The sequence below is a fragment of the Cryptomeria japonica genome, chromosome 8 (assembly GCF_030272615.1).
Source record: "Cryptomeria japonica chromosome 8, Sugi_1.0, whole genome shotgun sequence".
NCBI lineage: Eukaryota > Viridiplantae > Streptophyta > Pinopsida > Cupressales > Cupressaceae > Cryptomeria > Cryptomeria japonica.
Window position 1 is genome coordinate 523,518,659 of NC_081412.1, and position 144,179 is coordinate 523,662,837.

The following is a 144,179-nucleotide window of genomic DNA, read 5'->3' on the forward strand; positions in this document are numbered from 1 at the left end:
AACTAAGTGGTTGAAGAATGTTGCAAGTAAATGAAAGGAAATGTCTGAAGTAAAATTCACCTCAAGAAGGGGATGTAATTGAAATGTTGATGAATTTTCTTGAAAGGATATGTGAAATAGGATGTCTTGAGTGTTGATAGAAATCTCCTCTTCAATGGTTGAATCCTTGACTTGAATGCAACACCTAGCCTTGAAAGGAGAATTGAAATGCTCAATGTTTGAATGAATGCTTGAACGCTTATGATCGACTTCACTTATCAACCTATGATCCACCTGTCAAACTTATGCAAATAGGAGAGGAAGTGCTCCTTATATACTTGCCAATTAGGGGTGTTTAGATAATTTCCCACCTTAGGCCGACATAGGGAAACTTTTCCCGCTCAACAATTGACAAGCCCAATGCAAGATAAGACCGAAGGGGGCCCAAAAGAGGGCTAGCACAAGGGCGCCACACCCCTGTCCTAGGGGGGACAGGGGCACCATGCCCCTATCTTGCCCTAATTTATGATAGGAAGCAGCTAAGAGACAATGCATAATGATGGAAAATGCAAGTTGTTGATGGCATGAGCATGTTTCGGGTCTTCGATCAGGCTTAGGGATTCGTCCGCCAATGCAAAGACCCAAATGCGGTCTAAAATTACAAGGGTCACAAATTTATGACACTACACATATATCCTGAGTAGAAAACTTGTGAGATGATGTACTATTGTTCTTGAGAGTGACCAACTCTTATCTTAATGCTCTAAGTTCATCCAAAATGGGATGATTTGTAGGTGTTGGCTTTGATGTCTTTGTAGATCTTTTGTAACCTTGTTGTAAGTAAAAAGGTCTATGATCTTTTACTTTGTCATCATTATTTGTTATGGTATATTCAAATTCACTAGATTTGTCATTTACCATGAGTAATGATATGCCAAAATCAAGGGGTATTTTGATTCCTTCATCGACAAGGGCTTTGAAATATTGTTGTGGATTACATTTGACAACTTGTTTAAATAGTGTAGTGAATCTATTATCATGAAGTGCTTCTTCTATGTGTTCTTGGATTACCTCTTCATAATCAACTTCAATTTTTTGTTCTTCCTCATCCCCAACATTAATGTGTTCTTCATCATCAAGGTTTTTCTCCCAAGGTTTATCTCCTTATTGTTCCATTTCTCTTATTTCTCCAACTCTTATTTTAACGAGCATATGTGTCTATTTTGATATTTAACCTAAGACTAGTGATATGAAAATGTATGAGACTCAAGATTAGGATGCAATGCAAACTCTAGAATGTGGATGCAAGTATATAATATGATATGGTCCCGAGAATTGAGATGTAATTTAGATTCTAAATGAAGTTTGGAGACAAATGATAAGCTTGATATGATAAAGATAAATCTACAATAATCTCAAGGCAACTCTACGTCTTAAAATAATCGTGTAGGCAAGGCTTTACGTGTGCTATGATGGATAAACACAAGGACAAATGATCAAGAGAGGATATGCTAAATTAGGAGATGATGAAATCCAAGTAAATTACCCTACTCAAAGATGCATGATGTGTTCCCTTACCCAAGGATGATGAACCTCAAGTGAGAAATGTGATCAATAACCAATGTTTGATTCAATACTTCAGATGAGTAACCTAAGTGGAAGCTAAAGGTTTTGTCTGAACAATGATGGATATGCAAGGACTGAATGGAATGATCTAAATATGCAAGGACTGATTGGAATGATCTTAATATGCAAGGACTAAATATTGAAACCTAAAAGATCAAAACTAAATAATGATGCCCTAAAAGAGACTTGACATGATTTTGTTTTGAGTTTTTTATTTCAAAGGTGTAGGCTCTGATGTCAAAAACACAAGACCCATGTTCAAAAGCATGGGTTCAATGTGTAGTGATAATTTTTCTTGTTTTTGCAATTTTGATCAAGTTTTGCTTTGTTGTAAGTGACCTAGTGTGACAAAAAATTACTAAAGCACAAGAACACTGTGTCTGAATGTATGATAGGAAATAGTGTAAATATAATGTGTATGTTATTGAGAATGGGTGTCTCAAACTTACTAGTTGAAATCTTGAACAGATGGCACTCGGTCTCTGGTTTGAGCAGTTCAGTCTGAATAACCTCCGCATTATGCAATCGGTTGGAGAAGTAGTGATTTTGGTATAGCATCTGAGTTTATTAAGATACTCAAAGCAGTCGATCGAAGTCACTTTGTTTTTCCGACGAGTCCCTTTTGATGTGATGTGTGCATTGTTTGGGCAACATGAAATGATATATTGATATAACCTGGGGTTTTGGTAAGACTATCTGAAGGAGGTAATGAAAGTCTCACTTTGTGGCGATAAAGGTTATATCAGATGACATTGTTGAAGTCTTGGTAATAAAGAGGTGTTTGACATGACATTATCTTTTACTAAGATGTACCAAGCCAGTATCGTGCAAAAGAGTTATCGATCAAACATGAGTCTTTGGTAACCAAAGTCACCTTTCTGATAAAAGGACAATCAACCGATAAGACTTGTGGGGCCTACTATTAAGGATCAAAGATCAGATGGAATGAATCTTTGAGAACTAAAGTTTCACTTCCATCATGTGGCAATCAACCGATAAGAGTTTGGTGTGGGGCCCACTATCGGTGATCGGAGATTGTGGAACGAAGCGTGAAGAACTAGAGTTATAGTTCCATTGGGTGGATATATGCTGATATGTTTTGAGATGGTCTTGGTGGGGACCATGATGGACATGGTTTGGCTTATCGGGTTGTCTGTTGTCGATTGGTGGAAACTGGAATGACTTAGAGGAAGAAATGGAAATAACGTGCGTGTTATTGGCAACCTAGGAAGTTTGACAGTTGGGCAACTGAATCAAAATGATATATAAACGCATCTAGAAAATAGTTGCTATTGAGTTGTTGGATCGTGTGAGGATGATTTGTATCATTGTGAAAAGAGGGTTGTAGCAATTGATTGGTAATTCTGTAAAAAAGCTAAATTGAAAAGCCGATTAAGATTGTAATCTTTTGTATTGCTCCCTAAACAGAAATCATACCAAAGGTTTGGAAATTGTATGTAATTGTTTTACTATAATACGAGAGATTACTTTGGTGTGTGGGTTTTTATCCTGTAAGGATTTTCCCACGTGAAATCTGGTGTACATCATTGTGTTTGTGTTTTTCATGTTGATATGTTTATCCTGTATTGTGTATCTTAGTTGTTGTAATTCGAATTGAAACACTCATCTTCTCTACTTCTCTAAGAATTTGACATTACGTAGGCGTATTCCGTACTCTTCTTTCCTTACAAGTGGTATCAAAGCTAGGCCAATTTTGTTATCCTTGTGGGTAGGACAAGTTTTTTGAGTTAATTCTATAGTGGGAGTTTTCTAGAGTTTTGTTTGAAGTTGCAGACTTAGATGTCAAGCACATCAGGAAGAGTGGACATTGAGAAATTCAATGGTAGCAGCTACGAGTTATGTAAACTCAAGATGGAAGACTTGTTGGTTGATAGAGACCTATGGGTTGCACTATTTGGAACATTTCCATCAGGTGTGAAACAAGAAGATTAGGATCTCACAGATAGGAAGGCAAAAGGGATTATTAGATTATTTCTTGAGGATTATGTTCTCTTGAATGTTCATGAGGAGAAGACAACAACTTCTTTGTAGAAGAAACTTGGTGATATTTATCAGGGAAAGTCTCTGGTAAATAAGTTGTTCCTGAGGAAGAAGTTATACTCCTTGAAGATGAGCGAAGGGACATCTGTGGCAGATCATTTAAATGCTTTCAACATGATCATTGCACAATTAACTTCTGTGGGAGATAAAATTGAGGATGAGGACCAGTGTATGCTTTTGTTGTGTTCCTTGTCGGACACATGGGACCATCTGGTGATGGCTATCGAGAGTACAACAACCACTTTCAAAATGGAGGATGTGGTTTCTTCATTGCTCTCAGAAGAGGCACAAAGAAAGTCTTCTGAAAAGGCCAAGGAGGCCCTTGTTGTTCGAAGCAGATCAAAAGAGAAAGACAAACAAAAGGACAAGAAGTCCAAATCTAAATCAAAGAAGAGATCAAAGTCTCTTGGGAAGAAGTCCAAGGTGAAATGCTAGAATTGTGGGCAGACTGGCCATATCCAAAAGGATTATAAAGAGGAGAAGAAGAAGAAGAAGAAGAAGAAATATTCTGATACCGAATCTTCTCATAGCAATGCAGATGCCTTGGAAATGTAAATAGTTGACAATATTCGGTTGATCTATTATGGTGCATCTTTCCACATAACATCTTAAAGAGAATGGTTTTCCAAGTATGAAGTGTATGATGGTGGAAAGGTTTACTTGGCTAGTGATTCATCTCTTGAAATTGTTCGCCGAGGAAGAGTCGGAATTCAATTTCCTGACGGAAGAACAAAGATAATTGATGGTGTAATGCACATACCAGGTTTGGCTCGTAATTTTCTTTCTGTTAGAAAGTTGAATGGTGCTGGTGTATAAGTATTATTTACATGGGGTGGTTGTAAGATTTTTAGAGGCTCTATAGTGCTAGCAAAGGGTGCAAGGGTTGGTGTTTTGTTCAAGTTGGATGCACGGTCTATTCAATGTAACAGTATATGAAGGTTGTCTAGAAGAAGAATGTTGCAAGTTCAATGGAGGTCAAACTTCTTACTGAGAAAACCATGCTTTGGCATCATAGACTTGGTCACATAGGAGAGAAGGGCTTAAAAACTCTGAAAAACAAACACTTGGTAGAGGGGCTTGATGATTGTAATTTTGAATTTGAATTTTGCGAATATTATATATATGGAAAGAAACACCATGTTTCATTTTATTCCAGTCCTCATAAATCTTCTGGCTTGTTGGATTATATTCACTCTAATGTATTTGGTCTAGTTAATGTTCCTTCATTATCAAATTCTAGATATTATGTTTATTTTATAGATGATTATTCGAGAAGGGCATTTGTGTATTTTTGAAAAACAAATTAGAAGTGTTCAGTCGGTTTGAGGAATTTAAAACCTTGGTTGAAAATCAAACTAGTAGGAAAATTAAATGCCTAAGGACTAATAATGGCGGTGAATTCTAATCTGTAGAATTTGATCAATTTTGCAAAGACCATGGAATTAAAAGGCATAAGACCACACCTTACACTCCACAACAAAATGGAGTTGTTGAAAGGTTGAATAAAACGTTGATGGCGAAGGCGAGAATCATGTTGAGTAGTGTTGGTATGGAGGAGAAGTTTTGGGTTGAAGCTATATCTACAACATGTTCTCTACAAAATAGATCTCCCACTTTAGCGTTGGTGGATAAAACACCCATAGAAGCATGGTCTGGTAAGAAGCCCTCTTTGAGACATATTTGTGTCTTTGGTTGTGAGGCATATGCTTAAGTGCCTGATGTAAATAGGTCTAAGTTGGATAACAAGGCAGTTAAGTTTATCTTTATTAGCCACATTCTGGGAGTGAAAGGATACAAGCTTTGGAATCCTATACCTGAGAAGGTATTGTATAGAAAAAGTGTTATCTTCTATGAGCTGAAGACCACCTCATGTGACATGCAGTCTAAAAAGATAAAGAAAGAGGAAGCAAAAGTTGAAATTCCTCTAACTCCACAAAAGGAGGAACTTCAGACTCCATGTGTACTTGAAAGTGAGGAGAGCTCCAACAACTCTGATAGTTTTGGTCAAGAAGAACAAGAACCTCCACCTCAGCCGTTGAGGAGGTCTACATGGGAGAGAAGACAACTTGATAGGTATGGTTTCTCATTATTGGATACAAATGGTGCTTATGTGTTGTTTACTAACACTGATGAGCCTAGGATTGTGAAAGAGGAAATACAAATGCCCGATTCAGATTCCTGGTTGGAGGACATGAATGAAGAAATGTCATCACTAAAGAAGAATGAAACATGGGATCTAGTGCCCTTGCCTGAAGGTAGAAGACTTGTTGGCTACAAATATGTATTTAAAAACAAAATCGGTTTGGATGGGAGTGTGGAAAAGTATAAAGACAGATTCATTGCGAAGGGTTATTCCCAAGTTGAGGGAATTGATTATCAAGAAATCTTTTCTCCTATAGCAAAGCGGACATCTATCAGATTTCTTTTTTCACTTGAAACAACATATGACTTTGAGATTGAGCAGAGAGATGTGAAGACAACGTTCCTTCATGGTGACTTGAAGGAAGAGATTTATATGTCCTAGCCCAAGCATTTTGTGGTAAAATCTAAGAGTCCTTGGTTTGCAAGTTGAAAAAGTCTCTTTATGGTTTGAAGCAATCACCTAGAATGTGGTACTGGAAGTTTGACACCTTTGTGTTGTCTCTGGGATTTGTAAGGTCAAATTTTGATCATTGTGTGTATTACAAGACTGGGAATGATTGTTTACTTATCATTTCTTTGTATTTGGATGACATGTTGTTCATTGGGAATGATAAGGGTATGAATGCCGACTTAAAATCTCAGTTGTCAGCACATTTTGCAATGAAAGACTTAGGTGTAGTAAGGTATATTCTAGGGATGGAAATCAATAGGGATAGAAAGAATAGAAAGCTTTGGCTTAGTTAGAGCAAGTACATTAGTACCATCCTTGAGAGATTTAACATGTCAGATTGCAAGAAGTTAGTTGTTTCAGTGTTGCAGGGTACGAAGCTTTCTATCAAGAAGATTATCCAAAATATTCTACTGAGAAGGAGGACATGGCCAAGGTGCCTTATGCAAGTGCAGTTGGCAGCCTAATGTATGCAATGGTCTATACAAGGCCATACATTACCCAAGAAGTGGGAGTATAAAGTTGATTTATGGCAAATCCAAGAAGACCACATTGGGATGTTGTAAAGAGAATGTTTAGATACCTGAAATGTACCTCTTAGTATGCTTTGTGTTACCATGGAAATTCGGTTGGATCGCAAAGAACTGTAAGAATTCAAGGATATGTGGATTCTAATTGGGCAAGGGACATTGACATCAGAAGATCCACCAATGGATTATTCACATTGAATGGTGGTTCAATCAGTTGGATGAGCAAGCGCAAGTTGTAGTCGCTTTATCCACTATAGAGGCAAAGTACATGGCAGCAACTCATGCCTGTCAAGAGGCTTTTTGGCTTAAGCATTTGTGTGCTGATATTGGATTTAATGCAAGACAAATTTCTATCTGTTGCGACAGTTAGAGTGCCATTTATTTGGTGAAAAATCCCACTTTCCATGCCAGGATGAAACATGTTGATGTTCAATATCATTTTGTTCGTGACATGGCAGAATCTATGGAAAGGTTAATTTGGAAAACGTGGATACTCTGAAGAATGTTGCAAATGCATTGACAAAACTTGTGAACACAACAAAGTTCAAATGGTGTTCCACTTCAATGGGCCTTGGAGCCCATGAATCTCATGAATTTCTAAATGTTCTAGAGATATCGCTAAGTTCTTTGTCAAGTGGGAGAATGTTGATAATGGGTGTCTCAAACTTACTTGTTGAAATCTCAAACAGATGGCACTTGGTCTCTGGGTTGAGCAATTCAGTCTGAATAACCTTCGTGTTATACAATTGGCCAGAGAAGAAATGATTTCTATATAGCATTTGAGTTCGCTAAGATACTCAAAGCAGTCAGTCAAAGTCACTTTGTTTTGTCAATGATTCCCATTCAGTGTCATGTGTGCATTGTCTGGGTGACATAAAATGATATATCGGTATAACCTAGGGTTTTGGTAAGACTATTTGAAGGAGGTAATGAAAGTCTCACTTTGTGGCGATAAAGGCTATACTGATATGATGGTGTTGAAGTCTTGACAACAAAGAGGTGTTCGACATGATATTATCTTTTAATAAGACGTACCAAGCCAATATCGCACAAAAGAGTTATCGGTCGAACATGAGTCTTTGGTAACCAAACTCACCTTTCTGATAAAAGGACAATCAACCAATAAGACTTGTGGGGCCCACTATTAGGGATCAAAGATCAGATGGAATGAAGCTTAGAGAACTAAAGTTTCACTTTCATTATGTGGCAATCAAACGATAAGAGTCTGGTGTGGGGCCCACTATCGATGATCAGAGATCACGTGGAACGAAGCATGAAGAACTATAGTTATACTTCCATCGAGTGGTGATATACTGATATGTTTTGAGATGGTCTTTGTGGGGACCATAAAGGACTCATTTTGGCTTGCCGAATTGTCTATGCCGATTGGTGGAAACTGGAACAACATAGAGGAAGCAATGGTGATAACATGCATGTTATTGACAATCTAGGAAGTTCGATAGTTGGGCAACTGAATCAAACTGACATATAAAAGTGTCTGTAAAATAGTTGTTGTCGAGTTGTTGGATCCTGTGAGGATGATTTGTATCATTGTGAAAAGAGGATTGTAGCAATTGATTGGTAATTTTGTAAAAACGTTGAATTGAAAAGTTGATTAAGATTGTAATCTTTTGTACTGCTCCCTAAATAGAGATTAGACCAAATGTCTAGAAATTGTATGTAATTGTTTTACTGTAATACAAGGGATTACTTTGGTGTGTGGGTTTTTATCCCATAAGAGTTTTCCCATGTGAAATCTAGTGTACATTTTTGTGTTTGTGTTTTTTATGTTTCTTTATTTATCCTGTATTATGTATCTTAGTTGCTATAATTCGAATTGAAACACTCATTTGCTCTACTTCTCTAAGAATTTGACATTAGGAGGGTGTATTCCGCACTCTGCTTTCCTTACATATGTTCAGTTACCCCTTAAGGCCAATTTCCACTGCTCTAAACACAATAAAAAACACTTGACGACAAACACTATCCATCTAAGATCATTTGGATTGCAATGTGAATGCGATTCAACCCACAACTTGGTATTTATTCATCTTGAATTCTCAACACCTTAAAGAGTGTTTAACAATCTTTGCTTTGCAAGAGAGAATAGGTAGGGGGGCCCAGGATTGGAGTCATAACCCAAACACCCTTTTTTTGGAAAGCTATAAATAGCCTATGCAAAGCCAAAAAGTTATATCTCATATCAAGGAAATACATATGCTGATAATCTTGAGGGGAAAACCAGATATCTCCTTACACTAAAATCACCACACTAACTCAATCAAAAGGGTGGGTTACTAACCTAGGTACTTAGTCATGATCTTGGGTTACCAACACCTTATGAGAATCTGAACCAACCTTACTTAGAGTATAAAACCCTTTTTCGGATTGAAGAGTATGACAAAGGCTAATACTAGTGGGGTTTCAACTTTTATCTCTACCTTTTTTTATATAGCGAATCGGAGGAAAGTACTGCTTGAGTCGTTCCCTTGGGTGAGTACTTTTTCCCACAAGGCAGGCTCTCTAAAGATAATAACAACTTATCTTACACCCGGGTTCCTTGAGGAAATTAGACAAGATACTTTTGTCATTATCTTGGGATCTACCAAAATAAAAATACAAATGTGTGTAAATGCACCAAACAAAATGTTAAGTAATCTAAGACAAGCAAAGGGGTTCATTCACCATTTAGAAAATGAAAACTGATTTATTCATTAAAAAACAAGCCAAATTTGCATCCACAAATCATTAGTAGTTTTATCTCCAAGTCTTTGACATACAAGAACAAGTTGAACGACCTGTTAGTTCATTGGGATTAGCCTAAAACCAAAAACCAAACTAAGAAATAGCTATTTAAAACTAAAAACCAAAAAAAAGAAAGAAAAAAAGTAACAAAATAAAAACAAAAATAACAAAACAAAACAATCAAATTAAAAACAAAAAACGAAGTAACAAAACAAACAAACAAACAAAAAACAAAAAACAAAGTAACAAAGTAACAAAGTAACAAAACAAACAAACAAACTTTAAAAAAAAAAGAAAAAAAAGACAAAATTAAAGACTAAACTAAAATGAGTATTAAACCAAAAACAAAGACAAAATTCAAACTGAAAACAAAGCATAAACTGTTAGTCCCAACCGGTGCTGAGAGGGGAGGGGTGAATCAACACTTTACTAGTTTTACACAATTAAAACTTTTAACTCAAAACTGCACTATCTTAATAATCATCAATACACATAATTACTGCAAAAGAATATGCATGCATGAAAAGATATACAGTGACACCAAGATTTATCTCGTGGAAACCCAAATGGGAGAAAACCACGGTGTGAGTAGGAACTCACAAAATTTGTACTCTTCTCAAGTACTCCCTGTGAAGAGCCATCCCTGTTAGGAGATTACAAAGTCACTGTTAGGTGCCACCTAGTTAAGGGATTTTGTTTAAGGCCCGTTAGTGCCTTTACCCTGTTAAAGGTAGCCTGGTTAAAGGTCTTAAGAACATCAATTAAGATGTCACCCGACTAAGGGATTTTACAAAGGGACTTGTTAAAGTCCACCCGGTTAAGGGATTTAAGTTGAAATGGTTAGAAAGCAACAAAAGAATGATCTGTTGGAGTAGCTACTGATAGATTGACTAGATCATAATGAAAATCATGCACCATCTGCTCCGGTTGTGTTTGCTCTGCACAACACCGGTTTTCTGCTTAAAAATTCGGCTCTGCACTCTGCTGGTTCTCTGATCCTTGGTTTTGCACTCTGTCCATCCTCTGACCCTCGGCTCTGCACTCTATCTGTCTACCTCACACACTCTCTTCTTTGCTAAATCTTTTAGCACTACCTATAACTCTGGTCTTCACTTTGGATCGCCTTCTATTGGATCTATACTTTGCAAATTTTACGATCAAGAATATTTTGAATGAACTCAAAATACTTTATACATTCTTTGTCGTCACCTTCAGGTATTTCCTTAATCAATGTAATCACATATTTTAGAGGATTTTAAATTCAAAATCTCCCACTCTTTCTCTGCACGCCCTGCAGCAACTCCGCCAGCTACTCAACAAATTTTGTCACTGCATTCCCCAAAAATAGTGACTTTTGGGTCAGCTTCAGTCATATAAATGCGAACCAGAAAATCCACAAGTAATCATGGATTAATTACACGATGACTGAATTTGACTTCACCAACTTTTAGTTTGGCGTAGACACAAACTCACCAACTCACCTTTTTCCACCACAATGAAATAACCAATCACCGATCTGAGATTTATGGTGATCACCTATCTTCCTTCTCCATCACTAGTGTATCGGAATACCGCTACGCTCTATATTACCGGTTCATCCTTTGATTGTCAGTTTGTTGTGCTAGCATCAAGTCTCTTTCCCTGTTTGCCAATGAGGTTTTGGTTTGCATACAACCTCAAGCCTTCATGCCTAAGTCACCATTTGTGACTTCATCATCATCAGAATAACCAACCTGAAGATCTGACCTCAACACTTATCTTCTTGAGTGACAGACTGGTTACCTTAGTTTGTCTTCCCTTGAGCTGATTGAACTTTGGTCATCTGTCTCTTATGTTATTTTTATGTGTTTACAAGTCATCACCTTTACCACTGAGATACACCTCTCCACCAATACCACTCCACTGGTTAGTGTTAGACATCAATGACAAATCTCAGCACATATATTGGTTCTCTGGATTAACTGATTTTCTCAATGCCAACAATCTCCCCCTTTGGCATTGATGGAAACACTTCAAAGTCTGTCTTATCAATTGCATGTACTTTCTTCATTTCTGCACCCGGTTATTACTTCTGTTCTGAGTAATGAATGTCTCCCCCTAACACTAGTAATACTCTATTTCAACAACTTCAGCTCAATCACTACTTACCAATGCTCAAACACTATAATCATATCTCCCCCTTTGACAACAATGCCAAAGATGCATTTCAATACACTTACAAGATTTCTCCCCCTAATCAGAGTAGTCCACACTTATCAATCTAGTCTTAGAGATTTTTTTTATAAAGAAATCATACTAGATTGATATAGAGCCCTTTTTACTTACTTTACTACAAGTAGGGGCATCACCCCTAACTTACCTCTGAGGTATTCAAAGGTGTCCTTCTGTAGTGGCTTGGTGAAGATATCAACCACCTACTCTTTTGTTTGTATATACTCCAACATCACTTCCTTTCCTTGAACCTGTTCCCTTAGATAGTGATATTTGATTGCTATATGCTTTGTCTTGGAATGCATCATCGGATTCTTGGATATGTCGATGGCACTGGTGTTGTCATAGTAAATCACTACCGGTCCAGTCACCTTTCCTTGGATACCTTCCAATAATTGCTTAATCCAAACTATCTCTGTACAGTTGATTGCATCAGCCACATACTCAACCTCAGCTATGGATTGAGATATGCAATTTTGTTTCTTGCTTGTCCAAGACACAATCCTATCTCCAAGAAAGAATGCACCTCCACTAGTGCTCTTTTTGTCATTAATGTTCCCTGCCCAATCTGAATCAGTGAAGACACTTAAGTTGAAATCTCCCTTATGTGGATACCGAAGACCATACTCATCAGTCCCCTTTAGGTATCTAAATATTCTCTTCACTACCACCATATGAGTCTCTTTCAAATTTGCAGAAAATGTGGCAACCAAGCCAACAACTTGTGCTATGTCCGATCTATTGTGTACTGCATACTGCAACTTACCAATCATGGACCGGTAAAGTGTCTCATTTACTTCATGATCCTCATCATATTTAGAGAGCTTGCAACCTATAACCATTGGAGTTCCAATAGGTTTGCAATCTTCCATTCCAAAAGTTTTTAGAATTTCCCTTATGTACTTGGTCTGGCTGATGAATATGCCATTCTTTAACTATGAGACTTGCAGGCCAATGAATTTTTTTATCTCACCGATCATGGACATCTCAAATTATTCCTTCATTTGTTATATAAACCCTCTACTCATCTCATCATCTCCTCCAAAGATGGTGTCATCTACAAAGATTTCAGCAATTAGATGTTTTCTTTCTTCTTTGGTCTTCAAATACAGGTTACCTGTTATCATTGGTTCTCTTGAACCCCGTGCTTAATAGATATGAGTGCATCCTCTCATACCAAGCTCTTGGTGCTTGTTTTAGCCCATATAGATCCTTCTGCAACCAACATACCATATTTCTTCCATCTTCATATGCAAACCCTTCTGGTTGCTTTAAGTATACTTCTTCCTCTAAAACATTGTTCAAGAATGTCAATTTGACATCCATTTGGTAAACTTTGAAATTTTTGTAAGCAGCATAGGCCAGCAAAATTTGAACCCCTTCCAGCCTGGCCACCAGTGCAAAGGTTTCTCCATAGTCCAAACCTTCTTCCTGAGCATAGCCTTTGTAGACTAATCTTGCTTTGTTTCTTATCACTTTACCGGTTTCATCCAGTTTTTTTTTTAAACACCCATTTAGTGCCTATCACATTTTTGTTTTCCAATCTGGGCACTAGAGTCCACATTTCATTTTTCTCAATCTGATCCAGTTCTTCTTCCATGGCTTTGATCCAGTCCTCATCTTTTAGAGCCTCCTTTGCTATTTTGGGCTCAATTATGGAGAGCAAACATGCATTCTCTCTTGCTCTTCTTCTGGTTTGTACTCCTACATCTTTGTCACCAATGATGTTTTCAACATAATGATTGTTTCTGACATACTTTGCTAGTACCAGTTCATTTCTTGGAGATTCTTCTACCGATTGTGCAGGTTCTACTTCACAAGCTTCTTCATTTGCCACTTCAACAGGATCCTCTTTAGCAGGTTCCACCGGTACAGTGTACTTGAACCCTTTATAGTCCTCTGGTTCACTCTTGCTATCTTGTTCATTTTTCTCAGAGTACTCATCTACTTTGACATTTGCACTCTCCACAATCTTACCGATCCTTTTGTTCAAACACCAGTATGCCTTACTCTTTGTGGAGTAACCTAAGGAGGTTCCTTCGTCACTCTTGGGATCAAATTTTTCACACTACTCATCCCTCTTGATATAGAACCTGCTTCCAAATACTTTGAAATAACAGACATTAGGTGAGTATCCACACCATAATTCATAGGGAGTTTTATTTGTCCCTTTCTTTACCTGTACCTAGTTCAAGGTGTACACAACAATGCTCATTGCTTCTCACCAGAAAATATGTGGAATATCCTTCTGTATCATCAGAGTCCTCACACAATCAATAAGAGTTTTGTTCGTTCTTTCAACAACTCCATTCTGTTGAGGTGTTCTGGGTGTAGATATCTATCTCATAATCCCCTGTTCTTCACAGTAATTCATAAACTCTTGAGAAGTGAACTCTCCTCCTCTATCTGATCTTAGACATTTTGGATTCTTATCAGTTCCTCTCTTTACTTGCGCCTTGAAGACTTTAAACATGTGAAAGGCTTCAGATTTTTCTTTCAAGAATACAACCCACATGATTCTTGAGAAGTCATCCACAAACAACATGAAATACCGGTCTCCATAGAAACTCTTGGTTCTCATAGGACCACACAGATCTGTATAAACCAAGTCCAACACATTTTTAGATGAGAAAGATTTGCTACTGAAACTAGACCTAGACAACTTTCCTAGTTGACATTCTCTACACATAGCATTTCCAGGTTTGACAATATTAGGCATACCTCTGACAGACTTAGTCTTACTGACTTTTGATATGCTATCAAAGTTAACATGACATAGTCTTTTGTGCCACAACCAACTGTCTTCTACCTTTTCTATTAGACAACTACCTACGGTGGTGTCCAGGTGAAACAGTTTGCCTCTAGACTGTTTACCGGTAGTAATCAAACTTCCTGATTTGTCATTTATTTTGCATATTCTTTCATTGAATTCTAACCAGTAACCCTTATGTTTAAGTTGTGCAACACTTAACAGACTATATTTTAGCCCTTCTACCCAATAAACATCTTCACAATTTGTTTTATCATTTAGGGATATACATCCCTTACCTTTTACTACACAAGGAGCATCATTTTCGAATCTCATAGTTCCTCCATTGCAATCCTCCATGTTGAGGAATTTATTTCTGTCACTGGTCACGTGGTGAGTGCAACCACTGTCAATTACCCAATCTCCACACTGGTTTAAACTAGAAATCGGTGTCATATCACCTTCCTTTGTGTTATCTTCCTTAACTACCACAAGTGCAATTCCATCTCCATCAGATCCTTTTGATTCTTCATCAATAACTCCTTCTTCTGAAAGATAGCACTCCTTCTTGCTCTTCTCCTTGTAGCTTCTAAAATTATCCTTCCTATCTCTATCATTGCATCTGGATGCAATATGACCTATCTTATTACAAGAGAAGCACTTTAAGGATAATTTAACTTTATACTTTCCTTTTCCTCTTGGCAGTCTTCTTGCCAATAGAGCTTCAATCTCATCTTGTTCATGTTCTTCAGATAACAGATTGTCACTTTCATGAGCATGACCAGTTCTTGTAGTAGAACTACTTCCGGTTTCTTTTCTTCTCCTTGTTGGTGCATGCATCATGGAAGCTTTGCAAGCATCATCAATCTTTGGTACACTATTGTCATAGTTGCTCAGTTCAAAAGCAGCCAACTTACCGATCAGTGAGTCAAGCGATACTTTAACTTTTCCCAAGGATCTAAGTTCCTGGATTGTAGAAACCCTTATGGTATATCGTGGTAACAAGGTTCTCAGGATTTTTCTAACCACATCATCCTCTTCAAGCTTTCCTCCAACACTTTTAATGGATTTTACTACATACTTTATTCTTTTGCTATACTACTCTATATTTTCTCCTTCCTGCATCCTCATCTCATCATATTTTCCTCTGAAGTTGTCTACTTTAGCCTTTTGAACATGAGGATCTCCTCCATAGACTGTCTTCAGCTTATTCCACATCTAAAAAGTTGTTTTCAAATCTTGAACCTCAACATACTCATTATCAGAAAGAGTGCTAGCAATCAGATCCATAGCAACAATATTGTCTTGCCTTTCCTTGATCTGATTTGGAGTGAGAACCCCTGAAGGTTCATTGTACTCTGTGATTACATGATTCCAGTAATGTTCTCGTAGGGTTCTTAGATAAAGCTTCATTCTGCCACACCATAAGGTGTAATTCTCCTTATAGAACTTAGGACCCTCCTTTCACATCATCTTGGATCTTTCCTTAAGTTGTTAAGCTTCTTCTAAATCTAGGGACCTGTTCTTTGATACCAATTGTTAGTCCCAACCGGTGCTGAGAGGGGAGGGATGAATCAACACTTTACCAGTTTTACACAATTAAAACTTTTAACTCAAAACTGCACATCTTAATAATCATCAATACACATAATTACTGCAAAAGAATATGCATGCATGAAAAGATATACAGTGACACCAAGATTTATCTCGTGGAAACCCAAATGGGAGAAAACCACGGTGTGAGTAGGAACTCACAAAATTTGTACTCTTCTAGAGTACGCCCAGTGAAGAGCCATCCATGTTAGGAGATTACAAAGACACTGTTAGGTGCCACTTGGTTAAGGGATTTTGTTTAAGGCCTGTTAGTGCCTTTACCCTGTTAAAGTCACCTGACTAAGGGATTTTACAAACGAACCTGTTAAAGTCCACCCGGTTAAGGGATTTAAGTTGCAATGGTTAAAAAGAAATAGAAGAATGATATGCTAGAGTAGCTACTGATAGCTTGATCACATCACAATGAAAACCATGCATCATCTGCACCAGTTGTGTCTGCTCTGCACAACACCGATTTTCTGCTTAAAACTTTGGCTCTGTACTCTGTCGGTTCTCTGATCCTTGGCTCTGCACTCTATCGGTCCTCTGACCCTCGGCTCTACACTCTGCCAGTCTACCTCACACACTCTCTGCTTTGCTAAATCTTTTAGCACTACCTCTCACTCTAGTTTGCACTTTGGATCGCCTTCTATTGGATCTGTGCTTTGCAAATTTTACGATCAAGAATATTTTGAATGAACTCAAAATAATTTATACATTCTTTGTCGTCACCTTCATGTGTTTCCTTAATCAATGCAATCACAGATTTCAGAGGATTCCAAATTCAAAATGTCCCACTCTTTCTTTGCGTGCCCTGTAGCAACTCCGCCAGCTACTCAACCAATTCTACCACCGCATTCCCCAAAAATAGTCACTTCTGGATCGGCTTCAGTCATATAAATGCGAACCAGAAAATCTGCAAGTAATCATGGCTTAATTGCATGATGACTGAAGTTGACTTCACCAACTTTTAGTTTGGCATAGACAGAAGCTCACCAACTCACCTTTTGCCACCACAACTAAATAAACGATCACCGCACTGAGATTTATGGTGATCACCTATCTTCCTTCTCCCTCACCGGTGTACCGGTATACTGTTGCGCTCTATACTACCGATTCATCCATTGATTATCAGTTTCTTGTGCTAGCATCAAGTCTCTTTCCCTGTTTGCCAATGAGGTTCTAGTTTGCATACAACCTCAAGCCTTCTTGCCTAAGTCACCTTTTGTGACTTCATCATCATCAAAATAACCAACCTGAAGATCTGACCTCAACACCAATCTTCTTGAATGATAGACCGATAAGCTTAGTTTGCCTTCCCTTGAGCTGATTGAACTTTGGTCATCTGTCTCTTATGCTATTTTTATGTGTTTACAAGTCATCACCTTTACTACTGAGATACACCACTCCATCGATACCTCTCCATCGGTCAGTGTTAGATATCAATGACAAATCTCAGCACATATACCGGTTCTCTGGATTAACCGGTTTTGTCAATGCCAACATAAACAAGGCACCTGAAAATGCATCAATGAAATATGGTCTCAAGGATGGCAACAACTTGAACTGAAACTTATGCACAAACAAGGATTGTTTTAAACTTTGATAAGTGTAAAAGAAAGTCCTAAAAACTATGAACTAAATGTTTCAAACAAATGTGAGAAACAAGAGGCATGCAACTTGTTTAATGAAATGCAATGACCACAAAATAGACACGAAATAGATCTGTTAAAGAAAGCCTACTATAAATCCCAAATACTGCAGCCTTTACCACCATTATCTCTGATAGTTCTGATATTTAATATAAGTACAGATCCAATAACCAACAAGATGAGAGGGGGGGTGAGTCATACAAACTTAATCATCCATAAAAACATCAGATTCAACCTCGGTAACATAAACTTTAGTAATAAAACCAAAAACTGTTAAACATGCAAACTCAAAAGCATATGAACAACATAAACCTCATAACACCAGATTTAATGTGGAAACCCAAATAGGGAAAAACCACTGTGGGATTTTGAACCCACTAAGAAATATACTCCTCTAGAGTATGCTCGGTTAAAAGCAAATCCTATTAAATATTACAAACACATTGCTAGATGTGACCCGGTTAAGGGATTTCCCTTAGATTTGTTAGGATCTTCACCTTGTTAGAAGTGACCTTGTTAAAGGATTTCAAACACTCAATCAGAATGTCACCTTGTTAGAGGGTTTTACATATAAGACTGTTAAGTCCACTTGGTTAAGAGATTTTCTGTCACTTTCACAAAATAACAGTAATAAAATCTATTTGCAACTTCACATCTAAAATGCTAAAGCAGATTCCTATTTGTTCAATACAATCTAGACATAGAACTAATCGTGTCTATCTGCTGGGCTTCTATACTTTGTTATTCTAACAGGTCTTCAAGCTTCTGTGCTTGGTAATCACTATGTAGCATCCCTGTGCATACACTTGCCCGCATACATTGTTTATCAACAGTTTCCTATTTATAAACAATTAGGTAACCACTTAATCTCCTTGATCACATTTCCCATGATCAATCATAGCCATCAGATCTTCTATCTTGTCCAGGTTCAATGCATCTTTCAATTTGAAAACGTTTTACCCCGCCTTGGAACTTGCATAATAGTCTTGGAACTTGTGCCAGGGTATTGCGGTTCAATATGAGCTGTAGATCTTCATGTCGACTTTCCATTGCCTTAGATTCGTTAACAAACTTCTTCCACGACTCACCAATCATTTAATCTGCTCCAGCTCATCAGCTTCCTTAATTAAATACCGCATGTAAACATTTAATACATTCTGTTATAGCTCGGTTACAACTCGATAACAACTCGGTGAATACTAAACTTCACTCGGTAGACATTCTGCCTTCATTAACCGATAGCGATAACCTTAAGGTTTACCGACTAGGTTCTTTGCTTGATAACATAGTATAGTATTAACCTTTACATTTTACAACATATGTATGATGTTAAAACAATCTAAAACATCATGATCTCATCATTGTTTGACTTGGTAGTAGTTGCCCATTGAATACCTTATTCTTCCCTTTATTCATCATATTCTTTCCTGTGTCTTTTACTGACATCTTTATAATCTTCATATCATACTTCTCAAGATATGGCAACATCATACTGAATTAGAAAATCAATTTCTTGACATCAATGACAAAATAATAATATCAAGACAGTAAAACATCTTTAATCAGTTATATCCATAATCATCAACAACCTTCTCAATATCCTTATGAAATGACAACAATCTTTCATTGTTTGTTATAATGCAATATTGCCAACAATCTCTCCCATGTCAAAATATTAAGGCATAAGAAAGGCACGTAGATTACATAACACGGGTTTGTAAAAAGGTACAAACATTGTTTAACAGGATGCATCAAAACAAATTTAAAAGAGAGGCACATACAATATTTCACATAATGCATAAAACAAAATGTGGTTTCATGACAAAAAATAATTGCAGGAAATGCACAAAATAGATTTTTTGAAATGAATTTAGAAACTTAAAAGCAAATATAATTGACAAGCATGAAGCGAAACTCTACGAGCTTTGTTTTCTATTTGTACTGAAATATGTGTTTTAACACCAACAAATGGACTTTCATTAAAGCATTAATGGTAGTTGACATGCATGCAAACTTGGAGGTACAATTAAGTTGCTTGATAAAGCACCTCAACAACACAAGAACATCCAACACAATGTGGCCTACAAATTTGTATTCAAAATATGACCTATGCAAGCATGATAGCATGCCTCACAAAGATGTTACCTTTTGGAATAATAATAAAAGTTCATGCAAAAAATGGACTTGTTAAAAAGGCTTTATAATCTTCCAAGCAAAAGCAATTGGTAGGTGTGAAGCCAAATTCCATGACCCTTGCCATCATCCTCTATGAAACAATAGCTTTCAAACTAGCGTATGGACATCCACCAAGTATAAAAGATAGAGGACTTTTTCCAAATATTGTAGTTTGTTATTGTTGGTCAACCTATATGCAAAACGTGAAGCATATACATGGCATGCAAACTGTTTTATGGAATGCCTCAAAGAAAAATGGTCTCATGGAATAAATTTGGTGAAACGGTTTTAGGAACTGTCAAAGAATGCATCGCAAGAATCATAGACAAAACAATCATATTGTTATCCAAATTACCTCAATGAAGATGACATCTCATGGAATACAATGATTGTAGGAAATGTACAAAATAGATTTTTTGAAATAGCTTTAGAAACCTTCAATCAATGCAATGAAAACAACAAAAAGATGAAGAAAATAAAGAGTCTAATGCATAAAAACAATTATATTATGCATAACTGAACCATTCAAATGCATAGATTAAGCATTGTTCGCATTTTTTTGCCTACAAATTTAAAGAAATTACTTCTATCAAGAAAGAACTAGATTAATAAAAGGACCTATGTCCCACCGGGCGTTCCAAATGTACGATGCAGGAATTGGAAAACTAATTCTTGAATTTGTAAAAGCCTACCATTAGCCAAGATTCAAATGTAAATCCAACATCATATCAATGGAGCTCATCCTCAATAAATGCAAGCATAAAACAAACATAAACAAATAACTACAAGCATTCAAGAAACACTTGACTCCATTGTTCTCCTTTCTACCAAGATCTTGTATTCAATAATATTTGCTCTCAGAATTGTGAGCACAATGCACGAGAGGCTATGGAGAATGGAATTGGTTGTTTGATGCAAAATGGTTAAAAATGTGAAGATTTGATAAGGTTTTTAAAGTATGCAAAATGATCTCAAAATATCATTAAGACAATCAACCTTCAAAGACATGAGAGAGGCTCAAAAGGGAGGAGTATGGATTTATAAAGCATCCTCATGGGTGGATCCAAGTTTGGGAAGGATGTGGGATAAAAGAGTGTGGATATATAAGTGTTATTTATTTCACATTTGTTGCGTAGATGTGATTGGTGGGGATTCAAGGAGATAAATAAGGTGCACTTATAAAATGATGTAGATTATTATTACTAAAAAGACTTTAATGAATTGGATCAATATGTAAATTATTGAATTAATAGAGGAAAAATATGAATAAATTAATTAAATAGACAATAATATCTATTTAATTAATAGAAGAATTAGGATACTTATGAGGACAAATTTTTATGTGTCTACACACATCATCACTGTTGACATCAAAGACAAACCAATGCTGAGATAACATACCTAGCAAGAACCTCAAACCAATAAAAATCATCTTTAATATCCTAGCCTAAAAAAATTCCCAAAAACAAAGACCAAAGTATCATAGCAAATTTGCATTAAAAAAAGAGATGTTCAAAAGTTTCATTCTGCTCACCAAACAAACAAACATTTATAGGAGTACTTGTATTGGTGAAAAATTAGGGTTTCCACCACAATAAGGATGAAAATCGCTAATTTTTACTTAGGGACCATTACATTAGGGAAAGATAGGAATTAGATGGATCTGAATCTAATAGATCTAGATCCTGATCTGATTCCCCAGGGGTTCAAGTGTGCCTCTTATTTCCCTTGAGTTGAATTAATTTATTGAGGATGTTGGAATTAGGGTAAATGTGTTGGAATCAAAGTAAAAATATGTGAATAGTGAGCTACATTCATCGAATCGAGCCACGAACCTAGATCTAAAGATTTTGAGAGCATTCAAACCTATTCCCAAAAGGAGTTCCTGATTTGTCAGGACCGGGATGGTGGTCGCTCTAGTCCTCTGCACTTTTCACACTCCAATGGGGGATTCATTCATCACTGTGAATAAAGCCAATTCTAAAGATTGCATCTTTGTACCTAATCCTACGCATAGTAGATAAGGGAAATAGGTTGGGAATAGGGGTTTTCCTAAGTCAAACCCGGGTTTAGGAATTAACCTTGAATGAAATATTACAAATTCTAAAATAAACAATGGAAAGATATACCTCAAATCTGCAATGACTGATAATGATGTTTTGCTTCTTGAATGTAATCATATATCTTTCATGAAATGGCATGAACATGACAAAACCCTAATCACACACATATTCTTTCATATGAATGTTGTAATTTGATTCACAATGGTTGAACGAAGAAAATGTGGTCTTGAAGATCTCTGGAAATGCTTGATGATGAACACTTCAATGCTTGCATGTTTGATTGCTTGAATGAACTAGCTAGGATGAAATTAAGTTTATCAAATGCCTTTATTTATGAGGATTTAGGTCAAATTACCAATTAGGCCTACCTCCAACGGTCACATAGAGCCACCAAATTCATTTCCCATCAGAGAGATAGGTCTCATCCCTCTCTTGAGAAATGGGCCCCATTAAGGGGAACTAGGGTGTTGGGTGCTTTGGTCTAGGACTAGGGCACTAGTGTGCTAATCCTCCTCAATTAGAGACCAAGATTTTAGCCCAAAGAGGAGGAAACCCCTCCAGAGAGTCATTTGGTGGGTGTATGTGGCATTAAATTGTAGTTAAGGCATTGAACAGACTTAGATAGGAGATGAGGAGGAGACGTGCTAAAGTAGGAGCACAAACATGAGGTGTAAATTGGCCTCGTGATAATTTATGACACTACAATAACAAAATATTGTAATTGAGAAGACACAACAATATTTTTAAGGGTGAACGTCCATCTAAAATAGGATTTTTTTGGATCACCAAATTTACCCCAAACAAGTTTATTATTATTAGACCATTTAGACTTAGGCCATTCAACATTCCAAATATTATTAATCCAAGCAAGAAAATCGTTTGTGTTTGACATCATTTACATTTTTTTGACAGTATTGTGCTTAAATTTGGTGTCATCAATCCAGGATACCTTGGATAATAGAGTAGAAAGTTCATTAACATTTATAGGGGAACCATATTTAAGAAAAGCACATGATTACATAAAATTGGTACTTTTTATTACAATCTAGCATATCATAGGCTTTCCCAACTTTTAAAATATCCAATGCACAAAACACTAAAAAATAAAAAATACTGTTATAATTCCAAATTTTAGCAAAGCAACCTTGAGTAAGGGAAAGAGGCTTCTTAACTCCTCCCACTCATGTTCTACCAAATAGAACAAGAATGAAGGCAATTTTTAGCCTAAAGAAATGAATCAATGTGTTGAATTAACAAATGCTTGACTTGCCTCCAATCCTTCCAAATATTGATGAATACAATAGACCCAAAATACTTTGACTTCAACATTTCCAATAAGGTAATCATGGCTCTAAAGAGGCTTCCAAGACTTGCCTCTTTTTGGTTGGGAAAGGGCAAGATTATTTTTAATAAGCATATTCCAAGGTTGTTTCCCTTCACGAGTCTTAATAATCCACTTTGTAGCAAGAGCTATTACCTTGGATTTTTTGGTCCTTAAGCCCTAAACCCCCCATTTCTTTTAGAATGAAACACTAGACATAATTTACAGAGTACCTCTTTTTGTTACCCTTACCATTGAACCAAAGGGAGTCTCTTAGAATCTTTTGAAGCTTTTTTAAGTGACAATTTGTAAATACCCATATCAAGGAAAAGTATACATAATGTGAGGCTATACATGACTTGAATTCTACCAACTAGAGAGAGAAGATGGATCTGCCACCTATGGTGCTTCTAACCAATATTGTGAAACAACCACTCCCACATATGCTGAAGTGGCAATGAAACAAAAAAGGGAATACCCAAATAATTAACTATCTTATTTGGACGAAACCATTGCCAATAAGTATTCATAATCCAATTAGAAGGAGAGGGGTCCCAACTAAGAATATATTTTTTACTAGAAGAGATATTAGCACCTAAATTCATGCAAAAAATATTCAATCTATCCAAAACATTGAGGAAGTTATTATCATCAATCTCCACAAAAATGACAATATCATCGACAAACTATGCATTAATAAGTAACTCTTTGTTGGGTAAGGTAATGCCCTTGATAGGAGGGAGAGTAAGAGTATTCTTGAGTATATAATACAATTCATCTACCACAATAAAAAAGAGGGTAAAGGCAATAGGACAACCTTGTCCAATAGACCTTTGAAGCTAAATAGAATTTGATAGAGATCCATTAATATAAATATCAATGGAAGAATGAATAAATAATACCTTGACCCATTTACAGAAGTTGAGGGGAGGCCGAAAGTTGTTAAAATGTCTAACACAAAAGGCCACTTAATTTTGCCATATGATTTTTCAAAATCGAATAAGAACATTGCCACATTTTGGTTACTATATTTAGCCCAATGCATGTTTTCCCAACATGTAATTAGGTTTTCTAAGATATACCTAACTAGAACATTACCTAACATGAACAAGATCATCAACTAGAGTAGGTTTATTGATGTTGTGCTTATTCATGTATTGGTGCAAGATCTCCAACTTCTTTATTTAAATTATTTCTTCCCTACTGTAATGCCCAAAATTTTCATGCTTAATGGACGTTACACAACCTAAGTTCATGCTTAATGAACATTGCACCTACAAAAAGAAGCAAGCATTCTTAATCTCATTTCTATAGACAATTATTAATCCTTCTTTGAGAAAGATCATGTGAAATGATCTCTAGGAATTTCCATAATGGTAGAGACCTCAAAAAAACATGAAGAAAGGTGAATTCACAACGAAATTCAATAAGGTTTCTTCTCTTGCCTTGGAATATCTCTTCATTCCTCTTTTTTCTATATAAAACAAAGGATTTCATTGTTTAAAACAATCCAAAAAGAAGTAAGATCAACTTTAAAACCATTAACATACCCAACAAGAACCTCAAACCAAGAAAAACCATCCTTAATATCCCAGCCTAAAACGTTGCCCAAAAATAAAGATAAAAGTACGATAGCAAATTTGCATTAAAAAAGAGATGTTCAAAAGTTTCATTATGGTCACAAAACCAACAAATATTAACAAGAATAACAAAAGACTGTAACTGAGAAGACAAAAAAAGAATTTCAACGGTCAACATCCACCTAAAATAAGTTTTTTTGTGATCACCATGTTTACCCCAAACAAGTTTAAAATGCTTAGATCATTTAGACTCGAGAAATTCAACATTCCAAATATTATTAAGGTAAGTAGAAATATGTGCTGAACAATATCATTCACATTTTTTTAATAGTATTGTGCTTAAATTTGGTGTCATCAATCCAAGATACCTTGGATAACAGAGTTGAAAGTTTACTAACATTCATAGGGGAACCATATTTAAGACAAGCACGCGATAACATAGAATAGGTCTTCTTATGAGAATCTAGCAGATCATAGGTTTGTTGTACGATTTTCAAAAAATTAAAATATATAATGCACAAAACACTAGAAAAATAAAAAATACAAGTATCATTCCAAATTTTAGCAAGGCAACCTTGAGTAAGGGAAAGAGGCTTCTTAACCCCCTTGCCCAAGTTCTACATGTCGATTAGGAAATCAATAATCAATTGTAAATATGATCAAAGAAAATCATGAAACTCATACAATCATGTTAATTAATCCTAATCTAACCAACAAAGCTATCAAAATGAGGCGTAATTGAAATAAACAACATTAAACTCACAATGAAAACTTGTGACACTCCCTTGATGGCGCCACACTGGTTCTTCTTTCTTCTCTAATGTTGATATGTCACTCTCAAGTTACAAAATGCACAAATATGAATGAAAGCAAGAACAACGATGGGGAGAATACTAGAAATTATGATTTTAAGATTAGTTAGACAAAATAGTAGCTTGAATACTAGAAAAATAACTGTCCTGAATGAAGGAGGACTCATTTTATAGAAATTTTGATTTCATTGAACTACCAAGGTTGATTTGATTTTTAGGAAGTTAAACAGACATGATCAAATGCAACTCAAAGCTGTCATTTAAAAGATGAGCTAAACTGGAAAAATCCAAAGAGATCAATCATATCAAGGAAAGAAGATTATTTGGAGAATTAATAAATTAAATTCATTAATTATCTTCACATGAGGATAAATGGAGGAATTAATAAATAAAATTTATTAATTATCTCCACTTAATAACATGATAAATATGATGAATTAATAAATATAATGTATTAATTTATTCGACATATTTATCAATTAGGCAAATAAATAAAATAAATTTGTTTAATTGATAGATAAAGGGATAATTGATGGAGGCTTTTATGTGGTGGGATAGGGTTTGATGCCCTAGCCTCTTCTTTTCTCTGCGGCGATTGGTTTTGGTGATGGGGGTGGGTTTGTTTGGGTGTACTGGGGGCTGCGGCTCGTTTGTGGGGGTTGGGAACAGGTGTGGGTAGGGTAGAGGCTCAACTTCCTTTTTGTGGGCCATGTTGTCTATTGCAATTGCATTTGGTGGGGTGTGGGCAAGTTGAGTGTGCCCTTTCTTTACTTTCTTTGGTGTTCTTGTTCATGGTTCTCTCTCTCTTACTTGGGGTAAGGTTTTGTAGGTGGTTTCTTGTGGTCATGGTTTGCATAACGGCTCAGAGTTTTCCGGGTGGAGAGGTAAAAAGGTTGTACAAGGAAGTAGCTATCATGAGTGGCCTCTCAATGTGCATGCATGAGAATCCATTTTTTGGAGCGTCCAATACAATCATAGGGGATAACTCTTCTCAGATGGGGGCTTTTAACCCTACCAAGATAAATGGGTACCTAACCAAGAGTGATAACATGCTGGTTTTGGTGATCCCTTCAAATTCTATTGAGGAAGATATTGAATACTTATTGAAACATGCTTTAATTTGCAAGTTTACAGGAATACGTGTATCTCTGCCTTTTCTAGAGTCATGGGTTAGGCGCACATGGAACCCGAAAGGAGAAATGGAAGTGATGTTGGCTACTAATGGTTATTTTTAAGTGGTGTTTTCATGTATGGCTGATAGAAAAAGGGCTTTTGAAGGGGGTCCCTATTTCTATAACTAGGTTAGTTTATTCATCAAACCTTGGCATGTTGGATTTAAACCTACATAAGAACTTCCAATTTATGTTTCGATATGGGTGAGACTTTTGTGGTTTCCGCTAGAATTATGGCATGAGGATATCTTCAATTTGATTGTTGCGAAACTTTGAAAGCTTGTGGGACCTTCACGTCAAACTATGGAGAAAAAGGTAATCACTTATGCCTGGGTTTATGTTGAAATTGATTTAAGTAAGCCTTTACGTGACTCCATAGAAATTTGGTTGGGTTTGTTGGTTCCCAAACCAACAGTACCCATGTCCTAGAGGAATTGCCACTAACTCATCAATAAACTTAAGGAAGGATTTGGCCAACAAACGAGATTCAGTCACAAGGACTGAGATCTCTTGCACTTTTGGCTCTGCGAGGCCAAGGTGGGTGAACCTATGCAGTGTCTAATAAATTTCAGCTTCATGACACTCAGGACACTACAACTTACAAAAGATCATCTCAATGAAAATTTACAGGAAGATGGATGAACTCCTGGTTTTGGCTTTAACCTTAGTTTCTAAGCATCTATGCAATTGACTGAGGAGGGGGGTTTCTACACTAATCCCACTCCTAATGTAGAAAGAAATTCAGAAATAAAAGAGACTTTAAATATGAAATGTTTTTGAAAACTAAAAACAACCCCATGATCAGTGCCTTGTATGGGAAGCAAAGTTTACTTCACAATATGCAGATTTAACATCCAAACAGGGTAACATGCAACCTTTGAGCTTGAAATGTTAATGCATTACACCAACATTCTCTTTTTTGGTTTCACCATCAACCATACTTGATAACCTCACATGTACACAACACTATTTCTATACCTTGGAGAAGCAAACAACAAGATATGCACCTGACTTGTAGAGACAAAATAAAAGACCCTTGATCATTCATTTCATTTCCTAAAATAGAGCATACGTAAGAGAGATAGTTGCAAATAAAACCTTTGAAATTGTTTGTATTTTGGTTACAAACTGTTTGAAAAATTAAAAACTACAAACTGAAAGAAAAATTTGACTGGAATTAAAACTTGCACTATATGTATGGAAGCCTTGCTTCCAAAATGAAAAATTACATTCAGAATTCTCTTACTCCGAAAAAGAAGAGAGAGATATACACTAAAGAGAAGAAAACCCTAATGAAAGCCTAAAGGAATCTCAGAAAGCGACCTCTCTTCATCTTGGAATTTGCACTCTTCTTTCAAAGTTTTTCAAAACAATGCACTTGCATCCCTACTGGAAAAGTTGGAAATCAGAAAGATATCCCCTTTGATTGCACCTATCAAGTTCAAATTCTGCAACTCTGCCAAACTTGCTAATGTTTTCCATGTGTAGTCACTCTCTACCTCTGACTGAAAAAACTCACCTTTCCTTCTCTACCTTCAAAACTGAAAAATTTCCCCTTTTGTGAAAGTCATCTTTGACTTTTAGCTATATCTTTTCAACTGATCAAAAATAGCAAAGAAAAACCCCCTTGGCTGAAATGACCTCTCACACAAATTTTCCTCTTTCAATGAGAAAAACAAAAATCCCCTTCCATTAGTAACTTATGTTTAAGAAAATGAAATTTCCCCTTTGACTGGAGACACCTCTGATCTTTCAAAACCAAAAATTTGTTACTTCGGTGAAAGTCCACCTCTGTGTCAGGAACCCACTTTCAATCTTAGTCCCAAAGATAAAATCTACCCTTTTAGACGAAAAAGTACCTTGTCACTGTCTTCTCTGCATACTTATTTCAGAAAATACTTTAACATCTGATAGAAAATCCTCCCACTGTTGTATTCACCCAAGTCTTACCAATCAAAATGTCTTTCACAAAAAGAAAATGCAATCCACTTGAGAAAACCTCCCCTTCTATATTAACGAGAGCATTTTGCCAATAACATCTTCCCTAAGAATGAAAATGTTGTCAATTTCACTAAAAGAGTGACTGACATGGCTATTTCCCTTTCTCAAGTAAAAATATCTTATTCTTCAAACTGCATATTGCATGCCTTCCTTTTATCTCTTTATTGGTGACCACAACATTGTCCATTTTACCAAGCATCCTCATTAGGTTTCACTGTGGTGATAAAATTTGCATCTTATAATATATATTTGGTCCTTACTCATGGTTCTCCCCATCAGTGAAATTTTATTCTGAAATAGTACACATTTCTCTTTAACCAGAATCAAAATTTTTTATTTTTCTTTGACTAAATCTTTAGTGGAATGTCTTCTTCCATATATTGTAGTCCTCATTACCAAAACCATATGCACCCCATATAATGGGCATCCAAATCATAATTATATTGCACCTAGCGTGCTCAACTAAGATACCATCATCTAATTTATGCACCAAACCCTTCATCTGAATGACAAAATCACCAAGAAATGTAGCTCCCACTAAATTTCAAATAAAACTCAGTGCAAAGTCCTAGCTGTGTCGCTCAGGTAGATAAGATGCCCTAAGCTTTGTCACTACCCAGCGTAACAAAAACGCCCAACATATATTGCAACCATTTTATTGCAAGGGTTGCAAAGACATCATGCCTTTCATGGAATCATCCATAATGGCATGTTCAAGATTCAAACAATAAGAAGTTCATTCACACAATCACTGTGTCTTGCAGGAACCCTAAATATTTGGCAGTGCAGAAACAAAGAAATAATAAGATCTCCATTACTCTTATGATATGATATGTCCTTGCTTTTCCCTCATCACCCTACGAGTTTCTCATTCATTTTATTACCCAATCATCTTACATGATACCGTCATAACACGAGATCACATTTTTGAAGTATAACACTGAATAATTTATGCACTTTGATCTACTCCATCGCTGCCATATTCAGCCCCCTTAGCATCAGTGCGTAGAGATACACCACTACACATATATCCAACAAGCACAATAAGAAATCCTTCATACTATCATCGACTCATTAAGTGCGTCATCGCGACGTTCAATATTCAAAACATTGCACTATAAAACAAAACATCGAATACCGTAATTCCCCTTCAATCTGGAATCCATATCACTGTTAATCATTACCACACCATCCCTAGTGGTGTAATGGTAGGAAAGGGTTAAATCACTGTAATCAGTGTCTCGTGAGTGGTGTCAACAAGGAAATCACATCACTGCAAAGCTTTCCATGCACAACTCATGTTCAAACATGCCCATACAAGGCTCAACTACTTTCAAGTAAATGAATCAACAAACACACATCCATCATTTGAGACTGCTTTCAGAATTCCTTTCTTATGACGCAGAGCTAATGTCAGTCTTGGATGATTTCTAGTCACTCTGATCAATGCTCTCTCGAACCCTAAAATTGTCGGCTTCCATAGCTTTCATCTCCCGCGGTTCATTTTTCCTTGAAAATATCTTGCCCTAATGTCCTTCTCCTCTTATGCGCCTTGTTTTGATGTCTTCTACCCTGCATTGAAATTTGGGTGACTTTCCATACAATGCGTGGTAATAAATATTTTATCTTGTCGTGCTTGGTCGCTTATCTCGCACGCACTTCAACATACCTCAAATACCCCGCGGGATAAGGGATAGCTATCCCTGCACAAGAAAATCTTGCCCCGCGCCACATCAGGAGGCACTCATTTTCTGCGCAAGACAAGAGGGAAGGCCTCCCGGAAGGCCTCCCTTACTATTACCCGCTCTTCTATTTTATGGTACTGCAGTCAACCCTACAATTCGGCTGGGGGGAGGGCCCCTTACTCTAGCAGGTTCATTAATTGACCAATTCGGCTGGGGCGTGTGTGGGGTTGGGTGGGGGGCATAGTATGGCAGAGGTAGATTAACTAGGGAATTCTAGTTGTAGATTAGTTGTTCCGGGGTGGGTGGGTCGAGTGCCTTTTCTTTCGGGATCTCCTTCTTGTTGTTTTGAAGAGGACCATTATCCCGCTGACCCTTCCATGTGCCACGAAAACATGTGGGATAAGAAATCTTGCAATTTCTCAAAAAGCCTGAAGTTTTATTTTTAATGTGCTTTATTGATCACTATGTGGGCTCCACCATTAGGATCTTCAAAGGTAAGGGAAATGCTTTTAAAATTACCTTAGTGCTCATACTTAAATCATTAAAAATGATTTAGCAAACTCCCTCCTTGCGCATGGGTTTTACCTCTGCGGGCCCACCAAAGAAGCCAGATTAAATCATTTATTGAAGTGATTTAAAAAAAAAAAATCAACTTTATGCCTGTTGAAAATATTCTAGAGGAGATAGAATAACCCCTTGCCATTAAATCATTTATAAAATGATTTAATATATTTAATCTTTCTTTGTTGGAATAAATTTTATTTAAATCAAAAGAATGATTTAAATAAAACCACATCGTCCCCATGAATGAAAATATAATATTATTTTAATCAATATGATTAAAAATAATACATATTTAATCCTTGAAGCCCTAATATTCACATTGCGCGTCAGCTTTAGTCGGGCCCCAAAGTGGGCTTGGCTAAAAAAAATCGTTTTCAAACAACTGAACTACTCAACATGCTTTGATACACTGACCAAATATGCCCAAGGAGCGGGAAATTAAATTCGGGATCTCAAATTTGACGTTCTTTGCAACTTCGACCTTTGCCCGAAACACCTGAGTAGCCTCCAGAATTGGCTTTAAAAACTAACAAAAACATCTGATTAGTGCTTGCAGGTTGGCAAGCTGACAGACTGCAACATGAAGAATCCAGGGCATCTGACGGATCATCATTACAACATCCGAGGAAAAAGTCATTCACTTGCAAAGTTGCCTACTCGGGCTTTTGTGAATCTGAACTTGTTTAAAACAACCTGAGTAGCACTTAGAGCCTGATTTGAAAAAATATCAAATCACTGCATCAAGGGTCGCCACTTGGCACACTGGCACAACAACATACCCTAAACACGCGTGCAAGAGGGTTTGACCCGATTAGGCACATGTGAAACTTATTAACCCTCAAAGATGGCTTCTCTGCAAATTCTAAACATGCTGATGCTAAAACCCTGAAAAGTTCATTTAGAATGGGCTTCAAAAAGTGATCAAATGATGAGCTGGGGGGCTACAAACTCGGGATCTGGTAGATAATTTTATAAGGAATCATGGGTTACAATTACTTTGAATTGCAAGTCAACTCGACACAAAATATAAATTTTCAAAGTGGCATTCAGACTATTGTTTGACAATGTTCAGTTGCAAAACTGAACCTTTGCAAATGGAATCAACTTGGTAAACTTGTCAAACAGATTAATGGGACTTAGCCACTTGGAATGGACTCACAAAAAATAGTAGAGAAACATGGGAAACTCTTTGTTTAGCTTGAAAATCAACAGGCACAAAGATACAAGGCCTCAAATAGGGCTACTAAAAAAAATGAAAACATGTGCAAACAACAATGCTAACCTCAAGTCCTCCATAGGAAACTTCACAAGTTGATCAAATCAGATTTGAGGAAGCTGCAAATAGGTACATGGCATCTTTACAAGGTGTATAACTATCCCCCAAAGGGATTTCTCTTGACAATTCTCCAGTGCAAAAAAATGAGCTACAAAGGCTCGCTCTGAAGGGCAATTATGAATGCAACAAACAAAATTTTGAGCATGGGTCTTCAAAATTGGACAATTTTTTTGAAGTCCCAACGGGGTCCACACTCTTGGATCCAACTTTTGGATTATGAAACTTTGCCATTTTGCTGTCGAATCTGCCATGAATATGGTCATTTGGAAAGAATGTGTCCCAAATCTAAACCTGCAAGGATATCTAGAGGCAGATTAGCTAGTGCTCCTCCTAAGAAAGATAAGGGGAAGGCTCCTATGGAGGAAGATAAGGAGGGATCCATCTTAGTTAAAACTCGTAATAAAGGTAGAGGGCAAAAGAGAACATTTCAGGACATGCAAACTGATGAGGTCTTCCACAAGTTTGAGGCTTTAGAGTAGTTAGAGCAATTTGATGGAGCTATTGCGAACATGCCTAGTAGCCAGAATCTTTGGGTTAATGGAGTTCTTGAGAATGGACATGATGATAATGTTATGAATGGACCGCAGGGGGATGGACTAGGGACACAAATGGACATAGAGGCACCACTGGAGAATCCAATTTTGTAAGAGTTAAAAGGTGGTACTAAGGTTCAAGATAGGACTGGTTTGGTAGGCTCTGGATTGGATTTATAGGGGGGTAGCAAAAGCAAGGATACTACATCTATGCTGGGTATTTATCAAAGGGTTTTATAGAAGGGGGCCCCTGAGAAATTTGCTAAGGTAGGAAGGAAAAAGGATCAGGAAAAGGTGAAGTTGGTTGGGGAGACTTTGGTAGAGTCTGGTTCGGTAAAAACTATTGACTCTCACTTTCCTTCTTCTCAAAAATGACTATACTCTCATGGAATGTAAGGGGGTTGAATAGCATCCCCAAATAAAAATCTATTCAAGAATTAATTGGGTCTTGCTCTCCTGATATGGTTTTTATTCAAGAAACCAAACTTTCTGTTGAGGGCATGTTCAGTAAGGCATCTAAAATTTGGCCTAGAGGCTATTGGCAGTGCATTGGAGCTCAAGGTAACTCTAGAGGTATGGTGGTTTTATGGGGCTCGCGCAATATTACCTCATGTTGGTGGATCTCTAGTAGGTCTTCTATATCTTTGGTGGCTACGAGTAGTAATACTGGAGAGAGCCTCCTTATGACTAATGTCTATGCTTCAACAAACTTTTGGGATAAATGTGTCCTTTAGTCACATATTCATTTTGTGCGGACACTTGCTCCCTTACTCCCTTGGATCCTAGTTGGTGACTTTAATGCTATCACAAGTTTGGAAGAGAAGATGGGAGGTAATCAAGACTTGATCCTTCGACAGAGCTTCTGAGGAGGAATATTGAATCCCTCAGGGTTGTTGATGTCAAACCCACTAACGAGATGTTTACATGGAATAATAGAAGATGTGGGATAGAGACTATAGCTAAGAGGTTAGATAGATTCCTAGTCTCTTGCTACTGGAGGGATGATAGCTGGAACACTAGCTCTGAGGTTTTGGATTGGAGGGGATCTAATCACTCACCAATCATACTCTTAGCTACTAGGTTCTGGGTGGCTAAGAACCCTTCTTTCAAATTTTAACTTATGTGGCTTCGAGAGCCTTTAATTTATGATCATGCATTAAAGTGGTGGAACATGGGGAGGCCTGCTTATGGTATTGTAATGTATTCATTTGTCAAACAATTACACCATATTATGTATAGGTTGAAAAGGTGGAATAGGGCTTGCTTTGGCAACATTTTCTAGGCTAAGAAGGATGCTCAACTTTGGGTTGAAGTTATCACTCACCAGATCAAGGATCATCGTTTATTTGAAGTCTTGTATAGAGAGGAAGTAGCTCCGATTAAGGAGTTGGAGGAATGTGAGCTTCGGGAAGATATTTATTGGAAGTAAAAGGCTCGGGTTGATTGGCTTCGGGAAGGGGATAGAAACACAAAGTTTTTCCATAATACGGTTAAGGATAGAAGATAGGGTAGTTGTATTAAATCTCTTATTTCCTCTTAAGAGACCCTTCTGTCCTCTCAATGGGAGATTTCTCAGGAAGTTGTGAGATTTTTTGGGAACCTTTTCACAGATGATTCATATCCTACTAGTGTGGAGGAAGGCTTGATGCTTGATTGTATTCCCCCCATAGTAACCAATGCGATGAATGAGGATCTTAGCAATCCCATAACATTATCCAAGGTGGAAGGAGTGGTGTTTGGTATGAGGAAGGGTAAAGCTTCAGGGCTAGACGGTTTTCCTATTGAGTTTTTTTAAGAATTTTGGGAAATTGTTAAGGGGGATCTTTTTGAAGTGGTGTAGGAATTCTTTAGGAACAAACAAATGCTTAAAGCTATGGATGCTACTTTTCTCGCTCTTATTCCTAAAAAGGAAGGAGCCAATTCTTTTGATTCCTTTAGACCTATAGCTTTATACAATGTGATTTATAAAATAATCACTGAGCTGGTAGCAAAAAGGCTCAAGCCATGGCTTAATAAGTTGATTTCTGAAGAGTAAGGTGGATTTGTGGGTGGTAGAATTTTTTTCTATGGAGTTTTCATTGCAGTTGAAGTGGTGCATTCTATGGCAGTCTCTCAGGAGAACGTTGTGTTTATTAAGTTGGATATGGCCAAAGCGTATGATAGGGTCAAATGGAGCTTCTTGTGTAAAGTTCTTATTGCCTTTGGATTTGATTTTGGGTGGATAAAATAAGTAATGAGCTACTTCACTTCTTCCTCCTATGTGGTCCTCATTAATGGTGAGGCCTCTGAGTTATTTGGTTCTTCTAGGGGCCTTCGGTAGGGGGATCTCCTATCCCCATATTTATTTATTTTATTGGTTAAGGGTCTTGGAAGATTCATCAAGTCTCGTGTTAGGTAGAAATTGATTCGGGGTTGGAACTGGGGACATGGCCTTCCCCCCTCTTCACATTTTCTAGTTTGTAGATGACATTGCCTTGATGGGTGATGCCAAAATCAACGAAGTTGCCAACTTTAGAAAAGTTATACATTTACATGAAAGCCTCAAGTCAGAAGATCAATGACATGAAATCCTTTATTTTCTATTTTAATACTATTGCTTCTATTCAAGCAATAATTAATAGGATTTTAAGGTTTCAAATTGGATCTCCTCCCTTTATCTATCTTGGTTTTCCTCTTTCCGTGGGGGGGTTTCCAGGGGGTTTCTAGCAAGAAATACCAGACAAGTTCCGGAATAAGGTTAGTCATTGGACTAATAGATGACTTTCTACAGTGGGTAGAGTAACTCTCCTTAAATTTGTGATTCATACCCTTCCCATTTATAGATGTTTTTTACAGATAGCTCCTACAAGCTTTATTAAGGATTTTGAGGCCCTTTCTAAACATTTCCTTTAGTCAGGTAATCTTCTCTCCTCAAAGTAGAGTTTGGTAAAATAGGGTGATGTTTGTAGATAAAAACAAGATGGAGGCCTTGGATTGTGTCAAGCAGGCTTAAATGGTCGTGTTTTGGTTGCTACACTTTTTTGGAGATGGTGCAGCAATCAAGATCAAGGGTGGGCTAAAATCTTAAATATTAAATATTTAGGAGTAGATGGAAATGATGTTCCCTAGTGCATTTTGTTAGGTAGTGGATCCATGATCTGGAATACCCTGAAGAGAGGGTCTTAGTTAGTTAAGCAATGCCTTTTTTGGATTTATAATAGGGGTGCAAAGGCCTTGTTTTGGAGGGACTCTTGGGATGGGTTTCCCCCTATTCTTTTCTAATTCCCTCATCTCTAGAATCTTAGTACAAATTTTCTTGGGGCGAGCTGGTGTCAGGTGGAGGACTTTAAAATTTCTCAAAGAGTAGAACATGGAGAGATAGTCAGATGGAAGGAACCACATGAGTGGCCACTGGGTGGTTCTGCAAAGGATAGAGAGGAGCTGGCCAATATCTTGGATGGTAGGATGTGTAACTCTCTCACAGGGGATGATACTCTTGCTTGGAGTCTTAACCTAAAGGGAAAGTTTACTATGGCTTCAGGTTATCAAGAGCTGGATAGGTTGACTTTTGGCGATACACACGTTCCCTAGTGGAAGTAGGTTTGGAACAAATTTTCTTGGCCTAAGTGTAATTTTTTTGCATGGTTGGTGGCTCAAAATAGGTGTCTTACTTAGGAGAATATACAGAAGAGGGGTTTTGAGGGTCTATCTTTTTGTTCTCTCTGTTTTTAAAATGAGGAGAGTGTATCTCATATCTTTTACAGTGTCCTTTCACCAAAGAAATCTAGCATTAGTTGTGGGAAGTTTGGAAGCATTCATGCATTCATGTTGATTCTTTGGTTGAGTTGTGGAGTAGTCTAGGCTGACCCTCTATTAAGACTACTTTCCTTCACGTGGTGTGGAAGATTGGTCCCTATTTTATTATCTGGCAAGTGTGGTTGGAAAGATACCACAAAATCTTCCAAGATAGGAGGTTGTTGGCTCAACAAGCTTGGTTGTGAGTTATCAACATGGTTCAGGAGAATTTGGTGGCTAAATGTGATCTCTCTTTGGAAATTGATGCTGGGGATGTGCATGTTGTCAAAAAATTGAGGATTTTTGGTGAAGATCCAAAAGAGGGCCTTTTAAAAAGGCATCAGGCTAGGGGTAGGCATGTGAAGAAGAAGGTTCAACGGGATGGTAGGTGGTCTCCCCCACTTTTGGGGACTTTGAAGGTTAATACTGATGGATTATCCAGAGGAAATCTTGGGCATGTTGGAGTTGGTGGCAGAAATAGTGCAGGGAATGTTATCTTTCTCTTCTCTATGTATAAGGGCCAACATACTAATAATTATATGGAGGCTTTGGTTGTTCTCTTGGCTTTAGAGAGGGGTTGTGCTATGGGATGGTAGAAGATTATTTATGAGTCTAATTCCCAGGTGGTGGTGGACATGTTGAATCGACAGAGGATGGATGAGGTTAATTGGCGTTTGGCCGTGGTGGGCAGACAAATCCTTTTTTTAAGACTCCTTGGAGTCAGCGTCTTTTTGTTATATCTCTCGAGAATGGAACAGGGCTACTGATTATTTAGCTAAGTGGGCTTCTAAGGAACTAGATGGTTGGAAGGTGAATGATTGGGGGCAACTGCCACCGGATTATGCTCAAACTTTGGAGGAGATTGTTAGGGAAGATGGGCGATGTTAGTTGTGATCTTGCTTGGTCTTGCCTTTTTTTGGCCTTTTGATTGTTTGTTTTGTATTGTTTTTGTTGATTCAATAAAATTTTACCCCTTTTTTAAAAAAAAAGAAAGATAAAGGGATAAATAAGTAAATATTATGTATTTATCTAAGAAGAAGTGTTAGTATGAAAGAGGCTTAATTGATTAAACCTAGTAGGGAATCAATTCAAATTGATACCAAGGGACAAATATTTGATCAAATTGAGTCAAATTGAATCAAATTAGATGAAATTGGGAAGAATTGGGTGAAATTTTGAAGAATTAGTCAAAATGAGTCAAATGATAAGAAATGTGATCGAAATAATGTCATGGGTCATGAAATGGGAACAAAATGATGTTGTGGGATAAAAATGGGGACAAATTGATGTCAACGGGATAGGTTTTGGGACAAATTGATATCATAGAGTCGAAATGGGGACAAAATGATATCAAAGGGATAGACAGGATTGGCGAACGATGTGAAGACATGTTAAAAAAAGGATATGCAAGCATTAACCATTTTTTAGTCTCTACACTACTAAAAAAACAACAATGGAGAAAATATTTGACCTAAAAAAATGAATCAATATGATAATTTAACAAATACTTAACTAACCTTTAAGGCTTCTAAATATTGATGAAGACAGTAGACCCAGAATACTCTAACCTCAACATTCCCAAGAAGGTAATCATAGCTCTAAAGAGGCTTCCAAGACTTGCCTTTTTTTGGTTTGGAAAGGGCAATATTATTTCTAATAAGAATCTTTCAATGTTGTTGACCTTCGCAACCATTTACAATCCCTATGTTTTTAGGTCCTTGAGCCCCAAACCCTCCATTTCTTTTAGAATGAAACACCAAACCCAATTTACTAAGTGCCTCTTTTTTTTACCCTTACCATAAGACCAAAGTAAGTCTCTCATAATCTTTTGAAGCTTCCGAATGTGATAGTTTGTAATTAGGCATATTACTGAAAAGTATATAGAATGTAAGGCTAAAACCTTTAGTGCAACCTGAATTTAAGAACTATAAAGAGAAGATGGGTTTGCCACTTATGGTGCTTCTTTTCAATCTTGTGAAACAACCATTCCCACATATGCTTAAGTGACAGTAAGACAAAAAAAGGGAATATCCAAATAATTAACTACCTTGTCTGGACTAAACCATTGCCAATAAGTAATCCTAATCCAATCAAGAGGAGAGGGGTCCCATCTAAGAATATAATATTTCCTACAAGAGGTCTTAGCACCTAAAGCCATGAAAAAAACATTCAGTCTATCCAAAACATTTAAGAAGTTATAGTCATCAATCTCCACAAAAATGGCAGTATCATAGACAAACTATGAATTAATGAGAAACTTTTTGTTGATTGAGGTAATACCCCTTATAGGAGGGAGAATAAGAGTAGTCCTAAATATATAATACAATGCATCTGTTGCAATAACAAAGAGGATTGGGGCGAAATAGAGTTTGATAGAGACCTGTTAATATCGATTTGCGTGGAAGAGTCATTACATAATATCTTGACCCATTTACAGAAGTTGGGGAAGCCAAAAGTTGTTAAAATGTCTAACACAAAAGGCCACTTATTTTGTCGTATGTTTTTCAAAATCCAATAAGATCTTGCTACATTTTGGTTACTAGATTTAGCCCAACACATGTTTTCCCAACATGTAATTAGGTTTTCCAATATATACCTAACTAAATCATTACCTAACAAGAACAAGAACATCAACTTGAGCAAGTTTCTGGATGTTATGCTTATTCATGTACTAGTGCAAGATCTCCAACTCTTTATTCAAATTATTTCTTCCCTACTAAATGAAGTGAGCATTATTAATCTCATTTCGTAGACAATTATTAATCTTTCTTTGAGCAATATCATATGAAACGGTCTCTAGGAATTTCTATAATGGTAGAGACTTGAAAAGCAACACAAAGAAAGGTGAGTTCACATCGAAACTCAATAAGGCTCCTTCTCTTTCCTTGGAATACCTCTTCATTCCTCTTTTTTTCTAATAAACCAAAGGATTTCATTGTTTAAAACAATCTAAAAAGAAGTAAGATCAACTTTAAAACTATTAACATACCCAGGAAGAACCTCTAACCAAGAAAAACCATCCTTAATATCCTAGCCTAAAACATTGCCCAAAAATAAAGACCAAAGTACCATAGCAAATTTTCATTCAAAAAGGAGATGGTCAAAAGTTTTATTATGGTCACAAAACCAACAAATATTACCAAGAATACCAAAAGAATGTAATTGAGAAGACAAAACAAGCTTTTTAAGAGTGAACATCCATTTAAAATAGGATTTTTTGGGATCATCAAATTTACCCCAAACAAGTTTAAAATGCTTAAACAATTTAGACTTGGGCCATTTAACATTCCAAATATTATTAAGCCAAGCAAAAAAATTCTTTGAGTTGGACAACTTCATTCACCTTTTTTTGATAGTAATGTGCTTAAATTTGGTGTCATCAATATAGGATACCTTCGATAGTAGAGTAGAAAGTTCATTAACATTCATAATGGAACAATATTTAAGCCAAGCACATGATAACATATAATAGGTCCTTTGTTTGAGAATCTAGCATATCACAAGCTTGTTGTAGGCTTTCCTAATTTTTAAGATATCCAACACACAAAACACTAGAAAAATAAAAAATACCAATATCATTCCAAATTTTAGCAAATCAACCTTGAGTAAGGGTGATTGGCTTCTTAATTCCCTTGTCCAAGTTCTACCAAACAGAACAAAAATTAAGGCAATTTTTGGCCTAAATAAATGAATCAATATGTTGATTTAACAAATGATTAACTTGCCTCCAAGTCTTCCAAATATTGACGAAGACAACCAACCCAAAATACTTCAACATTAATTTTTCCAAGAGGTAATCATAGCTCTAAAGAGGATTCCAAGACTTGCCTCTTTTTGGTTTAGAAATGGCAAGGTTATATCTAATAAGGATCTTCTAAGGTTGTTGATCTTCACAAGCCTTAATAATCCACTTTGTAGAAAGAGTTGTACGTTGGGTTTTTAGGTCCTTAAGATCCAAACCCCCCATTTCTTTTTGTTACCCTTACCATCAGATCAAAGGAAGTTTCTGAGAATCTTTTGCACCTTCTGAAAGTGTCAGTTTGTAAATAGCCATATCAAGGAAAAGTATTTAGAATGCGAGGCTAAATCCTTTTGCAAAACCTAAATTCTACCAACTGGAGAGAGAAGATGGGTTTGCCACCTATGGTGCTTCTTTTCAATCTTGTGAAACAACCATTCCAACATATGCTTAAGTGACAGTGAGACAAAAAAGGGAATACCTAAATATTTAGCTATCTTGTCTGGACCAAACCATTCCAACACATGCTTAAGTGACAGGAGGAGAGGGGTCCCAACAAGGAATATAAGATTTACTAGAAAAGATCTTACACCTAAAGCCATGCAAAAAATATTTAGTCTATCTAAAATATTGAAGAAGTTATTATCATCAATCTCCACAAAAATGGCAGTATCATTGACAAACAATGCATTAATGAGAAACTCTTTGTTGGGTAAGGTAATGCCCCTAATAGGAAGGAGAATAAGAGTAGGCCTAACTATATAATACAATGCATCTACCACTATGACAAAGAGGGTCGGGGCAATAGGAAAACCTTGGCTAATAGAGCTTTGAAGCCAAATAGGGTTTGATAGAGACCCATTAATATCAATTTGAGTGGAAGAGTTGGTAAATAATATCTTGACCCATTTCCGGAATTTGGGGGGAAGCCAAAATCTGTTGAAATGTCTAACATAAAAGACCACTTGACTTTTTCGTATGCTTTTTCAAAATCCAATAAGATCATTGCCACATTCTGGTTACTAAATTTAGCCAAATGCATGCCTTCACAACATGTAATTGGGTTTTCCAAGATATACCTTACTAAATCATTAATACATTTTGGTTACTAGAATTAGCCTCATGCTTTACCAACTTTTCATTAGGTTTTACAAGATATACTTACCTTTGATAAACCCATTTTGAGCAACCAATATTACCTTATCCAAAATATTAGTGAGCCTTCTAGGTAGCAATTTTGCCAGAATTTTATAGGATACATTTAGCAATTTTATTGGCCTCTAATTTTTTGACTTATCGCCATCCTTTGGTAACAATTTAATAATGGCTCTGTTAGTATTAGTGCCTAAAGAGCCAATTAGAAAAGTATCATTATATACTTCGATTAATTCATTACAAATCCAATCAACATTAGACTTATAAAATTCAATAGAAAACCCATCAGGTGATATTTTCCATTTTCAAAAGTTCCAATAGTTTATCTAATCTCTTCCATAGTAAGACCTTTTCTGAGAAAATCAACATTTGACAAGGAAATATTTTTGGGGATAATGTTTTGACAAAAATCTATGGCCTCTTAGCCTTAGTAGAGTCTTCAAAAGAGAACAAAGGTTGGTAGAAAGAAAAGAAAGCCTCTTTCATGAACTGAGGGTCATCTGATGAAGTTCCATTGAGAACAATAGGACCCACTCTTTCCCTACTATGTTTCTATCTCACAAGGTTGTAAAATATTAGAGGCCTGATCATCCTCCCTCAGCCAAGTTAGTTTGGCCCTAACCCTTCTCCTTAATGCTTAAAATTCAGTGCCTTAGCCCTAACCATTTTGGATTCAACCTCCAAGTTACTAGGATGGATTTGCAACGAAATTTCACACTGAAGGATGTTTTTTTGTAGGAAAATTTCTAGCCTTTTCCTATCAAGGGATTTCTTTTTTCCAATCACGCTAAACAATTTGACCCAAATAAAAACAATATGTCCCACCTTTGAGTGGTTTGAATGTTTCTATGTAACCCTTTAGTAATAAATGAGATTGTTTTAATTTCATCTAACCAATATTGGTCATCAATAAGAGAGGAGTTCAACTTAAATTGGGACCGGGGTCTAACACTGGTAATTAATAAATCAATATTAAAGATAACATCAATAGGGGAATGATTTAACATTGTCACTGAATTACATTAACCTCCCTACCTCTATAATTTCTAACTAAGGAGAATAAATTAGAATTGAAATAGAATATGTCTAATCTTGAATAAATCATTTTGCCTTGAGATTGATTGCTAGACTGGGTGAACCATATGCCCTTAGCAAATAACTTGGACTTATCCAAGGGATAAAAAAGAAATATGCTTCTTTTCATCATAGACTTGTAAAACAAGTTCATTGCCTTTCCAACATAAATCTTTTCCCCTAGTTTTGTCTTCTTTATATTCAATCATATTAAAATCACCAATAATTAATCATGGAATGCTAGGTAAATTGGATGACATCCATAGCCATAATTCAAATCTTTATTTATAACTATTTTAAGCATAGATAGAAGAGATATAAATCTATTTACTGCCTATTTCAAGTATAATCCAAACAAGTTTGTTATAGGGGGAAATCCCCCATTGGACCATAGAGAACCCATTTTAAATTGTCCAAAATAGCAACACCACTCTTTCCCTTATCGTGTTGCGTAAAGAAGGCTTTTTACCTATTTCAAATAAAGTTAAGCACATTGTCCTTCTAAAAACCATTTGCTTTGAGTTTTTGAAGACATAAAAAATCCATATTGGGTCTGCCTCTATAGAATGACCTCACAAGGTATTTCTTGTCAAGGTACTTTAGTCCCCCGACATTCCAATTGAACAAGTTGAAATCATTAATCAAAAGGGGGGTCAGGTTTTTGGTTCTTGTACAATCTATCAAAACACTTAGGAATTCTATCATCTTTGGTTTTGTCCATGGGGGCTTCACTAGCTAGCAATATTATATCGCACACATTCATATTGGGGGGTTTAATATCCCAAAATTTGAAAGATATATATTACAAATATATTGAGAACATAGGGGTTTTATAAATTCAACATTGGAATATGAATATTATAAGGCATTGTTTATTTGACAAATGTTAGAAGTAGGGGCAAAAATTGAAAACAATTCCAGCATAGCCACGAATTAAGGTCATAGAGGACAAGTTGGACGCGATAAATGTGTATTTGAATTTATTTACACTTTAGTCAAATAGTGTTCATTTAGAAAGTGGGAAGTGGCTAAGCAACGAAGTGGAAGGAAACCTGTAACTTCAAGCCATTATCAATATTTATGGTCAAAGAGGACCAAGGAATAATACTTATACAAGTATTTGGAAAGCTCTTATCCCCTCCATTGAACAAGTATTCTCATTCATTTGTTTTAACTTAGTGATATGGAAATATACAAAACTAGATATTTTTTTCTTTTCGATAAGTCTCCCAGTAGGGATAGTACCCTTTCTATTAATTCAAAAAATAAGATTACATAGATAGAAGTACATCAATGGTAGAGATAGTCAATGTTGTTTCAAATTACTTTCAGTCTCTCTACAGTGCTTCTGGGAGAAAGTCATTGTTTTCCTTCATGAATGCTAAAAACTTATCCAACGAGTATAGTTGCCCCACTCCCTTCTTATACAACTTCCATGCCTTCAACATTTTGGTTTTCTTGCCCTCAACATTCAAATTAAAGAAGCCTGTCATTACCCGAGACACCATTTGGTCCAAGCCTGTCATAATGCTTGATACATTATCCTCCTTAACTGTGTATCTTACTATCCCATTCGCGTTTAGAGCATATCCCAAAATCTGCACAATGGGGGCAAACAAATTTTCATACACTTCTTTGTCATGCACATGGCCTTTGGACCAAACATTTGGGCATAGGATCTTGATTATGTCCAGTTTTTCTTCCTCATTTCCCTACTAAAATAACCAATCATTCTGCAACTGCATTTGAACTTGCACCCTACATATTACTCTAAAGGATTCTACCATTTTTGCCCGAGGGCTTGAATGAGAGATGAAATTGGTCTTCTATAAATAGAATCTTGCCTCTCTCTATGGTGCCATTACTATCCACATAAATTTGCATGTAAGAGTTTTTTTGAATTCCCTTGTGATTTGTTCTCTGTTTCTCTATTACCAATCTAAAATTGGATCGTCAAAATTTGAATATCTTTGCTCAAAGAGGTCACAGTTGATTTACTATCATATCACCTTCTCTTATGGGAGTTCCTCATGATTCCACCTTAGAGCTTATCCTAAAGGTATGTCGCCACTGAACTTCCTGTGTTCACCCAACCTGACAACACTATGCTTTTTCTATACTAGGAAATTCCTCTGTTTTTGCAATCAAGACATATGAGAGATAAAGATTTGTCTCATTCTATAATTCTATCACATCCATCAATTAATTGATCCCAACCTGAGGTGGGATAGTCATTACCCTTGAATCCTTTACTAATATCTCATCGAGCCTTGACCACATCTTCCTGTCCTCAATAAAGCATGATCTAGCAAATGTTGACAACAAAGTAACTCTTTGGCTTGCTACTATTTTGTTGTTGTAAATAGTGTAATTTCTCCCATTTGCAGGTGGTATGCAGCCCTTGCCAATGAATTGTGTTAACTCCAATCATACTCTTTTATGTTGTTTGAAACGTGTTAACTACAATTACACAATAACACACACACGAACACAAGAAGGCCAAGGGCTATCTCAATTGGTTATCACCAATATTGATGAGCATTTGGGTAGTTTTGTGCAAGCAGATGTCTGGTTCAAGTCCATTATTTAACCAACTGATAGGTACACGTGGATTGAAATGCAAATAGATCCAATGGTGGATATCAAATATGAAATTGTTACCGATGAAGAAATTTTCATTGTTGGCATAATTATTTATTGAAAAGGCTGTACACTTGCTAACATCCGTCTTGAAATTGTGGACGATGAACTCATTGAATATTCAATTTTATTAGTGGGCTTGGGCATCCTTTAAATATAAATCAAGAACAAAAAAGGAAAGCTGCAACAACACTTATAGGCATTAAGAGGAAACATGACACAATGGATGTTGAAATGTTAAAGTCAAATATAGTGGAAAGTACACCAAACACTCAAAACAATAGAGAGTGTGGAGGAAGGTATGCACAAACAACCAAGAATTGGAGATGGGTTTGAGTCAGTGGAACAAATCATAGTTGTTGATCCTAATGTATTGACATCTTGGAATCAGAAAGTGAATAGTTTAACCAAAGAATTTGTCAAGGGGAATTACTCTCAAAGTATATTTAAAAAAGGGAGAACCTAAAATAAAGATCCATTGTGAAAGTTGTGGCATTGATTATGGAACGTGGGAAGTATCCATGGTAGCGCGGATAGTAAGTAACTTCATAAACAATCATATGAAAACAATGTCCCATCAACGTCACATTTTAATGGAGGAAAATGGTGAAAATCAATCAAGTAGCATAGAAAAGCAAACAAAAATGGGTAGAGATCGAAATGAGATTGATCAAGCAATTAAACTTCTAGATGGTTTCAATAAGACACAAGAGCTTAATTTGTTCAAGGTGGTGGAAGCAATACTTGCAAGCTATGCGGATAAAAAATAAGTAAGAGTAGAACGTACATGATGCGATAAATAGTTTTGTTTGGTGCGAGCAAGTGGTAATATTGTTAGTTCTCTAAATGAACACATTAATTCAAAGAAGCACACCACTACTACTAGAGATGAGGTTTCACATGATACGATGGTTTTAAGGAGTGGCATAGCCGAGAGACTAAAGGAGTCTACTGATGATAAGTCCTAACAAAGTTTGACTAGGTTCTTGGTTCTATCATCACCATCTATATTACATAGGGGTTTTAAAAGTGCAAATCCTTCTACTTCAGGTGTGTTAACTACACAAGTTTAAGTTTATTTTGAATATGATTAGTTGGAATTTGTACATTATTTTTGTTATCATGTGGTCATCATCTTATTAAAGGTCATTCATCGTCATTGATGTTACAATGTTGGGGGTATTGGTATTCCCTTATTAATAGAAATGGGGAGAGATTAGACACAAAGGTTCTAATGGATAATCAAAGGGATGAAAAATTATGGTCCATAGAGAAGCATACCAAGATGATGCTATGTTATGAGGGTAAAGAATATTGTATTGATGGTTGTTTATGGTGAAAATGGATAATGGAATAATATTGAAAGGCTAAAATAGATTCAACCATGAAACCCTAGCCTAACAACAACAAAGATCCACCATAACATATGAAGATTACCTAAGACAATGCAAATCAAATGAAATCACCAAGATTATACCATCACATGTCCAATAGTGTTTGAATCTCCATTCTTCCTATCTCCATTGATCTTGTTTGATATATTTGCTCTCGGATTTTATGTATGCACAAGAGCTCAACAAAGAACGGAAATGTGGTTGCAAGTAGGCTTGATTGCATATGAAAATTCGAAAGCGTAGTTGGGGGTTGATAATGAAGGAAGCATCTCCTTATATAGAAGACACTATAAGAAATGGAGGGATAAGATTGGGACGTGTAAAAGATAAATGGTCGGCTAAGATTAGAGGGTAGGTAGAGAAAATAAGAAAATAACGAAAATGTAGGTAGTGTAGGAATTAAGAGATGAATGACATGTGTCATAGGTAGAAAAGGTTAATGAATTAATTAAATAAATAAATATTTATTTAATTAATAGAAGAAGTGGGATCAATTAAATAAATCAGTATTTATTTAATTTAGAAAAAGGCAATTTAAATAAATAAATGTATTTATTTAAATGAGAAATAAGGCTAGAAGAGGATAAATGAATTAATTAAATAAATAAATATATTTTTAATTAATAGAAGAATTAGGATAAAATAATTAAATAAATAAAGATATTTATTTAATTAGACATGACAATTTTAGGAGTCTACATTTTTCCCCTCTTTGAAACAATTCACCTTGTCGCGTTGGCTCAAAGAAGATAAGATGAACTGATACAAAGTTGCCCCAAGATGGGAATGATATGCCCCCTCGAGAGATTGGATGAAAATGTTTGAAAAAATTGCAGGCAATCTCTCGATAAGAAAGAAAGGCTAGAAATGACTGACAAGATAGGATAGAGTGATAGAGTCACGGGATAAAGAAGACTGACTTGGGAGACTAGGGCTAGGGTAGTCTATAAGATAGACTACGAGGGAAAACGTCCTCATTGTCATCCATACACCTAAGAGATCAAAGTGCAGAGAGAGTAGAGAGCAGTCAGCAGCGATGGCATTGGTGCACAGATTTGATCACGTTCGTTGATATCAAAGGCCAGCAGATGCAGGAGAGCCGGTAAGTACCACAAAATGTCCTTGTACTTTATTGCATTAATTGTTGTCATGAATGCATGCTAGGTAGTGAAATAAATGTGCTCTAGGTAGGTCTAGAAAAATGTCAAGCAGGGGGAAAAATGCTAAGGCGGGTCTATGTTGGTGCCAGGTGCATCTGGGTAGGCTAGGCATGTTTGCGTTGGTGCCAGGCGTGTCTACGATTGTAATAGTGTATGTGATCAATGCAAGCATGTCTGCAAAGTTCAGGTGCATTGGTGCCAGACGTGTCTATGATTGTAATAGTGTATGTGATCAATGCAAGCATGTCTGCAAAGTTCAGGCGCGTTTGTGAAGTATGCAAGCATGTTTGTGTCATGAATGCGCACTTATGTATTCAAGGCCAAATCGACAGTTCTGTGATAAACATGTGTTGTCAATTGGATAAGTTGCTGAGAGGATACACTCAAGAAGGTCCTCTAAGGAAGACTAGGATAGCAGATAGGGCTAGGATTGACAATTCTGTGATAGAACATACATTGCCAATTAGGAAACTACTCAAGAGGATACACTCAAGCAGAGGCCCTAGGATAGGATAGATCGAGGCACTTTGTGATGAACAGGGAGTACCAAAGAAATTGACAATTCTGTGATAGAACATACATTGCCAATAGGATCAAAGTAGCACTTTGTGATGAACAGGGAATGCTACTAGGATAAAAAGCAACACTTTGTGATGAACAGGGAGTACTACTAGGAAAGGAAGCAACACTTTGTGATGAACATGGAATGCCACTTAGGATAGGAAGCAACACTTTGTGATGAACAAGGAGTACCACTAGGATAGAGTGTCATATGATAGATATAAGCACTAAAATAAAAAGCAACAATTTGTGATGAACAAGGAATGCCACTAGGATTGACACAGTTGATTTGCTTGACTGCAGGAGGACCTACCTATGATGGAGTCACGAGAGAGATTCTCGTCGACTCAAATTTTACGAGCAGGGCTAACAATCGAGGATAGAGTAGCAGTTGAGGTCATGGGACTGCGACATATTCTGCATGTGCCTGAGTTTCGAGCGAACATGGGATTGTTGACTGCATTAGCTGAGAGATGGCACTCAGAGACATGTACGTTTCATTTGTCGATGGGTGAGATGATAGTCACCTTAGAGAATGTATATAGGATATTGAGGATACCGATCGTCAGGGAGTTGGTTCCTTATGATCGAGAGGGAGATAGGGATGCACTAAGATGAGTGTTTCAGAATCCAGGACTGGAGATGAGGGTTGGACATATGGCTTGGGATACCATGACACAAACAAGATTGGCACTACCGGTGGTGCTGGCAGGAGTTATCAGTGGATTCCTTTGTCCAGACAGGGCGACACAAGGGTTGGCAGTGGGATGGGGGAAGACTCTAAAGACATTGGTGACTGAGCACACTAGGTTTGCATGGGGGTTGTGTCTACTGGCACACTTGTATTATGAGTTGCATCAGTTTGTATATCATAGATCAGCGGGATTGGGGTGTGGAGTGACCTTGTTGCAGGTTTGCGCATATGAGCATCTTCCGGTTACACGACCGATACACTTCAGGGGCAGGGGACATGGGCACAATTATGTACATTTGTATGATATGATTACATCTCAGCCACAGATTAGGAGGCTGGAGTACTAGTGTCGGGTTATTGATGAGATAGATAGTGTAGTATGGAGGCCGTACTAGGACTGTGAGGAGTGGGAGGATGACATAGTGGAGCTGCCATATGTATTCAGGAGCAGGTATCTGATTGGTCGGACACCGTATGTGATTGAGAGGCAGTTGATAGATAGGGTGTGCAGGTAGTTTGGCAGGATACATCGAATGCCACGGGGGTCAGGGATGTATGCACAGATAGTGAGGGATTAGGTGCATTTAGGGCCATTGCTTTCTTATGATCAGGTCGTGACACAAACAGTAGAGATGGTTCCCATGCCTTGGGATATATGGGTAGACATAGAGGATGTAGGGATGGATGTAGAGTACACTGCATATTAGGGAGATCATGCCTTTCCACGGCTGACGGATCTAGGGGAGTTGATAGAGGGAGACACTGGAGGTGATGGAGATGATAGTGGGGATGGCGGAGGTAGAGGCCGACGACGGAGGCGAGGTGCATTGGTAGAGAGGAGAGTGGCTCAAAGGAGAGAGGGTGGAGATGAGAGATAGATGCATGTAGCGAGGGGTAGAGGTGGATTTCCATTACAGGTGCCAACAACATAGGTTCCCAGATAGGTATAGGGACAGGAGCAGGGACAGGGTGAGGGGAGAGAGGAGGATGAGCTACTATCCTTGAGGGAGATCTGCTAGGGACAGACAGATGAGATCCAGGATTTGGAGAGGGATGCAACTAGACTCAGGAGACAGCTGAGGGATACTGAGCGAGAGAGGGATCAGGCTATTCAGCGCTATACAGAGGCTGAGACAACACTAAGGGCAGGGAGGCAAGCAATAGAGGACACATGGGTCAGATACGCCTATGTTTTGTGGGCAGGGGAGGAGATAGCCTACTGGAGAGACCTGTACTATGGAGTGGTTCCACCAGATCAGCGGGCTAGGAGCTTCTGGAGACCATCGCGGACGACGACGACCACTGGAGGGAGAGACAGGAGACAGGTGTCTAGCGGTGGGGTCATGGGTCCTCCACCACCACCAGATAGAGGGGGCAGGAGAGATGATCCTGGGGCGGGGACTTCCAGGGCTCAGACTCCGTTGAGGCCAACTAGCTCTAAGGGAGGGAGTTCATCATAGCCTTAGAGGGCTCCCTATGTATCAGTGTTGTACCATTGTTGTATGATGATGTAGACACTTTCGGGTGATTGTAGGCATATGATTTTGACATCATTGTATTATGACACTAATGATTTTGAGATATATATGAGATGATTCATCCTTGCGACAACTATATGAATGTGTACCTATGTGATGTTGCTTCTATGTGATGCATGTTTCTATGTGATGCTTAAATATGTACATGATGAAATTCAATATTTTTGTTCTTTTATGTTTTTTATGCAAATGTGAATGTGAATGTATGAAATGCAAATGAATATGATAATGCCAATAATTATTTACATGATGAGAATGTAAAATGTGCTAACACGTGTTGTGTGTAGGATGTGATGTAATTGTGATATCTGTATGTATGCATGAAATGCTAATATGTGGTAATGCAGGTGCAAACTATATGAAATGCAAATATTTTTGGTGTGTCATTATACTCAGCCATGTGATAGCGGGCTACATGGACTCAGGAGGCACAATGAAGGTCAATCAAGAAAGGGGGATGAAAGATAGAAGATATGGAAGTGAAAGAGCTTGTTGTGCTATTATCATCATTGAGCTTTATTATGGCAAATAGGTTATGACAATCGAGGTATATGTTCGACCCAGAAAGTCATTGTACCTGTTTGCATGGAGATCAGACAGTTGCAAACAAGGAATGCCCCAGTTCATACTAGACTCACAGTGTCCTCATATCCTTGGACAAGTCATAACATTACTAAGAGACAATCCATAGACAACAAAGAAAAATAGGTGACGATACCCCATCCTCGCCTTTCTAATCAAAGACATCTTGGAGATAAAATCTCTAGTCAGAGGCATCCTAGAAAAGCTAAAAGACATGTCACCAGAAAGATTAAATCAAAAGAAAACTAAGACTCGATACCAACATCCACTTTAGTCCTCGAGTATAGTGTCTCTTGTCACTTGTATAAGTCTATTTGATTGTAGTCACAATGTTTACTTTAACAAAAGGATAGATAGCACTGAACCATAATGTTGTCTGAGTCTGTCAAAAGATTAGAATTGTTGAAGCCCATTGTTGTCATTGTGTCTCATTTGAAATTGACTGAATCCACAAAACTGACACTTTATTGTGGAGAACGTGAAACCTTATTGCTGATTTGTGATGCAAATGTTGCTTTATTATGGATTGTGTGCGGATAGACTGAAGAAAACTGGAAGAAACTGTACTCCTCAGAACGTGTGATGCTCTTAGTTCCACACCCATCACTAGACATAGGATTTGTCTTAGCCACAGATAGGAGCTGATTTATTATGGATGGAAAGGGTGAAAAGGGAGGTTTATTATGAATGTCTAACCAATCTTAGGTGGATCAATAACAAGCCATGATGAGAATGTGTAAGTTTATTATGGATGGATAGGTTGTGAGTGTGTGCAAAGTGAAAGGATGAGATTGAATCTTGAAGGAGGAAGGAGCAATGTCTCTACGCATGGATCCGGTGACCTGGTTTTCACCATAGTACTTGCCCAGGGCGCCACCGAAGTGGTTTTCACCATTGGACGAATTTATTTCTCTTTAGGTTTTTTTTTTATTTTGTATTTTTGAATTAGGATATTCTAAAGAGCTATGTGCAAAGCCTATGCAGGTGCATGTTGTTGATAGGATCCTCCAAAGGTTCTCCATCTGGTGTCGAAAGATGATATGCACCCAATCCATAGATTGTTGTGATGACATAGGGACCAAGCCAATTTGGTTCGAACTTGTCCTTCTTCTGTCTGTCTTGGTGATTTTTAGGATTTTCCTTAAGAACTAAGTCACCCACCTCAAGTGTATGAGGCTTAACCTTATGATTGTAGTTGCATCGTTCCTTGACTGAATGATGTGTATCTCGAGTGACTGTCTTCCTTGATGAAGGAACTAAGGCAAAATTACTAGAGTGTGAACTACATAGGCCCAAATGCATGTCACCTAAAGAAGTGTGGGCATCCCTGATAACAAAGTCCCTAGAGGAAGCTCCATTAAAGGTCAATGATGTATCACCAGAAGGGAAAGGATGTGTGGAACAAGTGGATGAGTGATGAAGGCTTATGATTGCGAAAAGAAGTGAAAGTAGGATAGCATGATGGAGACTTAGGATCAACAAGTATGTTTTTTGACTTAAAATTGAAGAACTTTTGCCCCCAGTTATTTTGATATTAGGGGAGATCAACTCTTGTTCCTTTTGCTTCATAAGATTTTTATCCTTGACTTTTATTTTTGCAGAGTCCAATAGCTTTTGATTTTGATTTAGACTAAAGGACTTTTCTTTATTTTTGACTTTTAGATTTTTCTTTTCAAAGCTTGATTTTTGATCCCCTATGAGTAAGGGCTTTTGTAATTCTTGTTGATCCAAGTCTGGAAGTGGAGTGGAAATGGAAGGAGTGGATGAAATGGTAAGGCTATGTGAGTTCTCAAGAGGGTTGGCGATATGCTCAATATATTCTTTGTTGGAACCACTCTTAGGACTATTGATACCAAGAGCTGCTTGCACCACTAGAGGAGATTCACATTCACACTTAGTAGCGACAACACTAGGTGCTTCGTACCCAATTCCTTGGCATTGCAAATTGTTTATAGATTGTTCCTATCGACTGAATGTCTTTGGAGATAGTGGGAGTTGATCAACATGAAAGATATACTCACCACATCCCAGGTCTTTAATCTTGAACTTTTCTTTGAGCTCTGTTTGTTTTGATGTAGAAGCTTTCAAGGATTCTGGATCCACATATGTTGAAGATGGAACAACTTCTTGATTGACTGGTATTGTTATTTCTGATCTAGGTCACAGATTGTTGCAATATATGAATGGATTTGGGTCAGCTTTGACGGTCACTTCAACTCCATTGTGTGGAAACTTGATACATCGATGATATGTAGATGGGATTGCGCTCATCTGATGAATCCATGGACGTCCTAGCAATATGTTGCATGTGAGATCGAGGTCTAGGACTTGACAAACCACATCCTTTGTTATTGGCCCTACTCTGAGAGGTAAGGTGATTGTGACTTTGGATGAACATTCTTCGTCATCATATGCCTTGATGGTGATAACATGTGTAGAATTCACAACTTTTTTCATAATATCCCAATTGTATTATTGTGTTCAAAGTACATATATTGAGACCAGCTCCTCCATCTACCAGGACTCATTTTATTCGATGTTTGTGTAGGGAGGCTTCAATGTGTAAAGGTGCATTAGTGGTTAGGTTACGGATGTGTCGTCAGCTTCTGTAAATGTAAGGGAATGTGGAACAGAAAGGTATCCCACCATGGCTTGAAACTGGTCCACGTTCAGATCAGTGGGGATGAAAGTGTCTCTCAAAGTTTTGTCAAGAATGGCTTTATGTGTGGGGATATGCGTAAAAGTTCAAGGATGGAGATAAGCGCGGGTGTCTTCCCTAACTGTTCTACAAGGTCATACTCAGGTTTGGTTGCTGAGGAAGCGGTTGTTTTAGCCGGAGCACCTTGCAAAGTGACCTTACCTCGATGAGTTGTGACATTACATTTGGAGGTAGATTCAGAAGAAGGTCCAATGCCTTTTAGGACAACCTTGGGTCTTTGGGTAAAATTTTCAGCTGTTTTGTCCTTGATGATAATGGTAGAGACATAATTGTTCATCGAAATGTGATTAACAGTTGAATCAAAGTTATAGGATGCTCTGGTATAGTTGGTCTGCTCATCTATGGCTTTGGCTTTTCCCTTGTCATGTTTAGGGAATGGTTCCTTAAACATTTCATGTTCTTGATTGGATGAATGTCCTTCAATCTCAATGTCACCTCTATCAATAAGATCTTGTATGATGTTCTTCAAGCGATGACAATTTCTTGTTTTATGGCCCTTGCTCTTGTGATATTCGCAGTACTCATCATCATTCCACCATTTTGGTTTGACCTTTGGCTCATATGGAGGCATATCTGGAATTGTTATTATTTTGTTTGCCACTAGCTTCTTGAAAGCTGACTCAAGTGGTTCTCCCAATGGGGTGTATTTCCTTTGTGGTTTGGGAGTTGTTTGAGTATTCACTTGATTGTTTGTAGAGCTTGATCCAGAAAAAAATGATTTTGGGTCGTACTGTATTGGCATCAACGACACCATCATTGACTGTGTTCTTGTTTTTATTCCAAAATCTTGGCTTGTCTTTTCCTTTAAAGTCCTCTTTATTTTCTTTGAATATGTTAATTACTCCTTGTTCAATTAGGACCTTCTCTGTTGCTAAGTCATTTTCAATGACGTCCTTGAAAGTGGACAAGCAAGCTTTCCTTAGATCATAACCAATTTCTCTATGGACATTCTGTGTGAACATCTCTACCATTTATTTTTGTGGAATTTCACAAGAGCATTTGTTGGCTAAATTCCTCCATCGTTGTGAGAATGATGAAAAAGACTCCCCATCCTTTTTTTGGTGTTGCACAAAGTGGTGACTGATTCTATGTTGTATGAGAAATGTTGGATACATGTCTCTACTAAATCACCCCATGATTTAATTCTGAGTGGAAGTTGAGAGAACCATTCCATAGCTTGATCACCTAAGCTCTGTGGGAATAATCTCATCAAATATGTCTCTTTTGCTGCCACTTCAATGCAAGTCATGAAAAACTGTCTCATATGTGCTTTAGGATCTCCTTTTCCTCTATACTTATCAAAATTAGGTGTCACAAAGTGTGTAGGAAATGGAGGCATTGGAATGCATTTGTCAAACAGATAAGGACATATGTCTCTCATTGTGTAAGTTGGCTTCAGTGTATTTATGTCCTCCATTTTCTTTTGTAAGTCCTTAATTTGTTGTTCCAAATTGTTCTTAGGTGGAGACCGACTTCTTGGACCATACCGCATGCCTGAACCACCGGGTGGAGGAGGAGCATGTTGCATATATGGATGGCATTGATCATACACATGTTCATATGGAGGAGGTCTATAATGACGCTACGTATAAAGACCACTTGGTATAGAGTCATGATGAGGAATGGAGTATCTGTTTTGTCCATGTATACCATACTCTACAGGCATGTCACGAGTTTGTTCTAATGTGTTGCCCCCAAAATTGACGTGGGGTTTTCTTGTGTCCAAATTTTGAACATGCCTTTGGATATCCAATTGCTTTGGTGGTTGGTCCTTATCATTGGCATGTGATTGAGTATATTTTTCTGCATAGGACTTCCATAATGGTCTGTGAAGATGAGTATCATATGCTTGACCATGTGTATATAGGACCTCAGGTTTTTGAAACAAAGATGATAGTGATTCAGGAACAATATGTGGTCCTCTATTGCCTCCACTATTAGGCCTCCTTTGATCCATGTTGAGTTGAGGTTCTTGCAAAGGTCGATTTTCCATTATTTGAGACATGTCAAAATCATGAGGGATCTTGGCTCCACTTTGTGCCATCACTTGTAAGAAATATTGTCTATATCTCCTCATTATTTCCTCAACCAATCGACTAAAATGAGGATCCATCATGGAGTCTACCACTTCTGGCGAATGTACGGAAAATTTGTCCATATTGTCATTGTGTGTGTCATTGTTGTTTGTAGTGTCCATGTTCTCAACATTTGGAATTTTAAAAAATTTGATTTTTTTTAAGGAAATATGTTTCATCAAAATTAAAATCACAAAGAACAGATCATGTGTATAAATCAGAGAGCTTTCAAAAAATATAAGAAAATCCAAAAAAGTTGCTCATTTTCTCTCAAAATTAATTTTTTATGAAAAATCAAAACAAATTCATAGAAAATTCAAATATGCCCCCAAAAATCTGAATTTTGGATTGTGAGCTTTTGATACTGTCCCAAACCTACAAACAAAATTTGATGCAAAAATTTGTAGCCGTTTGTGAGATCGGATCAAATCTCTTCAAGATCTTGATTTTGTGTCCAAAACTCTAGCATCACAAGGTTATTCCCCAAATTGTTTTACAAAACCGCAATATAGGGTTAGAAAAATTTGCAAAAAACATAGATCTAACAAAAATCCATGTCCCACCGAGCGTGCCAAAATGTTTATGGTGAAAATGGATAATGGAACAATATTGAAAGACTAAAATAGATTCAACCACAAAACCCTAGTGTAACAACAACAAAGATCCACCATAACATATGAAGATTACCTAAGACAATGCAAATCAAATGAAATCACAAAGATTATACCATCACATGTCCAATAGGGTTTGAATCTCCATTCTTCCTATCTCCATTGATCTTGCTTGATATATTTGCTCTCGGATTTTATGTATGCACAAGAGTTCAACAAAGAACGGAAATGTGGTTGCAAGTAGGCTTGATTGCATATGAAAAATCGAAAGCGTAGTTGGGGATTGATAATGAAGGAAGCATCTCCTTATATAGAAGACACTATAAGAAATGGAGGGATAAGATTGAGAGGTGTAAAAGATAAATGGTCGGTTAAGATTAGAGGGTCGGTAGAGAAAATAAGAAAATAATGAAAGGGTAGGTAGTGTAGGAATTAAGAGATGAATGACATGTGTCATAGGTAGAAAAGGTTAATGAATTAATTAAATAAATAAATATTTATTTAATTAATAGAAGAAGTGTGATCAATTAAATAAATAAGTATTTATTTAATTTAGAAAAAAAGACAATTTAAATAAACAAATATATTTATTTAAATGAGAAATAAGGCTAGAAGAGGATAAATGAATTAATTAAATAAATAAAGATTTATTTAATTAATAGAAGAATTAGGATAAAATAATTAAATAAATAAAGAACATGAAAATTTTAGGTGTCTACAATGGTAAATATAGGAATATTCATTGTAAGAGAGCATTGACTTGCAACTTTTGTAAGACGATTCTAGAATGTGATGACTTTATGATGCATTTATATCATTAATCAAGGTGTGCCAATAAAAGACATGGGAGGGATATAGGGAGAGCGAGAAGAATAGACTATTTGACTCAAAATGAACTTAAAATAGCTGCTAGGGTTTCAAATGCTAACCAAGGATCAACAAAGCGAGCTCTTTGGTAGGAAAAGGAAAATGTTGCTATACTCTCTATTAGATTTAGATCCCTAAAGGAGAAGTTGTTTGAATCGATAAAAATGAAGGATGTCTTTAGGTTTTGCAAGGATGTGTGTGATGCACATAAACAAGGAAAATTACAAGGTAAAGATGCAATTTGATATTTTGTCAAGGATATCTTTCACAACCTCATGCATCCAAAGGTATGGGGAAGGTATAGTACATCCACTAAATTCTTTTATGAGATGATCAAGTTATGAGGAGGTCCTAAATTACATAGCTTTATTAGCTTGAATCTGGATGGTCCTTCAATTTCTACAACTTTGAGGCAAGTTAGAAAGTCATTGGCATACATCCCGGGGGAGCACAACTACATTTTTGAGGCAGTAGGAAAAGTGTATGCTTCTCATAAAATCACACATGGTATAGATGGGCCAATTCCCATGTACCTTTTTGAAGATGAATTTGTTGTGGAAAATTATGTTAGATGGGTAGCAAAAAGTGATACATTGGTGGGTTTTTGTGGTAATAAAGAAGAACATCAATGTCAATCACATTTCTTGGTGACAGTTGATGAGGGAGTTGCAAACTATGATATCATAATAGATTATTTTAAGAACAATGTTATTTTCCACTATGCACATGTTATTATTGCGAACCCTTTACATGAAAGCTTCCTCATTGGGTTGGGGTTGATCATCCAACATGCAATAGGTTCAATGCAAATTTTATTTGTTGACAATGGGAATTTTTTTTTTTCGTGGAATAGACATGTGGAAAATAATTTGGGACCTATTGTTGGTCATTCCTCAGATGGGGACAATAGAAGAAGACAACTTATGTTGATGGACTATTATTCAACAATTTTTATTTGATATCAAATTCCTTGGGAAGGGTGGAGACTAAGTGGGTTGTCCAATGGTTGCAATGAAACAAGATTGCATGACCACCTAATTACATCCACATAGGCAAAAAGCTAGTGAATCCTTTATTTAGTGGTTGGCGAGATTTGATTTTAGGAGAAGAGTTAATAAGTTTTAACCATACTAGGATGGTTTATAACATTTTTTAAGTGGATGATCACAAGCTTAAAAGTGAAGGCATAGAGAGGATAGATTGACAAAACCGGGGTTCGACACCACACATTTCTTTAAGGCATGTTCAAAGGTGTTTGAAAGAGATGAGAAGTACATCCAATGGAAGGGTAGGGAGGAAGGCACACATACATATCTAATGATTATTGTTGACTACATTGACATTTTTATGTCTTAAAGTTTGACTCTTCGGGAAAGAGTGCGAAATGCTTCATGATTTCATTATTTCTTCACATTATGGTTATGTTGGCTATGAAATAATTTAATAATAATGTCAACATAAATTTCATCAACAGAGAGCCATATCAAGATGTGAAAATTTCATGCCACTTTGTAGTTTTGTTGTTGAGATTGTTTCCAGATCAATACTCTCACTTGCCATGTGTTTTTCACCTGACTAGGTTAGATGTATGTGAGAACTTCTTTAGTATGCCAATATATCCTCTGCACTCAACACAAACCCTAATTCATATTGTACTTGTGTTTAGGAGACTTTGAGGTTGAATGGTGAGTTGCACTACTTTAGGGACGTTGTAGCTAAAGGTGCCTATGCATCTGGTTATTTGAGTTTATCAAAATAGTTTATTGTGCCCCCTTCAACGATACGTCCTTCCACTTCCTTTTCCCCATCTTAAAAAGACTATATAAGTAGCCCCCTCCCAGTTCGACACTTTGCTTATGTTTATGAGATTCTCTTGGATGGGATCATTCATGCTTAAGAGGATTATGTACAAAACCATGTATTTATATGTATATTTACAAAAATGTGGCCAGAGTTGTGTGACTTGCACTCATGGATCTACTCATGGATTAAAAAAGTGGAAATAATATATGGAGGAAGAAATATGTAATTACCTCTGCATCAAGAGATTTTTCATACTCAAATTTGACTCTATCAACAACAAGGATTTGGTTCTAAAAGGTGGCCCATGGAAATTTAATGGTGATTTATTATGCCTAAAATATTGGTTCCTATACGTTGACCTTGAATTAAGACTTTTTATTCAACATTCCTTCGGGTGAGGTAACCATATCTTCCACTAAATTTTTGCGAATTAGAGAGTTTATGGGCCATTGGTAATGAGTTAGGTAAGCACCACTACACTTCAAACAAAACTACAAATTATGAAAGATACAACTATGTGTATTTATGTGTTGAAATGGACCTATTCAAAGATATTCATATAGATATCTCTCTGAAGGTGGGGAACAAAAGTTGGAGGCAGCCAATTGATTATGAAAAACATGTTTTCATGTGTAGGAAATGATTCTCAATAGAACATCCTACCTCTCAATTTCAAAAGAAGCAAGCAAATTAGCAGGGTGTATAGGCTCCAATGGTAAGCCTACTTAGTGGATTGGGGGAGAGCCTCAACCTCATGTCATTCCTCTATGTGATCAAATAGAGTTGGTCTTCTCTCATGCTCTTTTAGAGGACAAGTCAAAGCAAAACACTTCCCCTTCACCAGATTCACATGATCTAACCATTGGCTTGAGTCTTCTAATGTTGGAGATTTATTAGATGTCTTATTAATCTCATAAAAAAAGGTAAATACTATGAAATTTGTGTTTTCTAAGGACATATCAATGGCATTAGCATTTTCAGGGAAGGTTGTTCCTTGAGGAAAATAAGACAATAAGATAAGTCCGATAAAAAAATTGTGCTTGATAAAGATGTTGAATGGACCAAAGGAAATAGGAAGAAACCCCTTGCCATATCTCAAGCACCAAATGAAGTTGAGATCATCAACAAAAGATAAAATCTTGAAGAAACTTGTAAATTGATGCATCCTTATTAAAAGGTTGATGTGATCTACATGTTATTATTTTTGTTTAATATTTATGGGACTAGACCCATGTCCATGTCTTACCTATAAAAAAATTCATCTAATAATAATTACTATTATTTTAGTTTTTCTTTTCTCTTCTTTTACATGGCCAAATTTAACATCAATCTTACTTTCTCATATATAATAACACACATTCTCTTATACATATATATTTAAGAAAAATCATTCATACATGAAAACATCTTGAATAATTTATTTTGACTCTTTTGCTTGGCAAACTTGATCTAAATGGGCCATACTCATATATTCGAATATTCAAATATTATTATGTTAAGGTAGCTCTATTAATGAAGGGCCAACTTATAAATATGAGGGAATGAAGTGAAAACTATCCTAATGATACACATAAGTAAGTTTACAATAGAGTATTAATTACTAAAAATAAAAATCCACCTTTTAAACCTACAACCTAGATGAATATCGTCACCACTATCAAAAAGGGAATCTTTGATCACAAAAGCCTACTCTATCTCCATAAACAGAGCTACACTTGTGCCAAATTTCAAAAAGGATAAACTATAAATTGCCTATTATTTTCAAAGGGGATTATTGTGACCCACAATAGAGTACAAATGGAATTTATCATGTAAAGACATCAATGCATAAACAAATATAACTTTCAGGTGGAAATCCAACACCAAAAATCACTTCTTCAAACACCCTATCAAGTCCCACTCTCCAACATGGTTTACTCAGAGCCATAATGACTACTTTAACTCCCCAAGCTCTAGCCAAATAGCAACAAACATGGAAGATATGTTAACATTGACACAATATAGATTGTTTAAGAGAAATAATTTAACCAAAACCATCCTAACATGCGTCATAATCATTGCATTCAAGGTTATCTTGAGACATATATCCAAAATCCCACCATAAAGAAAAGCCTTTTCTCGACAAAAATCTAATACAAGACTCCATAAGAGCCTACCAAGAAATCCATTGACAATTGTAACATAGATGAGCCTTATAATAAAAAAGCAACACTTCATCTCATAATTTTCTCCTTGATAGAACCACCTTCCTAAAATAATTATTCTTTTCATGACAGATCTTCAGATCTTCTGAACTACCAACATTACCCTTACAAGAAACACCAAAGTTGACCTTACACTAGCCTTTGGGAGGAGGCAACCAACGACACTATTGTCTAGAATTTGATTGTGGATGATTTGAAGTAGCCCCATGGGGGTACTCAAGTTAACCTTTGGCATGAGTGCTAAATTCCAATTTTAAGTTCAAAATCTTCTTAGAAAATTGAAAGTCAAGATTAAAGTCCTTTAAATTATTTAGAGTTTTTAAATTGTGTAAAAATTTATTTTTTTAATATTATTGTTGAGTGATTTTTAGTTTATTGTTGAAGTTGAATGGTTCAGAGAATAATTACCTTGTCTGTTTCTTAGATCTTTGTTCTAAATCAATTGAAGTGATAATTTGGTGGAATGTATATCCTTTAGATATTGATTTTGATTAAAAACGATAATTTGTATAATTGTTTAGTGATGATAAATATTAATTCATATACTCAATACCACACCACAAAAAAATAACATTGTAAAATGTTTTAACCATTTTGATACTATATACAATAATAAATCAATTTTTTTTTTACTAAAATATAGTCCACATATATATTCATAAAAAAATACTACCATTTCTATTTGATCTTTATAGGGAAATATTTGATCATAAATCCATCCACAATCTCTTGGCCAATGATATTTTAACATTATCCATTGTCTAATAATTAAATATATGTAGAAGAAAATTACATCCAAAAGTCTAAATTATTAATTTTTATTTTTTATTTTGATAAGACGCAATGTGAACGACCTTTTTATCATAATAATTAATACTTAAAATAAAGGAGACCTTTTAGTCATAACTCCATTTATAATTTCTTTGATAAACTTTATTTTAATGATGAAGATTGATTGATTATACACTATAATCAATCAATCTTTATCTTTCAATAAAATATATTCCACACATATATTCTTGTATTGTAGAAGATTTGAACTCATCATCATTTAGGTGCCTCCAACATGAACATATTCCACACATATATTCATAAAAAATACAACCATTTTTATAGGAAAACATCTTGACCATAACTCTATTCATATTCTCCTAACAAATAACATTTTGACATTATACATTATCTAATTATTAAAATATATATAAGAAAATAACATCTAAAAGTCTAAATTAATTATTTTTTATTTTTATTTGATAAGATGAAATGTGATATGAACAATTCTTTTCTCTTAATTGATGCTTAGAAAATAAAAATGAATATTTTAGTCATAACTCCATCGATAATTTCTTTAATTAACTTTATTTCGATAAGATGAAACGTCAGGACTCAGGATCATTGGCTTAAGTCAATAACTGAAGATATATTCGTAGGAAAAGCATCTTTCAAATCCTGCATTCAAAAGCCGAATTAAGGGGTGGTTTCGCTTTCTGCCACTTGTTTATTCGCGTACAATACCACGTATGTATATTTGAGTCGTGGATACTCTAAATACCTTCGAGCACCAGAGCTTCAAAAACTCAAATTCCTTTCCTGCTATTCAGGTATGCAACCTGGGACAAGCTCCTGCTTAGTCTGTTCAAGGTAGTTATAATTCTGTAGGCCATTAATTGAAAATTTAGTAAAATTGATAGCATCTTATTTTAGTTTTGAGGTTTGATTCCTGCAAGTCAACGCATTTATAGATTGTTATATTTTATTTGTCTATGGCCATTTTCTTTTGGATTTTTTTAGCGTTAATTATGTTTGAGTTTTTCCTTTTGTCTGATGGTAGATTTATTTTGTTTTCGTTTAAGTGCAATTACAGTTTTTAATTTTCAACTTTAGTCTGGGAAATTTTGCAGATTTTGGTAGGTTTTTAGAGGTTAACTTCAATGCTTTAATTTGAATCTTTATTCGTTTAATTGAGGCCATTGTTTATTGCGAAGGCAAGGGAGAACAAATATCTAGTGCAATCTAGATGGATAATAAGTATGAGATTATGGTTTTCCGATGGCTAAGGTTGTTTCTTTGTTAGGGTTTTAATGATGTTAGGTTTTTGTCTTGTGGTGGGAAAATTATCGCGATTTGGGGTTATGCCAGCTAGATTGCTAAATCTGGGTTGGAAATTTAGTTGGGTTGTTGTCTGGTTATAAATCGATGTAGATTGATTGGTTGGAAGCTTAGTTGGGTTGTGGTCCGGTTGTAAATCGATGTAGGGTGACTGGTTGAGAACTTAGTTTGGTTTTGGGCTGGTTGTAAATGGATGTAGGGTGATTGGTTTTACAACTGTTTTAGGCAAATCCGTTGATTATGTCACTAGAAAAGAGAAATTCAGAGGTTGGAACTTGCTGTTGAGCGAATTTGAATAGAGAAATTGAGTGCTATTCATCTCAGTGTTTGTTTAAGCTTAGTGCTGGGATTCACGGGCTATGCCGTTAACCGACTTGCTATTCATGGGCCTACACAATCCCCAGAAAGTGATAGCCGGTTTTGTGCGAATGAAGTCAGCTTAAGAGCCTTATTTCAGTCCCAGCCAAGTAATTGTGGTTTATGCTCACATTTTTTCGTTAGTGATCTCTAAGAAGCAATCATAACACTCCATAAATTTGTTGGCTATAGAACTGTTGGATTTCCCGTTTTGAAAAATATAACTTTAGTTCCATATGCTCAAGTGCCTGCACATGAGTTTAATTCAGTGTATGGTCAGTTTTAGGTGGCAGAAATTTTGATTGGCAATTTCGTCAACAATCCAAATTTTAGGAGATAGGGTAGATGATGACCTCAGCAAATTTATTTAAAAATTATATTTACCACATTCTGACCACCAAGGTCATGCGAGGGCAAGGTTAGATTATACAGTTAGTAAATAATATTATTGAGATTTTTTTGACCACCAATATCTTGTGAGAACATATGGCGATGAATAATGATTTACATATATATTATTCAAATAAACAACAATGCTTGAAAAGTGCAGCAATATATTGCATGAACAATATATATGTGGGAGCAATTTTTTTTTTTAAATATGCTGGAATATCATTAAATAAACACGTAAATATGAGACAAATCTGCTATTACAATATGTTGCCATTCCAAATAGAAATGCTTGTTGGAAAATAAAACAAAATGTCAAAAAGCTTTCAGCACAAATACGAACTTAAAATTGAAATGTTCTTAGGAAACCCAAGGGTTTTTGTCTTTTGAGCTTCAAATCCAAGGGTTTCCGTCTTTTTCAAATCCAAGGGTTTTTGTATTTTGATCTTCAAAATCCAAGGTTTTTTGTCCCCGAATTGATAGTTGAACATAAGGTTAAAGCCAAGACATAAATTATATGAAAAATTGTAGGTCTCATAAAATCTAACAAGCTCCTCAATAAATATGTAATGTCCCCATTTTGAAATAAGATTCAATAATAAATATTAATAATAAAATTAAAATTAACACAAAAGAATAAAATTAAAATAATTAAAACTTAGTTAAGTTTAATGAATGGTCAAAAGGCATGAAATGAAAAGTTGTGACCTCCTCAAACATGAGGAATAAAAGGGAGAAGATAACTTCATTTGAAACAACAATTTTAATCTACAATCAGAAGTGCAGATCTGAGTTAAATAGTAAGACAGCAATGACGGGGCATGACCTTTCAAAGGGATATCTCTTCCCAAAGAGACGTGTCTCCTCAATGAGACATGAGGGTATAAAAAGAGTAAGCAATGAATATGGAGAGGGGGGATATGGAGAAAAGAAATAAAGAATGGAGCATGGGGATTAAGAAAGTATTAATGGAAGAAGAAAGTAATGGGCAGAAAATAAGGCAGTCACTTTAAGGACAGAAATGATGAAAGTTTGTGACCTTTTGAAGGGGTGGTAATTGTGAAAGGTTGTGACCCTTGCAAAGGGAAGGCATGATGAATTGGTGTGACTCTCCCTCACGTTGGAAGTTATAAGGCGGAGAAGGTTTCATTTGAGAAAGAGAGCGGAAGTGGATTCCATTTTAGAGCAGACAAACGGGCAGAAAGGAGAATATGGGATGCCATCCAAAAATGCAGAATTCTGAGTATAAGCAGCAGACACATAAATATGTTATCAGCAGATTTGGAAAGGGGAGTGTATGCAACCAACGATGGCATAGAGGCTCTGATATATCTTTAGACATAATCTCAAGCAGTCCATCTAACTACTGTTGTGTGAAGGAAGAGGGTCTGCAAGAGGGGTAGGGTGATGAGGCATTCCTCTATGGTACGTCACCTCTATGAGGGGACCAGATGGCTCCATGAGGCCAAGGGGGTATATTGGGTACTGCCCTTGGGCCGAGAGGAGATGGTTTTCAGGGCACCTTGTTGCAACCTCTCTCTCCTATCATGATGCATAACTCATAAGTATAGGGGGGCCAATCATAAAAGGGAAGGAGAAGGTTGGCAAGATGAGGGGATAACGGAAAGGGGACACCTCACTGGGTAGGCCACCTCATTTGGATGGCATGGGCCACATGAGGCCAAGAGAGATGGTATATCCGCTCTTGGGCCCAAGGTAGAGGGTCCGAGACACCCCTTCGAGGTCACCTTCCTCTATGCTCTCCTATGGTTGAGCGTCGAAGATATTTAGAGTATCTAACAATTGAATCACTAATTTTGTTACTGATTATGGTCTAAATATATATAAATTAATTCTTAATAATGCTGCTGTGAATTCACTAATCTGATCTTTGTTCTGCTAATCTGATTACTGTTCTGTTATGATTTCACAAATCTGATTTCTGAGATTATTGTTGTAAGAAGTTTCTCATCTGCTGCAGGGTTTCAATTGGGTGAAAGGAATCTCCTAAAACCACTTATCCACTTGGAAATTAAGAAATTAGGGCAAACTTAGGGCATACCCAATTAGGGGACATTGCAAAATAACACTAGTACGACACAAATTTAATATCCCATTTTCTCTCTTCAAAGTAACAATAAATGGATTAACATTATTGTCTCCACAAAATAGTCTCCACTTTATTGTGAATGCCAACTTGTAACTCCTCATTAATGAGCCGTCATAGAACTTGTCATGATGAACATGCTGAGTGTTGTGAGGGATTACAAGTACAACAACCTTTTATAAGATAGGGTGACTCGATAGGGTGCCCTAGAGATCCTCTACCCTAGGCCCAAGGGTGGAACACTATCCTCCTTGGCCTCATGCGGCCTGTCCATCAATATGAGGTGGAGTACCTAGTGAGATGTCTTATAACTGTTCCCCTCAATCTTGCCACTTCTATCCTACTTCCCATCATTGAACATTCTCAATGCATTCATTTACCATGATAGAGAGCACATTCACAATAGGGTGCCATGGAAGTCAATCCTTTCTAAGCCCAAAGGCAATACCCTTGCCCTTTGGCCCCATGGGATTCCCTGGTTTTATACCATGAGGTGGCATACCTAGAAGATGACCCCATCACTGCTCCCCTACTTGTAATTCTCCAATTTCTCTACTATGGCTGGTTACAACAGTCAGACAGAATAAATACGCATAACATCTTATATCATAGTCACATATTTCCTATATCCATATATTAAACCAGTCATATATATTAATACACCATGAATCGGCAATATATCTTTTATGCTATGTCAGATAATCATAAACAGCAATGCATATTTCAGAAGTATGCAGGTATACACAGAATTATTACAAAGGTTGTGTTTGAGCTCTAATGATGGTAAATACCAATGATATCAGGTTACAGGACACTTGTAGTTGTTGAGTGTGACGTCTTGCAATCTCTGTTGTTTTGGTTTACTTTTGCAGCATGCTAGGATGTGTTCCTGACCTGTTCATATGGGGGAAGTTTAGTGATTACGTTTAAGTCTCTTTGGTTGGAGGACTACATCACTAGAGACTGATCAGAAGCTTCCATTGTGGCAGTTATTAGCTAGGTCAAGCTCAATTTCTTTGCAGAGGGTTGTGAACATTGGTAAAGAGCGCACAAACCACAGAAGTTGCTGTAGCAGCATTTGTAATGTCTTCAAGATACCAAGTAAACATGGCCCTGTAGTGCCTTTGTGTTTGTAATCAATTCAAATAGGTATCAATGAATGCAAATCCATATTTACAAACTGGTTTCATCAGATCTGAGCTAATGCTTTAATCTGCAATTTATTCTTATTTGTTAACCTGCATGGTAATATTAGGGCTTAATGTTATTTGTTTGATTGTAAGGGATATTTTTGGTATGGCTAAATTCAGGCAAAAGATATTAGGTTTTGTCAAGTTTGGTAAGGATATTTAAAGCTGGAATTTATCTTTAATGATGAGCCCTATTTGTACCATTGGGGTTTGTTAGATTAGGGCAAAATAATTAAATCTTTAGTTCGACATTGAGCCGAGAAGGTTGTTGTGTAAACATTAATATAATCTAGGGTCTTATAAGGTTTTGGTTTTGACATATTTTTGAGTTGTTAATGTTGTAGCTAAACATTGTTGCAAATTTGGGCTTTGTGTGCTTCTAATTTAAATAATTTTAAGTTTGTTAAAATTATTTATCTAAATTTAGTACAGGACATTACAGTGGTATTAAAACATATCACTTAAAATATATAGTTGCAGGGGATTTAAGGAATATTGCCATTAACATTTGGCTGTAATGTCCCCATTTTTAGCCTGACATCAGATGATGTGTCGTTAGCCCGTTTAACCTTGGTCCTGAGGGCCAACCAGGATGCTACAGGGATTAGAGTGGGATTTGGCCTAGGCAATATCAGTTTTAGGCCAATCGGAGTTGTTTCGGCAGGGTTTCCAGATACTTACTATTTATAGTAAGTCAATTGTGGCTCAGTGGCAAGAAATGTTTGATGCATTTTATAATGCCAGTATTTATGGTGATCAATATTTGTCATCAGGTTTGTAAATTTAATGAGCCATTAATTAATTTGGCGATTAAATTTAAACTTCCTAAAGTTAAATGTAAATATTTAACTTTAGTGATTTATTAATGCTGGGACTAATGTTTTTAAGGGAAAAATTAAAAGTTCCCTTAAATGAGGGGACATAAGTGGGATAATATTATTTTATTATAACTTGATTAATCCCACATTTGTGGTGCATTGGGAATCATGCCAATACAAAGTTATAAAAGAGAGCTTTTAATGCTGAAAAGAACAGCTGGGAAATTGTGAATCTTGGTGAGTGAATTTCTGGAGAAATCTGGAGATTTCTGGCTTTTGGGGACAAAAATCCTCATTTGTAACATTTACTACGCCTGTGGAAGACCAGGTCTGGGAAATCTGATTGCTGGGCATTAAATTAATATTTTGGCGATGAAGGAAATCAGTTTTCAGAGAATATTACAGTTTGGGCATTGCAGGATTTTGGATGGATTGGTAAGTGTCCATATTTACTTTACTGTGTGAATCATTTATTGTTCCAGTGCAGATAGTCGATTTCAGTATCTACAGGGAAATGCAGTACATAATTTGTGATCTTGTGCTTGGGGAGTTTGGTGCCTAAGGCACAGTGGCGATTTAGTGAATATTAGGCGGATCGCACAACACAAACAGAAGGGTCTGTAATTGCAGAAGATAGTCAACTTTGTCAGGTATCGAGCTTCTCCCTTAAGTGAACTGCAGCATGTCACCTTAGCTATGCAAACTTCCAGCTCTCTGCACACTGTGGTATGAGGGGAGGCAGTCCGTTAGATCTTTGCTGGAGCCGTTTAGACTGTTGGGCGCAATTCTTTGCGGGCACCATTAGTGTTTACTGAGCACGTCTAGTAGATGGGGCGCATATGATAGCTGGAGCAAACACCTTAGTTAACACACCTGCAAATAAGTGCTGTGAGTATTTGTTGGAGCTGGAAGTGGATATCTAAATTGTCTATGGGAACGATATAGCAATTGGAGTTATTGGTGTTGGATATGGAGGGTTTGAATACTGTTGGCCTGCAGGACAGAATGAACGCTTGCTACAGCCAACTTTCTAAGTCACAGGCAGTGCTGGTAATGGCTTATACGCAGGGGCAGACTTTTTCAAAACTGAGCCTGGGCGTGTAATTTGGTTTTGGACATTGGTGAATGACTGTGGGCAGACTGAAATTTACCCCAGGTGCAATTATCACTGATATTGGAACTCTGTTTTCACTCATTGGCATTGACTGGTTACTTTGTTGACTGAACTGGGAATTATTTTAGTGTTTGAAAATAATTAGCATTGGAATAATATTAGCTTTATTCTCATACTTGATAGCTGTGAGTTGAGGCATGTATTATAGATGATCTTGTGTTTGTACCAACTGTTGTTGTAATTATTTTGAGCTTGGTACTTGTGCTTGTGAGTATAATATTGTGCGAGTTCTATCATGAAATTCCAAAATAGTCAAAAGTGTTGAAAATGTTAGCTAGTTCGGATACCTGATTATCGAATTTTAATGTTGTCAAATGACAATTAAAATTCATATGTATTATCTCAATTAAATTTGTTATTGGGCTGGATCCAAATGTAACGTGGGAAGCAATTAAATATATTATTGGGCTGGACCCAAATGTAACGTGGAAAGGCAATTCAATGACTATTGGGCTGGACCCAAATGTCTAGCGTGGGAAATGTACAATGACAATATAACATTATTTAATTAACATGCAAGCTGACTTGAGGATAATTGGCGCCAAAAGGTTGATATATAACCACTTCAAGATGAAGTCATTTGAACACAATCATTATCAAATGCTATCTACTCTCCAAGTAGCGATCCTTCCTCATGCGAACTTGTATAAGGCGATTGTGCAAACTCTTCAAGGTTGATTGTGGCGAAGTTGTCAAAGTTCTTCATAAGGTCTCTTGTGCAAATCTGATCTGGACATCTGATGCTCCTCCTAATCATCTGCTGTTAATGAAGGGCTGCATTCATCACCGATATCTTGAACAACAATCAGATATGTCATTGCCTTGTAAACTGTCTACATTTGAGATAATACATATCACATTTACCTCCAAGAGGGAGGTTTTCCCAGGGTATTGGTGTCTTGTGTCTTGTGTTTTATTGCTGTTACTGTTTATTCAGTTTGATTATAATCTAATTGGTTAAATTAACATTTGATTGCTTAAAATTAACATGGTATCAGAGCTTTAGGTTCATTCAAATAATCAGATTATTAGTTGCCCTTCACTTTCAGTTTGCTGTTGTAGTTTTGCAAGATGGTTACAGGTCTGAAAGTAGAGGATAGACTTGAAGGTGCCCTCAATTTCACATCATGGAAGGTTCGTGTCCTCCTTGCTCTTGAAGAATTAGAGCTGTTCCAGTTTGTGGAAGATATGGATCTGACTGAACCTTCGGATCCGGAAGAGCTAAAGCAATTCAAGAAGAATGCTCTCAAAGCAAAGAAGTTCCTTATTGATTTCATAAAGGATCATCTTGTTCCAGTCATCTCCAAATTGAAGATAGCTCGAGAGATGTTTAAATATCTAGAAGGGATATATGAGATCAACAACAGCAGCCAGACACTTACATTGAGGCAGCAACTTCTTCAAGTCAAAATGAGCAAAGGTGATTCAGTCATGTCCTTTTTCATGAAGATTTTAGAATTGAAGGACCAACTCAGCGCCATTGGAAGTGAGGTTGTGGACAAGGATATTGTCATGATTGCTTTGAATGGTCTTCCTGACTCTTGGGATCCTTTTATTCAAAGAATAAGTGGAAGAGCTGAATTCCTTTCCTTCAATCGCCTTCGGTCAGATTGCATTCAAGAGGAGTCACGCTTTGCTGCCAGAGAAATGCATAAAGGCTCTCATGGAGCAGATCAACATGTGCTTGCATCTCAACATGTTAGAAGAAAGGGAGTTCATTGGAAGAAGAACAACTTCAAAAGAGATAGAGACTTTAGACCTCCTGCTTAAGATTCAAGGAAGAAGCCAAGGGATCTTTCACGTGTATGTTGCTTCAGATGTGACAAGTTTGGACATTATGGTAAAGAATGTCAAAACCCGCCCATGCAAGGAGAGGCCAACCTGAATGAAGTTGCAAACTCAAAAGACAATGAAGACTACCTCTTCATTTCTGCCTTGTCCAGCAATGTGCCAATCGATAGCAACACTTGGTTGATCAACAGTGGTGTTTCTACACAAACGTCATTGAAACTACTTGACGAGTATTCACCTCCATTGTCAAATCTTAACACTTTAATCCTTTTACCAGAAATATTTTCAGCTAGAGCTTTAAATTCTTTAAACCTACTTAACACTTCATCAGATTCTTTGGATTTTAGAAAGTAAATCCAAGTCTTTCTAGAAAAATCATCTATAAATGTAACATAGTATAGAAATCCGCTAGGTGAAGGAACAAGACATGGGTCCACATAGATCAGAATGAACAAGTGCTAATTTTTCCTTAGCTCTACTTTCACTTTTATGAAATGGAATTTTAGTGTTCTTACCTAATGCACAACCTTTGCAAGCATCATCATGAGATTGATTAAGTTTAGGCATACCTTTAACCATCCTTTCAAGTGAAGGAAGTGCCTAATAGTGAAGATGACCGAGCCTTCTATGTCAGAGCTCGCTAGATTCAGGAGCTTCATGAATGAGTGCTCAAATGGGGTTGGCTGAAAGCTTATACAAACTATCATATCTATTTCCAATAACACGAGCAGATTAAGAGGGAGTTATGCGTTCCCTACAATCCCCAGCAAAATGGTGTAGCTAAACGAAAGAATAAAACCATTGTTGAAGTTGCCAAAGCTATGATTCACGATCAAGACCTGCAGACCTTCTTATGGGCTGAAGCATCCAAGACTGTTGTGTACATTCAGAATAGATGTCCTCATCGTGTCTTGAAGAACATAACTCCCGAGGAAGCTTTGACAAGAGTCAAACCATATATCAGCCACCTAAGGATCTTTGGAAGTCCTGTCTATGTTCATGTGCCAAAGGAAAAGAGGACTAAGTTAAAGCCTTCTAGGATGAAGGGTATCCTTGTTGGATATAGTGAATCTTCCAAGGCATTTTGCATCTACATTCCTGGTCAAAGGTACATTGAGGTAAGTAGGGATGTTACCTTTGAAGAAAATATTGCTTTCAAGAAATCGAAAGGTTCTCTTGTTGATAATGATAAAGAAGTTAATGATAATCAAAATATGGATATTGATACTAACCCTGAGATTCAAAGGGAGCCTATTGAGCATCCTTAACCTATTAAGCATGATGATCCTCCTGAGCCTTTGGTTCCAACTGATGGACCTAGAGATATTGCAGTTAGCAAGAAAAGACCACTTTGGGTTAGAAGCACAATTCAAGATGTAGAAACGTTTGCAGCTCCTAGTGGCACTTTCAGAGAAAGTAAGAGACCTCAGAAGCTCTCTAACTATGTTGCAATGATGTGCAACATCATTGAGTCTGAACCATCCAGCACAGAAGAAGCTATGAACCAACAATCTTGGAAGCTAGCTATGGATGAAGAGTATCAATCCATCATCAAGAATGATGTCTGGGATGTTGTGCCTAGACCTAAAGGTAAGTCTATTGTTTCTTCTAAATGGTTGTTTAAAAATAAACATGCTGCTGATGGTAGTATAGAGAAATATAAAGCTAGGTTTGTAGCTCGTGGTTTTTCTCAAAAGGAAGGCATAGATTATGAAGAAACATTTGCTCCCGTTGCTAGATATACTTCTATTAGAACTATTATATCTATTGCTGCAGGCAAATGTTGGAAATTACATCAAATGGATGTAAAGACTGCCTTCCTTTATGGTGTTATTGAGGAAGAAGTCTATATTTAACAACTTGAAGGTTATGAGATTCATAATAGAGAGACTCATGTGTGCAGCTTGAAGAAAGCTCTCTACGGTCTCAAGCAAGCCCCTAGAGCTTGGTATGAAAGAATTGATAAGTACTTAGTCAGTTTAGGATTTTATAAGAATGATGCTGACCCTAACATTTACTTTAAAGTATTTAATGGTGAAATGCTAATTCTGGTTCTATATGTTGATTTGTTTCTAACTGGTGAAGATAGTCTCATCATTAGGTGTAAGAAAGAATTAGCTACTGAATTTGAAATGAAGGATTTAGGTCTAATGCATTACTTTCTAGGGTTAGAAGTGTGGCAAAGACCTAATGAAATAATTCTAAGTCAAAGTAAATATACTATTGATATATTGAAAAGATTTGGTATGATGGATTGTAAACCTATGTCTACTCCTATGGAAACTAACTTGAAGAAGTTGAGTATATTTGTAGCTAACTCTTATTTTGCAGATCCTTCAGAGTACAGGCAGTTGATTTGATCCTTGATGTATCTAGTCAACACTAGACCAGATATTTGCTATGCAATGAGTGCACTTAGCCAATTCATGAACCAGCCAAAGCACGTTCACTTGGTGGCAGCCAAGCACATCCTGAGATACTTGCGTGGAACAATTGGCTATGGGCTGGAGTATCCAATCAACATAGTAATCAATTTGGAAGGCTACTCTGATTTTGATTGGGTTGGAAGTACTATTGACAGGAAAAGCACTTCAGGAATATTTTTCAGCTTGGGTTCCGCTATGATCTCTTGGGCCAATAGGAAATAGTCCTCAGTTGCATTAAGTACTGTAGAAGCTGAATACATTGCATCAAGTGTGGCAACTAGAGAAGCAGTTTGACTTCACAAGCTTCTTGTTGGGTTGTTTGGACAACCTTGAGAATCCACTGTTATTTATTGTGATAATCAGAGTTGTATTAAAATGTCTAATAATCCCGTGTTTCATGACAGGTCAAAACATGTGCAAACTCATTATCACTATATTCATGATATGGCACAAAGAGGTGCCATCCAACTAAAATATATCAGCACTGATGAACAGGTTTCTGATGTTCTCACCAAGCCTCTAGCTCGGGTGAAATTTGAGTACTTCAGAGAGAAGCTTGGAATGGTGGAGAACACAACATTGATTGAGAGGGAGTCTCAATCTTAGTGATGCAATTCAGTCTGCATCTTCCACCCTCTGCGGGCAATGCAAGGTGGAGTCACCCTCTGCGGGCAATGCAAGGTGACAACGTGTCCTTCTCTGGGAGAAGGCTGAGGTGTAAGACCTTTTCCACCCTCTGCGGGCAATGCAAGGTGGATCCATCCTCTGCGAGCAATGCAAGATAGACATCATGAAACGAGTTCATGATATTTATGTGTTTTTATTGCAGGTATACTCTATAGAGCTTATACATTCATCCTTGAGGGCAATGCAAGATGAAAGTCATGAATGGATCATGACATATGACAGATATCCTCCCTAGCTAAGAGGGAGTGTTGAAAATGTTAGCTAGTTCGGATACCGGATTATCGAATTTTAATGTTGTCAAGTGACAATTAAAATTCATATGTATTATCTCAATTAAATTTGTTATTGGGCTGGACCCAAATGTAAAGTGGGAAGCAATTAAATATATTATTGGGCTGGACCCAAATGTAAAGTGGGAAGCAATTAAATATATTATTGGGTTGGACCCAAATGTAACGTGGAAAGGCAATTCAATGACTATTAGGCTGGACCCAAATGTCTAACGTTGGAAATGTACAATGACAATATAACATTATTTAATTAACATGCAAGCCGACTTGAGGATAATTGGCGCCAAAAGGTTGATATATAACCACTTCAAGATGAAGTCATTTTGAACACAATCATTATCAAATGCTATCTACTCTCCTAGCAGCGATCCTTCCTCATGCGAACTTGTATAAGGGGATTGTGCAAACTCTTCAAGTTTGATTGTGGCGAAGTTGTCAAAGTTCTTCATAAGATCTCTTGTGTGAATCTGATCTGGACATCTGATGCTCCTCCTAATCATCTGCTGTTAATGAAGGGCTGCATTCATCACCGATATCTTGAACAAAAATCTGAGATAAGTCATTGCCTTGTAAATTGCCTACATTTGAGATAATACATATCACATTTAAAGGCTGGGTTTTTCACCTTCAAGAGGGAGGTTTTCCCAGGGTATTGGTGTCTTGTGTCTTGTGTTTTATTGCTGTTACTGTTTATTCACAGTCTGATTATAATCTAATTGGTTAAATTAACATCTGGTTGCTTAAAATTAACAAAAGGTACCAGGTGATTAACACAGCAGCAACCCATTACATTAAGGGAAAAAAACAGTTCACTGAAATTGTACATGATAACTGTTTGACTAAATTCCTCAAAGACTGTTTTGGGAAAGTGATTGAAGCAATTAGGGGAAGCCTATCACATTGGCTCAGGATGTTACACAAAATGAGGAATGATAATGAACCCCTAATGCAATAAAACACGACTTGTTAAGAAGAGTAATGGGTTTCTAGTTCTTCAATTGTTTCTTTTCCCCCTTGGTAAGGGTAAACTTAGTGAATCTGTTGTTAGTATCCTTGCCTAATGGGTTGTCATGCAAACCTCCTTAATAACACCCCATAGATCCTTGGAGACTCATTCTTTGTTTGCTTTGTAGAACTTGGTGAGGAGCCCATTAACAATAGGTTATGTCCTCTTTCAAACCATCAATCACCGAAATATTATCATTAATACCATCTGAAGTAAATAGGGTATTACAAAAGGAGAAGCCTCTATAGATGTCCTCAAGGTCAGAAGAGAGCACCCCTCCAACTCAACAGCTTCAACTTCTCCCTATTATATGCTTGACCTTAAGCATCCTGAAAAAGTATTTAGTACCTTTGTGTGCATTCATAAGCCACACCAATCTGGAACTAATTTGGGCACCATGAGAGAAGTAAGTTTGATAACATCTAAAGCACACTTAATTTGCATAATAAGCTCTTCAAGTGCCTCGTTACTGGGATCAGACTGCAGACTATCTTCTAATCTAATAAGAGTTTCATCCATCTCCTTTGCAGCTTTTCTCCTCTGTTTAGATTTAGTCTTCCCTTAGACCCTTATATACTTTTGAATAGCTGTTAAAAAGTTATTCCAAAGGTAGATTTGCGAAATAGAGGAATTGAATGTTTCCACCAGTTTCCTAATAGACATAATTCCATCTAAACAATCTCTACCATTGAGGTGATAGACAATAAACTTAAACAATCCAACAAATCTGCCTGGAGTGTCCTTAGAGGTGCAATTGAGATTAACTTAATCTTGACAGGATGATTATTTGAGATTGTTTGGGAGCCCTGTCATAACATTTTTATTACCCACTGGAGGACATGAACAATGTTCCTTGTTAAAATAAAGTCTATCCAATCTAGATTACAGTATTTTGCTATCATGGTCTTTATTACACCATGTAAACCAAATTCTTTCTCTCTGTCCTACGACTCCAAAGGGGATCAGAAATATTGAGATTTCTTTTCATTTCTGACCAAGAAAAGTTATTTTCTTGTCCAGCCATATTTAGACACACTTTTATCCTTCCTTTTTTGGCTACTTTGAAGTCCTTCCCCATGATCCAAGGGAGAAATGGGCAATATTAACAAGAAGGCTTCTTTATGACAATTGTCAGAACTTGCAAGATTTGAAGCTGTTCTAGTTGTTGTATCACAATGCTTATGCTCAACAATGTAGTGAGTATGCTGTGACTCCACACCTTTAAAGTTTTTTTCTATCAATTTTTGTGCTTTAGGCAAAAGAAGAATTTGAATATTGGCCATGACTATGCACCTAGGGTTTACAAGAGAATTTTTTGACCAAAAAGTGTATAGATTAATGCAGGTTTATTCACCAAAAAATGGTTGAAAAGTTATATGTTTGCAACAAACAATTGCAAAGGATTTAAAAAAACTGAAAAACTCAGTACCTGTGCATTTTCCTGTGAAACCAGCCCTTGGTAGTTGTCTTTTTCTTCAACTGGTCTTGATAGCAAACAATCAGGCCTTAACAACACATTTTTACAGAAAATTATAGTTGGCCATCAACCAGGGAAAACAGTAAACTAGATTTAACTAAGAAAAAACAGCAAATCAGAAATTTATTTGGGAGGCTGTTCATTCATATTGTACTATACTATTAGTGTCCATGAGTACCTGACTTCTGTTCATCTGTTCCATAGCATCACTGCCCTTTTGGTCCACAATTTTTTCCTTTTGACAGTAATTTCCTTGTTGGACAGTGATTTGTGGTAATTGGACAGACCGCCTTTGAAAGCAGTTTTCCTTTCCATTCAATTTTCTTCTTGATTAGCATACTATCGCTAAGGGCTTCCTCACTCTGGATCAGTTTACTCTTCTTAGGACCATAGTTTGCACGGACACAAATACAGATATGGATACGGGTATGGTATCGGATGTGTACATGGCCATATTTCAAGACCTCTCATTTGGATACGGCAGGATACAACATTCATAAAAAACACATACACATATTTAACACAATTTTCTAGGTTATTAAAAATCTATAATTATACGTACAATAATTGTCAAATTTAAATCTAAATTAAAACCAAATATTAATTAAAAATATTATTAAAGAAAAAAGTTAAATACAACTTAAAAATTTAAAATGTAAAGTTACTATTAAATCGATTAAATAAGATCTAAATCTAAATATAAATTAAAACAATTTAATTTTATTAAAGTATAAAAATTACAAACCTAAAAATCTATAATTATATGTAGATAATTGTCAAATTTAAATCTAAATCGAAACTAAATATAAATTTAAAATTTAAAATTTAAAGTTACAGTTAACAATTAAATAAATTCTAAATCTAAATATAAATAAAAAAATATTAATAAAGATAAAAGACTAAAATATAAATTAAAAATGAAAGATGCAAACATTGTAAAGTAAACTGATGAAATAAAATTTAAATAATAAATCGATTAAATAAAATTTAAATGCAATAAAGTTTCAAGCTTTATATTAAAATTTCCCTACCTGTATGCAGCCGTGAGCGGAGGAAGACTGCGACCTAAAATGCAGACAGGTTCATTTGCAGAAAGAACTTCCAAATTGCGGATTCACATAGTTGCGGGTTTATTTACAGAAAAAAAAATCTTAATTTTTTTGGACTAAGTTTTTAGAAACTCTAAATTCGTCAATCTTTCTTTGGAAATCTAACCCTGCTGAATCTGGCACGACTCAAAAAATTTCAAGTTTCTCGAAACACAGAAATATTCTTTTGTCTTATTGCTGCAATATTGTATCTGTACTTGTCCCAGGTACGATGGCACATATTCCAGGGGTTGGGGGTACTGTTTCCAATAAATTTGCTTAGGGCTTCTTTGCATTCTCTTGTCAGAGTTTTGTTGCTCTTATACCAAATGTTGGGAGAATCAATGGATGAATTTGAGAGAATTGGATGGCAAGAAGTTACAAGGTGGTGGTTGTAACTTAATTTTAAGTTACTTGGATATAACTAATGTGGTATTATTACACCATTAACATAAGGAATAATTGCATTCTATAATTTATATTTTATCTAATACATCAAAAAGAAAATGTAATATTTTGAGGTAAAGAAACAGGGGCCATGATCCTGAACTTGCATTGAAAACCATGTCCCAATCCCACTCCATGACTTTGTATAAGATGACACCCTAGATAAAGAAAGTAAATGGAAGTTCTCTCTGTGCTTGGATTCCATCATGCCACCAAATTCTTCACCAACAAGACATGTTAAGGGCACGTATGATCCCTAGCAACCCATGATTTCCTCAAGGCCGCTACATCCTTCAAATATTTTTGTCCACTAGTAGGGAAACAAATGAAAAAAATGTATTTTCTTTTAATTAATTCACCATTCAAGTATAATTAACTCTCCAATCAAGAGAAGGGTAGGAAAGAATTTAAATGCTAAATCCAGCTGAAACGTTTTCCTATTTTTATTCTTTTCATTTCATATCCACATCCATCAATACGTTAAGTTGCTTGCCTTGTTCAATTTACCAAAGTGGATTGTGAATTTGTCTCTTTACGAAGAATGAACAAGGTTACGTCGCTGAGTGATGGATCTCTCAGGCATGGAATTTGAATCCTCTTCACCTCTTAACAATGGCAGAAATCATCACCCGTACATGCAAACATCTTTACTTTCAAGTTGCAAGCAAGTGGAAGTTGGAATGCAAGGAAATAGATGAAGCGAGAATGGGATTGAAGATCTACCTACATGGAAATTGTGTTTTGTCCTACTCTTGACAATAGTTAAATTTCTTAGATGTGCATGCAAATATCACCCAATTTTCCAGGTTGCAAGCAATTTGAATTTGGAATGCAAGGGAACAAACAAAGTGAGAATGGGATTCAAATTCCACCTCCTGATCCTCGAGCATTCTCATCTCCCCAAACTATGTGACCATGATATGACTCACCTCCTTATTACCACCTCTTGGTGGAATCTTCTTAAGCAAAAGAAAAGAGGCAAGGAATCTAGGTGAGAGAAACTATTATCTCTGACAAAATGAACTTCTGGATGTTGATGTTTTTGAACTTTGACATACAAGAATTATCATTGGCAACCTTCACATGCCAAACTCCTGCATGATAGCCTTATTCTGTATACTTATATTCTAATGGTTTCTCACCTGAAGGATTGCTAGCTCTCATACGCCTGCTTCTTTTGAGTTTTGTTGCTGTATTTGAATTTGCCTTGGTGATGTGCACCTGTTCACACATTCGATTATAAACTGACACTCATGATAGAGATAGATGCTATTTCTTAGTGCACATCAACAAGGACTATATATTCTTAATTTAGAGATGAGATAATACAGACTTGAGCTGTACAACATGCATATGTCTTATATTTTTAGTGGCTTCTTTATTTTAAGCTTTCTTACATATAATAGAGTACAACATCTGCTGAAAGGTAGAATGCTGAAAGCAAAGGCCACAACTTATAAACAGCACCTTTATTCTATATCCTCCTTCATAACTAACTAAACTGATGCTAAACTGATGACCATCCTTCCAGGTCCATCAATAACTCAATGATATCAGTTGATGTTTCAAAACTCTGAAACAAAACACTGTGGCTTTGAAAGATATGCCCAAAAAATCTGAAAACCATGTTCATTTTATATTCTCATTCCTCATATGAAAACAATAAACATATTTTGCGTAAGGCTATTCAGAAGTCTAAAATCCAAATTACATATGAATTCGTAGATGGCTTCAAAATCAATCCAGGAATTTTCTTTGGCACCTCAATACTCTTTGAGACTATTGAAATGCAGTAGAAATATCCTTTTTTGAGCATGCTTGCCTTTAGAATGTTAAAAATTAAATCAAGTGACATCAATTGAAAAGTAACTAAGGAATATATATAACATCCTAACCACTGTTGACTGTGATTTAGTTGTTATTAATTCCATTAGATGGTCCACATTACCGTTAAGAAACCCTTGTAATGGCTTGTTAGCCTTCCCACAGCTCAATTCTACCTCTGTGGACACTTATCTTTGGTGCTGTTATCTTAGATTTTAGTGACTTGTCCACACATTATTTGTTGTCAAACTTTATCTTAAGCGTCAAAGACATTCTTATGGAATATTTAATAATTAGCAATTGTATAGAACTTTATTTATTGGTGTGCAAAACTTAGGCTTAAACACACTTCATATCCCAATAAACCCACAAGCACTTCTTAATACAATATTTTAAGATGTTAGTGTATGATTTATAATTTTAGGTCTTTTTTAAATTAAAAAATCTTGTATTCTTCAGAATAATATTATGACGTGAGGGCTGTCAAACTTTTTTCATTAGTTTTTTGGGTGGAGCTAGTTCCATGGACAGTTCTTGCTTTCTAAATGCCATAATTTCCATCCAGCAGTGAACTCTACAAATTGTCGACAGTGTGGAGGGGAGTTGATCATTTCTAAGTTTCTAAGGCCCTTATATGTACCATCCAGAGAATGGTCAATGTGCACAGAACTGAAGTAAGTAATGTAACATATATTCATTTTTATTGTTTTCATATTTGCTTGCAATTATTCTTAAAATTTGAAATGCATATTGGAAAATGAAAATAAATAATTTTGTTTCATTTCATTATTGATGTTGATTTGAAATTAATGAGCACTCTATATGAAGGTTGTTGACACTAAATTTGATTAGAGACCGGAGAGAAACCCTGTAGAAGAAAAGCTTTCTGGAGGAGAGGCTAAGAGAGATGTTTTTTGTTTAAAATTTATGGTACAGCTTGTCATTGATATTTGACATATATAGTCCACATTGTTTGTGGCATATGCTTCTTTTTGTGTCAAGTGTGAGTCCCTGTAGGTCTGACCATCTTGATTAATTACAAAATTCTTCAGATAAGATCAGCATCTTTGAGTAAAATATATATGGTTGTGGGTTTTATCTACAATACGCATTCCTTCGCAGAATTGAAACCTGGAAAATTTTGCTTTAAACAAGATTTCACACATGTATGGAATCAAACAGTTAAAGGCTACATTGCAGTCACAGAAGTCAAACAAATAAGAAAATGTTCATGAGCAAAATTCATTCAAGCAAGAAATTTCTCATGTGCAAGATTTACTCAATTAAAGAATTGAACCATTCAAGACTACATATTGCAAGAAGTGGAGAATAATAGAAAATCCTATCACCACAATTCTTGGCAAAAAAAAATATTGAGTTGAAGAAGCATCGCAGAAAAAATGATAATAAGGTTCAAAGAGTGATTGGGGGAAAGGAAGTTGAATGAAGACCACATTAATACAAGCCATTAGTTTAATCTTCTCTGCATGTCAGGATGTAGAAAGTAACTTTTGTGTCATGAGATCATGTTGTCTGCACCAGGATTCTTGGCAAAAGAAAATAATGGGGTGGAGAAGCAACATGGAGAAAGTGATAATAATTTTCAAAGATAGTGATTGGGGGTAAAGGAAGTGGAACAAAGACCGCATTAGTATAAGCCATCAGTCAAGATTCGTATCTTTCCTACATATCAGGATCTAGAAAGTAATTCTGCCTGTTCTGAACTCAATTAAGATAGCTGCTGTAACTGAACAGAAAAGTCTGAAACTAAAAAAGAAGCAAGTCTCTAGTTGTGAACAGAAGGCAACTCTTGAAATTGCTAAAAATATAGAAGTGTTGAAAACTTTGGAACAAATAACGATCCTATCTGCTAGAAAAATAGCACAAACCCGACTAGTTCTTACAAATATAACTCTGATCTGAAATGGAAAACTAAAATAAAATTTTGCTGGGACTATAAACTTTAAAATCTGGAAACAGCTTTAATTGGAAAACTGAAATCTCCCAAACCTGTGCTATGGTAGCTAAAAAATCTCAACATAACTGGTTTTCTTTTAGTTATTTTTGGGAAAACTGTAAAATGGTGTAATGTCCCCACTTTGAAATATAATTTAATAATAAATAAAAAAATAAAATTAAAATACAAAAGAATAAAAATAAAAATTAGATTAAAATATAAAAGAATATAATTAAAATTTGATTAAAGTTAATGAATGGTCAAAAGGCATGAAATGATAAGTTGTGATTCCCCCAAATATGTGGTATAAAAGGGAGAAGAAAACTCATTTCAAGGGGGGATAATTTGTGAATCAGAACCGCAGATCTGATTTAAATAAGAAGTTCAGATCTGATTGTGAAAGGTTGTGTCCCTTTCAAAGGGCAGAAATAATGAAGGGTTGCACTCTTTCAAATGGTGCTAATGGTGAAAGGGTGTTTCTCTTGCCAAAGGGTATACATGATGAAGAGGTGTAACCTATCCATCACATGGAGAAGATATAAAGGAAAGGAATCAAAAGCCTTCAGTGACATCACCATCGATCAGATCAGATCAGAACTATTATTAAGTTACAGGCAGTAACATCCTTGTTCTTGGTGGTATGCATGGGGATGTGCTTAATATGTATTCTTAATATATGAAGCCTGATAATGTTCTTATGCAGAATATAATAGTAATATTATTATAGACTGCAATATATATGACAGTCATACTTAATTTCATATATATTCATAATACATGAATAGTTAGTATACTCAAAGCATAACCCTTGATATTCTGTTAATGCTTATGTAGGGATAGGGGGTTTGTGTAGGGAAAGGTGGAGTAATTCGGTCACTAGATGGGTAAATCCCAAGATGGGTAAGGACATATTTCTGAATCCTTGAGGGAGAGTTCCGAGATGGGCATAAACATATGTTCCTAAGAAACCTTGAGGGAGCCTGCTCGTAGACTGTTTCCAAGTGCCCTAGCACAGTAATTCCACCATCTTCCATAGGGTTAGGGAAGAAGTGAGGGCGAACCTTAAATTTAATTAGTTATTTATTGCATTATATATACTTCTAATCTCAATAACCTAATTTAAGACATAATGATGTTAAATGGTGTATGCAACTATTGGGAAATGGGTAGCCTTACGGTAGGGGACATTACAAATGGAAACCAAATCAGAGATTACATAGATGGGAGAATAACTTGTCTGAGAGGGTATGGATGCTGACGACAGCAAAATATTGGACGGTACAAATGCTGCCTTAGCTGAAATACAGTCTTAGACATTGTATCAGAAATTGTTCTCAGGATAAATCAGCAAACCAAAAGAACGGATTTGAAAAAAAAGAAAAGGTCACTTGTTTGGGAAAAAAATGGGTTTGGATTAGGGTTAGGTTTTTTGGAGGAAAAAAGATCATGCAACTGGCAAAAATTGCAAAAATACTAGGGTTATGGTTTCTGAAAAAGAAAAAGATGCCAAAAACCGGTCAAAAGCATTAAAACAACAGTGGTTGTGTTGTACACTTGTATGAAATTTTCACATTGTGTGCAATTTTTAAGCTAAACCATTATCTTTTTGACAGACACAAATTGTGTACCAAGTGTGTTGGGTCCCAAAATTGCTGCTCCATGATTCAGTTTCACCTTCAAGGCCAAGGTGTGTCTTTAAGAAGGTAAAACAAGGGGTTCATCAGCAGACTATGGAGTGTTAGAGGCCAATTGATGAGAGTGTGTAAACCCTCATGCACTTTGGGCCCAACTAGACTCTGGAGGGTATTCCTATAGGTAACTTTAAATGAGGTTTTCAGTACAGCTGAAAAGTAAACATGTGATAAACAGATTATAGTGGTACCCAAATACAGGTTGTTGATCCTAAAAGTTGTCACTAAATATAACCACCCACTGCTATACCTCTTTTTAAGCTGATATACATATGCAAACATGATTCATTTAAAATGGATTCTTTCGAGGTTTACTTCAGATATTTCCTTGGTTATACATTAAATGACGAAATGCATAGAAACCTACTTCTAATTGTAAACCCCTAGTGAATGATTTGTTCGTTTTAAGGAGTTTGATTGGTCAAATATTTCTTAGATAGGTGTCTATCCCTTGGGCAACAGAGTCAGTCTTATTAAAGAAAAAACAGGCTGAAACCATAAGGAACAATGCACAATACATTTACATACCCCAAAGATTGCAATATCAATAACAAAGCATGCTTAATAATTCATTATAGAAGTGTGTAAATCCATCTACAATATTGAAGAGACCAGTACAAGGCTTGCAATGCATTAGAATACTGTTACATTCATCAAATCCAGTATTACATCCTTGCCAACAAACATGGCAAGGAAGAAATCCTAGCGGCTAGCAGTGATCTGAGATTTTTTTTTGAAAATGCACAAACTGTTATGGAGACATTTCATTACAGATATCACTTACAATATTAACTTCCTTTTGATTCCAAATGATGTTGCTACTCTTGAAATGGATAAAATTGGTGTGGTTTGAAGCCCTATGGTGACTTAGAACATTTAGTATTTGACACCAACAGTTTATGGGATATGGGGTGAGATTTGGCATTTCATACTCACTAATTGCATTAATGGTGATATGAGTGAGGACCTAATCATTCACTTTTGAAAAATGCAAATACCTTTAGGGGCATGTTGGGGTCGAATTAGGGCCTTGATGATGATCTAGAAGTTGTTGGGTTAGTTGGACTTCATGCTGAACTTTGATCCGAATTCTGAGTTTTTTTTGTTGCTTGATAGGAGTTCAGTTTGTAAGGGACCTGAGGAATATACATTGAAGGGGTGGGAGTCAGGATTGGGGTAGGAATAGGAATTAGGACTTGTAGGGTTTGGATTGTAGAAGGAATTAGGATTGGGAATGGGAATAGTTGAGGGCAGGGTCATAGAAGGATTTGTAGACAAAGGATAGAGGGGAGTAGGAAGAAGAGATGGGTCGCAGGTTTAGGAGGGGAACAAGGACAAGGACTAGGGGCAAGCTTGGTGCGTGGATCGGCCGTGGAGGGGAACTTGTATAGGGACTAGGAGAATGAAGATTGTAGGGAGTATGGGCCGAGGCAAACTTGACACTGAGAACTTGGTGCCAAGGTTTGGGGTTCTTTTAGAGGCTTGAGCTTTGGGGTAATAGAGAGATGGTAAACTTGGGGGTTAGAGTCTTGTGGGGACTAATGACCACGTGAGTATGTTCCTTGGACCCAACTTTATCTATGGAACCAGGGCTCAAAAGTAAACACATAATTATGGGGCGTGTTCTGGGACCTCGGGCACACTTGGAACGTTGTAAAGGTTCCATGTTTATTTGAGGTTCCACAGCTTGGGGGAGGAACACGGAGGGAGTTAGAGGGTTTCAAAACTCTAGGCCATAACTCATGGTGGGGAGCAGGGTCCCATGGGGATTTGAGATTGCAGGAAATAGTCACTTGGTCCCATGTTCATCCATGGATCCATGGCCCACAAAGAACATAGAGGAAGGTTGCAAGGGGCAGGGAGCTAGTGTTATAGAGGAGCTTGGAACCTCAAGACCTAAATGTATAGCCCCTGAGATCCCAAGTCTACCCACAAGCTTGCAGCTCAAGGAAGAACAAAGGCTCCTTAAACACAAATACTTAGGATTTTTTACTGAACAGTAGAATAACTAAGGCTCCAGACATCTTTAATGCATGGTGGACCCACTTAGAATTTCTTGGGTTGGTTATTAATGGTGGATAAATAGGGCAAGGGCCACAAAGGGGAAGGGACTCAAGAAAAATATGGCACTCCATGGTTGAGTCATAGTGTTTTGCCTTGCTTTTTTTTATTGAATATATCTTTGCAGAATTAGTAATCGATGTTTTCAAAGGCATCTCATGTTGAGAAGCAGAAGGAAATTGATGAAGGATAAATTCCAAAACTACCAAGGCATGGTAGAAATTCATAGATCAAATATGTTGGACCTCCAATTTGAAGATGGAGGGTTTAGAGGTTTGCTAATTAAAAACTGTCAGTTGCATATAAAGGTACAACCCAAAAGAGATATGACTATCACCCTCATTGTTATTATTAGATATGTGGTACATGAATGAGATGGTGAATCGTGAGGTTAAAGGCGTATTTGCTTACGATTAGGAATGATAAATTAGTCCACAACACTTACAAAGGTACACACATGATTAAGAAAACATATATCCAAAGTTAAATCTTTAAATGCATTATCAAGTGCACACTTGTATAGGGAAATCAAACAAGTTTCAAAAGCCTTTGCTTGTATTGTGAGGCATGGACTTGGAAACCATGAAATTCAGAATTTGATTTTTCAAAAAAGCATGAAGGCTATTGACAATTTGTAGAGTTTAAAATGTGGATTTGCATAGTCTATGCTTGCATTGTGAGGCATGCACTTGGAAACATGAAATGTGGATTTGGACTTCTTCAAAAAAGCATGAAGACTATGTATTAGTGCAAGTTGTGTGAAGGTTTGACAATTTGAAGAATTATAAATATGGATTTGTATACATAGGTTAACACCTATGATTGGATAATTTATGTATTAGATTAATATAGATTGATGTTAGCATTGTAGAATATATATTAGCATTATGGGATTAGTCTTATATTTGCTATTCTTGTGCTCTCATTAGCACCTTTTTTTAATTTGTTTCACGTAGGTTTTGTTGGATATAGTGTTGTCATTGATGCCAAGGCATTTGAAAGATTGCAATTACTATCACGTTGTATCACAACATCTATGTTCCAGAAAGACAGTCAAGAATATTTGATAGCTGTTGTATTGTTATCATTATGCTTTGGTTTGAGTAGTTATTGATTGTCTAGCACTTGTGTTGTTGTCTAGAAGTATCTGCTGTAGGTTTTATGTCCGTTGCTCAACATCAGTATGTGTATTCAATTGTACTGTCATGGTGTTTGACTCCGCATTTGCGAGTTATGGCTTGTGGTTTGGAAGTAAATTAAAACTAAATATGAAGTACAATATTCCAAAGTTTTCATGGTTTTGGTCAAGAGGATAAAGAGTTAGAGATGACAAAGTGTTCATAGTGTTAGCTGGTTGTTTGTGTTGATGTTCTAGATTGATGTGCTAGAGGAAGATAATGTGTGCTTGTGGAGGAAGCATGTGATGGTTATTTGGGACCGGTTGTGTCTATGTTGGGTGACACATAGCGTGTCCCTACTCTTGGTTAAATGTGTAGGCTTTAGGATTGAGCCGACTACATTTTTGGCTAAGGAATTTGTTTATTGCTGACTTGTGAATGCAATTTTCATTGTAATGCATATATATTGTTGATCTAGGTTCATTCCTAGTATGTTTGTCGACTAAGTGTGGCATAAGAGTTGTGCAAGTTGCTTATTCTATTAGTAGAGATGAATTAAGGTGTGCGAATCAAGTTGCAGATCCTATGCACACTGAGAGAGTGTTTTGTAGCAAATCAGATTTGGTTGATGGTGTAGTCTGACTTTGGAAGGTCCACATGAGTCATATCTTGTTGTATTTGGGTTGGTACTTCATAATCTGAGTTGGTGCTCAGTACTTGTATTAGGGGATTGGTGTCTTCTATATGTATTCATTGCAAGGGGATTGGTGTCTCCGTTGTGTTGGCACCCATAAACATTTGTAAGTTTTTTAGATTTCTTTGTGAGGTGGGATTTGAACTGTACTTCCAAGCAGCTATTCTCACTGTGTTTTTTCCCATCTGGGTTTTCACGTATATCTGTTGTCTCTTGTGTGGATGTGTGTTTATGTTTATCATTTGGTTGGTTGCTTTAATTTTAAAGTAAGATCCAAAAATGTTGCTAATGATAAATTGGATTTGAAGTTAAGTTTTGGCATATACAGATTCACTCCCCCCTCCTCTTAGTATATTTTCGTGCTTAACAATTGATATTAGAATCAATTTCCTTGGAAGAAGCTTAACAACTTAAGGTAGATCCAGGATGGCCCACTCAATTGCTCAAGGTCGTTCTTCTAACACAGCACCATTGTTCAATAGATTTAACTATGCATTTTGGAGGGTAGGGATGGAAGCCTATTCAATGGCTTTAGGGTTTGATGTTTGGCAGTCTGTTGTAGATGGCTATGAGATTACAAAAAAATCCTCCAAGAGATTAGGCAGGGAGGAGAGTGTGCAATGCAATGCAAGATTACAAAAGCTACAATACCTATGAAGGTAATGTTAAAGTAAAGGATGCAAAGCTTCAAACCTACCTAGGGCTATTTGAATCTCTAAATATGGGGGATGAAAATATTGTTGCATACCTACTCCGGGTTGATGAAGTTGTCAATACCATTAGAGGACTTGGTGAAGAAGTGAAAGAACCTATGATTGTCAAAAAGGTACTCAAATCTCCTTCCTCTAAGTTTGATTAAGAAGTCTCTGTAATAGAAGCCGCCAAAGATTTGAATAGTTTGACTATTTAAGAGTTACACGGGACACTAACTGTTTATGAGATGAGAATTATGAATGACAAATCTTCAAGAAAAGAGGCAAACTTCAAAGCATTCGTGGAGAATGAGGTTTCAAATTGTATTGAAGAGTCAAATTTCGAAGAAGCAAACTTTGTGAGGAAATTAAAGAGAGGTTCCAACAAGTATAAAGGTAGTTACCATTCAAATGTTTCATTTGTGGTAAGACTGGTCACATTGCATCAAAGTGCAACTTGAAAACAAGAAACAACAAGATGTCACTATGAATATGATCAACATGTCTCACAAATGAAAATAATAGATTTGGAAGTTCAATTGGAAGAAGGAAAAAGGAGAAGTAATTTTATAATAGAAAATTTAAAGACCAAGGAGGAGGATTGTGAAAGACTTGAGGCAGAAGTGGTATCCTTGAGAAAGGACTTGGAGGAAGCAAACAATCAGCTGAACAAGAATTTAAAGTTTGGAAAGAGTACTAAGGTCTTGGATGAGATTATATGATTGAATGAAAATCAAGACTAACATCGGATTGAATGAAAATCAAATTAGTTTGACTATTGAGCATTCCATGAGGGCAAGTATAGAAGATCTGGATGGTTATGGTTTAAAAGTCTAGGATTTGATCAACCTAGAGTGACTAAAGACAACAAACATGTTCACAGATAGAAGAAGACGTCCGAAAGACAATTTGGGTGGATCGGTGTACAATCCCAAGTTCAATCATTCTTTCTTTGGTTACTATTTGAATTGCAATCGTCATGGACATAAGGTAGTAGATTGTAGAAGAATTCCTATAAGGAAGAATAGCTTTGTGAGAAAAAATGCATTTGCTCATTTGATTGATTTCAATATTGTATGTTATAAGTGCAACACTATTGGACGCATTGCAAGACAAAGCAATTTTGTAAGGCCTCTAAACTGAAAAGAACCTCTGTTGATTAAAGAAAGAAAATTAAGATGTGGAAAAGAAGGCAAGAGGAATAGAACTTCGAAAAGTCAATTCATGCTCAAATTGAGATGTGTGATGGATCTGGTGATAAAGGCTACAATGTTGCATTCAGAATGGAAGAATGTGAAGCCATAGAAGAAAGTTCTAGCAAGCTTGTAGTGGACGGTTGCAATATATAAGGTGGTGATCTAAACGCTTATTAGGACAAAAGGATGAAAGTTGGCCATGGTGTAAAAAGGAAGAGTATGATAATATGTTTGAGTTCTTCAAGTAGAAGATGAGAGAGAGTTCTTTCCGTTTGGATGTTTTAAAGGTAGCACAGGTTTAGGGGGAGTGTACACTCCCTTCTGAAAGAAGGCTTGATGGTCTTGTGGTGAAATATTGGACGTATTAGCACATGGTTCTTTTTAGATAGGGGGAGAATGATAATACATTTTAGTTCTTTAGGTAGAAGATGAGAGGGATAGAGCTCTCTCCTTTTTGATGCTTTAAAGGTAGCATAGGTTTAGGGGGAGTGTTGATTCCCCTATAGCAAGAAGGCTTGGTGGTCATGCAGTGAGATATAGAATGTATCAGTGCATGATTCTTTTCAGACAAGGGAGAATGTGAGGAAGGATTCAAGTGTCCCTTTGCCATTGATGTCAAAGGGGGAGAGAGAGCCAAAATGCTTGTCAAATAGAGCTTGTTTGACAAAGAGGAACATTATTAAGCCAAAATGTTCGTTAGATAGTTGGATATAGTGTTGTCATTGATGTCAAAGGTACTGATTAGTGTTGTCATTGATGTTAAAGGTGCTGGTTAGTGTTGTCATTGATGTCAAAGGTGCTGGTTAGTGTTGTCATTGATTTCAAGGCATTCAAAAGATTGCAATTAATGTCATGTCATATTACAACATCTAAGTTTCGGAAAGGCCAAGTGAAGAATATTTGATAGCTCTCTTACTGTTATCATTATGTTCCGATTTGAGTAGTTCTTGATTGTCTAGCACTAGTGTTGTTGTCTGGAAGTATCTTGTAGTAGGTTTTTGAGGGCTATTGCTCAGATTCAATAATTGCATTCAGTTGCATTATCATGGTGTTTGGATCTGCATTTTTCCACAATTGAGAGTTATGGCTTGTGGTTTGGAAGTAAAGTAAAACTACATATGAAGTACCATATTCTAGAGTTTTTGCGGATGTGGTCTAGAGGGTAGAAAGCTAGAGATAAGAGTGTTCATAGTGTTAATTGGTTGATTGTGTTGATGTTCTTGGATTGATGCATTAGAGGAAGATAACATGTGCTAGCTAGAGGAAGCGTGTGAAGGTTATTTGGGACCAGTTGTGTCTATGTTGGGTGACACATACCATGTCCCCACTCTCGGTGTAACTTGTGGGCTTTGGGATTGAGCCGACTACATGTTTGGTTGAGGAATTTGTTTGTGGCCGACTTGTGAATGTTATTATCATTGCAATGCATCTACATTGTAGATCTAGGCTCTTTCCTAGTGTGTTTGTCAAGTAAGTGTGGCGAAAGAGTTGTGCAAGTTGCTTATTCTATTAGCAAAGATGGATTAAGGTCTGCGAATCAAGTTGCAGATCCTATACACACTGAGAAAGTGTTTTATAGCAGTTTAGATCTGGTTGATGGTGTAGCTTGAGTTTGGAAGGTTCACATAATTGATATCTTGTTGCAATTGAGGTTGGTGCCTCATAATCTTATTTGGTGCTCAGTTCTTGTATTAGGGGGTTGGTTTCTCTTGTAGGTTGGTGCCTACAAATTCATTGTATGGGGATTGATGTCTCTTGTTGGTTGGTACCCATAAACCTTTGTAGGTTTTATATTTCTTTGTGAGGCTGGATTTGGACAATAGTTCCAAGCAGTTATTCTCATTGTGGTTTTTCCTTTTTGGGTTTATGGTGATCTCTTGTGTGGATGTGTGTATATGTTTAAAGTTTGGTTGGTTGCTCTAATGTTAAATTAAGATTTAGAAATGCGGCTAATAATAAATTGGATTTGAAGTTAAGTTTTGGCATATACTGATTCACCCCCTCTCTTAGTATATCTTGTTGCCTAACAGGTTTTAGGTTGTTGGGAGTTTGTTTATAAATAATTGGATGGTTTGCTTAATTCTCTGGCTTATATGATAAGCCATTCTACAATGTTATATTCATTGGCTCAAGAATATACCGATAATGTGGTATTAGAGTCTTATCAATAGATTTGTGAATCATTCTAGTGCTGGAGTATCTATAATTATTAGATTTCCCTTTGAAGAGTAGGCCATTAAGTGCCTGGCAGTGGTAGGAAGGACTTGGAGCTGAGTGAATTAGATGCTGGAAAGGTGTTGAAGCTGTAGAATTGTCAAAGACTTTGCTATATTTCTCTATGCGTAAGCTTGGAAGGGCGTAAGAGTTTGGGACTGCTTTTTAGACTGCAGTAAAAGTGTGGGGGACAGTGATAGACAAACACACAAATTATTAGAAATTTCAAAGTAAACAAACACATTATTAGGGGTGCATCTATATAGGGAAGGATCAACAACATTTCAAAAGTCTGTGATTGCATTTTGAGGTGTGCACTTTTGATGGTAGCCCGACAGATTTAAGAGATAAAATGAACATGCATTGGCGTGCACCTATTGCAGGTCAATGACCTGCTAGCATGAATGGTTGAAATCTATTATCGTAGGTGTGCCCATGAGTGGGGTGGCTGACTTGTTTAGTAATCAAAGCTAAATCTTTTAATAGGGGCGCCTAGGCATAGCCTGTGTGATCATTATTGATAAAAAATAGTCCACTATTAATAGGATGATGTGCTGTTTCAAGATACATATATTTGATGACTTGAAAAACCAAAGCAATGATGGAGACTACATCACTCTTCATTATGTCCTTCACTCTCCTCCCCTGCTCTGTGCTAGACTTGGCCCACCAATTCCAATTTGCTATCATAACCATGAGTTGCATTGATGAGTTGAATTGATTCTTGCAACTCAAGCATTCTCTACAGGATGCATATTTGGTCCCAACAGGTTTCAAGAACTCCTTAGAGAAGCTTCTGAAGAGTGCATGTGAAGTGTGGTGGTTGCAGATAAACATTTGCACATCTCTAGCATCTCTGAGCACTGCTCCAATCCACTCAATCTTCCCCATGTCCTTGAGTGCATTATTCATGGCATGCACACAAGAGTCCACCAAATATGTTTGTAGGATGCCTCAACAATTTTCCCCATGGCTTTACCCAACTGCTGCATCTGTCACTAGTTGGACCACATTTTGTGGGCCAACATCCTTAATGGCCCCCTTATGAAGAGGTGTGATAGAAACGATAAAGGGCTATATAGTTTGGAATGTGTGATAGAAACCATCTCTAAATTTTGTGACCATTATGAAGAGGTGTAACTCTCCCTCACATTGGAGGATATAAAGGGGAGAAGTTTTCATTTGAGGAGGAGATAAAAAGGGGGAGATCAATTTGGGGATTAATATATTATTCTCAAGGGCAACATCGAAAAGTGGCGACTCAATTCTTATGAAAAGGTTGTGACCCTTCCACCAATAAAGTATAAAGGAGAATTCATTCCAAGCATTGAAGGGAACTTAACAATTAATGGAGTTAATCAAATCAATTAACATCAATTATCCTAAGAAAGCAAAGAATCTTCAGCAATCAAATACAGATCGAACGATTCAGCAATGGCACTCATCCAAGAGAGCAGCGTTCAGCTTTCAAAGAAGGAAACAACATTAAATTGAATCTGTGTAAATTACCACAGCAGACTGAAAATACATAACCTGCAATAATTCTACTAATGTTGTGGGCAAGATTTAGTGTCCTCCCAAAAGGAAAAATTACCCTCAGTTTAATGCCTATATCCAACACCCATTTGAAGTGTCGAGGGTTATATTTGTAGGAAGATCTTTGGTGACATTTATCTCCACCTAAATACGAGCATATGTAGTGTGCAGATAATTTTGAGAACCCTCACCAACCACTAAAATTTTTCCCAGCGAATTTACAATAGCTTCAAACACATGAATCAAAGCAAAACTAAAGTGGGGGATTTGGAAGTCTTACCCAAATCGGAGTAGCTGAAAATGATTTACAAGTAGGGTAGAAAGAGGGGTCCCAGGGTTTTAGGCTTTTAGCATGAGCAGATGTTGTTCACAATTTCATTGGTAATCATAGAGAACTATGTTACGATCTCGAATGCCATCAAATACCACCACAATGAACCCTTGGGCATGGGGGTAAATCTGAATGTCACCTTCGAGAATAGGGTGCCAAGTTTCGGAGATCCAATAGTGTAGTTTAGAAAGGCTTGGTCATAACCCTCTAAACCTTCAAATCAAACCCTCTTAGCAAAAAATTCTTCATTTTTGGCCACTTTATGCCTTGTTTCCTCCCCAAAAACCATTGGAGAAGTATTGGTACACTTGTGAGGCTGAGTCATCGAAGGAACCCCCAAATTTGATGTGCTGGGGCTTTTCACCCTTGATTGATCCTCATTTTGCCAGCCCCCATTTAGACCAAATAGGGGCTGAAATCCTTTCTTCTTGCCTGTGAATTTTTCCTAGGAGTTGTTGCACAATGGGTGTTTTTCCTCGCCATGTTAGCAAGTGAAAACCACTATTTGGTGCATAATAGAGTTGTTGACCTTGCTCACGCCAACCTATCTCTTCCTATCGCTTCCACCCTTGCTTCTCTCATGTCCTATCGCCTTGCCTTGTCCATTGTCCATGGAAAATCCCTAGTTTCAGGGAGACGCTACAAAGATGGCATCGCAGAAGCAATAACCAAAAGTTGTTGACTATATCATATTTATATATTATTTATTAATATAATAATATTAATATTAATATATTATTATCATTATCTATAATAATAATAGTGTTTTTTCAAGTCCAATTTTTTTTTCTTTTTTTTCCCGTTTTAAAAATCTTATACTTATGATTTGCCATTATTTTCCCCAAATGATTTTTGCTGCTGCTGTGGTTTCTATATAATTTACATGCCCGGATCTTGTTGATCCAATGGGCACCATAGAGTAATTTATTCAAAGTTTGGAATCCATGGCTTATGTAGTGCTTGAATTGGCCAATAGTGTGAAAGGGTTGGATGTCATACATTTTCCATTTGTCTTATATGAAGCTGTGTGCATTTAGAAGTTGGTTGAAGATGAATGACACATGGAGTTCATACCCATATTTTTAAACCAAAGACTGCCATGGCAGTTCACACAGGAATTGCAAAACTTGGTTACTTATGTTGAAATATATTAGCTAAGTTCAGATTATGACAATCATATTATTGGGCTAGACCCAAATGTGACGTGGGAAAGGCAATTCAATGTGTGATAGGGCTGGGGCCAAAATGTAACGTGCTAAGGCATTGGGCTGAACCCAAATGCCCAACGTGGTAAATATCAATGACAATATAACAATAAATTAATAATGTTGCAAGCCGACCTAAGGAGATCTACTGCCAAAATAAGGATATATATATATAACAACTTCAAGATGAAGTCAAACACATTCAATTACTTGCAAATTGCGATCTGCTCTTCCTATCTCTGCTCTTCTATGTTAGCAATCTAGTTTTCTATCCTTAGCGAATCTGCTGGTCTGCACTTTGGTGAACCTCAAGGACTTATTAAGCGAAGTTGTCAAGATTCTGCTTCAGCCTGTTGAAGCCATCTTCTGCTGATCCACTCCCTTGGTTATCTACTGCTGGTTAGGGCTGCATCATCTATCATCTTGGCAACTTGCTGTTAGGACAGCAATCAGAGATAAGTCTGTTATATTGTAATTGCCTACCATTGATATAATACATCTTATAGTTTAAGGCTGGGTTTTTCACCTCCAAGAGGGAGGTTTTCCCAGGGTATTGGTGTCTTGTGTTTCATTACTGTTACTGTTTATTCACAATCTGATTATGGTTAATTAATTTGTTTAACATCTTAGCACATAAATTTAACATGGTATCAGAGCTTTAGGTTCATTTAAATAATCAGATTATTAGTTGCTCTTCACTTTCAGTTTGCTGTTTTAATTTTGCAAGATGGTTACAAGTCTGAAAGTAGAGGATAGACTTGAAGGTGCCCTAAATTTCACATCATGGAAGGTTCGTGTCCTCCTTGCTCTTGAAGAACTAGAGCTGTTACAGTTTGTGGAAGATATGGATCTAACTGAACCTTCGGATCCGGAAGAGCTAAAGCAATTCAAGAAGAATGTTCTCAAAGCAAAGAAGTTTCTTATTGATTCCGTGAAGGATCACCTTGTTCCAGTCATCTCCAAGTTGAAGACGCCCTGAGAGATGTTCAAACATCTTGAAGGGATATATGAGATCAACAACATCAGCTGGACACTCACATTGAGGCAGCAACTTCTTCAAGTCAAAATGTGCAAAGGAGATTCAGTTATGTCCTTCATGAAGATTTCAGAATTGAAGGACCAACTTAGCGCCATTGGAAGCGAAGTCGCGGACAAGGATATTGTCATGATTGCATTGAATGGTCTTCCCAACTCTTGGGATCCCTTCATTCAAAGCATAAGTGGAAGAGCTGATTTCCCTTCCTTCGATCGCCTCCAGTCAGATTGTATTCAAGAGGAGTCTTGCCTTGCTGCTAGAGAAATGCACAAAGGCTCTCATGGAGGAGATCAACACGTGCTTGCATCTCAACATGTTAGAAGAAAGGGAGGTCATTGGAAGAAGAACAACTTCAAAAGAGATAGAGACTTCAGACCTCCAGCTTTCGATTCAAGGAAGAAGCCAAAGGGATCTTTCACGTGTTCGTTGCTTCAGATGCGACAAGTTTGGACATGTTGGTGTCTGTTTTATCATCTACCAAACATTAGAATAGGATACCCGAAGGCATTCTAACCTCTCCTGAAAAATCACTACTGATTCCAAGGTCTATATGTGCGAACAAGCGACTTTAGTGGAATAGCTTCTTGGGTAGTGTATGCTGAAATTTCAAGGGGGACTTACGTTGACAAGTATCTTGAACTGCTGAATTTAGATGGGTTTAGCAATTTAGGCTCTTCTTCTTTTTTTGGGATTTTTTGGGATTTAGACTTTCAAAAGAAAGGGAAAAAGAAATAGGGCTTGAGAAGGCTAATTTAATCCTACGAATTCTGGAGACGATATCAACTGGGTGCTCTCGAGAAACCAAACCTTGCTTCGCCACACTAGGGACAACTACACAAGGCCGGTGCAATCTTAAATGGGTTGTGCTTATGATCGAGACGTTGGGATGCACAGGGGATAGGCTCAGACTAACTTTGCACGGTAGAATGGAAATCATCCATTTACCAAAAGTATGAGCGGAGACACACCATCAATTTATACCTATCAAATCCTTCATTCAAATTAACAACGATGAAAGCAAATCTAGATTAATTCTAACTAAGTGTTGAAGCAATTGAAACCATGCAAATCATTCAAATAATAGTGATTACAAAGCAACACACATGCAATATATTATCTGGAAATGACCTTAAGCAACAATACATCAAAAACCTCACACCCTCCAAATGAGAGGAGGTAGCCTTATATAGTTTTCAAGAATAAATGAACAGCCGAGATCAAACAGTGATCAAGGGCCCAGATTGAAAGCTATAAACCCTAATTAGGGTTTCCCAAAACTAACTACCCTCGACCAATTACATTTGGGACACTTGTCCTTCCTGCTAAATATGAACCATCAATGAAAATGGAAGGTTGTTACATTGTGAAGTGTGCCCTTCTAGAAGCTTCTGGATAAGTCAGGTTCATCGAACTTGGACATGCCGACTTGGAGCGATCTGATTGGTTGGAAATGACGAGGCACCACCTCAACGTGTTGGATGTCTTTCTTGAATTCTCCAATTTGTGTCAAGAAATTGTCTAAGTATAGAAATTTGATTCCTTCTTGTTGCCATTTGATTCTGCTTGGGAGCTTGTCTTTTTTTTAATTCCTTCAGGAGATGAAATTCTTCAAGAAGTTGGAAGTTTATCTAACTTTTCCATATTTTCACCAAGTCTGAGAACTTTTCTTTCTTGATGCCTTGAATTTGGAGAAGAAATCCCCTCATGAATTTTTTCTCATACTTAGCCAAATTTTGGCCCTCTCTATACTCGGATGAACCTTGCTCGTGGTCCCGTCTTCAATTCTGAATTTGGCTTGAAACTCCATTTGTGTTTTCTGTGATGATCCTGCCTTCAGTTGCTAATTTATATTGCGTGGGAGGAGGGTAAAATCTCTAGATAACCCCTTGCAAATATGAAATGATGGGATCAAGTTGTTCAGGCATTCGCTGTGAGCATGTCCTTCTCGATACCCTGACATGCCTTCATCATAATTGAGGAAATTGGAGTTTTCTTTGTGAAACATTTCCCATACTTAGCCAAATTTTGGCTATATTCACACCCGGATGAACCTTGCCTGTGAACTTGTTCTCAATCTTTCGTTTGGCTTGAAACTCCAACTGCGATCTCTATGATGATCCCGCTTCTATTTCCTCCTGCGACCTGTAAAACCAAAGGAAAATAAGTTAGAAATCTATCTTGGATTAAAGAAAATTGAGGCTGCGAACGGCTAAGTGTTTGGAAAATTTCACTTCATTTTCATACTTAGCCATGAGAATGGGATTTTCACATGTAAATTCTCCAACCTTCAAGATAACTGTGATCACAATCCAACACCAAGTGTTATAACTCCGAAAATTTCTTATACTTAGCCAAAAAAATGATTTTCCTCCCTTGGAAATTCGAACAAATTCACCAAAAATCATTTCTCAAAACTCTGGAAAAACTCAGAAAATACATAAATCTGCATCATGAATTTAATTTCACCTTCAAAAATACTCAAAAATTCAGGAGAGATTCAATAATTCATCCTTATACTGGTTGTCTTTCTCCAAAAATCTGTGAAACTTTTGTCAAAAAAATTTATCCAACTTCCAGCAATATCCAAACTTTCTCCAGATGAACTCCAAACTGAAAATATTTTACTATGCTCTCCTTAATATTTTCGAATTTCTTGGTGTAGAAATGAAGTTTATAACGAAGTATTTGTAAATAAAGTTAAATCCTCAATCAGAAACCCTTAAAATCTTCCAAATCATGTTTCCAATTTTAACTTCATTCTTTTGGAAAGTGTTGTCATGTTTCCAAATTCGAAGAAAATATCTTCCAAAAGTTTCCAATTTGGCAATAAGTTCGAAATATTTATTAATCTTCCAATATTCTCTTAAAAAAAACTTTCCATTTTGGATTTAAGTTCGAAATCCTTATCAAACTTCCAATATTCTCCTTTTGAAAACTTTCTATTTTGTATTTAAGTTCGAAATCTTGAAGGATTTTCATGACACTACTTTTTATTTTCGTTGATTTTGTTTGACTTTTATGTGTAGGGGGACTTTTGGAGGCTTACCTTCATCTTCCTCAAACTTGGGCGGACTTTCCTTACCTCTCCAAGGCATGGCGGAGTTTGAGAAGGCTCTTCAACATCATACTTAGCATCTACTTCCTTGGGCGGAGTTTTGAAGGGTCCCTTCAACATGGAGGGCAGACTTTGAGCAAAGCTCAATCAAGGCGAATTTTTGGCTAAGGCATAGGGCGGACTTTGGAACACACCCCCTAGACAGACTTCTAAGACATCTACAACATGGGCGGACTTCTAGACCTTTGCATCATTTTGCTAGGGTAGGGCGGAGTTTTGATGGGTCTCCAACATAGGGCGGACTTTGGACTTCACCCCTTGGGCACCCTACACACATGGCAGACTTTAGAGTGTTGGCCATCATGGCCTCTTCCAAAACATGGCGGACTTTGAAGGGTTGGCCACCAACATGGTAGGATAGGGCGGAGTTTCAAGTGTTGGCCACCAAGGTGCTAGGATAGGGTGGAGTTTCAAGACCATTCACTCAGCAACACCATGGGCGGAGTTTTGGATGACCAGCACCATGGGCGGAGTTTTGGTGAGTCTCCTTACCTTGGGCGAACTTTGGACTTGGTTCCCACATGGCGGAGTTTAGAGAGTCCTAAGACATGGCGGACTTTGGAGGCCTCTCCTCATGGCTCTCCCTAACATGTGTGGCGGACTTTAGGCTAGGCTCCCACCACTTTGAAGACCTTGGGCGGACTTTGGAGGTTGCTCTTCAAAAATCTTCCCAACCTATGGCGGACTTTGGAGGTTGCTCCTCATAGGCGGACTTCTAGACCTCCATCATGTTGCTAGGGTAGGGCGGACTTCTAAGGACTCTCAATGCTTGGAGGGCGGAGTTTGGACAAGGCTCCCACATCTTCTTTTCTCACTCCACAAGGCATAGGGCGGAGTTTAAGAGGCATGACCACCCATTGACATGCTTGGGCAGAGTTTTGATGTCCTTACCATCTTCACCAACAAGTTTGGGCGGACTTTGGAGAGTCCACAAGACATGGCGGAGTTTTGAAGCCTCTCAAGGCAGACTTTAGGAAGGTCTCCTTGAGGGTGGAGTTCTATGCTCCCTCTTCATAGCCTCCCCAACATGCATGGCGGACTTTAGACACCTCTCAACATGGCGGACTTTTGGTCTACCTCCCAACATGGCGGACTTTTAGACATCTCAAACATGGGTGGACTTCTAGACCTTTGCTCTTCAAGGCGGACTTTGGAGGCTCTCAAGAGGGCGGACTATATATGAAATATAACATTTAAGTATATCTTTCTTATACTTAAAGTTATATTTCATATATATTGTCAGGATGTTTGAGAGTGGTTTCAGGTCTCTAGGACTTGCAATGCAAAATCTAGTTTTTGGAGGATTCTCCAATTTTCCAGACTTAGTCAAATTTCAGGATCAGGATGATATTCCAGACTTAGCCAAATTTCTTAGAAAAAATTCAAAATTTCACAGCTTAATCAAATTTAACCGGATTAACTTGAAATTTGAAATCCATGCCTAGGTGGATCATCTGAGGCATCACGCCCCCTAAAATCTAGGGATTTGGCTTTTTAGGTCAAAACTTGGAATTTTTTTTGAGTTCCGGTCGAAGTTGGTCAGTGGTATCAGTGCAAACCCTAGGTTCCCATTCCGAAAAAGCAAAAAGCCTAAAATCTAGGGATTTAGCTTTTTAGGTCAAAACTTGGAATTTTTGAGTCCCGGTCGAAGCTGGTCAGTGGTATCAGTGCAAACCCTAGGTTCCCATTCCGAAAAAGCAAAAAAGCCTAAAATCTAGGGATTTAGCTTTTTAGGTCAAAACTTGGAATTTTCGAGTTCTGGTCGAAGCTGGTTAGTGGTGCAAGTGTAAACCCTAGGTTTGCATCCCGAAAAAGCAAAAAGCAGACATCCCTAAAAAAAGGGAAAAACTTTCTAAAAATAGCCATACCGGGGATCGGGATGAAAATGCCAAAAACGAAACTTCCTAAAAATTAGGAAAAAGCAAAAAAGCAAACTTTCTAAAAATAGAAAGTTGTCCAAATTCGTCCAAATCAATTGCGATCTTCGTCCTTTGGCCTTTCTAAGCACTCTGGTGGTGTTCACGCTTCGGAATCACATAACTTGCAAAAACTAACTTTCAATTGTCAGGGCCTGAAATGCTCTGAACTGGACAAGGCTTGGTGAAATTGAAGCAAAAAGGTCACAGGACGCCAACAAAACCCTAAAAAGCAAGGAAAAAAAGGATCCCCATTTGCAATGGGGTGATGTGTGAAAAAGGTCACAATAGGACATTATGCCAAAGAATGTCAGAATTCGCCCATGCAAGGAGAGGCCAACCTGAATGAAGTTGCAAACTCAAGAGGACAATGAAGATTACCTCTTCATTTCCGCCTTGTCCAGCAATGTGCCAACCGATAGTAACACCTGGTTAATCGACAATGGTGCATCTAGGCACATCACGGGATATCGAGAGCATCTCTCAGACTTGATGGAGAAAGAGTCCAACCTTCATGTGATAATTGGTGATGATGCTTAGTATTCAGTAAGAGGCTTTGGTAGCATTTCTTTAAATTTAGAATCTAGCATGTCTTTGCATCTTAGTGATATCTTATTTGTACCTGGAATTAAGAGGAATCTAATTTCTATTTCTGCTCTAGAAGATAAAGGTTATCAAATAGCATTTTTTGAAGGTAAAGTACTTGCATGGCCTAAGAAATCTAGCATTAAATCTGCTCGTGTTATTGGGAATAGATATGACAGTTTGTATAAGCTTTTAGCTAACCCCATTCGAGCACTCATTCATGAAGCTCTTGAATCTAGCGAGCTACGAAATAGAAGGATCGGTCATCTTCACTATCAGGCACTTCCTTCACTTGAAAAGATGGTTAAAGGTATGCCTAAACTTAATCAATCTCATGATGATGCTTGCAAAGGTTGTGCATTAGGTAAGAACACTAAAAATCCATTTCATAAACGTGAAAGTAGAGCTAAAGAAAAATTAGCACTTGTTCATTCTGATCTATGTGGACCTATGTTTGTTCCTCCACCTAGCAGATTTCTATACTATGTTACATTTATAGATGATTTTTCTAGAAAGACTTGGATTTACTTTCTAAAATTTAAAGAATCCGATGAAGTGTTAAGTAGGTTTAAAGAATTTAAAGCTCTAGCTGAAAATATGTCTGGCCAAAGAATTAAAGTGTTAAGATCTGACAATGGAGGTGAATACACCTCAAGTAGCTTCAATGACTTTTGTGTAGAAACAGGAATTAAGAGGGAGTTCTGCGTTCCCAACAATCCTCAGCAAAATGGTGTAGCTGAACGAAAGAATAGAACCACTGTTGAAGTTGCTAAATTTATGATTCACGATCAGAACCTGCAGACCTTCTTATGGGTCAAAGCATCCAAGACTGCTGTGTACATTCAAAATAGATGTTCTCACCGTGTCCTAAAGAACATAACTCCCAAGGAAGCCTTCACAGGAGTCAAACCAGATATCAACCACTTAAGGATCTTTGGGAGTCTTGTCTATGTTCATGTGCCAAAGGAAAAGAGGATTAAATTAGAGCCTTCCGGGAAGAAGGGTATCCTTGTTGGGTATAGTGAATCTTCCAAGGCATTTCACATCTACATTCCTGGTCAAAGGTACATTGAGGTAAGTAGGGATGTCACCTTTGAAGAAAATATTGCTTTCAAGAAATCTAAAGATTCTCTTGTTGATAATGATAAAGAAGTTAATGATAATCAAAATATGGATATTGATACTAACCCTGAGATTTAGAGGGAGCCTATTGAGCCTCCTGAACCTATTGAGCATGATGATCCTTTTGAGCCTCTGGTTCCAATTGATGGACCTAGAGATATTGCAATTAGCAAGAAAAGACCACTTTGGGTTAGAAGCACAATTCAAGTTGCAGAAACGTTTGTAGCCCCTAGTGGCACTTTTAGAGAAAGTAAGAGACCTCAGAAGCTCTCTAACTACGTTGCAATGATGTGCAACATCATTGAGTCTGAACCATCCAGCACAGGAGAAGCTATGAACCAACAATCTTGGAAGCTAGCTATGGACGAAGAGTATCAATCCATCATCAAGAATGATGTCTGAGATGTTGTGCCTGGACCTAAAGGTAAGTCTATTGTTTCTTCTAAATGGTTGTTTAAAATTAAACATGTTGCTGATGGTAGTATAGAGAAATATAAAGCTAGGTTTGTAGCTCGTGGTTTTTCTCAAAAGGAAGGCATAGATTATGAAGAAACATTTGCTCCCGTTGCTAGATATACTTCTATTAGAACTATTATAGCTATTGCTGCAGGCAAAGGTTGGAAATTACATCAAATGGATGTAAAGACTGCCTTCCTTTATGGTGTTATTGAGGAAGAAGTCTATATTTAACAACCTGAAGGTTATGAGATTCATAATAGAGAGACTCATGTGTGCAGCTTGAAGAAAGCTCTCTACGGTCTCAAGCAAGCCCCTAGAGCTTGGTATGAAAGAATTGATAAGTACTTAGTCAGTTTAGGATTTTATAAGAATGATGTTGACCCTAACATTTACTTTAAAGTATTTAATGGTGAAATGCTAATTCTGGTTCTATATGTTGATTTATTTCTAATTGGTGAAGATAGTCTCATCATTAGGTGTAAGAAAGAATTAGCTATTGAATTTGAAATGAAGGATCTAGGTCTAATGCATTACTTTCTAGGGTTAGAAGTGTGACAAAGACATAGTGAAATTATTCTAAGTCAAGGTAAATATACTATTGATATATTGAAAAGATTTGGTATGATGGATCGTAAACATATGTCTACTCCTATAGAAACTAACTTGAAGAATTTGAGTATATTTGCAGTTAACTCTTATTTTGCAGATCCTTCAAAGTACAGGCAATTGATTTGATCCTTGATGTATCTAGTCAACACTAGACCAGATATCTGCTATGTGTTGTGACCATTTCACACATCGCCCCATCGCAAATGGGGACCCCCTCTTTTTGCTTGTTTTTCGCTTGTTTTCGCTTTCGTTTTTAGGGTTTTGTTAGTCAGTTAGTTGTCTGGATTTAGGGCCAAGCCTTAGGGTTTTAAATTTTGCCTTTTCAAGCCAAAATCCAGTCATTTTTTTTTTTTTTTTGAGAGCTTTTGAGCTTCTTTTCTAGAATGCAAATTTTGAATGCAATGAATTCGCCAAAATGGTCTAATTTTCAATTGGAATGTTCATGCAGAGCTTAAACTTGTCTAAGTGTTGATCGTCAATATGAATTTTTGTCTGACTGAATATTTTGACCAAATTTTGACTTTTTTGAAGTTTGATCCTGGGCATTGGAATTGATTTGTTTTCGCCTTGTGAAGTGTTAAAATGTGAAAAATCTTGTTATTTTGGCCTGTAGGAGCAAAATCGCTCCTGTCCCTCAGTGAAGGACGGGAGCTACGATTCAAATTTCGTTTTGTCCTTGCAAGATTTTGATAACTTAACAATTTGAGGACGCCCGAAGGAAGATACTTTGCCAAATGAATATAATTTGAGATGCAAAAACGAAGGAGAATGACCTATATTGACCATATCGCTCCTGTCCCTCTCCAAGGGACCAGGGCGAGGTACCTTGTAGCTCTCGTCCCTCTCCCAGGGACCAGAGCGATTTCCTCCATTTTGCAAAATCCAGACAAGGGTCAAGGCAAGTTTACGTTCAAAAACAAGGGAAAACATGAGATGAGCACATTGAATATAAATTGAAGATTTTTGGGACGTCCATACCAGTGTTAAATGCTTAGTTCGCTCCTGTCCCTCAGGAAGGGACCAGAGCGATTTTTGATATAATTGCTTTTCTTGCAAAGTTACAAATAATGTAAAGGCATGGGTGGATAGAGTGAAGAAGGACGAATCCGTTGAATATAAACTTAGAGCATGGCAAAGTGAGATGAAAGCCACAAGGGAAGGATCGCTCCTGTCCCTCTCCAAGGGACCAGGGCGATACAATGGTGATGACCCGTCCCTCCAAAGTTCAAGGTCGTCCCTCCAAGGTTCAAGGCCGATCCAAGTTAGGACGAAGGGTGGCGAAGACATCTCAAGGCATTTCCATCAAGCGCAACGTTGCAAAGGTCATCACATGGAAGGATTTGCACTCTAAAGACCTAGCTCGCTCCTGTCCCTCTCCAAGGGACCAGAGCGATATCTACATAATGGCGTAAATTTCAAAAGGCAAACAAATTTCAAGTTACCAAAAGGGTCGAAAAGACATCATTCCACGCAATGAAGATAATTGCAAGTTGGTACAAACAAGAACAAGCATGTTATGATGAACTTCGCTCCTGTCCCTCAGGAAGGGACTAGAGCGATATTGATATATTAGATTAATCCATGCAAGATTTACGTAAAGACAAAGATACACAAGGTTACATATGCTCCAGGACATCGTTTGAAGATAATTTGCAAGGGTTTTAAACGTCCAAACATTGCTAATCAAGGTAAAAGTCTCCCATCGCTCCTGTCCTTTGGACAAGGACCAAGGCGATACTATTAGAACACTCCCGTTCCTTCAAAGATCAAGGCGAAGCAAGGTTAGGAAGTGCGAAGGACAACGTTTGAAGGACATTGCAAAGGAGATCGAAGTTTAAAATCGCCAAGACCAAGGAGAAATGTGGATCGCTCTTGTCCCTCTCCAAGGGACAAGGGCGATGATCCTTATAACATCGAAGGTACCTTGCAAAAGCGAGTGGAAATAAGCGCAAAGGACATGAGCAATGATATTTCGAAGGTCAAAGATGCAAGGTGAACGCAAAAAACATGGAGATCGCTCCTGTCCCTCTCCAAGGGACCAGGGCGATAATGGTCATGGGACGCACTTGCTCGCACAAGGAAGAAATTCAAGTTCGAAGGACCATTAGATGATCGATTTGGGACGTGGAAATGAAGGAGTTAAACGTCAAAAACGCAAGAATCTAGACCAAAATCATGGATCGCTCCTGTCCCTCTCCAAGGGACCAGAGCGATGAGGTACGTCCTTTTATTTTCATATCTTTGGCGCCAAATTTAAACAATTCGAATTTCATTAAATGCTAAATCAATTTAAAAAATTGAAAATCCATTTTTTATTGGCATTTAATATGGCGTTAACATTTATTAATTATTTTTGCCTTATTTAAAATCGAAATTTGCAATAAAAAACGCAAGGCATCAAATAATTATTTAATTAATTAATAAAAAATCGATTTGAGCGCTCATATATGGAGGTCGGCCTTGTTATGTCATTGCAAATCATTTAAAAAATGGTTTTATTAAGTCGGCCTAAGGGGTAAAGGATGCAAGCGCTATATAAGGGGGGTAAAAGTTATCATTTCTACATCATTATTTTACCTTCCTTCATGCGAGTTGACAAGAGGCGAATATAGTGCGAGTTTCATTTATCCAAGGTGGCGAAGACACTCCAAAGGTGGTGCGAATTGCATTGAAGACCAAGGGTGGCGCGCTTAGACATTCCACAGGTGGTGCGACTTCAAACCAAAGGTGGCGTAGACATTCCCAAGATGGTGTGAGGCGTGCGAGGTGTGTTTAAAGAGGTGCGAATTGCATTGAAGATCAAAGGTGGTGTGAATTCGAAGACCACACCAAGAGCGAATTTGAAGATCACATTCTCTCCAGAGGTGGCGAAATCAAATTTGAGGGGATCATATTGAAGATTATCTTTATACCTCAATTTTGCCTAGGCAAATTTTGTTTTTGCATTCTAGAGTTAGCTCTCTATCGAGGTATGACGATTTAATTATTATTGTTTTATTCATTCATCGTCATATTTCAAATTTTGAATTTTAAATCTCTTAGCTCAGTCGTTGTATTTTAGGAAATGATAACTCTAGAGTCTTATCATAAGGTTTCCTAAAATTTATCTCTCTTATCTACGTTATTTATTGCAAAAATCTATTTCTCATAATGAAATGTTGTGTAGGTATGGCGACCCCAAAGGCGGGAGCATCCACCAGTCGCTCGGCTCTCATGAAAGAAGATCAGAAGACTGAAGAAGTGGAGACCAAGATCGTGTCCAAGTGGAGCAACATTGGAGATACAAACTTGGGGAACTTTAGCACGAAGAAGTTCCGAGAGGTCCCTTACATCGGCAAGCCATCACCTGTCGCCCGGAGAATAATAGAAAGTGGCATCATTAAGGCGGCCGGTTTTCCTCCAGCCATTCAGTGTCACGAGTTGATGATCGAGTGTGCCCGTCATTACAATCCATAGTCCAGGACAATTGTGTCCAATGAGGGAAACATTTTGGCGTACCTTTCAGAGGAAGCCATAAGTGAAGCCTTTCATCTTCCAGAGCACAGGGACATGATATACAAGAGCATTGAAGGAGCCAGATCAGTGTACGATGATGATCCAGATGCTTGCCTAAGCATAATCAACAAGAACTGGCTACTTAAGAGTCGTCCCCGTCTGAGCAAAGTACCGAACACACCACACAGGATTGATTTCCAAGAGGAGTACAGAGATTTGATCACCATGCTCAACAGAGTTACAGGAGCACCTCATGCCTTCTATTTTGAGAAATGGATGTTTTATTTCATCCAGGTGATTGTTCAAGGAAAGGGTACAATACATTGGGCTAGGATAATTAGCCATTGCTTAGACGTACAGTTGAGAAGACTCAGGGCTACTAAGTCCTTCCACATGAGTTCATACGTCATCTATGCCTTAATCAGGAGCGTTGAGTACGCAGGACTACCTCACAGAGGAGTGATTGGAAGAGGACCCGGCGAGGTCAGAGTTTGTGAATCCTATACCTATTTGCATCATCCACCAGGGAAGAACTACAAGTTAATCAATGATACTTTCACGATGAACATCACCAGGACGCTGCAAGGAGGGATTCACAACAGATTATCTCAGGATGCCCAGCAGTTAATCAAGAGGTACGGTGCTTGGTTCATTCAGTTTCCCAAGTTCACTTACATTAGAGTGTATGGATGTCCTTTACCCCCATACATGTTGCCGAGATACCCGACAGACAGAATTGTGTTACTTGAAGTAACAAGGCAGTTGGCAGCATATGTGAAAGCATTCAGACACAGACATCAGAATGGAGTTCAGGTACCTATTATTTTGGGTAATTCAGTTGAGGTATGTCCCAATGTCTCAGCCATGGATGATGCAGAGAGGGAGTTAGCCTTGTATCCTTTTTCATCTTTTGCTTGGAGGAATAGTTTTGACCCTCATGGACATTTAGAGGAGACAGTCGGTAGAAGATTTAGACATGAGTACCAAATTGAAGATTTTATGATGAATCTCCTAGATGATCTTGAAGTGAAACGTAAGATACATTCTAGATTGCCTTTGGATTTTATCAGGAAATGTAAGATTTACAGAGTAGCCGACCAAGCTCAGGACAACGGCAGGCACATCCAATCTTCATATGATAGAGAAAGCAAAACAATAAGTTTGAATTGGAATGAGCCCGAGGCCGTGGATTTAGATGAATTGATGGCACCAGTCTTGTCTTGTACTCGCAGATGGGTAGACGTTCAACATCAGAAGTTGAGAGAACAAGGCATAGCCATGTCTTTTACTTTGGAAGAAAAGCCAGCCGAAGGTGGAGCCAGTGTTAGTGAAGGCAATCCTAATCCTAGGAATTCAGGTGAAGGTAACCTTCGATGTGCCAGTGAGGGCAATCTCCATTCGAGAGGTTCAAAGAGAAAGGAAAGATCAGAAAAGAAAGAGCCTTCCAAGAAAAAGCAAGGTGCTAACAAAGATCAAACACCAGGTACTTCTTCCAGACCAGAGGATAGAGTAGTTCGATTGGAAGAATCCATGGAATCGATGGTACAGAATGATAGGCAGGAGGAAGGACAGGCACAGCATGTTTCATCCGATGGATCCCTCCAAGACTATGATTTAGATAATGATAACGAAGTAACATCTCCTCCCAGACAAGAAGAAATAGTACATAAAGAAATTCAAGTTCAAGAGACAAGATCAAATATCCCAGATTGGTTGAAGGAAAGATTGACTAAGGTGATCGCAATTGAGGACGAGGACAGTGCAATTGATTTAGAGAGCCTTGTTGGACGTTCACATATGACAACAGAAAAGAAGAAGGCTACAAAGATGTCCAAGATGATTCGAGATGAGACTGGATCTAGAAAACTGCAGATAGCTACACCGGCAACAGACAAATATGAGGGTGAAATCCTAGCGGAGGACTATCATATACAGACTATTGAGTTAGGACCATCCACAGCAGAGCGGACTTTAGATGATGCCACCGACACATTTGAGGCATTGAAGGACAAGTTCAGAGAAGAAGTAGAAAAGAATAGAAAGCTTGAGAAAGAGGTCGGTGCATGGAGGACATATTTCAGTCACATCAATGAACCTTTGGGACGTCAGGATCCAGTTAGATCACCATTGCAGGCATTGCCCCTTCAATCAATCAATGAAGCAGAAAGATTCAGGAATATGGTCCAGCGTACATGTAATTGGATGGATAGATCTCACACGGTGGCCATTGAGTTTATTACAAGGATGTCGAAGATCACCCATCAGGCTATCCAAGTTCTTGAGATAATTCACAGATTGATGGCAACAGTAGCTGCATTTGCCCATACCAAGGGCGTTGTCATCCCTGTCTTGAAAGTTATAAGACATACATCCAGAAGAATTTTAGCACAAGAGAAGATCTTGGAAGGTGATTCTCACAGTTTGTTTCAGTGGTCAACCTTACTCCATATAAAGATTGTTCTCTTTGAGGACATCAGTGTTAGATGTGGTCAAGTTGAGGAGGTGATCAATCCGATCTAGGACAGAGTATTTGAGGTACTTCGTACCATTCTTGGCAGAGGGATCGAGGTCGAGACAGATGTGGATTTACAAGAATTTGAGGATAGAATCACGATCATCTTTCGCAAGGACGCAGATGTTACAGATGAGTAGTATGATCAAATGTATGCCACCATGCTCCTGATTGATAGAACGAAGGAACTTGAACCTACTTGGGACACAGCTCTTCTAGATGCATTTGATCAAGTTATCCACTTAGAAGAGAGTATCAAGAATCTTCCCGAGATTCCAATCACAGAAATCGAAGGAATCGTGACAAAATTCATTGCATATGCTAAGAAAGAGAATTGGAAAGGGAATAAGATTCTAGATGAAAGGTTGTTACAGATGACATGACATCTTATTTCTCATTGGTTGATACCTCCTAGATTTTTGTGCCAAATTTAATATTTGGCTATGCATTTAATATTGTTCAGTAAAAAGGAGGTCATTTGTAACAAACCCTAATTAGGGTTTAGGTGTCATGATCTTGTCCGTTGATTTACTTTCAATCTGGACCTTTCATTGTAATTGGGGATGCTATTTATACCCCCATTTTTCATTTTATTTGGAGTCAGTTAATAGAGAATAGAGTTAAGAGTGAAATAGAGAGATTAGAATTGTAAGCAATTTTTATTTTGTAGCAAGATTGAGTCTTGAAGAGAGAAATTCAAGCAATTGTTGTATATGATGACTTGGAAATCAATAAAATATTGAAGTTATGGTGTTTTGTTGCAAATTTCATAAGTTATCTTCATGGTTGTTGGATGTACTTGAATCATGCTCAATCAAAGTAGTTTGTTAATTTGAAAGGCTAAGTGTGAGGTTTGATATTTGGTAGGATTCGCTATCCAAACCACTAGCTTCTTGCTGATTGTAGGAACGCCTTGCGTGGTCGACTGGAAAACATTTTGAGTCCTTAACCTTCAAGCATTTTCGCATCTAGGATATGTACCTTCGTAGTAGTGTCCTTGGTCTTTGATGCATTGAATACCATTATTACCTTAGAAGATCGCACTAATTTCAATTAAGTTGTTATCTTATGGCAAAATTGAAGTTGGTTGAATCTTGCCAAATCTCATTCATGCTAAGTCGTTCATAGGGTTAGGCTAGATTAGACTTCCTTAAACCCTGTCCTTTTTCCATTTTTTGAAAGTTCCTTTTAGTTTAGTGAAATCTTCGAGCCTTTGGAATCCGTAAGATGCCTTGGAGGAACAGCAAATCACATCATACCACTAAAAAAGCTTGTCCACACGTGGAGACCCCACTAAAAGAACCTTGGAGTCCATCTAACTGATCCTTTTTGCAGATCTTCAGCAGTTAGAGACTATTTTCTCAAGAGAGGATAAGATGCCTAATGGTATTTTATTCTGTGTATGATTGTGTACAAAATACACGTCAACACTATGCAATGAGTGCACTTAGCCAATTCATGAACCAGCCAAAGCATGTTCACTTGGTGGCAGCCAAGCACATCTTTAGATACTTGCGAGGAACTATTGGCCATGGACTGAAGTATTCAATCAACACAACAATCAACTTGGAAGGCTATTTTGATTCTGATTGGGCTGGAAGTGTTACTGACAGGAAAAACACTTCAGGAATCTGTTTCAGCTTGGGTTCCATTGTGATCTCTTGGGCCAGTAGGAAACAGTCCTTAGTTGCACTAAGTATTGTAGAAGCTGAATACATTGCCTCATGTGTGGCAACTAGAGAAGCAGTTTGGCTTCGCAAGCTTCTTGCTGGGTTGTTTGGACAACCATGGGAATCCACTGTTATTTATTGTGATAACCAGAGTTGTATTGAAATGTCTAACAATCCAGTGTTTCATGATAGGTCAAAACATGTGGAAACTCATTATCATTATATTCGTGATATGGCACAAAGAGGTGCTATCCAGCTGAAATATATCAGCACTGATGAACAGGTTTCTGATGTTCTCACCAAGCCTCTAGCTCAGGTGAAGTTTGAGTACTTCAGAGAGAAGCTTGGAATGGTGGAGAACTCAGCATCGATTGAGAGGGAGTCTCAATCTTAGTGATGCAATTCAGTTTGCATCTTCCACCCTCTGCGGGCAATGCAATGTGGAGTCACCCTCTGCGGGTAATGCAAGGTGACTGTGTATCCTTCTCTTGGAGAAGACTGAGGTGTAAAACCTCTTCCACCCTCTTCAGGCAATGCAAGGTGGTACCATCCTCTGCTGGCAATGTAAGATGGTCGTCATGAAATGAGTTCATGATATTTATGTGTTTTACTGCAGGTATACTCTACTAAGCTTATACATTCACTCTTGTGGGCAATGCAAGATGAAAGTCATGAATGGGTCATGACATGTGGCAGTTATCCTCCTTAGCTAAGAGGGAGTGTTGAAAAATATTAGCTAAGTTCGGATTATGACAATCATATATGTATGTACCATTTCAATGTACCTATTATTGGGCTAGACATAAATGTGATGTGGGAAAGGCAATTCAATGTGTGATAGGGCTGGGCCCAAAATGTAACGTGCTAAGGCATTGGGCTGAACCCAAATGCCCAACGTGGTAAATATCAGTGACAGTATAACAATAAATTAATAATGTTGCAAGCCGACCTAAGGAGATCTACTGCCAAAAGAAGGATATATATATAACAACTTCAAGATGAAGTCAAACACATTCAATTACTTGCAAATTGCGATCTGCTCTTCCTATCTGCGCTCTTCTATGCTAGCGATCTACTTTTCTATCCTTAGCGAATCTGCTGGTCTGCACTTTGGTGAACCTCAAGGACTTATTAAGCGAAGTTGTCAAGATTCTGCTTCAGCCTGTTGAAGCCATCTTCTGCTGATCCGCTCCCTTGGTCATCTACTGCTGGTTACGGCTGCATCATTGATCATGTTGGCAACTTGCTGTTAGGACAGCAATCAGAGATAAGTCTGTTATATTGTAATTGCCTACCATTGATATAATACATCTTATAGTTTAAGGCTGCGTTTTTCACCTCCATGAGGGAGGTTTTCCCAGGGTATTGGTGTCTTGTGTCTTGTGTTTCATTACTATTACCGTTTATTCACAATCTGATTATGGTTAATTAATTTGTTTAACATCTTAGCACTTAAAATTAACAACTTATTTGGAATTTGGATCTCTTCTTTTGGAGTTTTAGTTGGGAAGATGTTGGCAGTTGTATATTCAGTCGAACATCATTTTTGGTACAAGAATCTAATGTTGGAGATTGAGATATGTGTATAGAGGAAGTAGCTCATGTAGCTCTAACTAGTGGAAATTTACTTGAAGTGATGGAGGACTAACAAAAATGATTTCAGGAGTAGGCTCAACAAACCGAACTCACTGAAGCTGCAAAAGCAATGTTGGCAGACACAGCAGACGAAACAGCACTCAGTCAAGTTGATGCTTGTCAAAACCTCCAAGGCTCCAAGCAATGAGAAGTCATAGCTACACATTATTTGAAACAACAGATTGAAGAAGTCTACAAGCTTTTGGACTGCCGTCCAACATACTTTCACTATACCTTCCATTTCAGTTAGAGCTGATGTGCCTCCAAGGATATCTCCTTTCCCTGTTGTTTAGTCATTTATTTTGTGGGGGATGGTTTAATTAGAAAAATGTTTTGTAATGCTTTTATTTGCCAACTATCTCGATAGTTAACTTGTTGGCTATAGGTTAATTGTTTGTATTTAGTTATAGCAATTCCCAATGGTTTGTTCTAACTGACAACATTGGCCCCTTTATAATTGAATAATCATAGAGAAGGAACACACCCTTATCTTGGCTTGAGCCTCCCCGACCTACATGTATTGAAGCAAACTTTATTGAATAAAACTTTTTTAGTGTTGTATTCTGTTGCACTATCTGGTATGCTTTGTTAGGTTCTATACATTAATCTGATACTGTCTGTAACAAACTAGTGTTGCTCCTACAATCAACAAAACTCCTAATTTTTCCTCACACTTTCTTGCCTTAACGGAATCATATATCCATCTCATAATTTGAAGGTCTACATTTGTGCACTAAAGGAAGGAGCATATTCCTTTTTTAGTTACTCTGCCTCTTAAGTTTGAAAATGGATGAAACCTCCATAGTTATCAATACAGAATCCCATAATACTATGGATTTCTTTTACACAAATGAAACCATTACTGTCACATGGAAAATTGGAAAATTACATTCGAAACTTCCTTGAAAATAACTCAACTGCCACTGTCACATGCAAAACTACCCTGACAATTAAGCTGCTGCCAACCTGTTACTGCAGTCTTGTTGTTGACAAAATTATTCTGTTATAGCTCTTTTTTTTGATAGGATCATCCTTTGATCGAATCTTCAGACTCAAACTCAATGGTGTTCCTTCTCACCAGAAAAAGCACAAAAATTCTACCAACTCCCTACAACTCTATTTTCAATTGAGAGTAGGAATGAAAAAAAATGGAAGCTAAACTGCTCTCTAAGGTCTTGTAATGCCTGAAATTTGAATGACCCTTTTAATGTGGGTGTTCTTAATTTCATTCGGTGCATTTTTTCAAATGACTTATTTATTAGTTTTTTCTGTGTTTGCAGACTCACTGAGTTCCACAGACTGGCGAGTCCTGATGGTCAGACTGTCTGACCATCGGGTTGCCAGGGCTTGCGTGGGGTGATTTCTTACCAGAACTTTTGTCAAGATTTTTACAAGCTTTAACTTGACTGTTATGTAATGAACAGGATTAAACTATAGATGGGATTATTGTGGATGCTTCTACCATCTGTTAGTTTGTGTTTGTATGAATTTCTTTTTGTCTTTTTTTTAATTATTTATCTAGCACTCGGTCTTTTGAGCCTTTATTCATTTGGAGAAATTGTTTTCTTTAATGATTAGGATCACGTATTAAGATTCTCCTTCATGATTTTCTTACATGGTAGCAACTAGCAAGTGACTTCTTTTGAAAAGTGTTGTTTAGATAGTCTTCAGCTGAAATACAGATTGGATAAAAAACATTAATCATGCATATTTTTTGCAATTTTTTTATTTTGTACTGTTCCTGAGGAATGTGTTATTCTATTAGTTGTATAGAACTGGAGCAAATCTATTGTTAAGTTATAAAATTTTTCCTAGATCTAGATAAATTTCTCTGGGAGGATCTTATGTTTTAGTTCCATCGCATGTAGTAGTAAAAGTCTTTTTGGGAGGTAGTGATTGGCATGGACCAGAAAATAGATATACAAGCTCTTGTTGCTCATCACCATATGTCTCAAGCTGGCAACAATGACATCAGAAGCCAGCATCTGGTAAGTCATATTTCTATGGTTTGCCAGGGTTCAAATGTAGCGAGTCTAAGCAAAACTTAAGTTATGGCTGATTAATCACGTTGTTCAAAAGGATTTACATCCCTTGCTCTTGATGTTTATTTTGTTATTTGAAATGTGCATTGCTTTTCTATTGTAGGTGCTGTTTTACAAATTAATCTAAAATATGCTCACTTATGTTGTTTGAAGTTTGAACAATTACTTGATTATAGGAACTCATCATATGCTTGATATGCTCTCTTTAACTGGTACTGTGCTTGTTATGCTTTATTTAAGTTGTACTGTGTGAGCCAACTTAATGATTTCAATCAGAAGACAAATGTCAAATAAATCTTGTAACTGTGTTTTATGAGGTTCAGCTTCTTGTAATACGAGGATGTGCTAAGTTCTATTAAAGGTGATAATATTTTGTTTTTTCTTTTTTAATTTATATAAGGTTTCTACATCTACCCTACGTCGGAAGAGTGCAGATATTCGTCTTGTCGGACGACACTCAGAGGTCTATGAACCATGCGACGATTCATTTGCACTTGTTGATGCCCTACTTGCAGATCGGGTTCACCTTGAGGAAGCTCAGCCAAGCTTGTGTCTAGAACTTGGGTGTGGGAGTGGATATGTAATTACATCCTTGGCACTTATGCTTGGGCAGGAAACTGGGATTCAATATCTTGCTACAGACATTAGTTCGGCTGCAACTGAGGTGACACACAAGACATTAGCAGCTCATGGTGTACATGCAGATGTAATTTTGGCTGATCTTGCATCAGGTCTGGACAAGCGTTTAGCTGGAATTGTCGATGTACTTGTTGTCAATCCCCCTTATGTACCCACTTCAGAGGAGGAGGTTGGTGGTGACGGAGTCACTGCTGCATGGGCTGGTGGTGAGAATGGTCGGACTGTCATAGACAGGATACTGGCACTTGCAGACATCCTCTTATCAAGCAAAGGTTGGTTTTATCTTGTCACGTTAACTGCCAATAACCCTTCCGAAATTTGTTTAATTATGAAACAAAAGGGGTTTGCATCTCGAATTATAGTTCAGAGGTCTACAGAGGAAGAAAGCCTTCATGTGCTTAAGTTCTGGCGTGACCCTTCTGAAATTACAACTGACATTGGAACAAGCCCACCTCAATCTTTGACTCGTCGTCTTTCTCGCCTGGCATTTTGGAAGAATAGCTGAAGTTATAATTTTTATTAACAGTATATTGAGAAAGTTGGTTTACAAGAATCTCCTGCAATCTGGGCTGGTTTTGTAATCCGACTTCTCTTTACTGTACAGTGTGTAATATAGCATCAAAAAACAAGATCATCTTTAAGGAATATTCATTTGCAGTTGGTTAAGTTGTCAAAAGTTAGCATGTATCTAATCGAACAAAACTGTATTTTTTGTTTCCAAACACATCATGACAAATTATTGACTCAGCTTATTATACTATATTGAGATAGAGAACTTTTCAATATATACCTTTCTAGATATTTACACTTGCGGTTTATGTATTTTATTTTGAAATTTGTTATCAACCTGATCTATACTAAGTTGTTTTCACTTGTTAAGCAAAATTTCTGGTTAGTGGTATATACAATGCAAGAAAAGAACACCCGACTTCAGTAAATTTTCAACATTTGACTTATATTCTACATACGATTATATATATGCTTACATTCTTGAAGCATTAATGAACATTATTCTTACAATTCAAAAATGCTTAGTTATGATGGTTAAAAATAGCACTTATCTATGTTATTGAGATGTCATCAATATTCTTTTTGTTGGTTCCAAACTTACGAGGCCTGGAGTCCACAAGTAGATAGTAGATCCAGTTCGTCCTGAGAAATAAAAACCCGCTGCTGCTTAGTTTCACTTTCTTTACTTATAACTGTATTTGATACTCATGCTATATGCATATTTGCCTCATACTTTGTTAACAACCTTCTTCAATTGTTTTTATTACAAAGATTAACGGATAAGAAATACATTCAACCAGCTATGCCATTTTCAACTATATATGTGAATCAAGAGCTAAAAGTAGATTAAATATATATAATTTAGTTTTGCAACACTGCTCTAGACCTAAGTTGTATTGTAAGTTTTTGGATTGGAGTTATTTTTTCTTGTTTTTCCCGGCATCATCTATTACAAAATAAAAAGAATTCTAGACTATTATAATATCATTCACTTCTCCAACATTTCTCTGTTAAAGGGTTTCTGACAGAACCACGTCAAGCCATTTCTCATAGGTTTCACCTGAGATGTTTCTTAGTGCTGGAAAATGGGTATTCGTTGACAGTATTCAAACAAGAGAGGGTGCTGTTCTAGGTTTGATGAGAAATTTATTGATCTTGAGAAAATGAATAAGAATTCTGCACAGATATAGCTGCTTTTATGGAAAGTGGAGAATAACTGCTGGGATAATTTTCAACACTTTTTATGTATACATGTTTTTTAATGATTAAATAGAGGGATTTATTAGGACCCTCGCCCATAGTTGAATAGTAACAATTACAAAAATGGTCTATTGGTCAGGAAATGAGAAGCAAACAAAACAATCCAAAACATAACATGGACTCCAACAAAAGCACCTTCCACCCAAAGACTGTAGACATGGACCTCAACCATCAACAGGCTGCCCAAAGGGTGCATTCAACCCTACCACTTTGTGAATTGCCACCTCCTCTTGCTTACACACACTGACTGAAACTAGCACTATCAACACCAGCGGGCATGTCTAGCACATGAAACTTCGCTCCATGGAAAAACACTCTCGATTTTCCAGGGCCAAAGGATGACAAAATAAAAGCACTAGATACCTGCAAATGCTCATGAAAACGAGCCATCATTATATTGTCCACAACTTTACCCATATCAGAACAGTTTAACTCCTTCAATTCCTTTTAGATTGTAAGTGTTTCCTTTTTGGCCAGACCAACATCTGCCATGATTACCACCAAAGAGGGACCATCCTCTTCGACAACCTCCTTGTTTGACTTCCCAATCATCAACACAATATCAGAGAATGGTCTGACAAAATAAACCTAAATGATCACACTTACAATCTCAACCGATGACATTGCTAATGCTAATTTCTATTCAAATTCCAAAATGAAGTCACTGCTTTAACAAACCCAAGCAAGCACAATGTGTCCTTGCACCAGAAGATAACTTCCAAACATCTATCCAAAACTCTCCCACACAAGTAGGGATCACGGGGCCACAAAGAGATGCCATGTTTAGCCATTGCCACACTAGAAGAAAGCCACTTAAACCGAACACAATGCACCTGTCAACAGTTTGAATTTATTACTCTTGAACCTGCCATAGGATAGCCCGTCAGAATTCTTTCTGGGATCTTAGTTCCCTCTTTCACTCTGACGCTGCAGTATTGGCAGTGAAGTAAATACAGGTAGGTAGTTTGAATGCAGAAGTCAGCGGGAGATTTTGTGTGGCAGAGACAGCAAAAGACAAAAAGAATGTATGTGAAGTAGTTAGTATTGTGTGCAGAGAGGCATGTTACTGTAGCAGCAGATAGCTCCCGAGGAAGAAAATAACAGTTTGGAATTCAAGAAAAAGTAGTTACAGCAGCTTCAGCAGCTCCAGACAGTTGCAGAAAGCCAGTTGTATGCAGCAGTTCCAGATAGCTGTAAAAAAACATTTTGTAATCTGAAATTGAAAGTTTTTGTAAATGTTATTTTAAGAGTTAAATGGAAAAATATTTCCTGTGTTTTACTAAGTATTATTCTTTAGTTGTCTACGTAGTGTTTGTTTGTTTGTTTTATTTTAGCTGCGGTCTCTGTTGTGTTATCTTTTGGGTTTTATCCCATCAAACGGGTATCAGAGTAGCAATCTCTGTAGGTAGTTTGGATTTTATTCTAACGTCATCCCCAAATTTACAATAGAAATTGAAGGAAATGATTTGAGAAGAGAAGCTTGACAACTACCCACGAATAAAAGCCCCATTCACATACTCCGAAAGTAAATTTGTAGGCTTTGTACTTAGTAAAGCATTGACTCCAGTCTTATCACCACCTAGCACACCAATCACATGATCCACCCTCAATGTTAAGTATGAAGGAACAAGGGACACCACCAAATGCCTCCATGTACCTGTCTGATTGAACTATAATCTAATAAGCTATGGTGGCTTAAAAGCCCCTTGTTCCCGAAGTCTGGATCAAGATTCAGGAAGTATGCTATATAATATAGTTAATGGCCCTTAATGCGCTCTCATATTAGCTAAAATATCTGTTACCGAAGTCACTTCTTTCTAACAATGCAAACTCAACATAATATCAAAGGAAGAACTTAGAACTTGCACGTCTTCTAGAAAATTCCAAAGTTTCTAATTCAAGCAATTGTCTTTCTAGATGCCATTGATGACATTGACTCGCCAGCCATAATTTGTTTGTACCCAATAGAAGGGGCCAAAGACAACACCATAAAAACCACCTCCCATTTTACATTGTTATGACTTTGACAACCTCTGCGAACAAAGCAATTTTGCTACATCCGAGCACCATGCTTGCCCCAAGAGGACTTGGATTGTTGCTAGAGGCTCCATCAGAGTAAAAGCTTATGGAATTCTTTGAGGATCTTAGAAAAAACATTTTTTTTCATAGTATTTGTTTTATAATCGATTAACAGGGTTCAACACTTTTTATAATTATTGTCTAGAAAAACCTAATTTGGTCTTGCTAATATTGGTTTGTAAACTTGAATCTGCATTTTAATTTGACTTCCCTTGATAATGGTGCTGCATTATGTTTCACCATAGAAAAAAATGTTGATCACTGAATTTATAATAATCCAACGAATCTGTTTTGATGGTTGAAATACAATTTATTTTATAAAGCTTTTTGATGAACACGTAATTTTGACGAGTTTCATTAGTTGTAAGCAGTTTGTTTCAATTGTATCACTAGGAACCCTATATTGCTTCTATTAATGATTTTTAAATGTGAGTGCACATTTAAGATTCACATTTACTGAATAAAATAAGCCCTAGAAAGGTTTATATTCTGTAATCACTATTACTATATGATTGTTGTGGTTATTGCTCAGATTATAGTTGTAACCTTCAGCTATGTAATGTTCTGTGTGGTTTTTGATCATCTACGACTGGTTGTATTCTTACTGTCTTATAAAAGTTTATTTCTTTGGTGTCTAATTGTGATGTTTTGGCAACTGTTTACTGTCATTTTCTCGGCAGTTCTTTGACCGCCTTTTTTCTTTGTAACTTTTTTATGCATTGATTCAATAAAAAAAGCTTTTGAATGCATTTGTGCAATGTTCCAAAAATTCTCATTGGTTTTAAGCAGTTTGTTTCGTGAGCTGCCAATTTGCTATGTTTTACATGTTGGTATTGGTAGGCCATATAGCAGGTAGCCGAATGCCATATGATTTCAATAAGATTAACTTTATTGATTTTTTGTGAACTGTGGTTTTGAATTGGACATAACTGTTGGTTTTACAAAGCTCATTCTATAAATAGAAGCAACTTTCAGTAATGGAATTTGTTGGATTGTGGTCTTGAATATAGCATAAATGTTGGTTTTATAATATGCTCACTCGACAAATAGAAGCAATTTGGGAGTACATAAAATTTGTTGATCAAAATATGCCCTAATGAAACTTAGAACAGTAGTAGATAGAACATAGATTAGGAGAGAATATGATGCAGGAGCATCCAGGTGGACTTGTAATCGACATCACCCAAAAACATTGAGGTTTGGTTTTCAGTTTTGTTTTGGTTTGGTGGTCTCTGGCATTCTCTCTTTCAGCTTTGCAAGAGTTACGATCTCACCATAGCTCTATGACATCAGTGCCCAAAACTCTTAAATTTCTACGACTCCTTCACTAAATGTTGTTGCAATCACATGGTAGATATGTATGCAAAATGTGGAAACATTGACCAGGCTTATGAACCGTTTGAAATAATGCATGTTCGATATAGTGCACTTTAACCACAGATAAGAACAGAAATATCTGCAATATTAAAATGCTTTGGAAGCTTTAAGCAAATGCAAGTGGCTGGTTTAATGCCAGTCTTTACAACCTTTGCCATCATTGTCTCATACTGTGTGGGAGTTTTGGAACAGAGTACAAATATCCATCGAAGCATAATGGAAAACAACTGTGGTAAATATAAGACAAGCCTACCAAAGGCACGTGAATTATTTTGATTGCAAGTTATGTTCAAAATGTATTTGTTGGAAAGACTTTACAAACTTCAGAACAAATGCAAGTGTTAGAACATAAAACATTCCTAAGGTTGCGATTGGGGAAATGAACAAAGACTGCAAGTCTTTGTTTTAAACATTGCCAGGTATCAATAGGAAATCATTCAACTCCCAGTGGTGAATGAAAGGGAGAAAGACATCGAGGAAGTGAAGTTAATATGTTGTTGCGGTGTCAATAGGAGTAGAGTCTTTTGTTTGCAAAACCGATCAATGGAAAGCCATTCAACTTCCATTTTCCAAGCATGAAGTGGTGAATAGAAAGGGGTAGATCGCTAAGGTCAATGGAAGGTAGAGATTACCCATAGAGCGGTAAGAAGCTAACAAGTCATGCACGATGGAAGGAAAAGACAAATATGAAGTGATGAAGGGCATCTTATAAAATGCTTTAAAAAGGAAGAAAATCGTGGGTGGTTTCGGCCAAGAAAGTTTGGGAGAAACGACCAAGGGGAGAATACCCCTGCTTAAGGAAGGGGAGAATTGGACAGCTTGCGTGAGACGAAAGGCTACGTAGGCATAGATTGAATGGATGCAATGTAGAAGAAAGAACTCGAAGACTAGGAAAAGTGTGCAGGAATACAAAAATGTAGATGGGCGTTGGAGAAGCTTGTGAGGAGATAAGATAGAGACATCGTTAGTTGTAATTAGAGATGCCGAGGAAGAGTTGAGACAAAGGAATGGGAGACATATAGGCACTACAGAGATAAGAGACTTGGTGCGTGGATAATGGCAAGGATTCACCCTTAGTTTGTAAGAGGACAGAGGTGGCTAGAAGAAATAACCTGTAAGGAACACAAGACTGTATTGGTCATGTTACGTAGGAATGGAAGTCTGAATTGCATATGTGAATGAATGGCAAGGAGTAACAATTTGTTTGTGAGTTTGAGAGAGATCAATGATGACCCGTTTGTAAATAATATGCTTTGTAGATTGGATCAAATTTGATGTATGAATAAAATAAATCTGTTTTCGTTTATGTTGGAATCTATATTGTTGGTGAGTCTTTGAGTTCGCGGCAGGAGGGAGTCTCTCTTTCATCATAATATAATAATATAATGCAACATATGCATGGGTAAACCGAAAGGGTTAAAGTTAAATATGTTACTTCAAAATTAAAGCTTTCAATGCAATGAGAATCCCCAATAGAGATGTAGCGCCTATGTTAATACTTCAACAATATGTCATTCCTTAACATTCAACAATATGTCATTCCTTATCATCAAAGTATAAATTAGAAGTGGCGCCTATGTTAATATTTCAACAATATGTCATTCCTTATAATCAAAGTATAAATTACAAAACTACTTACAATAGATAATTCAAGATGTTCTTTCAAGTCTATTTTGTAACTCCTTTGTTACATGTTCTCCTACATTTGTCATAACATTTAGACAAGTGTGAATAATATTTTTTTGTATAGACTCTAGATGTGAGGCACCCTAATTGAGGAGGGCTCAAAATTTCAACATATGAAATATTAATTAATATTATTTGTTCCTAAGATTTTGTAAATTAGTACATACCTAATTTTAATAATATACAATTTGTTTTGTGATAACTACCAAGTTATTAATTTTTACTATTTAATATTAGAAGCTCATAACAAGCAATCGAATCCATAATGATAGAGAAAATATCCTTTGAATGTCTTTTTATCTATAAGCTCCTAGGTACCTTAAGTTTAAAATTGAGCATGGTTATAAGTTTGAAGACACATTCTTATTGATTGATTTCTTTGAAGCATAGTTCTCAATATCATGAAACATTTTTTTACCATTGAAGAGAAATGATACTGATAATTAAAATAATTACATGCAATACATGATTATTCAGCTTGAGAAACCTTTTGGGGGGGAAAAATGTTCATGAAAACAACACATTGTTTTATTTTAACCATTCACAATGTGATAAAACATTTCTCCCTTGTGGTTAAACCAAATCCATATGTTTATTTAGAGGCACACTATTATAATCACAATTTGTGATTAGATAATAAAATTGTATTTGACTAGTTAGAGAACTCTTTCAAAACCTATCATAAGGAGATTAGCGTCCACTGATATTAGATGTTAAAATGCTTGTGTATATGTCAAAGAAGGGCTTGGTATGGTCTAGAGCATCTTAAGGATGGCAAAAGGTAGGTGTGCAAGTTGTAGAAATAAGTAAATTTTCTAGTTTTCACAAGTGGTGGTTTTATCTAACCATGAAGGCTATGAAAGAAACAAAAATGTCTCTATCACATGTTTTTGAAATTGCCTCTTGACACAAGCAACAATTTCATCATTGTGCACATACATGTATGAAGAAGGGTTTTGGATTGCTTAAATAGGCTTCCAAGCTTAGGAAAACACCTTAAACAATGCCACTAGATGCTATGAGTATACAAACACTATTTTAGAACTTGTGCAAGGATAATCTCTCTTATCATCCTTATTGTAAGCTCATTTTGCAGGTTTTGTCACTATGGACTAGGGTTTTAGATGTTTTGATTATTGATAAAAGCAAGTTTTGGAAGGGCCCAAAACTTTGTACAATGGAACAACCAACAAAAAATTGTCCAAGTGCAATGAGCTATGGGGCAAATTAATCAACCCCCAACATAAGAGTGAGATATAACTATAACTATAACTAAGCTACCAAGCACAAAAAAAAAGGAAACAATTTAAGCTACTCCAATTAACGTAAGCAACGCCAAACCCAAAGCCATCTAAGGTTTTAGAAGTTGGGCGTGTGCACAAAGATGGTGGTCAGAAAAGTGGACACCACCCAAAAAAAACTTGGAAAAATAGGCAGCGCGTACGCGGTTTTAAAATTTCAAATTCTCTCGTACGCGCTTAGGTTTGTTCTTCCCGAGCCTAGAAAAGGTAGCGCGTATGCGCTGCTTTTAGGAAAATGAGCCCGTGCGCGCTACGCTTAGGAAAATTAGCGCGTACATGTTTTTTATAGGAAAATGAGCGCGTACGCGCTAATAATCCAAATAAAACCGCGTACGCGGTGCCTGGTAAAAAAAGTTAAAAAAAAAACTAGGTCTCATTTACCCGTAAAGCGCATTTTTTACTCTTTTTTTTCCACATTTTCTAACCTAAACTGCGAACGAGGTGCTAAATTTGTCCTCCAGGCTATGGATCAAGGTTATTCATTGTTTATTTTTGTCTTTCTTTCTGGTTTATGCAATTTGTTTTACATTTTGAATTTAATTTCATTAATTTTGATTAGGTTTTTTCATTTTTTGTTTCAAAAACCAGATTCTTCTAACCAGAACAAGAACAACCAAATGCACCTCCTGAAAACCCACAAGAACAACCAAATGCACCTCCTGAAAACACACAAGAACAACCCCCAATTCCTCCTTTTGACCGCACAACTGAATTAATTAATCAGTTAGGACAAAATACATCTAAAATCAATAGACTAATTGTAAAATTGAAAACTTTTGAACTTGACCATCATCAATCCCTCGCCACTAGCCTAGAAACATTAGCTAGTGGTGCCATAGTTGTTTCCACAGAAATTACCAAATGGGGAAGCTTTAGGGATAGGTGTCGTCAATTCTATGTCAATGGGCTATCATACGATGGAGTAAAAAACAAAAATATTTCTAAACAAAAAATATGTGCCCTTTTTGTTGATCCCAAAACTGGTCAGTCATTACCTCTTAATGCAAATAGGTTTCCCATACATTGGTGTACCAATGTGTAGATGAAGAATCTTTTTTGGCAGAGGTGGTGGATGGTCTTTGATGATCCACCTTGTAATAATTATGAGGTGCCATTATATTTTTTGAGAAAAATATATTGTGAGTTTGTGCTCAATGTGCGCCCAAATTATTTTGACATGAGAGAGTTTCATGGTAGAGGTGGTGGCTCTGCCCAAGATAGACTTGGAGCCCGTAGGCGATTAGCTGCGGAGAGTCGCCGCCCCCTAGCACCCAAACCCAAGGTGCATCAGGCTGTCCCATTAGAGATGAAAGAGTCGATGGAGCTACAGACTCTTCAGGCGGCCACAACATTGACTGGTGCCATCATCCAGCATTGGACATCATTAGCACACCCTATTGTATTGGATGATGAGCCGTTAGAGGGCGACAGAGAGCCCATCGAGCATATGTGTGTCAGTTGCTCGGGGATAGATGATGCAGCTGGTGCAGATGGATACTCATATCATCTATGCACGATTTGCGGTTGTAGATGTCAGGCTCACACGGTTGAGGATGTCGCACTGACAGATGAGTTGATGGACATGGTGTTTGCCCATGAGCCACAAACACAGGTGTGTTGATTTGAATTCATAACATTTTATTTATCAGTCACTTTAATTTTGTAATTACATAAATGAATTTTCATTTATACATTGATTTAAATTGAGACAAATAATATGCATTTCAGGATGCAACAACGGTATCCCACACACCTCCCTTAGTTACCACAGCTGCAACTTCGATGCCTGAGGTATAAATTTTGTAACATGTTAAAATAGAATAGTACACTTTGAATTCAAAAAAATACAAGATATACTAACTATCTTTAATGCTTGGTCCAATTTCTGGTTTGTAGGTGTTGATAGGAGACGAAATGTCCTAGATTGATGACATCACGCTCTCAATGATCGATTTGGGCCTACAAGGCTATACGGTATGATATTTTGTACAACTCTTTTTATGTATTGTTTTGATGGAATATGCAAGTCATTTCATTTTAGATTTTTAAAATTATGTTTAATTTATTATCTGTACTAATATCTCATGTTAATTTTGTGTTTTTAGGGTAACCCCTCCGTGTCTAGGGCTCGTTCTAAGAAAAAGAATTCCTGGAAGACGCCAAAACGTGTGAAGAAGGTAATTGAACACATTTTTAGTTGTACAATTGTTTGAAAATGTTGAAATCAAGTATTAGTTGGGGTTTGTAGATTGATTAGTGTTTTTTGTCTATTTTACATGTACAGCGGCCATTGAGCTTTGTGGATATGTTGAATGCACCTGATTCGCTCGCGGATCAAGAGAGGGCAGACGTATATATCTCTACTTTATTTTCTTGATTTCATGATTATATGCACGCGTACATGTGAACTTGTGATATATTATAATCTTATAATTTTTTCATATAGGAAATATCCATACCTATTTTGTCAATGGCGAACCCTCCTCCTTACACTGGAGAAGCATCTCAGGATCCGGTACACTTTTGTTTGATATGTAAAATTAATTGTTGTCAAGCTTCAATACTTATCATTATATTAATTGTATTTAATCTTTGTACATTTTTTGTATAGGTAATAGCATCAGTTTCTACATCGATGGTGAGCCATCCTCAGTCCATTGGAGAAACATCTCAGGCACATGTACGTCATTGTTCTCTATATTATAGCTTTTAAGTGTTTTTGATATATTTATGTTAGTACATTGTATTAATTGTACATTTAATCTACAATAGACTCCTTCGCGGTACGACCATAACGTGGATCAATTTAAGTATGTCTTCAAGAAAACTCCTAAGAGTGACAAGGAGAGGAGAGCGAAGACATTAGCTCCTGGATCAGTCGATGAGGTAATCTACATTTCAATTGCAAAGGAATTAAAGTTAAATGCATAGTTATGATGTTAATTGTGAACTATTTTCTACAAAAGAATTCTAACTTGGCTTTTGAATTGTGGTTTTGCGGCCATTTACAGAGCCGCGTACTGCGCCGAAGAGGCTTGATTTTGATGATCCACCACAAGTTTAGGATCATATAGTGTTAGTTTTGGTCATAGAATGACCAATACATGTAGATATATTCTACATTTTTATTGTATATCAATTTGGACTTGGCATATGCCACATTTTTGTAATACTTGTATTGACTTGGCAGACATGCCTTTTATATATATATATATAAATATCGATATTCGATCCAATAAATGTGTAATGAGTTCATTATTTTGTATTCGTTGTATTTTGTGGTTGTCCTTTTATAAATTTAAATGAATATTTGCATATGTAATCAACAATATGAATATAAACAACAAAAATATATGATATAAAGCATTGCAATCGTGGAATATGATTTGATAAAATTTCTAAAATGTTGAATTAACCCTACAAAACTCCTTGTATTCAGTTCATTATTGTGTATTCGCTATATTTGGTGGCTGCCCTTTTATAAATTTAAATGAATATTTGCATATGTAATTAACAATATGAATATAAACAACAATGTGTTTGGTGCGAGAGCACCCTCACGCTCGCAATGGTCAAATTTGACGAACTGTTTCTTCCAATCCACGACACATACGGTTGATTTGTTTGATCACGTGGGGTCGCGTGAGGCTCCTCTACAATGGCCTATCTCAGTTTTCGATGACTCGGAGCTATTTTCAATTAGTAGCATTTTTTCGCCTGCTCAAAAACCCGTCAGTTGCTTGCAAGGAAAAGTTGCAAGATTGGCTAGAATTGATTTTGTTCCTCGTGTGTACAAACCGACATCGCGAGTGCGTCTGGGTGATGTCGCGAGCGCGTCTGGGTGGGCATGTTTACGCTAGGCATGGCCCTGTCGTGCATCCCAAAGCACCAGAACGTCGAGAGTCATACCCTACCGGTGAGATCTCTCAAGTGCCCTGAGTCCAAAAAATTGTCAAAATTTGACGAATTGTTTCTTCCAATCCATGACACATACGGTCGATCTGTTTGATCCCGTGGGGTCGCATGAGGCTCCTCTACAATGTTCTATCTCATTTTTCGACGACTTGGAGCTATTTTCAATTAGTAGCATTTTTTTGCCTGCTCAAAAAACTGTTAGTTGCTTGCAAGGAAAAGTTGCAAGATTGGCTAGAATTGATTTTGTTCCTCGTGTGCACAAACTGACGTCGCGAGTGCGTCCGGGTGGGCATGTTTACACTAGGCATGGCCCTGTCGTGCATCCCAAAGCACTAGAACGTCGAGAGTCATACCCTACCCGTGAGATCTCTCAAGTGCCTTTAGTCCAAAAAATTATCAAAATTTGACGAACTGTTTCTTCCAATCCACGACACATACGGTCGATCTGTTTGATCTCGTGGGGTCGCGTGATGCTCCTCTACAATGGCCTATCTTAGTTTTTGATGACTCAGAGCCATTTTCAATTAGTAGCATTTTTTCGCTTGCTCAAAAAACCGTCAGTTGCTTGCAAGGAAAAGTTGCAAGATTGGCTAGAATTGATTCTGTTCCTCATGTGCACAAACCGACGTTGCGAGGGCATCCGGGTGGGCAAGTTTATGCTAGGCATGGCCCTGTCGTGCATCCCAAAGCACCAGAACGTCGAGAGTCATACCCTACCGGTTCAATCTTTCAAGTGCTTTGAGTCCAAAAAATTATCAAAATTTGATGGACAGTTTCTTCCAATCCATGACACATACGGTCGATCTGTTTGATCTCGTGGGTTCACGTGAGGCTCCTCTACAATGGCCTATCTCGGTTTTCGACGACTGAGAGCTATTTTCAATTAGTAGTATTTTTTCGCTTGCTCAAAAAATCGTTAGTTGCTTGCAAGGAAAAGTTGCAAGATTGGCTAGAATTGATTATGTTCCTCATGTGCACAAACCGACGTCGCGAGCGTGTCCGGGTGAGCAGTTTTACGCTAGGCATGGCCCTGTCCTGCATCCCAAAGCACCAGAACGTCGAGAGACATACCTTACTGACACAATGTAGAAGTTGCTTGACAACTTTTTTGACAATTTTTTTGACAACAATGACAATTTTTGCTCAAATTGTATCTAGTCTCAATCTATGACCCCTATGACCCGATAATGACTCAAATAATTATCCATGATTATACAAGAATCAAGAATGCTCATGATTGACCATGGACACATCACATATACTCAAAACATAGTCAGAAAACATTGACACACAAAATAGTCACAAAACATTGTCACATATTATTCAAAAATTTGCCTCTAAATATGGTCAAATCAACTCTTGGCTATTTCATTATACAAAAAATTGTCTTACAAATAATCTCATGGGCTTTTATACAAAATTTGGCATTACAATAAATGCGATTCATCTCATCGCCATTTTAATATACAAATCATCTCATGGGCTTTTATACAAAATTTGGCATTACAATATGTGCAATTCAGCTCATCACTATTTTAATATACAAAATTTGGCATGTACATATGTACAAATCAGCTCATTGCCACTTAAATATACAAAATTATGCCCCTAAACATGTAAAAATCAGCTCATGGGCATTTATATATACAAAAAATGAATATAGAACAATTCGTCGATGATTTATACAAAATTCTCAAAATCATGCTACTTTGAACCGTAGAATCAATCAAGTGAGCCTTCAGGATCGGCTCTAACCCGTATTGTGTCAAGTATTGCCTCGTGGTCAGATTCACGAACTTTCCATAAAATCTTGTTATGAGGTCTACCACAATAATTCATCAAATGAATATTTGTTGCAACAACAAGGTTAGAGAAATGAAGAATATGTCTGTGTGTTTCAAAGTCCTCGAACAACCAAACATCAGAATTCTTGATAGGGTATCTCCGAAGCCATGTTCCTGTCACGACAACAGACCCTATTGGGTACTCAGTACCCTCTCTGTCAATGATTGTGGTTGTCAATTTTCTTTTAGGCTCAACACAACGACACAAATAGTAATTTGTTCCTTCTTCATTGTTCTCTTCTGTAACAACTGCATACACATGACCTGCATTTTATAAAGTGTTAATTAATACCAAAAATAAAGTATGATGTACAACAAAATGAACCAAAAAGAATCCTTGCAAAAAAATTAACTCAAAAAATCACCTAAATCCACTAGGTCGGATACATGGTCAAAATCCACTGATGTCTCCATCTGGCTCAATTGTAGTGCTTTGGAAATTTGATATGAATCAATGGGAACCAACGGTCTACAAGAACATTTGTCAACCCACTCTTCTAATTCACATTCTTCCCACAAATAATACATGCATGAAGAGCAAAAACATACCATCTGTCTCATATAAATTACCAGTGAACTTGAATTTGAACTCATAAATGAGTGCATGTCACTCAATCCTGCAACTGTACAACAATCTAGATAGTTTTCAATGTTAGATTCAGTAATCAACCAAAAATATCTACGAACCAATGACGTACCTGGACCCATCGTAGACTTACACCATCGCACAATTGTTTCTGCATCTACCAACTCAGCACCACCTTCATACTTCAATTCTTTCCTGGCTAGGGCTCTTTTCACACATGCTCCTGCACCATCGTGCTCTCCCTTACCATGTCCAGCCTCAGTGAAATTCCAAAAATATTGTACACCGCTTGTCACATGCATCCTTGTCAGCCAATAAAACATCCTTGCATTCTTGAATTGTGCGGTGCAATTATCTGACCATATTAAGTGTCGGTTGTATCGTATGTTCCTTTCCCTTAAACTATCATAGAAAACTTTAAAGAATCCTTGTACAAACTTCGATGAATGAGTACGATCATCACTTATGTAGAAGTGACACTCTCTTACAACCTTTCTATCCTCCTCTGTGCTATCATCTACATGCATGAATGCTGTGTACAAAAATCAAAACTTGTGTAGAGTGATAATACATGGATTGCACTTCATTTTGAGGTTGTAGTGTATAATTTTCAGCGAAATCAACGATAGAGACAATGGTGCCAAGAGGAAATGTGTCCTTACACAACTTGAATTGCTCATCTAACCATCGAGCTCTATGTGTATGCATTATGTACTCATAAACTAGTTTCTCTTGAAACATTTTCATAAATTGAGCTACACATATATCATTTTTCACTAGCTCACATCTCTTCAAATCTTTTCCATCTTTAACTCCATATGTGACTGTCTTGTATTTTCCGAAAGAAATTAGTTTCGTACCAATTTCATGTGTGCTCTCCAAATGTATGCATCTTGGTAAATGTTGCAAACCACCACATATAGCACAAGAACCTTCCAAACAAGGCATCTTATAATAAATGCAACCATCATGTCTATTACATAACACACTTGAAATAAATTCTCTTGCCGACTTTGGAGGTGCTTGTATATTACATTCCTGCAAAACATTGTTAGTGTGCAAAGTAGAACAAATATGACGAAAAATATCATAATGCATGGAAAATTCAATATGCATCCTACAAAAACACGTGGTGCATACATGATTAATCTTAATATAAAAAGGTTTTGCCATTTCAAAAAATCTTTGAGAAATTTTTATTTGAGGAAACTTTTGAAGGAATCTTTCATAAAATTTAGTTTGAGTCATATCCAAATAGTGTTTCGCATGTGGCTCACAATTTTTAGACCCAATTCGCCTTCTAACAACATCTCTTTGGTTGGGCGATACTCTTATGTTGTCATGCCAAAAATTTTCAATTAATGTTTTTAGTGCATCTACAACAACCTTGTCTTTGTGTGGTAGTCTACCCGAGAATGCCCAAAGAGAATTATTGTTAGGTTCCTCTATTTGTTCTCGCCTCTTTAATGCTTTACTTAATGTTGTTCTACGAACATTTAATGACTTACTTGTTTTGCTTATCAAACGATCTTTTTTTATTTTCTTGCTCATTATGGTTGATGTAATGACACGTCGAGTAGCATTATAATCTTTACTATGTGATTTTGAACCAATAGATTGATATGCATCAAATAGATTTCTGACAATAGTTCTTTCACTGTTACTTTCAGATGGCCTTAGGCCTAGAATTTTCATTCTCTCTAAAATTCAAATTTTTAATCATTTGAACAATTAATTGACATCTTGTGGTTTGATTTAATTTTTTAAAATAGTTTTGCCATATTCTTTTAACCATTCTCCTACAAGTTCGTTCATTCATTTTATTGGGCATTGACTTCAATATATTCTCGTCAATGTCAATTAGATACTTTGGTTTCCTACGAATGATTCTAGGAGGTGTTAACATCGGTGCATTATGTACATTCAATTCATCAAGTAGAGAAGGTGTAATATGTTCATCATTTAATGGATTATTCAATGTGGTATCTTCTTCAATTGCATTAGGTTCAAATGGTAAATTATCAAATGTTTCTTCTTCAGTTGCATTAGGTGCATTATATTCGTTTGGTAAATCAAATTGAGATGTTGAGGTTGACATACCTTCTTCTCCCATTGTTCTTATGTCACGCAATTTCTTCATACGCTGCCTTTGTCTTTCCTTTTGAGCCTCTCGTTGTTCCATCGTTCTTCTCTTGTTCTTTCCCATGGTTGAGATCGGTTGACCTAAATAGAACCATATTACATATATATGTAAAGAAAAGTTCATAAATAAACAAATAACCATAAATATGCATCTTATCACTATTTTTTGGAATCAAATTATTAAACAATCACAATTCAATCATTTGAAACCATGCAAAAACAAAAAACTACTAAAAACAACAATTCAATCATTTGAAATCATGCAAAATCCAAAAATTCACTTACTTTTATGTATACAACAGTGATAGAAGTGAAGACATAGTTCCAGTGGGGCCTTCAACGTCCTCAAAAACTCCTTTTGAGGCCATTGAGGCTCTTGGGAAACTAAAACTATGTCTATAAACCGCGTACGCGCTGTTAGACCATAAAATGTTGACAAGCCCAACGGTATTCTTTTTTCCCATTCTGGGTTGATAAGTAGCGCGTACGCGCTACTAAGCCTAAAAATGTTATCCCGGGGTATTGAATAATGGGAATAGTACCCCGTATGTGATTATGAGTAATAAGTACTGCATACGCGCTACTAAGCCTTAAAGAAGTAGAGAGAGAGAGAGAGAGAGAGAGAGAGAGAGAGAGAGAGAGAGAGAGAGAGAGAGAGAGAGAGAGAGAGAGAGAGAGAGAGAGAGAGAGAGAGAGAAAAGAGGGGGGTGGGAGAGGGAGAGAGAAGGAGAGGAGAGGGGAGAGGGAGAGAGAGGGAGAGAGGGAGAGAACATGGGGAGAAGGGAGAGGTAGAGGGAAGGAGGGAGGGAGAGAGAGAGAGAGGGAGAGAGGGTAGGAGAGAGAGGGAGAGGGGGAGGGAAGGTAGAGAGAGAGAGAGAGAGAGAGAGAGAGAGAGAGAGAGAGGAGAGGAGAGGGAGAGAGAGGGGTTTTAAGGGGTCATATGGTGGGATAATAAAATGATATATTAAATTTAAAGTTATGAATAGAACATCATACAACGAGACTCCAAGCGAACAAACAACGAGGCTTCACTAAAAAGCAAGTGTAAGAGCTTGACCTAACCCTAAGAGTACTGCCTAAGTTCTAAAACATACGATGCTATTAAATTTGCAAGGTTATAAGACTGAGATCGATTGTGACTATATGAATTACACACTTGATTTCTTTCATGGTTATGTACCATTCCAAGTTGTTTGACAAGTGATGATCATCATATACTACCACTGCCATGCATAAAACAAACTTTAATTTCTTTAGGTGACAGGCATTGTGTAACAACATGGGAACTCTCGCATAACCACCACTATCATTCTATAGGACATCATCTGTGTTACTCTCCTTCTTTCTCTTCCTACCTGTTGTTTTCTTCTGAAAAACATATTGCAGGTAGAGAGAGAGGGAGAGAGAGGGAGAGAGAGAGATGGGGGAGGGAAGGTAGAGAGAGGGAGAGAGGTAGAGGGAGGGAGAGGGAGAGATAAGAGGGGGGTGGGAGAGAAGAAGGGGTATGGAGGAAGGGAGAGAGAGAGAGAGAGAGAGAGAGAGAGAGAGAGAGAGAGAGGAGAGGGGGAGAGTAGGGGAGAGGGAAAGAGGAGGGGTCTTAAGGGGTCATAGGATACCATATGACCTCTTAGGAAACAATACGACCTCTAATGACACCTAAGGGGTCATATGGTGGGCTAATAAAATGATATATTAAATTTAAAGTTATGAATAGAACATCATACAACGAGACTCCAAGCGAACAAACAACGAGGCTTCACTAAAAAGCAAGTGTAAGAGCTTGACCTAACCCTAAGAGTACTGCCTAAGTTCTAAAACATATGATACTATTAAATTTGCAAGGTTATAAGACTGATCTCAATTGTGACTATAGGAATTACACACTTGATTTCTTTCATGGGTATGTACCGTTCCAAGATGTTTGACAAGTGATGATCATCATATACTACCACTGCCATGCATAAAACAAACTTTAATTTCTTTAGGTGATAGGCATTGTGTAACAACATGGGAACTCTCGCATACCCACCACTATCATTCTATAGGACATCATCTGTGTTACTCTCCCTCTTTCTCTTCCTACCTGTTGTTTTCTTTTGAAAAATATATTGCAGGTACTCTGACTCATCATGTTGCTTTGTTGACACTATTTTCCACATCCGCTCTGCTCATTAAAAACACATTCGAGAAGAATATTGCTACAGGTTTCCTTGTTTGTTACAGTAATACACCTGTGGTTCAATTTCAAACCCTATTCCTCCTATTCAATATACACACAAAAATCCATTAGTCAATTTTTTTAGGAGAGGATACATGATAAAAATCAAAGAGGAAGTTGCAAATAAGAAATAAATTCACTTACTTCTATAGAAGTGCAGACACAGTTGCAGTGGGGTATGGAGGGAGAGAAGAAGAGAAAGAGGGATGGGGTATGGAGAGAGAGAGAGAGAGAGAGAGAGAGAGAGAGAGAGAGAGAGAGAGAGAGAGAGAGACCTTGTATGCATTTGAGAGGGAGAGATGATACACTTACATGTGTATATATATGTTTAATATATTATATGTATATAAACATATTATATATACAATGTCATATTATACACATATTATATATTACATTTATTATATGTATATACACATATTATACATAGAATATCATATTATACAATAGCATGTACGCACTGTTTATAGTTAAGATAGCGTGTACGCATTGTTTAAGGGGAAACAAGCGCGTATGCGTTGCTTACACTATACATACCCCGTACGCGCTTTTTAAACCATAAGTACCCCGTACGCGCTTTTGACTGTTTAGGATTGGAAATAGGCCTGGATGACAAAGCTACGGATTGGAAGTTTGATTTCCCTCCATTTCTCTCATTTTTGACGTGTTTTATTTTAGCAACTTGGTTTATCGACTTTGTCATCATTAGGTTTACACTTCATAAAGTGGGTATTTCTAAAATTTCCACCATATTTTCACCCATCTTCTGAGATTTCTAACCATATAATTTGTTTTCAATTTGAACAACAATAACATATTATTATTGAATTTCTTTTACTAGTGTCTCCATAGTTCTCACGGACATAGGTGCACCATTTTTTGAATAACTTTTAATATACGTATCCAAATTTTAAAAAAATTATATATTATTGTAGTGCACTTGATTCTTTACAATAAAAAAAAAATAAATTGTATTTTCGATTTGTTTAGTGCAACTTATGCTTCGTGCACGAACAGGTACCGAATTTTCAGGATGTGCTCGATTGGAAAAATCATAAAAAAAAATACTCAACAAAAAATTACAAAAAAATACACATCTTCTAGTGCTCACTCTTAACTATTTTTCTTCCAAAGGATTTGTCAAAATACTAAATCTAACTATGACTTTTTTGATGCGCACGTCAGACACTATGTTATGTTTTTCAGAAAAAAAACAAGGTCATTTTTTCATGCGCGAAGGATTTGATCCCCTTAATCTTATCCAATTTTGAAAAAGTTTAGTAGTTTGGAAACTAGAGTTAGAGTACTACAATATTTGTTCTTTGATTATCTTCATATCTTGAGTGGATGACTTTCAAATTTTGCCTCTAAGTTTAGGTTCACCTGATTTCAAAAAAAAAGTGTCCACTTATACCCCCCTTTTTGACCACCATCTTTGTGCACTTACTGATCAGCCAGTATGATATACATATTTAAATTCAGATTTGTGCATCATTGAATATAAATTAAGATGTTCTTAATCAAGTCAATGACAGTTAATATCATATTAGATTAAGAAGGTAAATTTTATCTATTTATCCAAACATCATTAAAATAACATAACGTTACTGCCAGACATAACATATAAATATATATAGACATAATCTCAAGAATGCATAATACAATCAGATTCAGTTATGCAAATTATGGTAATACTGCAAATTCTTATAAGGAATAACAAATTGATTATAATGAAATGACAATAAGTGGTTAATGATGATACAAAGTAACACTAACAGGAAACTTTGATGACAATCTAATACACATCATTGTTGAACTTACCCCTATCTCATATAATCCCATGTTGGCTAGGCCCCACCATAATTAGAATATCCTAACTACTATCCTAAACCTTGCATTGACTGTCACAATTTGACAGTGAGTTGAGTTTGTCTATTAGCGAGATTGGGAAAGAGTTTGGTATTGAGTTTGGTGTTAGTGGAAGTTTTAAGGAGGTACACAATCATCATAATTAATGTTAGAGAGTGTTGTGTGAAGAAGAATGGCCATGAAAGGAGTGACTGTCCTTAGTGCTTGAGACTGTCACAAAAAGTGAGTGTTGCAGCAGTGAATCTTCCTTTGACCTTTGGGTGTTTGGGAGGGTAAAGACCCATGGTGGTATATGTTGAGTGGTTGGGAGGGTAAAGACCCACATATCAACTATTTGCTTTGACATCCTAGGATGGTGTCCACCTACTCTAAAACCTTATGGGCACTTTCTGTCTGATACTAACATATACATAACATGTGCCTCTCATATAACCCTATGTTGGCTAGGCCCCACCATAATTAGAAGATCCAAACTACTAAAAACACTAGATTCTCCCCTAAAAGGTTGTTGAGTCATAGAAGGCCTATCTTGATAGCCCTATAGTCTCTCATACCTAAAATATCTTTATGTCGATGATGGTCACATGTGACTACCCTATGGCCCCTACTATGCTCTAGACCTTTGTCCCTAATATTGATATTGGGTTTTTCTTTGAAATCCTATAGTAAGTCTAAATTCTCCTTTGAAGGATGGGGAGTCCTATGGACACTTTAGGCCCTTGATCAAGGTTACAAACTTCTCTCATGCCTCTTGTGTCCTCCCATGTACCTCCTTTTCCATAAGAGACTTTTCCATAGCAACCCTAAATTCATTTGGATTGGCCATGTGTAGGAAAACTGAAATTTTGGTCTTTCCATCCCTAATGAAATAATTGACAACTAACTTGTCTTGAATGTAATCTACAAATTACAAGAACTCCAAAAACTAACTCTCATGTTGAGCCACTACGAAACCTCATTATGTAAATTGTGAAACTCATCTATGCATCTTTGTCAAAAATATTTTGAAATAGAACACACTTTGAAGAACTCCAAAATGGTATCCCATGAGAGGGTTTCCAATGTGAGTTGGGTTAATTTTATCCTCCCAGTACCACAAGGTGGAAGCAAGTCCTCTAAAAAATTGCATTGCAAATTATGCCTTTAGGTTGTTCACATATAGATGCAACCCAAAGCATAAGTCCAAGCTAAGTAACCAAGACTTAGCCTCAATCCCTTTTGTGGATCTTAAAAATGTAGAGGATTGGAGATGAAGCAACTCTCGAATAGGATCCTTTGGCTCATGATATGTGCTTGCTATAGTCTATACCTCTTGTATTTATGCATGATGAGGCTAGGTAATGTGTATTGATCAATCTTCTATCTCCTCTATTTCCCAAATTCAAGGCGAACTCTTAATAAGCTCCCAAGATGCAAGTATATGCTCCTCTACTACAATTGGATCCTCATGAGGTGTCTTTGTTGTTGTTGAAAACCTATCTTGTATCACACCTGTCAAATTCTATAAGGCTTGTAAGATTTGAGGTCCATACTCAAGCTACTCATCTTGGTGAATACTCTCAAAGTGATATGACTCTTCTTGTCCCTCATATGAATGTGCTCCTCTTGAAGCACTATGACATGGATGACCTTTCCTTCCATTTCCTACACCCTATTTTCTAACCCACACCTCATAACCTTTACCTCACTTCCTATCATTATTACCTTCCATCTACCTTTCATATCCCCTCTCTTAACCTCCTTCACTTTCCTACATCCTATCCTAAACCTTAACCTCATACACATTTACTTTTACTTCACCTACCTAATGCCATTCCATCCTTCACATCCTTTTATCTCCCCCCATTCACTTTCCTACCTTCCAAACCCCTAACATATCCTAACTTACTCTTTCACCATTACATCCTTCATCACTTACCTCCCTATCTTACCCTAACCCACACCTCATAACCTTATACCTCTTAGCTTCCATTTTATACCACCTTCCTATCACGATACACTTATCCTCCCTTCCAAAACACCGATAAAAAATGGCACTCGATCACTACACAGTGTTCTCACGGTCTTGCAGCAGGGAGTTTCTGTCACAACCATTTATACCAGGATCCATACCCAAGGTAAACTCCTCAGCTAGAGCCTACGTTCAGGCCACTTCCAGCAGATGTCGGATACAAGAGTGGCACAATCTGTGGTTCTTCCCTATTTGATCATGCAGGTTTAGGTTACCCCGCTCCTTAATTAGGGTATGTCCTAAGAGGTTATGCCTATAAAGAGGATAATTGATCATTCCATTTGATCAACCATCCAATTCAATCTTATTTATCTCTTTTTGTACCAGACAATGAATATGAGCTGGGGAAAAAAAATTATGAGCAGTGAAATTCATTATAAGAAGGATGCAACTTGATCATCAATCAAGACAAATGCAACCTCCTATGTAAAATTCAAACAATTTCATCACTACATCAAGCAAATTCGACACATTGTCACAAACATAACGATTTTTTCTTCAAGAAAACATCCTGTGAATGAATTGGTTGATTACCCTACCTTTTTTCTTCAACCGGATCTTGGCGGCACCCAAATCCAGAACTGTTTCCCTCCTTGTAATGCCCAATTTTTTTGTGAATATGGCAAAGGTCGATGAGACGAAGAGGCAAGATTAATGTTTATCAAATGACTTGATCTTTTTTTTAAGTAATGCCCAAGGTCGTTGGAATTTCGACAAACGTGGGCATGGGCACTTTTTCTCAAAAAACACAAATTTCATTGCTAATTCCTTCTCTGTCGAAACCAAATGTTGAATTATCATCGGAATTCCGACGAATGCAGGCATTTTTCCCAAAAAAAATCAAATTTGCTCATAATATACCTTCTCTGTCAGAAACCTCCATCAAAATTTTAGGCCAAATGTATTAGTGGCTCATTCGCTGTCAAGGGGATGGTAGTAGGAGCGACATACTTGTTTACCACATGATTCCAATATTGAGCACCCAATCCTTTGATGTATATCTTCATCTGATCTTTCCATATCCGGTAGTTGTCCTTGGTAAACTTGGGACCCTCCTTCTTCATCATCTTTCTTCAGGATCTTTCCCTCAAGCTGTTAAGCTTTATGCACACAAAGGATCAATGCTCTAATAGCAATTGTTAATCTTAGAGGATCTGGTTAATACTAAGATGGGGGTTGAATCAATATTAACAACAATTTCAAACTTAAAACTTGAACTTATAAAACTTCACCAAATCAATCATAAACTAGTAATAAGCTCTTTACCATTACCGATAATTACTGATAACCAACTGTTAAACTGATTTAAGAAAACTGCTCATTAAGTGTTCATCAACATGCATAAACTGAAAGTAAATCAAATCAGCAAATCAAAAACATTCACCACATGAAAACCATGTTTTTCACATAAAAACCCAAATAGGGAAAAACCACGGTGGGAATTGGTACCCACAAAAATTATGCACTCTTTCAGAATGCACACTGTTAGGAGCCTAGCCCAGTTAGGAGCTTACAAAGATGCCTTGTTAGGAGCAGACCCTGTTAGGAGTCACCTGGTTAAGGGATTTAGATGATGAGCCCTGTTAGGAGCTTTGACCCATTAGGATCAACCTCGCAAGAGGATTTAACACTCAGATGTTGAACTACCCTGTTAGGGGATTTACAATGTAAGGCCTGTTAGGACCTACACAGTTAAGGGATTTTGACTACTACAACTATTAGGGAACAACAGTGAATGATCTGGGTATAGCACTTAACTGCTTGCTTGATCAGATCTAATTTTTCTCCAAATCTTCTACACTCTAGTAGATCTCTCACACTCTAGTTTGACTTCACACTCTTCTCAAAACCATTGACACAACAAACATCAACTGTACCGACCTAAATAACCTTTACAACTTAGTCGGTTACAAAATCCTAAGACTTACAACATAGATCATCACAGATCTTTACAACTCATTATAGATCATCATATGGATCATTACAATCAATTACAAATCAATAACAGTCGTTGAATGATCACCGCACCTCGATTTGATACTCTTTCAAACCCTTAGCTCATTCCACTAAGCACTTTGCACATTTGCAAGAAATTTTCTCTTGATCGCGCCAAAAAATTATTCAAACACTTCACGCGGTTCTAGCCATGTCATCAGTAATATTTGAACTTGATGTAGATCACCGCCAAACTAAAAATCATTACCGGTTAAGAGAATTATTTACTGGTCCTTAAACCCATCTTAAACCCTAGCAAAAATACAACAAAAATGATAAACATGACTTCCGGTAACCAAAACATGATGCGGTTCTAGTCAGATACATATTACAATGATACAAACTCACATTCCAAACCGCAACACTTCAATCATCACCACTCGCCAAATCTAATCAAAACATTTCCTCGTTTACCTGTTAAGGTCCTAATTCCAAGTTTCTTGTTTCTTTACCAGTAAGGTCTTTCCAACACACCAGAAAGACTAAGATGAAAAAATACAACATAGTAAACATCAGTTGCCATCAATGACAACACAAATAACTGATCAAAGTCATCCAATCATGCAATCTCAATCTCTTCATCACAATGTCATCATAAACAATCCTTTATCGATTCAGTAATCATTCTTCATCTGCATCAGTTATGCCAATCATGCCAACAGTAAAACACTTCTCAAACTTAGAATTGTGTAAATGGTGCTAAGTATTTTTAACAACTACAAATCCTGGATAATGATGTCATTCTATTAAGTCTCAAAATTATTACTCCACTTCCTAGCACAATATTTCACTCACAATTCACTCATTAATTGACAACCCTAGCCCTATGGGTGAAATCATGTGCTAGGAAGTGGAGCAATGATTTTGAGACATAGAACCTCTTATGTAAGGATTGAATTTGAAGACTCCCCTGCACATTAATTAGACCTCAATACTGAGTTAATAGTGGTAAATGTTGAGGCTAAAGTTGAACTCCAAAGAAGTATCCTAAAACTTATTAGTCCATCATAAAATATAAATGAAAGCTACAGGAAACCTAGCTTCAACCAATAAAGTAACATGAAATAAACAAAACAAACAAGATTATACTCTCTATTATTTACACCTCGTTGTGTCCTAACTCCACTGTTCCTGGTTGCAGATTATTTTTCTCTCAGACAAGCACTGGTAGCTTCCAAGATGGCATATGAAGAATAGACTAATAGTTAACTGATACTATTATATGCAAATGATATTAAGCTAACATGCTATGAAAATGATTTATTCTAAAAACTCTAAAAATGCTATTGGCTTCAAACTCAAACTCACGAATGCAAGATCAAGACTCCTAGAATGACTGTAAAATTAGCTAATTAGACTATTAGACTATTAGAAAAAAAACGGCTTAGGAGACCTCTAATTATAGATTTTTGAGTGCATAAGCTTAGGTGGCAAAGATCAACGGTCATGATCAAATCTTGCAATTTGGATGGCTATAAGCAAGAGGTTGGGATGTGAGAGAGAAAGATGAAAGATGTTCCTCCTACTACATGATGGAGGAAAAGGTGGAAAGAGAAGGCAAGTGTCATTCCTCTCACCTTGACTGAGGATGGAGACTAAGAGAATATAGGATAGTTGGAGAAGATTTAGGGATAAGAGGACAAGTGGACTCAAATTCCTCCAAAGATGTAGGAAGGTTAGAGAGAATATAGGGAGGTTGAAGAATGTGTGTACGTACACACTTTTTGGAGAGTGAAATGAATGTTGAAGATAATGATATATTAATATTAAAAATATTAATATCTTTAGCCACATGATGGAATGAGTTGTCAAAGAAGAAGTGATGTGGAAATGAGGGGAGATTTAAATAATTTAAAAAATTATTTATTTAAGAAGACTATAGGATAGTAGATAAAATAATAACTAAATATTGGATATTTAATTGATTAGAAGAAAGGCTAAATGAATTAAATAATAAAATGTTTTAATTAATTAATAGAAGAATGAATTAAATAAAATAATCTTTTCAAATTAACTATTTAATAGAAGAATAATTATTAAATAAATATAAAATATTTATTTAATTGCTCATAGCCAATTTTACGTGTATACATTTTGCCCCTCTTTAAAATAATGTTGAGACAACATTGTTTAAAAGATTATATCAAGTCTTGATAATGCGCCTGACGAAGATAAAAATCCTAATTGTGTGCCCTCTCGGGAGATTGATCGTGAAATTGTTAAAAAATTTGGATTGAACAATTGATCTCATGATAATTGATTGAAAAGATTTGATAATAGGCCTCTCAATTAAATTCATTTTTGAAAAACAAATAAAATTGCCCCACTTGAAACATTAATTACCCCTTGCAAAATCCAAAAAAGGGTATTAATAAAATTAACCTAAGTTAATTTTATCCTCATTTGCATTCTTGTGAGCTTTTGGAAGAGAAAAGAAATTGGTGTTGAGTTGGCAAAATGGTGACCCCATTCGAGAGCCATCGATTGGAGCACGTGCGATGATACCAAAGACTTGCTGAGTACGGCCCACCAGTGAGTGACCTATCCCAAGCTTGTTTGTATCTTTTCGTACAATTTTTCATGTCTTTCGAACATGTTAGGGCTAGTTTTAAAATTTTCTGATTTTTGCGTTTAGGTTTAGCGCATATGCATCGTAGTTTAGTGCATCTGGTAGGTATGTTAACACTTTTGAAAGTTTAGTGCTTCCATTATGTATGTTCTCACCTTTGTTAGGAATATTTGTGCATATGATTTTTTAGTGCTTCTGCCCATTAAATTCGTGCTTTTGATCGTTATGGTAGCACATTTGATAGTTTTGTCACAACCCTTCTTCATCACCTTTTGATTTAAATACAAAACTCTATTATATTTCTTTTGGATAAACTATTGAATGAATATTGTAAAGGAAAAAAAAATAATAATAAATCACACACACACATGGGAAATATATATATATATATTTTATTTTGTTATTTAAATTCCCTCACCCAAATTAAGGCACATGTTGTAGGAGGAATAAGAAGCTTCTAGAGGCTTCTCCACCACCTTGCATGTAACTCCTCCCACTAAGTCTAATCATTTTGCATGAAGGCCAAATTGGGAGAGAA

At 37.0% G+C, this 144,179-nt stretch overlaps 2 protein-coding genes across 8 annotated transcripts; both read left to right on the forward strand.

Moving 5' to 3' along the window:
* Positions 1-62,979: 62,979 nt before the first annotated feature.
* LOC131055884 (uncharacterized) lies at positions 62,980-117,090 on the forward strand. 7 transcript variants are annotated; one of them, XM_057990206.2, is made up of 4 exons: positions 62,980-63,169; positions 81,318-81,423; positions 115,467-115,586; positions 116,041-117,090. In XM_057990206.2, exons 3-4 carry the CDS (start codon positions 115,500-115,502, stop codon positions 116,782-116,784), a joined length of 831 nt encoding a protein of 276 aa, XP_057846189.2. In that variant the 5' UTR covers positions 62,980-63,169; positions 81,318-81,423; positions 115,467-115,499; the 3' UTR covers positions 116,785-117,090. The 7 variants fall into 7 exon arrangements, with proteins under 7 accessions (XP_057846189.2, XP_057846223.2, XP_057846208.2 ...); XM_057990210.2 differs by lacking the exon at positions 62,980-63,169 and adding an exon at positions 63,193-63,209; XM_057990240.2 differs by lacking the exon at positions 115,467-115,586 and having other exon boundaries at positions 62,985-63,209; positions 81,315-81,423.
* Positions 117,091-126,237: 9,147 nt separating this feature from the next.
* On the forward strand, positions 126,238-127,653 carry LOC131056210 (uncharacterized). Its single transcript, XM_057990562.2, has 8 exons — positions 126,238-126,283; positions 126,389-126,466; positions 126,598-126,669; positions 126,777-126,842; positions 126,939-127,007; positions 127,104-127,172; positions 127,265-127,378; positions 127,504-127,653. Exons 2-8 carry the CDS (start codon positions 126,437-126,439, stop codon positions 127,564-127,566), a joined length of 483 nt encoding a protein of 160 aa, XP_057846545.2. The 5' UTR covers positions 126,238-126,283; positions 126,389-126,436; the 3' UTR covers positions 127,567-127,653.
* Positions 127,654-144,179: the final 16,526 nt, after the last annotated feature.

Excerpts from the sequence above, each read along its gene's own strand:
- LOC131056210 (XM_057990562.2), top strand. The coding sequence starts at position 126,437 with ATGATCGATTTGGGCCTACAAGGCTATACG. Across the intron at positions 126,467-126,597 it reads TGGGCCTACAAGGCTATACG|GGTAACCCCTCCGTGTCTAG; the intron begins GTATGATATTTT and ends TTGTGTTTTTAG. Across the intron at positions 127,173-127,264 it reads GAGAAACATCTCAGGCACAT|ACTCCTTCGCGGTACGACCA; the intron begins GTACGTCATTGT and ends AATCTACAATAG.
- LOC131055884 (XM_057990206.2), top strand. The coding sequence starts at position 115,500 with ATGGACCAGAAAATAGATATACAAGCTCTTGTTGCTCATCACCATATG. Across the intron at positions 115,587-116,040 it reads ACATCAGAAGCCAGCATCTG|GTTTCTACATCTACCCTACG; the intron begins GTAAGTCATATT and ends AATTTATATAAG.